This window comes from Tamandua tetradactyla, chromosome X (genome assembly GCF_023851605.1).
Source record: "Tamandua tetradactyla isolate mTamTet1 chromosome X, mTamTet1.pri, whole genome shotgun sequence".
Classification (NCBI taxonomy): Eukaryota; Metazoa; Chordata; class Mammalia; order Pilosa; family Myrmecophagidae; genus Tamandua; species Tamandua tetradactyla.
This window is the reverse complement of record NC_135353.1, coordinates 99,282,803-99,426,981: the sequence shown is the minus strand read 5'-3', so window position 1 is coordinate 99,426,981 and position 144,179 is coordinate 99,282,803. Positions and strand designations below refer to the sequence as shown.

At 44.3% G+C, this 144,179-nt stretch overlaps 2 protein-coding genes across 4 annotated transcripts; one reads left to right on the top strand and one right to left on the bottom strand.

The window, feature by feature from the left end:
* Positions 1 to 66,502: 66,502 nt before the first annotated feature.
* Positions 66,503 to 143,441, top strand: NHSL2 (NHS like 2). Of its 3 annotated transcripts, XM_077145430.1 has the most exons (8): positions 66,503 to 69,134; positions 122,279 to 122,434; positions 125,285 to 125,412; positions 125,699 to 125,894; positions 127,727 to 127,858; positions 129,032 to 131,359; positions 133,222 to 133,354; positions 134,098 to 143,441. In XM_077145430.1, the coding sequence occupies exons 1-8, from the start codon at positions 69,092 to 69,094 to the stop codon at positions 134,417 to 134,419; spliced, it is 3,438 nt and encodes a 1,145-aa protein (XP_077001545.1). In that variant the 5' UTR covers positions 66,503 to 69,091; the 3' UTR covers positions 134,420 to 143,441. The 3 variants fall into 3 exon arrangements, with proteins under 3 accessions (XP_077001545.1, XP_077001547.1, XP_077001548.1); XM_077145432.1 differs by lacking the exons at positions 125,285 to 125,412; positions 125,699 to 125,894 and having other exon boundaries at positions 66,506 to 69,134; XM_077145433.1 differs by lacking the exons at positions 122,279 to 122,434; positions 125,285 to 125,412; positions 125,699 to 125,894; positions 127,727 to 127,858 and having other exon boundaries at positions 66,509 to 69,134.
* RTL5 (retrotransposon Gag like 5) lies at positions 120,186 to 121,837 on the bottom strand. The gene is given in 2 exon segments (XM_077146838.1): positions 120,186 to 121,135; positions 121,138 to 121,837. Coding segments are annotated over 2 exon segments (1,650 nt in total).
* Positions 143,442 to 144,179: the final 738 nt, after the last annotated feature.

Genomic DNA, 144,179 nt, shown 5'->3' with positions numbered 1-144,179 from the left:
CCAGTTTGTGGTGCTTGTCTGACTGCAGGTCCCACCAGCATAAGATGATGCGGTTCCTTTAACTTTGGCAGACTCTCCCTGGTGGGGGTGTGGTGGAGACAGAGGAGAGGTTGTAGGCTGGTTTTAATGGCTTCAAATTACCAAGCCCTGGTGTCTGAATTCCTTGAGGGAGGGATTCCACCTGAGTTGGGCTTCACCCCTCCCCTGGGGAAGGCACAGGCTCCAGACAAGCCCTCAAATGAGCTTGTTTCTGCCTATACCTGGGACAGTTGCAGCCTGAGAAGCCCTGCCACTGTATCCAAAGGCAGTCAAGCCTTTGTAGAAACACAGCCACAAAAACTTCTTTTTCCTTTTTTTTTTTCTTTTTCCGTGAGCCCTGCCCCCTTAGCACCAGGGCAAAAATGAGTGACCTCCACTTTGACCAGGTTCAGCTGAGCTGGGGGCCTATTTTTAGTAGTCAGAATTTGTTAAGTAATTCCACAATTGGCATTTGGTTGGGCTCAACCCCTGCTGCTGTTAAAGTCTCTTTCCTTTCATCTTTGGGAAGCAGCCTGTGGGAGACGGGCGCCGGCCACCACTGCTTGGGGAACTCACTGTTCTGGGGAGGCTCGCAGCTGGTCCAGGTGGTCCAGACTGGGGTATGCTGTGTGTCTGGTCACTGATGTGGCCCCAGGAGCTGTTCTGTACTGTTTTGATTATTTAGTAGTTGTTCTCAAGGACAAACTAAAATGCCCACATTGTTAAGCCGCTATCTTGACCTGGAAGTCCTTTCCTTGAGTTTTAAGGTCCCTTGCTGATGTACCTTCTTCTCTCCACCTTTCAGAACCTTCTTATGTTTGTTTTATATATAATATTCAGGGTTTATAGTTGTAGTTAGCAGGAGGAATTCAGGAAAAGCATATCTACTCCATTTTTCCAGAAACAGAAGTCCTTATTCTTTTTTTTTAAAAAAACTTTTTTTTGTAATAATATATATACAACTCAAATTTCCCACTTTAACCATTATCAAGTGTGCAATTCAGAAGTATTAATTACATTCACAATATTGTGCTACCATCGCCAATATCTATTACCCCAATTTTTCATCACCTCAAACAGAAATTGCACCTGTCTAGCAATAACTACCCCACCCCCAACTCCAACCCTCTGGTAACCTATAACCCACTATCTGTCTGTCTGAAATTTGCTTCTAGATATTTCATATAAACAAGATCTACAATACTTGTCTTTTTCTGTTGCTTATTTCACTTTACATGATGTCTTCAAGGTTCATCCATATTGTAATATGCATGATAACTTCATTCCTTTTTAAGGCTGAATAGTATTCCTTTGGGTGTTATGATGGTTAGACTCAGATGTCAGTTCCACCAGGTGATGGTGCCAAGTTTTCTGGTCAGGCAAGCACTGGCCTATTTGCTACTGCAAGGATATATTATGGCTGGTTGATAAACCAGAAGGCTGGTTTATTAAATCATAGCCAGTTCATTGCATCTGTGGTTGATTACATCTACTATCAACTAAGGGTGTCTTCCTCAATGAGAGAATCCAATCAGTTGGATTTGATCCAATCAGTTGAAGATTTTAAGGGAGAAGAGAGAGTTTTCACTTATTCTTCAGCCAGCCAGCCTCTTCTGTGGAGTTGGTCAAGACCCTGCATCACAATTGCCAGCCTTGTGGCCTGCCCTATGAATTTTGGGCTCTTGCATCCCCATGGTTGTGTGAGATACTTTTATGAATCTCATATTTACAGATATATCCTGTTGGTTCTGTTTCTATAGAAAACCCTGACTAATAGAGTTCTAAATACCACATTTTGTTTATCCATTCATCTGTTAATGGACACTTGGGTTGCTTCCACATTTTTGACTATTGTGAATAATGCTGCTATAAACATTGGTGTTTATCTGTTTGAATCCCCAGTTTCAGTTCTTTTTAGTACAAACCAAGAAGTGGCATTGTTGTGTCATATGGTCTGACTTATTCTTTTAAATGTTGCATAGTGTTTTAGTTTGCTAAAATTTGCTGAAATGTAGATATAATAAAATGAGTTTGCTTTTACAATGGGGATAAATTATTTTACAGTCTTACGGTTCTGAGGCCACGAAAATGTGCAAACCTAGGCATCATCATGGCGATACCTTCTTCCTGAAGACAGACTGCCAGTGATCCAGGACTTCTTTGTCACATGGCAAGGCACATGGCAATGTCTGCTAGTCTCTCCCTTCTCTTCGGTTTGTTGCTTCCAGCTTCTGGCTTCAGTGGTTTTCTCTCTGTTTCTGTGGGCTTTCTCTCTGAGCTTCTGTGTCTTTCTCTCTGTACATCATTCCCTTATAAAGGTCTCCAATAAGAGGATTAAGACCCACCTCATTCAGATGGGTCTTAAGATCCTACTCACCAAAGATCCTACGTACAATGGATCCATGCCCATGGGAATGGATTAGCTTTATTTTTCTGGAATACATACAACTTCATACCATCACACATAGTATAATTTTATCAGAGTTGATTTAACTGTTCGCCTATTGTTGAACTCAGGTTGTTTCTAAATTTGGGGAGGTATATATAATACTTCAATAAACATCCAACCAATAAACATATGTGTACATGTGCAAAATTTCTTCATGATAGATGCTAAGAAGTAGAGATTCTGGGTAGTAGGAGATGCACATTTTACAATTAATAGATGTTGCCAAATTCTTACACATAATTGTCATACTCCCCCGAGCAGTGTATGAGAGTACAGTTTTGCAACCTCTTTGCCAACACTTGATATAACCAAACTTTTAACTACCAATGTGATGATTGAAAGATAGTATCTAATGATTGTTTTTATTTGCCTTTCCTTGATTGCTAGAGGTTGACCATCTTTTCAAATGTCTATTGGCTATTTGTAACTCCTTTTTTAAAATTACTTGTCCATGTATCCATGTACTTTGTCCATATTTTCTTTTGGGTAGCTTTCTTTTTTGTTGATTTACAAATATTCTGCATATATTTTGATTATTGATCCTTAGTCCAGTATAAATTGCAAGTAATATATTTCTCCCAGTTTTTTTCATTTGTATTTTAACTTGACTGATGGTGTCTTTAGTCAAAGAAATTTTCTTTTTATGTAGATTCAAATTTATCAACCATTCCCTCTGTATGTGTGTGTATGCATGTGTGTGTTGTTTAAAAAGGCTTTCTTGACCACAAAGTCTCCAATATATACTTTTGCATTTTTTCCAATATGGTTGTAACTTTACTTTTTACATTTTATTTTTTATATTAAATTAGATCCCACCTCATACTATACACACACACACACACACACACATACACTCATGCACAAATTCCAGATAGTCTGAAGAACCTGATAGTTGTGTGTGTGTGTACATAGTATGAAGTAGACCTAATTTGATTTTTCCACATGGAAAGCCAATTTTTCTAATACTGTTTATTGAGTAGTCAACTCTTTTACCTACTGGATTGTAAATCTCACTTTAATCATTTATTTAACATGTTTACATATGTTGGTTTGGGGGCTCTTTGTTTGCTTTCATTTATTTACTCGTCTATTTCTGTGTCAATAGCACACCCTATTAATTATCATAGCTTTGATTCCTTGTACAATAAACCATCCTTTATTGTCCCCTTTTCCACAAAATTTCTAAAATTCTTCTTGTACATATTCCCTGCCATATGGATTTTAGAATCAGATTATCAGGTTCTATGTACAATTCCTATAGAGAATTTATTGAAATGGCAATGAGTTCATAGATTAATTTATGGAGAATTGATATCAGTTCTTTTTCTCCTTCACAAAGAACATGGGAGCCCTCAAGAAAGATGTTTAAGGGCTAAAGAACCCACATAACACCGCACACACACATTCGCACACACAAGTTTGTGTCTATATTTGTGAATGCCTGCACTTTAGGCTTCAAGGGTAAATATTTATTAGAAATATGGGCTCTGGGCACTAGGTCTGTTATTGAGTGGTACTACCAAAATGGGGGCACCTCCTCTTCCTGAGCAGAAAGAAACTAAAAATAAAACTCTGGCTTGGTAACATACCTTGTTGGACTTCAAGGAGAGGAGTGAAGGGTGGATGAAGGAAACAAGCAGCATATGGCAACATTAGGAGCTGGGTTCTTGCTTTTCTATCCAAGAAAGCACAGGACCACAGGAAGTATGAATGGTGAGGATGAGGAAGATCAGGAACTAGGAGTGGCCCCCTTTTACAGGCTGGTGTCTATGGGCTGGGTTCCTAAAGAATAACCCAAACCCAAAAGTGTGCACTCGTTCATTATGTCCATAGAGAGAAAGGAGAACAGGTTGAATTGGTGGCTGGGACTATAGGGCCTGATGTTCTGGATAGACCAAAGTGTGGGTTTGGAAGTAAATCTAGCTACTTTTGGGTTTGCTGCTGACAGAACCATCCCCTGGGGTTGGATGCCTAGACAAGTTACCCTTGAATAAAAATGACCCATTATGTCACAAAGAACCAAGCTGCCAAGCAGTGTGTTCATCTGATGTTGCCAGCTGGGAAAAGGTACTCACAGCCAGTTGCACAGATCTTGATGCCTCCCATTGGGTCATACCTCCCTTCTCAAATGCTCCAGCAAACTGTAGGCTCAGAAGGATATTTCGTTGTGTGACGCAGCCTTGAACTTTAGCTGGATCCTTCCAAACTTTTCCCAAAGGGAAAGTAGGGGCTGGTATAGAGGTTCTTTGGCATCTGCAGATGCCACCTTAGGTAAACGACTCAGCCCTCACCTATGTCCCATTCAGCTGAATAGGTCGACACTGCTATCAGATATGTGTGTTCTTCCCCCCAAAAGTCATGGTCTCCCAGGCAGAGGTGGGGCTCGAGTGACCAGCTATATGGTTCCTATCAGCTATCAAACCTGACAAAACATTAGTATAGGCCAAACAGATTGTGGTAAATAACTTAGGAGAGGTACGAAGTGCCATATAGGTTTTGCTTTTAAATCTTTTAAAATTCAATCTATCATTAAGTTTTTCTCCCCCCACCCCCCCACCCCCCAAAAATGTCTCTTGGTTCTGTATCCTCTTTTATTTATCATTTTCATGACTACTTTAGACTCTACTGAGCTCTACTAGACTGCCTCTGGTGCCACTCCTCCAATCTATTTTTCCTCGGAGCATCTTCCTAACTCCCAGCTCTGTTGATGTCTTCTGCTCTGTAATCTAAAACATCTCATGCTTACAGAATCAAGCCCCTACTCCTACTTTAAATGCCACTTAGTGCTTTTATTTTATTTCCCAAATAGCAGATGTTTATTATAGTGCTTGACTTCCAAGGTCCTCAGTCTACCCTTCCTGTGTGTATTGGGGTGGAGGTGGGGATGTGTAAGGCTGACACTGCTGCTTCAGGCCATAGAAAGCCACCTTGAACTTTGGAGTCAAAAACAACTGGTTAGTTTAGTCGCCCCTCTGCTTCATAGCTGCTGGATCCTGGCTCTCGCCTCATCTTTCCGCAGCTCTCAGTTTCCCTCGCTGTTAAAGTGGTGTAACGAAACGGTCCCTAGCCCAGGTTTGTGGTGAAGCCTCAATGGTACTGACCCCTGGATTCAGACCCGGAGAAGGAGGGCACAGGCTCCGGGAGCAGGTGCTACAGCCTGGCTGCCGTTCCGGGCCTGCCCCCCGCCCTCGGCTGCTTCACAGGCGCCGAGCAGTTCAGTGGATCCTGGCGTGTCACCAAGCGCGCGCGGAGGTGGTGAGGCCGCGGGGGTGGCCAGTGCTGGCTCAGCCAGCGGGATGAGTCACGGGTCCCTCCGCACCTCCCAAACGCGAGGCCGCGTGCAAGACGCTGGGCCCCCCGCCCTCATTCCCTCCCCGCGCCCAGCAGAGGGTGCTGCAGTGCAGCTGCGGGGCCGCCGAGCCCCGGGCTCCAGAAGCGGGCAGGCGGATCCAGCTGCCAAAGGCGGGCGTTAACCTCTGTCTCAGGGGGGAAAATCGCGAGGCCCTCGGGTAGGGGCGGGGTGGGGAATGCTTTTGCAGTCCCAATGGTGGCTTTATTTTTAAGGAAAACACTTGCTTGGGTTTTTTATTTTTTAATTTTTTGTGAAAAATAACATATATACAAAAAAAGCAATTAATTTCAAAGCACACCACAACAATGAGTTAAAGAACAGATTTGAGTTTGGTATGGATTACGGTTCCACAACTTTAGGCTTACTTACTTGTTTTTTGTTGTTGTTTTGTTGTGTTGTTGTTGTTGTTGTTTTGCATGGTCAGGCACCGGGAATCGAACCCAGGTCTCTGGCATGGCAGGCGAAAATTCTGCCTGCTGAGCCACTGTGGCCTGCCCACTTACTTGTTTTTAACAGAAAAATGAAATGTTCCTCATGGTTGTCTGTTTCTGCACAGTGTTGGGGTTCAAAGGAATACCCTTTCTGGAGGAATACCCTTTCTTGACTGCCCCAAACTTTTGAGGCTGCTTCCCCACTGTCCTAGAGAGGGTCCTTGATAGGGCGAGTCTCCCGTTTCCAAAGTGGATCTGCCTAGGAGTCCTAGCCCTTGATCTTCTCCCCTCTGGCATCTCCCATCCAAGGTGACAGAGGAAACCAAGATTCGGGCTGACTGTGAAGGAGAACAGGAGAAAGCACTTAGGTATTAGGGGTCCAGGGTTTCAGTGCCAGCTCCAGGTGGAGGTTGTTATGTGACCTTGAGCACCTCATTATTCATTCATTCAGAAAACATTCACTGTGTCCACAGGACACTCCCAGTGGGGGAGGGCAGAAGCCACACACTTGAGCACAAATAGATGATTACTCCAACTTTAAAATAGCTTTTGCCAAACGCAGTGCTGCACACATAGGTGATGCTATGATTTGATAACAGCATGCTAGAACAAGGACTTTTGTTCACTGATGTGTCCTGAGTGCCTAGAACCAACCATGCCTGACACATAGTAGGCTGTGACATGAGCCAATGGTGTGTGAAGCTCATCTGTTACTGATTACATCTGCAGTCAGCTAGGAGGCATGCCTGCTGAAATGCATGATGTTTAATTTAATTGGCTGGTGCTTAAATGAGAGCTCAACATAGCACAGTCCAAGCACACTTCAGCATACCTCACCTCAGCACTTGCAGCTCAGCCCAGGCCTTTGGAGATGCAGAAAGGAATCACCCTGGGGAAAGTTGTCGGAACCCAGAGGTCTGGAGAGAAGGCCAGCAGAGACCACCCTGTGCCTTCCCGCATAAGAAAGAACCTCAGTTGAAAGTTGGCTGCCTTTCCTCTGAAGAATTAACAAAATAAATCCCCTTTTATTAAAAGCCAATCCAGGGTGGGCCACGGTGGCTCAGCAGGTTAAGAGTGCTTGCCTGCCATGCCCAAGGACCCGGGTTCGATTCCTGGTGCCTGCCCATGTTAAAAAAAAAAAAAAAAAAAGCCAATCCATCTCTGGTGTGTTGTATTCCAGCAGCTAGCAAACTAGAACGTATGGAGATAAAATTCTTAATGATTATCTTATAAAAAGTGCTTCAAGAATAAGAGGATGGTTCCTTAGAAACTGTGTGGGAAAAATGTCCCTGTGATGCTGAAACAGATCAAGTCTCCAAGGACTAGAAGAAAAATAGCCACAGTTAAAGTTATTCTTTAAGTCCACTCCATTACTTGAAAACTGTACATATTACTTAAGAATTATGCAATGAGCTTACTCCGGTTAAGGTGTTCTTTTCTTCAGAGGTGCCCTAGTGCCGTGATTTAAATATTTTTATTGCCATTTTGAAATGGAGAAGCCATTCTGCATAAGCCTTTGAATTCCTGCCCTTCTTTACCCACCTTCCCCCCCCAAAGGAAAAACACTTCTCCCAAGTAAATTAATTGCATGTTCTCTAGGATTTTTTTTTTATGTACCATACACTATGGACCTCACCTGCTGATATAGTTTCCCCTTTACCAGGAGCATCTGCATGTGATGCTTTTATTCTTTTTTTCCCCTCAATCAGTATTTCTTATGTAATTCTAAATAATACAGAACTTAGTTTGTCAGATTCAATATAAGTTCCAATTTTGTTACCTGTCTTTTAATAATGCAGATTTTATCACATCAAACAAAGATTAATGTTTGTTCTGTGTAAAAAAAAAAGGTTCCCAAGTTATGGTACCACAGCTGGTCCACCAACCACACTGAGTAGCAAAGATTAGGATCATTCTCTTTTGCCTTTGTCTTCCCTGCAGGTGAAGTGAGGGGCAGGAAAAGCCTGGAGTGCCCTCTAAAGAATAAAGTATGTGCCTGCCCCACCCGACCCCACCCCCACAGTTGAGGGCTGTGTGCTGGGTGTTCAGAAAAGATTTGGTGGATAAATGCATGACAATGAGGTGTTAGAAAACTTAAATCTACACTCCCATCTCCTCCAGTGACTTCCCCAGTAGCTAATATCATCAGCTTCTCAGGCACCAAATGAACTGTATCCTTAGATGTTTTTTTACTCTGGCCCTGCCTTTTCCTTATCATTCAAACACTTGTCACCTATCCCTTGCCTTCCTGCACCTGGTCCCTCCCCTCTCCTCCAGTTCTTGTCCACCCTTGTCTACCAAAATCGACAGACAGAATCATTGGATGTGTGGGCTCTAAGGGAAAATGAGTGAGCAGAGAAAGGGAGTGTCTCCTTAGGGTCAAATGGGGTGGAAGTTCCTTTAAACCTTTCTTACTATGAATCTATACTGGCTGGTGAGTGTAGAGTTATTATTCCCTAGGAAACCGAGGCTTGGAGACATTGAGTGACTTTGCCCAGCGTCACCCATATGGAAGTGCAGAGTTGAGATTTGAATTCAGGTCTCCCTCATTTCAAACCCTAGGCTCTTCATTTTATCACCCTTTCATTTTATGCATGATGAAAACAAGGGTTAGGTGACTTGCCTAACTTGCTAGGGGTAGAGCTGAGACTGAAAGCTCTTTTACTGATACCTTAACTAAATTTTCATTAGGTAATTCCCCTAGACTTCTGAGTAGAATGAAGTTGAAACTTCTGAGCCTGGCATCTTTCTTCAGCTTGGTTCCCTCCTTCTTCCTCAGTATTTTACTTGGCATGCTGAGGTGGTAGGCCTACTCTTTTCTCCTCTCCCACCAATTGTGTTCCTCTCTGGCCTCAGGCATGCCTTGAATTTCCCTACCTCTGTGCCTCAGCTCTTGTTTTTTTCTCAACCTCAAATGCTCTGCCACACCACACTACCTCTCAGATTTTTTCCCATGCTTCAAGAGCCAACTTAGGTTCTGACTCCTTCAGAGAGCTCCCCAAGTTATCCCCACTCACAGTGCTCTCCCCTCTCTACCCTGAGCCCTTGGGGCCTCAAGGATTGGGTCTGTCACTTAAGTGTTCGGCCCTGTCGGTGTCCTGAATAGTTCCTCTTCCATCTACAGGTGAGGTTGGCAGATGTACTATAAAAAGCCTCTGCAGGGGAAATATTTCCAGAATCTTTTTTCTCTACCTTGAAGTTTCTTTCAGTATCTTGGGGTCTCTAGTTCCTCTCCATACATCTCCTAGCCGGATTTGTCTGACACTTAGTTTGATTCCCAGCTCAGACCCTAGATCCTGTCTTAGATCTCCCCAGCTCTGTGACCTGTCCTACCCCACCTAGTACCTAACTATTGTCTGCAGTCCAGCCCTGCTACACTACTCCAGGCCCCTGCTTGTCGTGAAGGGAAATTCCAGCATGGCTGCCTGCTTCTCTGTTTACATATTTCTATTATTTTATATATCATGTCTTCATGAGTAAGCTCCAAAATCCTAGAAAGCAAGATTGTCTTTGTCTTATTCCTCTCTTCATCCTTGCTACACCAGCATTTCCTTTTATTCATGCATTAATTTCTTGAAAACTGAGTATCCATTCTATGCCCGGCATGATATTAGGTGGTGAGACAGCAGAGGGGAGGCAGATATGGTCAACTATGTTCAGGTACATTCAAGGCAACAGAAAAATCCAATACCATGATTTCTTAGTTTTCTCTGGCTGCTCGAGCAAATACCATGCAATGAGTTTGTTTAAACAATGGGAATTTATTACCTAATTGCTTTGAAACTAAGAGACAGTTCAAATTAAGGCATCATCAAGGGGTTCTTAATCCTTGACTCTTCTGCCACATGGCAAGGCACATGGCGGCATCTCCTGGACTGTCTGTTCTCTTCCAGGTTCTGTTGATTTCAGTTTCTTGCTTCTTGTGGCTTTCTCTCTTCTCCCTGAGTTTAATTCTGCTTAAAAAGAACTCCAGTAATAGGATTAAGACCCATCTTGGGCCACACCCTAACTGAAGTAACCTCATCAAAAAGTCTTACTTGCAGGACTGAGGTAAATCAGAATACAAGGGTAAGGATGACATTGTCTATATTTTAGAAGTTCACCTACTCTATGAGACCAAAGGAGGTTTATTTTGTCCAAAACCTTAATTTTCTGTAGTATGTAATCTAACTCAACTTGTCTGGATAGATCAATTAAACAGCCCAAACACATGGAGCCCAGAATGGGAATGTAATGCCCGGATACATCCCAGAGTAAAGTTCAGCGGATAATTGAAAAGTGTTGACAAACTCCCTTGAGGGATGGGAGAAAAAATATGGAACTATTAAACTTTACCACAGGGGAAACCCCTGATACTGTCAAACATTAGGGACTCACAAGTCAATAGGCAAAGCCCTTGATCTTGGGGCTTGCTCTTGTGAAGTTTATTTATGTAGCAATGAAACTAAGCCTACCCGTAGTTATGCCTAAGAGTTACTTCTTGAGGACCTCTTTTGTTGCTTAGATGTGGTCTCTCTCGCTTTCTTTAAGCCCAACTCTGCAAGTAAAATCATTACCCTCACCCCTACATAGGACATGACATCCCTGGATGAAAGTCTCCCTGGCACTGTGGAACCAACAAGGCCTTCCTGACCAAAAGGGGGAAAAGAAATGTAAAAATATAAGGTATCAGTGGCTAAAAGATTTTAAATAGAGTTGAGAGACTCTGGAGACTACACTTATGCAAGCTTCAGCTAGATATTGCTAATTATGGTTTGCCAACCCCCAACCAAAACCATTCTGTTAACCCTAAAGAATACCTAGGGCTCTATCTGAGATTCTACAAAAGTTTCACTCACTATGATTACTTTCCAGAAACCTACAACCTAAATACGTTTTAGGCCAGATAAGTCCTGAAACCCAGAGGGGCCAGCCTCTCCAGAACATCAACTAGTTCCATCCCCCTATCCCATGTTATCAACTGCCCTTTCCAAGATGAAAAGTCAGAATGAGCATAGCCCAAAAACCACTAAAGATTGAGAGAAAGATCAAAGGAGAAGGAGGAGTTATAACAGAGAAGATAGGGTTTAACAAATGAGTATGACTGCTGAATTATTGTACTGATATTTCTTTTGTTTTTTTTTTCTCTTCTATTACATTGATATTTCTTTAAGTCTCCAGTGTCTTGGAGCAGCTAGAAGAAAAAACCTAAAATTGTGGAACTGTAACCTATACCAAACGCTGAATTCTGTTCTATAACTAATTGTTGCAGTGTGCTTTGAAATTTACTGCTTTTTTGTATATATGTTATTTTTCACGATTAAAAAAAAAAGTCCTACTTACAATAAGTTCACACCCATGGGAATGGATTAAATTTAAGAACATATTTTTCTGGGGTTCATACAGCTCCAAACCACCACTTGTGAGACTGGCAGTGTGATTTTGGGTCCAGGCCAGTAGAAATATTTGTGAAAATGGCTGGTGAACCCGCAGGGTCTGCCTATGCCTAGAACAAATAAGGAGGAAATTAGGGCTAGCAGGTGCCAGAGGCCTACTTTAGGAGCCTTGGGGAGAAGTGGGAGAAGGAGCTGGAGCATTGTCTACTTTTTCCAGAATGAGTGCGTAAAGGGGAAGCAGTGATTATGGTCCTGACAAAAATATTTCTAGTTGTTTCCTGAAACAATAGGGTTTGGGGGTTGTTCTTCCGAGAGGCAGGTGATGTAATGGGAATAGAGCTGAGCTAAACTTCCTTCAGGCACTCAGATTCCAGGAATCTTTGACCTGCGTTTTGGTTCCAGCTCTGCCTCATGCTTACCGTCAGACCTCGGCCCACTCTATTCCCTTCCCCAGACCTCGGTTTCTTCCTCTCTGACATGGCAGGATGTGGAGTGGAGTGGCATGTGAGGAGCTTGGACTCATGAACTGTAAGCTTCCTCCTTGCTCTTGACATTCTTGGCAATCAACGGGGATGGAAGCACAGACTAGGGAGGCCAGTGAGGTAGCTGGGTTGGCAGTACAGGCGGGAGTGGAATGGGAGAGGACCTAACCCAGGACAGGTGCAGAGGGGATGGAGAGGAACTGATGGACAGGCGACATATTTTGGAGGAAATGGAATTGACAGGAACTGTCAATTGACCAGATGGTGGGAATGAAGGAGAAGTCAAACAGGAAGATATTGTTCCAATCCAGGAGGACTGAGTGACTGGAATCTTGGGTCCCCCGCCCAGCACTGCCAGGGAACTGCCATGTAGCTTTAGGCAAGTCCTAAATTCTAGATCTCAGTTGCCACATTTGCTCAATAAAGGGATGGTTTTGTTGCTGCCTAGTCTCCTCCCTGGCCCTTGACCTGCAAGTGAGGGAGACCTTCAGGTTTCCAAATTGCCTTTTCAGCTTGTTAGAAATTTGTAGGCAAATTCCAGACACTTAAATGGCCTGGCAGGGCTTCTATCTGTAGTGGCCCTTGGGCAGTCGGGGATGGGGATGGGGATGGGTTGGGGAGGCCTTGAGGACTCTCCTGAGGCACAGCCCAAAGGCTGGTTGTCCTGGAAAGGGAGCTTGCTTCTTGTCCCAGGTAAACCTGGCCTTGGCAGTGTTTTAAAGGAGACATTTAAAGATCCCAGGCCTCCAAAGAATACAAATATCAGTGCACTGTACATGGCACTGATGTCATTCTTGCAGACTAGGAGTATTTAGCTGGAGGCAGGGCTTTGCCCCGGGTTCGGAGAAATGAACTCTGAACCTTGATCTATAAAGCTCACTTGTAGAGAACAATAAGAGCTAAAACTAAAAAGCACCTCCTGTGTCTTAGGCTTGGACCTAAGCACTTCACATATGTTCATTAACTCATTTCATCCTCACAGCAATCTCATTTTAGAGATGAGGAGAGAGGCACAGGAAGGATGTAGGTTGTCTCAGATCACCCAATTAATGAGTGAAAGAGCCTGGCAAGTCTGCTGTCTCCAGAACTATAAACTACCATGGTATCAGCAGGGTATGTGACTGTTACCAATAGATTCACAGCTGTTTTCATATCACACAACGGTCGTTGCAAACATCTCAAAAAAGAATTTCTGCTCATCACTACTTCAAAAATTATAATCATCATTAGACCCACCACCAGATCTTGTTATATTGAATGTGTTCACCAGGAAGCACATGTTACTAGGTGGTAAATTGTATTCCAGTGCACAGCAATCTGTTTCCTTGTGTTCTAGTTTGCTAGCTGCCAGAATGCAATACACCAGAAATCGAATGGCTTTTAAAAAGGGGAATTTAATGAGTTGCTAGTTAACAGCTCTAAGGCCGAGAAAATGTCCCAATTAAAACAAGTCTGTAGAAATGTCCAATCAAAGGCATCCAGGGAAAGATACCTTGGTTCAAGAAGGCCGAAGTTCAGGGTCTCGCTGTCATCCAAGAAGGCACATGGTGAACTCAGTCACGGTTTCTCTTTCGGTTGGAAGGGCACATGGCAAGCACAGTGTCATCTGCTAGCTTTCTCTCTTGGCTTCCTGTTTCATGAAGCTCCCTGGGAGGCATTTTCCTTTATCTGCAAAGCTCTGGCTGATGGACAGTCTGCTTCATAATGCTGCAGCATTCTCTGCTCTCTCTGAATCTCTTTCATTCTCCAAAATGTTTCCTCTTTTATAGGACTCCAGAAACTTATCAAGACCCACTCAAATGGGTGGAGACATGTCGTCACCTAATCCAGTTTAACAACCACTCTTGATTAAATCACATCTCCAGGGAGATGATCTGATTACAGTTTCAAACATACAGTATTGAGTAGGAATTATTCTACCTTTATGAAATGGGATTTTAATTAAAACATGGCTTTTCTAGGGTACATACATCCTTTCAAACCAGCACACCTTGGTAATCCCGGGGATATATTTAATGCATTTAAAAGCAAGTTTTCTGAGAAAGGGTCCAGATGGCCAAAAGGGTCCAACAGCATGCCCTAGAAGGCTCTTCTACTAAAGGGATGGGGCTGGAGCTTTGGGAAGAATGTATACTGGGTCCCTTCTGTGCCAGCCGCTTTATCTATGTTCTCTCACTTCAACCTCCCTACCCCAAGAGCTAGGTCTGATCAGCCCATCTGACCCACGAGGAAACCAAGATTAGAGAGGAGGGGTCCTCATCCACAGCCACCACAAGTAAGTAGAAGAGCTGGGACAAGCATCCAAGTCTGTCTGACTGGAGTCCACTTTGTATCCACTATTGTTTTCTGTCCTTCTGGAAGATGAGTACCAACCCTCAAATGCAATTCCCTCCAATACAGATTGCCCATTTAGGATGAAGGATGCCTAAATGGATGCTGGGTGACCCCACTTTTTCAGCCCCAGTATATCTTCAGTTGGGGAGTGGGAGGAGTGCTGCTCCTGCTAGAAGAGGGAGCATCTGGGAGCAGTACCAGGTTTGGTGGTTGGCAGTCAGGGGAATGTGGTGTGATGGTTGATGGCAATATGGCCTCTGGCATCTGCCTGCCTGAGTTCAAATCCCAACTCTGCCACTTACCGTGTGTGCACTTTTGTACCAATTACTTAACCTCCTGATTCCTCAGGTTCCTCAACTGTAAAATGGAGATAATGATATCTCCTAGTGTGGCCATGGGCCAGCGAGGCAATTCTTGGCATCCTGCCTAGCACTGTGGTATGAGACATTACTATTATTTTTTCCTAATCTCTTAGGGATCTAATCACAGAGGGAGTCCAGTGCTTCTGGAAGAACTTTGGGAGCTCTTGATCTTTTGTTCTTTCCCGATATCCATTATCTGGCTCACCCTCGCTCTGATTGCTTGACGTAATAAACAGCAGAAAGCCTTAAATCTGTGGTTTGTACCCCTGACTGCATGCTAGAAGCACCTGAGGAGCTTTACAAATTGCAAGCCCCACCCCAAACTAATCAAATCTGACTTTAGGGGTGGAGGTAGAATAGGAGTGGTTTTTTTCCCCAAAGCTCCTCAAGAGATTCTAATGTGGAGACAGGGCTGAGAACCACAGATTCTAATGTGGAGACAGGGCTGAGAACCACAGATTCTAATGTGGAGACAGGGCTGAGAACCACAGATTCTAATGTGGAGACAGGGCTGAGAACCACAGATTCTAATGTGGAGACAGGGCTGAGAACCACAGATTCTAATGTGGAGACAGGGCTGAGAACCACAGATTCTAATGTGGAGACAGGGCTGAGAACCACAGATTCTAATGTGGAGACAGGGCTGAGAACCACAGCCTCCAAAGGAAAAGGACTGGTGTGCTGCTCTCTGAGGACAGTGAGGAAGCAAGGGGAAAACTTGAAGACCACATCCCACTCTGCAGACAGGATGAAAAACAACAGACACCTAGGAATGTACAGGAGGCAGGAAGCTTTAGGGAGGAAGAAGTCGGAAGAAAGAACTACTGGGGACCTTGCCATGCAGATGGCCTAGGTGGTTTACCTGCAGAAGGAAATGGGAAATATGGGATGAGAAGAAGATGAGAATGTGCCCATAGCTTTTTTCTGGGCCTATGGGTTATTAACCGCTTGTAAGGAACTCAGGAGACAATCTGTTCTTCCTCCTCCCTTGGCACACACACAAAATGGCTCCTCGTGCCCTCACTCACAGGTGCACACCCTGTTTCACCCACCCAGCCCACTTCTGCACCATGTAAATATCTGGCTACCAGACTAGCCCAGCACGCCAGAGTTCAGACACCGGTCCCCCAAGGGAGCTGTCTTTTGCTGTAACAGGAGACTGCAGCCACCTGTGTGCGAGCTTGGAAGGACTACAATTATGTTTTCTTGTGTCAAGAAAGGAAACTGAGGTCAGAAAGAAGAAAGTGGCTTGCTCAAGAGGACACAGGATATGTAGCAGTGGGTCTAGGACTCTTAGTCCGGTGCTGTTTTCCCCCGCCCTCACCATGGACCGCAGCTTTGGCCCCTCATTTGCCAGTCCGGGGAAACTGGCCCACTTCCCACTAAGCCCCTGTGGGCACTGATGCACTAACAGAGATCTTGAATCTGCTGGTTTGAAGGAATTCCCTAATAGATCTCCACCTCTGAGTCACGATCAAGAATAGAGGTGCGGACATTTGGATTTTTGTTTTTGTGTGGCCTTACCCCCATCTTTTGCTCTAGGACATACTTCAACTGGGTGAGATTCCACAACCTAACCCCACCCCGCCCCCAAAGTGGAGAATACGTCTTTAAGAAAGGACGAGTCAGAGCCACAGGGATCCGCTGCAAGCAGCCTTCAGTAGGCAAATCTGGATTGAGTTTAGGAAGAAAAAAGGGGTTAACTTTGGTCCTGCCTCCTTCCCATTTTCTCCTTTGCTCGTCCCTCCTCCGGCCTTAGTCTGGAAAATCAGTTCACTTGGCCAGGAGGCTACGGAGCCCTGGGCTTTGCCCAGCACTCTTGTCCTTTCACTTGCCCCTCCTCCAGCTCCTGGGCACACAGTTTGGAGGACTACTTGGCATGTTGCTGGAATGACTAGGTATGTAGCTTAGACATTTTAACCCATCAGCCTGCTAGTGAGGTCTGGGGAAGTCCAGAATGAACCCAGTGGCATGTGGGAGGGGGACCACCAGGACCTCCAAAAACCTTGACAACTGAGGCAGGAAGGAGATGAAGGGTGGACTTTGTCCACATTTCTCTCGGTGAGTGCACCAGGGCCTGTGCTCAGGTATCTGGAGGCTCAGAGAGTGGCCTGGTCCAAGCACCCTGGCCCACCGCCACCCTACCAAACCCCCGGTGGCTGGGAATTTGGGAATGTGGAGTGTTGAGTTCGCTGTTGCTGCTGCTGCTCCTGGTGGTGGAATTAAGGCCAAAGGGGTGCTGGGAACCCCAAGAGAAAAGCAGATAGGAACATGGCCAGCCAACTATTCGTTTGCCTATCTGTGACACCCTGATGGCACACGTAACCTCTCAGTTGAGGTGAACGGGTTACAATCTGCTTGAGTGGCATGTACCGTGGGCTAGGAGGCATACAGGGTCTACTTAGGCTTGCTTTCAATTTTGTTGAATGACTGCAAGTAAGGATTTTAGGTTTTAAGGACCTCAGTTTACATTCCAGAGAATGTAATGCTTCTTAGCTGAAAGGGGAAAAGTTCAAAGGAGGAGGTTGCAAACTGAGCTCGTGATAGAGATTCAGGAAGAACTCAAGAGATTTCTCTGAGCTCAAGAATGTTTTCTCCCCCCATATTATGAATTCATTCATGCATTCATTCATTTAATTGTCATTATTTATTCATTCATTTATTTATCTGTTAAATGCTTATTGGGGAACATAGCTGGTATGGGAGACCCAGCAACCCAATACGACAACTGGTCCTTTCACCTGACCCCCTTCTCCAGACCTCTACTCTTCCCTTCCCCCTCTGTTTGAGAGGGAAGTGGTGCTGCCTTCTAGTGTGCTGAGGTGGCTGATGAGGGCATGATAGGTGCAGGCATTGTTGGCAGTAGAGTGGATCCATCTCATTCAACAACAATCTCTCTTGAAAGAGACTTTGGCTTTGGCCCCAAACATGACTTCAATTGCTGGGAAAGTCTTTGAAGGTAGTAACCGGAGAGACCCACAAGTTTAGCCTAATCCTTCCCAGAGAGAAGGGGCAGTCTGGGCTTCTTTGGACACTGGGGCTAAAGCTGAGCCCCTGGTTGGGCCTTTACTGTCATATATGGACTAAGCATTGGTGGGATTTTCCAAGAGCCTGTGAGGACTTTCTTCTTGGTGACTTAAACAAGTTATACAGGAGGCACACTGGGATCTTAACTACCCAAGCTGTTGAGGAAGGAAGGGATGGGGTTGGGAGTATTGGTTCCTGGGTGGTTTGGATGGAGAAGGCTAAGGCATGGCACCGACTGGCTCTTGTGTATGTGTGTGTGAGAAAGACAGACAGAGACAGAGCGACAGAGAGAGAGATAAAAAAAAAAAGTAGCCCTTAGGTGTAAAGGCCTGGAGAAAGCAAATTAGGAAGTTTAACCCCATCCAAGTAGGCTTGGGATTTAGGACTGTACTCTTACAGCTGGAGATTGTATAAGCGCCCAATGAATATCGCGAAACAGCAGTGAGACCAATGCCAGGGCATGCTCACCCTGCTCTCATCTACCTCAGGGCAGATATGGGAGGAGGCTGAACCTATGGGAGTGCTTCCTAACTGTGGCTGAGAGGAATTTGCAGGAGCTACCACCATAGCAATAGCTATCTACCTCTGCATTGTTGGCATTTGAACTTGAGCTGGGTTTATCTGAGACTTTATTTCTGGGCCTGGAACACACATAGGTAACAGACCATGTGGTTTCCTGAGGCTATGACAATGACCCTCTGCTAATTTACCCTAATTCACTCTTAAGATTTTACTTCAGGTGCTCTTACTTCCTCATGAAGGGATGTCCCCAAGCTATGCCTTCCTGTTCCTACAGGTAGGCCCGCCTATACTCCTAGATGCTGTGCCCTCTTCTTAGATCCCTGGGCTCTGCCTACCAGCCCACAGAGCTCTCTCATTCACTGGCAGGATACAGATTTCTCCTGTCCTTTCTTTGTAGAATAAAACAGCTCTCCAATCAAGTTATTCCGTTGGGTGGCTGTGAAGGGAGGGGCAGGGAAAGTGGGGGATTGTGTCTGAAAGGTTGAATGCCTGCCAGATAAAAAATAGGGAGCTGGACCTTCCCATCTAGGGTAACTTCTGCTTCGAAGAAGCTCAGTAAAGGTTGCTCCTTCTCCCCTTGTAAGGGTGCATTTTTGAGAAATGCTTTGTTTCTCCTCCATTTGCTCTGCATGTCTGACAATTCGAGGGGTGCTAAAGGTTTTCTGCACTCCTTTTTTTTTCTTACAAAAAGTAGAGAAAATCGCCTTTGAAATGTAAAGCTGAATAATTCCAGTAAAAGGATCCAAGTGAATGAGACCTCTGCCCAAGTATGGGAAAATATCCATCCATCTCTCCACTTAATTAGAAAAATGATCTGCTGAGTGGTGAGTCATGCTGCCCTTCAGCAAACAGCAGCACAGATCCAGGAATAACGTAGGCAAGAGATGACAGCAGCTGTGACGAAGGAAAGATACGAAGGGGCTCTGATTCCTGATGCCAGCAGCTGTTTGGAACAACTTTGCCCCCGCCTGCGTAATAGATAATGCACTGGGATGGGCTTCGTCATCAGTGACGGCTGGTCAATTCAGCTGGGGCTTGTCCAGGCATTCTAATTAAGTGGAGTGTCTGCAGAGGGCACTCAGGATCGAGCCACAGCTCTTAGACGGTCTGGGGGTGTGGTTTATTGAGGAAAACATACATGCAGTCAATAGCACAAACTGCCCTGATTGTAAATGTATAGCTCAGTGAACTTTTAGATAAGTATGCATCTGTAAAACTACCACCTAGACCAAAGCACAGAATGCTTGCAGCATCCCAGAAGGTTCCATTTTGCCCCTCCTATCTGGGTGTTCTTTATTTAAGCATACCGAATTGCTGCAACCAAATGTTTGTGATCAGTGGTGTGCTGGTAAATGTTTAACCATCAGTTCTGGTGTGTATATGGGGGTTTCCTGCTTTGTAGCATTTGCCAATTTTTGTGATGTAAACACTCCCACCATAGCTGATTTCAAGCCACCAACAGTTTAATAACTGGCTTGCACAATTCTTGAAAATTTAACAATCAACTCCCATAAGCCAGAGCAAACCGGCTCCGGCACACCACTGGTTGTGATGAGGGATCAGAGACAGCCAAATCCACCCATCTACATAGCCCAGACTGGTGGGGTGCAGGTAGAAGTGGACTCTCAAATATTCCCTGGTCCAGCCCCCTTAGTGAAGAAAGAATTGTTCATGTGATTAAGAGTGATCTCCAGTTTTTTTCACTCATGCACCAGGCATCAGTTGCCCCTACCTTGTGTCAAGCTCTAGGGTCCAAACATGACTAAACTCTGGTTCCGTCCCTCAAAGAACTTACATCACTTAGTAACTTGGAGAGAAAGGCAAACACGTGAAGGTATATATGCAATAAAATGTTCTAAGGGCCAGAGATTACATGAGGTCTATTGGGAAAATGTCCTAAGGGCCGGAGATTACATGAGGTCTATTTAGGGACAAAGCTCATTTGTCCCTAAACTTGGAACCAGTAATCAATTTTTACCCCACTTTATTTGGGGAGGAAAAGAGCATCAGACTCAGGCAAGCCCTGACTTGGATCTTGGTTCCACCTCTTCCATACTGTGTGACCTTGGATGAGTCACTTAAAGTCTCTGAGTCTCAGGCTCCTCATCTATAAAACAGGGGTAATATTAGTATTCATTGTGAGTATTAAATGAGATAACCTACATAAAGCACTTAGCATGCTGCAAGCTAGTATTAATTAGCTTTAATTACAAATGATTAGCTACTAACTTGGACAAGCCCTGAACCTCTCTATGAATCATTTTCTTCATCTGTGAAATGGGAATAAAATGCTAACCTTCTCAAAGCTGTCTTGAGAATTAAATAAAGATTATGTATGTGAATTGTCTGGCTCAGAGCAGGTTTCCAGCAAATGCAGGTATTTCCCCCTTCCCTGCTTTCCTTCTCTTTATCAATATACTGACTTATACTTTCCTAGAAAAAAGCTCAGGTCTGACATCATAAGAAAGTCAGCGTATCATGTCAATACATGTACCTCTTTTTTAAAACTTTTTATTTTGAAATAATTATAGACTCACAGGAAAGTGTTTAAAAAATGTACAGGGAGGTCCCATGACTCGATTTCCCCCAATGGTAACATTTTGCATAACTATAGTGCAATTTCAAGACCAGGAAATGGGCATTGTACAATTTGCAGAGCTTATTCAAATTTCACCAATTTTACAAGCAAGGGGAGATGGAGTTGTTACCATTACAATATGAAGTACAAACAGGGCTGAGACTAGGCTAGAATGACCGTTATAGTATGTATAAACAAGGGTGAGACTGGTTGAGTTTCTGTAATTTCAGGTATTACCTTCTAACTATTCTACAATAAAGAAAGAGAAACATCTATGATTCAGTAATAATAATCATTTATTAATTCTTAATTTCTCTGTTATAATATGATTAATTATATTGATTGGATTTTCAAATGTTGAACAAGTCTTGCATCCCCAGAATAAACCTCACTTGGTGTATGGTGTATGATTCTTTTTCTATCTTGCTGAATTCTATTTGTTAATATTTTGTTAAGGATTTTTATGTCTATATTCATGAGGGATATTGGTCTGTAGTTTTTTATTGTTGTGCTGGCTTTGTCTAGTTTGTATTAGGGTAATATCAACTTTATGAAATAAGTTGGGGAGTGTTCCCTCATAGTGTATAAAATTTGTGTTAATTTTTCTTTAAATGTTTAGTAGAATTTTCCACTGAAACCACCTGGGCCTGGAGATTTCTTATTTTAAAGCTTTTTAAATTTAAAATTCAATTTTTCAATGGTTATAAGACTAATCAGATTATGTATTTCTTGTGGTTGAGTTTTGATAGTTTGTGATTTTGAGATATTTATCTGTTTCTTCTATGATGGTGAATGTGTGAGGGTAAAGTTGCTCATAGCTTTCCCTTAGATCTGTTCAAGCCCAACTATTCTAGCTTGCTAGCTGCCAGAATGCAATATACCATAAATGCAATGGCTTTTAAAAAGGGGAAATAATTAAGTTGCTAGTTTATAGCTCTAAGACTGTGAAAATATCCCAGTTAAAGCAAGTCTACAAAAATGTCCAAAATAAGGCACCAACAAGAGGTTACCTCCACTCAGGAAAGGCCAATGAAGTTCAAGGTTTCTCTCCTATTGGAGAGGCACCTGGTGAACATGGCAACATCTGCTAGCTTTCTCTTGAGGCTTCTTGCTTCATGAAGCTCCGCCAGGGGCGAGTTCTTTCTTCATCTCCAAAGGTCACTGGCTGCATGGGCTCTGATGGTTCTCATGGCTATTTTGCGGCTCTGTCCACAATCTCCAAAATGCTTCTTCTTTTAAAGGATTCTAGTAACACTAATCAAGACCCACCTGGAATGAGTGGAGTCACATCTCCACGGATATAATCTAATCAAGCTTCCAAACTACAGTACTGAATAGGGATTAAAAGAAACTGCTGCCTCCACAAGATTGGATCAAGATTAAAACATGGCCTTTCTAGGGTACATAATCCTTTCAAACTGGCACACCAATTTAACCCCAAGACCAAAGAACATGCCTGGCATGGAGTTACCCATGAGTTTAATTAGGACTTACAAACAGGAGAAGATTCTTCCCAGTGGTGGCAGTTGGGAAATGGCAGTCAGTGTTCAGTGCAAAGGAGAGAGAGGAGTGCCATGGGAGCAGCTTTAAAGGTTTAGGTCCACAGGGTATGACAGTGGAGTTTCAACAGATCTCATGAGATTTGATGAGGGAAATTTTAAAGGACTCCAGGAAGTAGATTAAGACCCACGTTGAATGGGTGGGGTCACATCTCCATGGAAACAACCTAATCAAAAGGTCCCACCCAACAATAGGCCTGCCCCCACAAGACTGGATTAAAAGAACATGGCCTTTCTGGGATACATAGCAGTTTCAAACCAGCACATTCCACCCTCTGGACCCCCAAAAGACATGTTCTTTCCATATACAAAATAATGACATTCTACTATGCACCCCCCACCCCAGGAGGTTTATTGACCTTTACTGTCTGTTCTGGTCATGTGGGTGACTGGGTGCAGTGCCTTGTTCTTTAATGGGGGGAGGGGGGTGCAGGGCCCAGGCCTTGGACTCTCACACTATCCTTTTAATGGTTTCAGGATCTGTACTAATATCTCCTATTTCATTCCTGGTTTGTGTCTTCTTATTTTTTGTCTTTATTAGTCTTTCTAGAGGTTTCTAAATTTTATTGATTATTTGTGAAAAAACAGCTTTCTTTGTTTCTTTGATTTTTCTCTATCGCTTTTCTGTTTTCAATTTCATTGATTTCTGTTCTTATCTTATTTCCTTCCTTCTTCTTGTATTGGGTTTATTTTGCTCTATCTTTTTTAATTTCTGGAGGTTGGAAACTTGGAACTTTTCTAATGGTAAGCATTCAGTAGTATAAATTTCCCTCTCAGCATTGCTTTAGCAGTTCAATGTATTTTTTTATTTCCTTTGAGATTTCCTCTCTGATGCATGGATTATTTAGAAGGGTGCTATCTTCCAAGTGTTTGGAGATTTTCCTGTTGTCCTTTTATCATTGATTCTTAGTTTGATTCCATATTGTCAAGGACATAGTATGATTTCAATTATTTTAAATTTGTTGAAGTTTGTTTTGATTTTTTTGGGTGGAGTCTTCTATAAATGTCATTTAGAATCTGTGGGTTGATTGTGTTGTGGAGTTCTAATCCTTGCTAATTTTCTGTCTAGTAGGTCTATCAATTGTTGTAAGTGGAGTGTGAAGAACCAAATTATACTTGTGGTTTCATCTATTTCTTCTTTCAGCTCTAACAGTTTTTTTTTTAATTATTTTTTACTGCGAAATATATATACAAAAAAACCAATACATTTCAAAGTACATTTTAACAAGAAGTTTTGGAACAAATGTCAAAGTATGGTATGGGTTACAGTTCTACAATTTCAAGTATTTCCTTCTACATGCTCTAAGACACTGGAGACTAAAAAGAAATATCAATATAATGATTCAGCAGTCATAGTCATTTGTTAAATCCTATCTTCTCTGTTATACTACTCCTCCTCTTTTGATCCTTCTCCCAATCTTTAAGGGATATTTGACAATGACCATTCTAACTTCTTAATGTTTAAAAGTCTATCAGTTTTTGCCTCATATATTTTGCAGCTCATTTTTCATGCACAAAACCTTTAGGATTGCTACGTCTTCCTGGTGAATTGATCTTTTTATCTCTATCCCTTTGTCCCTGGTAATCTTCTTTGCTCTGAAGCCACTTTATCTGATATTAATATGATTTCTTCTGCTTATTAAATTGATGCTTCTATGAGATATCTTTTTCCATTTTTTACTTTCAACCTACCTATGTTGTTATTTTTGAAGTGAATTTGTTGTGGACTGCTTTTTTTTACCCATTTAATTGGTGGATTTTGAAATTTACATTTAATGTAATTATTAATATGTTAGGGCTTAAGTCTGCCATTTTATTTTTTGTTTTCTGTTTGTTCTCTATGTTTTTCATATCTCTATTTCCTTTTTCCCGCTTTCTTGTGAGTTATGTGAATTTTTTAGAATTCCGTTTTGATATTTCTCTAATGTCATTGAGAGTATCTTTTTAATAGCTTTTTAGTGGCTGCTCTAAGTATTATATTATATGTAAAATAATATAATATATACATATATATTATACATAAGGTTTATATGTATATAAGCCTTAATTCACGTTTTGTTCCTATAATCTCCAGTATTTACAATTGTCTTAATCATTTCTTCTACATATATTTAGAATCACAGTAGACAGTATTGTAATTTTTGCTTTAGCCACAAAACATAATTTAAAAAAAACTGAAGAGAAGTAGGTAAATATTTTCCCATCTTTTTGCTTACTGTGTTTTTTCTTCCTTCCTGGTATTCCAATGTTCCTTCTTTTACCATTCCTTTTCTTTTTAGAGAACTTCCTTCAACTATTCTTTCAGGGATAGGTCTTCTGATGACAAATTCTCTTAGTTTTCCTTGCTCTGAGAATGTCTTGATTTCCCCTTTCTTCCTGAATGATATTTTCACTAGGATTCAGCACTTGAAAAATATTGTTAACTTTCTTCTGGCCTCCATGGTTTCTGATACAAAATCTCCTGTCAGTCAAATTGTTTTATCCCTTTTTCTCTCTGCTTGCTTTCAAGATTTTTTCTTTGACGTTGGTTTTCAGAAGTTTAATTAAGATTTGTCTCAGTGTGAGTTTCTTTGAGTTTATCATATTTGGAGTTATCTCAGCTTCTTGAATCTGTAGGTTTATGTCTTTGCCAAATTTAGGAAGTTTTCAGCCATTATTCCTTCAAATACTTTTTCAGCCCCACTCTATTTCTCTTCTCTTTCTAGGACTCTAATGATACAAATCTTTTGTTCTTGCCCCACAGGGTCATGATGCTCTGTTCATGGTTTTTTTTTTTCAATCTATTTTCTCTGTGTTATTCAGAATAAGTAATTTATATGTTCTATCTTCAAATTCAATGATCCTTTCCTTTATCATATTATTTCTACTATTGAACCCATCAGTGGAATTTCATTTTCACTATTGTAATTTCCCAGTTCTATAATTTCCATTCAGTTATTTTTTTATCTTCTAATCCTTTGGTGAGATTTCCTATTTTTTCATTTGTTTAAACATTTTTGTGATTGCTCCCTTAAAATTCTTGCCTAATAATTCCAACATCTGATACATCCTGGTGTTGGCATATGTTGATTGTATTTTCTCATTTATGTTGTGATTTTCCTGGTTCTTTCTAGGGTCAGTGATTTTCTTTTGTATTCAGGACATGTTGGATATTGTGTTAGGAAAATCTGGGGCCTATGCAAATCTTCTATTTGAAGAGTCAGTCTTTTCAGGTTTCACACATAGGTCCTGTCCTACTTTTGTGGACTATGGGTTCCAATGGCAATTTAGTTTTCAGCACCATTGCATTGCTATTTTAGTCAGCTATCCTCATCTAGTGCTGCTGCAGTTCCCCCACTTGCCCCCTACTGGTGCTGCCTGTGGGGGAAAATGCCCTTCCCCAGAACTGATGCTACTTGTGAGGTGGAAGATACCAAGTCTGTGGGAGAGGTAAGTTCTTCCTCAGGCTGGGTGCCCATTGAGCTTCCACTTGAACCCTGCTAGTACCTTCAGCAGTGGTGGAAGATGCTTTCCAGGGTTCCCACTGGGTTCTTCTAGGTTAGGGTGAGAGATACCAGGCTGAAGACCAGAAAATACCTCCCTGGTCCATCTCACTGGGAAGCCTGGTGCCAACAGGGGTCCCACTCAATCTCTTCCAGTATCACCAAGGAAGGAAAAACCTATATAGGCCTCCTTCCACTATTGGGTGGAGGGATGGGAGATGCTCGGCCTGGGTTGCCATCTGCCACTGGATGCAGGTTCAAGAATTGTCAATCAACCACTTTTTAGCACAAATTCCAGCCACCAGAAAGCTCAAAGAATCCCAACTTGTTTTGTCAGGATTCCTACTGCCAAGTGCAGGGTATAGAGTAGGGCCTGGGACCCTGTAATGTAATCATACTTCTTGTCTTTGGACAGTCACTCCACCTGTCCAAGCCTCAAATGTTTCTTCTGTAAAATGGGGTGAAAGTGGCATCTCCTTACCAGAGTTTTAGAATGAATTAGGGTCCTTGACTCCCTCAGCCCCATGCCTACTGCAGCACTCAATGATGGGGTTTGTGTCAAAGGATGAGGGGCAGAGGCAGCCTAAACTAAAGCTCATGTCACTATTTTTGGTCTAATGGACTCCATGCTTTAAGTCCATGAACATCACCTGAGCCAAGTCTCGGTGCTGGATGAAATTAGAACTGCTCTGGTACCACTTAACTGGCTTTTGGTCCCCTTCAAGGAACAGTCACCATCTATATTGAGTGAGTGCTTTTCATTCCTTCAGTTAGTCATTCAAGCATTTACTCAATAAACATTTGAGTGTCTACCATGTGCTAGCAGCTGGAGATTCAAGGATGAAGAAAACTCAGTCCTTGCCCTTGAGGAGCATATATAGTTTCATAGCAGAAACTGTCATATACATTCATAATTACAATACAGTGAGGAAATGAAAAACCATGGAGCATTAGACGAGAGGCTGTGAGAACCCCGAAGATGAAGTTCCCAACTCTGCTTGCATGAGTTAGGGAAAGCTTCACAGAGGTAAGTTTTCAGTCGGGTCTTAGAGAATGGGTAGATGTTTTCCAGGTAAGCTAGGGGTAGCATTCCATGTAGAGGGGAAAATAAAGTCAAATGTGGAGGTGTGTTTGGGGTGCAAATCAGGGTTCTCAACTCAAATGCTGTAAAGACTCATGAAGTTAATGTAAATGATTGAAGCAAGTTTATATTTATAAACAAGCACAAACTGACACAAGCATTGATAAATGCCCTTCTGTGCCTGGAGTACCGTCAGGAGGTACGGAGACTGCAGGAAACTGGGAAGTCTGTGCCCTACCTAAGGGAACAGCTCCTTTTTTTTTTTTTTTTTTTTTGGTATATTGTATGGTTGGGCCACATTTCATTATTTTTCCATGTGAGTATCCCGTTATTGCAGCACCATTTGTGGAATATTTGTTTGTTTGTTTGGTTTTTTGGGGGGAAGTGCATGGACCAGGAATCAAACTTGGGTCTCCTGTATGGCGGGTGAAAATTGTATTACTAAGCTACCCTTGCACCCCCTAAGCAACAGCTCCTCCCAACTCTGCTCTAGTTGTCATGTGGAATCATTGGCCCAGGGCTGCCACATTGTCCAGTTTTTCAAGTGATGCCAAAAATCCAGATTGTTTTTATTGCCACTTTTCAACACTGGCAACTCTTTCAAATTTCTAAGGTGCACCAAAAAAATATGTCCACCAGCCACTCATTTGTGACTTCTGGTATGACTATAACATGGAGAACAGAAGCAGCAAGCAAGAAATGAGACTGGGAAGAAACGCTAGGACCAGATGCCTTGCCTTTCCCTTCCTCAAATAGCCCAACCACTGGGAGATGCAAAAGTGACATCAATTTGACTTTCAAGATTGGCTTTAAAATAGAAGATAGCACAAATAAGACCCAAGAAGTTGGAGACAGAAAAATGGGAGAGTTGCATGGCACCTCCTTCTTTCCCTTTCTGGGTCCAAAAATTCAGCATCTGGCCCTTAGCCAGCACTTCTTAGCAGTCGAGGGCTGGGGGTGGGACGGCAACCAAAAGGAGTATAAGAAGGGAGACGTACAAAAGTTCTTTCAGAAGCTGCCCACGCTTGATTCTGCTTGCCTTCTCTTTCCCCCTCACCCCTCAGTTCTGGGCTTCCCTGTCAGGCCTGCCAGAAGCAGCTGCCACAAATCCCAAGTACCTTTGAGAAAGAGAGAGTAGACTGGCCTGGGGTGGAGCCTGGAAGAGACTGGGGGCCTTGCCTGGAGACAAGGGCCTTGTCCGGCATCTTGGATGAGGCCACTCTCTGAGGCCCTGCTCCTTGGGTGCTTTATCTACTCTTCCCTCTCAATCTCTCTTTCCAATCCCTGAGCTATGTAATTTCAGCAAGAACATATCTAGAATGTGTTCAAATCACAGGATCAGGCAGAGTAAGCCAATCTTTGAAACAAAAGCCTGAAGCGATGCTCATTGGGCTGCAGGCTCCACGCTCATCTAGATGATGTGGTGGTGGGCAGCCTGCCTCCCTGCCTTTGAGAGCTTGACGGTTCCAGGTCACCCTCGATGGGGCTCTAGGATAGGACTGTGACAGGCTGACTCCCTCCTTGGCCTGGCTGTTTCTCCATGCTCTGCTCTACTTACTTCCTGCCGGAGGACAGGGCTCAATTGCTCTCTGTTCCCTTTGGCTGTGATCTGGTCCTCACTTCCCATCCACTTTTCAGGGGTTTTAGGTCAAGGCTGGGGTGGCATTTCCTGGAACTGGAGGGGCGAGTAGGAATTGAGCTGCACCTAGTTGTAGACAGAGAAGGGAGGAGCTGTGGAAGAGGATTACAGAGGCTAAATCTCAGAGTAAAGCCGAAATCCAAACTGAACAGTCAGTCCAAGTCCTTAACAGAGGCTAGGAGATTACATGACAATTGGGGGAAGGAGAAAAAAAGGGAGCCTGACGACAGTCTCTGAGCTAAAGAAAGGGGCCACAAGAATTTCCTAGTGCATCAGGAACCTTGGGTCTGGGTTTAAGGTAGGAACTGAGACTTATTGTGTGCCTGCTCTATCTTAATTAGTTTATGGAAGGAAGGAAGGGAGGGAGGGAGGGAGGGGCAAGGAATGGAGGGAAGGAGGGCTCTCATAAACAGAGGAAAGTAGCTCTCTTATTAAGAATTCTTTGGTTATCCTCTCACTCTCACACTTTTGTTCTCTGCTGGGCCTGGGCTAAGTATGCAGGGTGGTAGGGAAGAGGAGGGAAAGGAGTTGGACTCAGTCTTGCCGCCGAGGGGCTACAGTTGGCTAGAAGCTGGGCATGCACACAATTAACCACAGCAGGCTTTTTGCTCTACTTCAGTGGCTCTCAATCCAATCAAACCCCTTTGTGTGGCCACTTTTCTATCACTTTATTTACTATCCTAAAATGAAATTCCTCGATAATATGGCCCACCTTCACACATACTTTCACCCCGATGATACTATTTGTGGTCTCTGCAAATTTAACTAAGTTGAACTTTATGCATCAGTAGCAATCACATGCCAAATATTATTAATGATATTAATATTAATATATGCCCTTCATTAAGAGCATTCTATGTTACCAGGTACCTTGACAGGTATCATTTCTAATCTTTGTACTAACTCTATGAGGCACACAGTATTACGATTCCCATTTTACACAAATGAGGAAACTGAAGCAGCAAAATGTTTCCTTGAGAAATTGCTCCAAGTAAATGGCAGAGCTGGGAGTCAACCCTAGGCACTCTAGCCTCAAGTCTGGACTCTTTCTATTATACTTCAATCCCTCAGAAACAACTTTAATGCCCCCATGCACGCATTTCAGCTCCCTTTACTCCTACAGCTGCTTTTCTCAGAGACCCCTATGCACCTAAAGACTTCCTGAGGATTCTCTTGACCAATGTATTCCCTGTCCTTTGGGAGAAACACAGTTGATTATTTTGGCATATATTTGTTCTTCATCTCACCAGGGGCCGGTGTTCCTAAGCCCCTGTCCTTCCTCCACTCCAGGCAAATGGAAACCCAAATTGTAGAAAGGAGTGGAGATTCTGCAAGTACACAATAAACTGGACATACAGTGAGGAAACAAGTTGAGTCTTACACTCAAGTATGAGTGCATTCATTTGCTCTGGCAACACTTATCATGCTTCTCCTTTATGGCACACCCTCTGGGTGATAGGGAAACAGGGATGCATAAACCTCAGCCCTGGTTCTTAGGCTGATTGGGAAGGGCTTGGGGAGCCAATCTTGGTGGGATGTATCAGTGCTGTGACCACGTGAGAGAAGAGGTAGGGAGCTGAGGGGGCAGAGGCCAGTCCTAGGCCCAGCAGACTGAAATTTAAGACAGACCTACTGGCACAGTGGAGGAAATGAATGCATATCAGGAAGCCAGAGAAGCTGAGTCAGATGAACAGGGCCAACGTGGCAGTAGTGGAGGAAGTTGTGGCTTTTGAGGGGGTTCTCTCATGCTCAGGGTGCACCTGAAACAATGAGAGACCAGGATTTAGGACCACAGACTGAATTCAGATTCTACCTATTTTTGGAAATCTTACCCCAGCTGGGAGGAATGGAAAGTACCTTTCCCTAAACAAGAGCTCAAGTGTGTCTCACCATGAGTATGAACCAGTGTGCTTGTCAGTTTGCTCCCTTCCCCTCCCCATGCATGTTTTGTTCCCCCACCCACTCACATAACCTTGAAGATTACATAAGAACAATGGCCCACGTGAATTTCATGACTGATGTGGTCCTGTCTACATAGCATGATGGAAACTCCCATGTAGGGATATGGGGCCACTGGTGTCAAAGACTGGCACCGGAGCAAAAACACTGGAGACAACTAGGACCTAACAACCTGCCCAGCTCCTAGCATACAGTAGATGCTAAGAAAAAATAGCAGCCAAGCCTGTGCATGAGAAACTGTCTGAGTACAATGCCAAGAGTCTAAGCACTATAGAGAAAACTCAAGGCAAATTTGGGACAGATGGCAGTGTCTGGGGAATGCAGGGGAGCCGGGTGCAATAGCAATCCTTGGCATGTGGTGGAAATCCAACTGCCTGTCCCGCAGGCCCACACAACGCATGAGAGAATAAGCAAAGTACCAGCAATGAGAGAAGGGAGGCAACCAGATCTGCCAACCAAGGCTCTCCAGCTGCCAGCCATATCTCAGGTCTGGGAGCCAGGGCACTTGTGGGGTGGGGCTGGCAGAGAGTCAAGGTCATTGACCCTGTGCACAATGGCTGACCAAGGAAACCAACCCTTCATGGCAAGGGTGGAAGGGAGGTGGGAGGTTGAAAGCTTCCACAGCCTCTTGGGCTCAGCTCCTTCCCAGCCTCAGGTGCAGGGCCCAGGGCAGCCTGCACAGTCAGCAGCTCCCTCTCCTACAGATTTGCTGAAAAGAGAAGGCTGGATCAGGCTGGCTTCACTCTGATTCCAAGGCTGGGCCAGTCTAAGAGAGAAAAAGGTCTTTGATTGTCCCTACTGACTTGAGATGGTCCTAGGACAGGCAGGGACTGACATATAAATAGCTTTTACTTCTCTTGAGGGGTTGAAAATGCCCATGTGTGCCTATTGATATTATGGCCTGCACTATTTGCATTTGTGCAGACACCTGGGAAAAGCAAAAGTCAGCCAAGTGACTTTGGTTTTTCTAATGTGATGTAAAACCTACCGGTGCCAAAGACTTGAGTGGGAGCTTCCTCAGTTTTCTGAAGCCCCTTGCATGGACAGGTCTAAATACCTAAACTAAGCTGCAGCACCACCCCCACCCCCACCCCCACCTCCACCCCCACCTCCATCCCCACCCCCATCAGTTCAGTTAGACAGTTTCATGCTCATGGCCAATGAAAATCAAGAATGCCTCATGCAAACAGAAGGGCTCACCTCCTGTTGGTCCTTGGATGTTGCTAAGCACGTTCATTGGTCCGTTTCTTCTGAGCCCTGCATTCCTAACCTTTTAAGGTTTGTCATTTCTTTGCTGCAAGAACTGCCCACAGCCTCATCTGATAGGTAAAAGGCAGTCTTTTAGACAACACCAGGCAGTCGGTCTTCCGGGAAGAGCATTGAATGGCACTGGACTCTGAAGAATCCACTCCTAAAATCTTACCATCAGTAAGGCAACCCCATATATCTAGAAAGAGGATTTGACTAGGCAAAGTGTTGGAAATGGCAGAAAGTTTGTGCTTCCCAATTCCCACATCTTTCAAATGAGGAAAAAAAATACTCCTTATACCTCCTAAAGGCTGATGTGAGAATGAGCTAATCAGAATGATCCTGATGCACTTGGCTCATATAAAAGTGAGCTGGCAGTGTTCATTATCGCTAAGGAATCTGGCCCATTTCCTCCTCATCCTGTGCTTATAAATGCAGAAGACTTATTAAAGTCAAGGGTCTGTCTAAAGGAGAGGGGCTGATAAATGAGCCATGCTGTTTGGATTTTGGCTCCAAAATTCTGGGCTGAGGGTTATGCTTTAGTCTCTGAGAACATTTCAAGGACATACCCTGTGACCAAATCTTCAGGGGTCACCTTTGTTCAGTGTTTCTGCTTCTCGTTGTCTTCACCTTGCCAGAAAAGCCCTTATGGCTGGCCCAGAGCAAAATTCAGATGCAACAAATAAATAGGTGCCCCCATGCTAGGCACTGGGCAAAGTTTCTCTGGTGCATCTTTTCTCATTTAAGCTCTCAAACAACATTATCCATTTGCAATATTATCATCATTATCAGAGTTGTACAGATAGGAAGAGTGAGATTCAGAGAAGTTAAGTAACTTCTCCAAAGTCACACAGCTAATAAACAGCCAAGCTGGGATGAAAATCCTAGGTTTGTTTAATTCAGAAGGCAATGCACTGTGCATACACTATAGCTGTCATTCACCTTGAAGGTGGTGAAGCTAATACATGGCTGCACCCTTATGCATGCATGGACACACACACATACACACCTCACTTCATCATCCTCTTCACCCACCATCCTGAAAGCATACTAGGAGTCTAATGGCCTCATGCTTTTCTCCAAGGACTTAGCACCATGGGGCTTCTCTTACCTGTGTTTTGTTTTTTGTTTCTCAATGAGAGGGTGGTGGTGAACAGTGGTAGAAGGAAGTTGGTACTTACCGTGTTTTACAGTTTTACAGAGACTTTGCTTAGTAAACTGTTCCATTGAAACCATCAACATTGGAGACTAACTGTGCTCCTATCCTTAAAACTTTTACATTCTCACAGAGAAAAATGGATATGGCCATGAAATGAAACATTGTAATAGTGGAGCCTTGGGCCACAGCCAGTGGATGACAAGAGGAGATAGTTTGGGACCTTTCTTTGCTCTCCAAATCTTGTCTGCTGAAATTGGGTGTGACCCCAAGTACAAACTTTTTAGCTCAATAGCTATCTCCTCTGCAAGTGTCTCAGGATGAGAACCATCTAGTAGCTTTCTCTCCCAACCATTGTGAGGCCCCGCATGCTGGGCTGGCCATGAAGACATGCCTCATGCCATGGTGCAGCCTGGTGCCTGAGGCCAACTCATAGCACTAGCAGCCCTTAGGATCTCTCAGTCAGTTCCTCTCTAAATAGGCCAAGACAAGGCAAGATGGGAAGCCAAGAGTGTCAGGATGAAAGGGTTGCCAGATTATCTAAGCAAAGGAATGGACCCCAAGCGCTGCGGGATCCAGCCAGGAAATGGCCAGAAGCCTTTTTTGTAGGGCCTTGCTCCTGAAACAAACTTTGGTTTCATAGCTCTCCAACCCAGACCCAGCTGCCCAGACTGGTTCGGTGCCAATAACAGTCCACTGCCCTTAACTGTGTCCTTTACACTCATAATGACATAATAATAATAGTCAATATCTCTTGAGTGACTACTATATGACAGGCACTAAGCTGAACACTTTATGTGAACTAACTCTGTCTCCACGACCTGTCATCCTGAAGAGAAAGGAGGTCAGAAAGGGGCAGATCCAGCTAACTTTCTTGGGGATTAGGAGGGGGGTCAGAGTGACAGAGTTCCCATTTGATGGCTGCCACTTTCTCAAAATTAGTAGGCTACATTCTCTTGCCTGAGTAAGGGGCATCATGTTACCATCGGGGTCATCAAGGAGAGTCGTGATGCTGTATTCCCACTGTTTCCAACACAGATGTTCGGAAAGACTTGAAAGCTCACCTGGGGATGGCCTTGGGGGGGCCTTTATTTCTCCAGCAGAATGATAGAAGAAATGGCATCAACATTTCTTTTAGGCAACACTAGGGGGTGCAGCAGCTTGTTTCTGACCTCGGGCTTCTTGGATTTTACTTGGCCTTTATAGGGAGGGTAGAAAAGAACTTACCTTTCTAATTGAGGCAGTCAAGCTGCTCCTGATAATAGAACAGAGTCTTTGCGCAAAGAATAATATTCCAGATTCACCCAAGAGCTGAATTTTGTCTCTTGGCTTCAACATACCTTCTTGCTGGGGGAACGTCCTTGTTGCAATGTAACTGTGGTCCAAGACAATGCAGACTGGCAGGGACTGTGAGATGAGGTGGCACCCAAGGTAGTGGCAGTGTCCTTATCAGGTGGCAATGGGCTGTAGAATGATGGGAAACTAGGAAGAATCCAGAAGGCTAACTTAGGTGTCAGGGCTGCTCTGTATGGTTTTGTAAAAAGTTCCAGAGTAGGGTATGAAATCCAACCAGAACACTAATCACGAAGCGTTTCATCCTGGGACCACTTTTCCCTAATTCTCTCAAAGGCATGGTAGCTCTCCAAGCTGTGCAGTCAGCAGGAGGAAGAACCTTTTTCAAATACGCACAAAAGTGCCTTTTGGGCTCCTAGTGCCCAGTGGGGGTAAGGTCCACCTCCCTTCTTTATTCTTTCTGTATCCGTGTTGCTTCCAAAAAACATACTTTCCATACCTGTTCCGCTCATGCAGATTTTCATTTTTTAAGAGAATTTCCTGCCTAAACCTTCTAGCTCTTTATTCTTTCTGGAGCCTCACTGCTCTAAAGATCCATCACCCCTTCTCCACCCAGTGTCTCAATCCCAGTCCCCAGCTCCTGCTGCAGGCAGTGGTATAAATTCATTAGATAAATCATGAGTTCCTGTTTTGGTGCATCTAAAATCTGGTTATTTGCACAATCAAGATGAAGGAAAGCTGGGGACTCTGCAGCTTTCTCCCTTCCACTCTGTGTCACTCACTGCTCTTTCATGACCTCACACATATTTATTGAGCACCTACTATGTACGGATGGTGGGAACCCAGCAGTGAATAAAACAGATGCAGATAAATCCTCTTGGAGCTTATATTCTGGTTCTAATGAGCTTATACTCTCTTTTTTCTTTTTTTTTTTTTTTGTTTGTTTGCATGGGCAGGCACTGGGAATTGAACCCGGATCTCTGGCATGGCAGGCAAGAACTCTGCCTGCTGAGTCACTGTGGCCTGCCCTTATATTCCCTTTGATTTCACTGTCTTTCTCTCTTGGTCCAATGCCCTGAAAATCCTCCTTCCCTTCCTCCCTTCCGGAAGGCCTCCTCCAGCCCGTGGCAGAGGCTGGACCTGCCACTTTGGCTGCTGCCTTTGGACACCCTGCAGGGATGGGCTGTTTCTCAGGTGAGGAGCGTATGTGTAAATTCTCCTCTCCACGTGCCTTTGCATCTGGGCCTGGCAAAAGCTCCAAATCACTGTTCTCCATCTTGGGTCACTTTCACCTCTTAACTGAGTTAAGCCACCCTTGTGGTAAGGGTGACACTGAGCCCAGACTCTGGGATGTGGCATTTATTATGAATTGCGGGATTTCTTCCCTCTTATTTTTCCTCATCATGGCTGTGACATCCTTCAGTAAGGGTCTGTAGAGTTCTTTTTTGCTCAAAAAATGTGTTTAAAAAGCCAGTGGATATACTAAATGCCCCTGTACTGTCTACCCAAAGTGAACAAATGCTAACATTTGCGTCATGTTTGCTTGGCATTATTTTCTTGCAAAACCAAAACATAGACACCATAGAAGTTTCCTGAACTCTCCTCCCCAGTCCTATTCTTTATTGTCTTGAATGTGATATGTATCTAGGCCATGTTTGTGTGTCCCTAAAGGGTGTTAAGTGGTTTTTGTACATTTAAAATTTGTCACAGAAAAAAATCATTCTCTGTGAAATAACTTTTTAAAATGTACTTTTTTTCACTCAGCATTGTTTTTGGAATCTATTCCTTTTATGCATATAGATGTAGTTTGTGTTTGCCGCTATGTAGTATTCCACCATATGACCCTAATAGAATCTATTTCTCTAATCTCCAGTTGATAGAAACTGTGGTTGTTTCTCTTTTTTTCACCATTACCATCAATGGTGAGGTGAACATCCCTGTACATGTTTCCCCGTGCACATGTGAAAGTTTTCGACTGTCTGTACCTAGAAGTCAAATAAATGGCTGAGTTGAGATGTATGCATAGATATTGCAAAACTGCTCTTCAAGGTGCTATACCAATATACAGGCCCACCAGTAATGTATGAGGCAACTTATTTCCCCAGGTCCCTGTCAACATTTCAACATTCTGCCCTCTGCACTCCCTTCTCACTGCTAACACGTCCTAGATGTTGTCATGCACATGATCATCTCTTTCCTGATCCTTTTGCTTCTCCCATATCACTGCCAGGTCAATCTTATTCAAGATCTCCTTCTCCCACAACATGTTCCTGATGGACTCCTCTACCTGGAATGTAACGCTTTCCACAAGATGTTTCCAGGCAACCTTTCCAACATTTCTTTCCTACAACCTGCCCCTGGCATGCACTCCTGAATTCATTGGTCCCTCCAAAGTTTTCTACCACAGGCCTCTGACGTGCATCCCAATCTGTTGCCTGCCCACCTTCAGTCATGCAGCCATTCCCTACACTTATTCCCAGTGTGCATTTCCACCTGAGAAAACTATTCTTCAAAACTTACCTCAATGACACCTCCTCTGGAAGCCTTCCCAGATGCCTCCAGGCAAAGCCCCACCCTGCCCTCCCTTAGTTCCTACTGGGCTTTAGACAATACTTATCCTTTTATTACCACATTTATCCCAGCAGCTTGAGAAAATCAGACATAAAGCCCCTTGCCTCTCTTGCTTGGAGAGTAAGTTTGGCCAACATGGTTCTTGTTTCCCCTTGTCGCTTAGAATGCCTTCAACAGATTAAACAAATATGTGTTGCACGCTACTCTGCCAGGCGCTGAGTGGTAGTTGAGCCAGCCAAGGCCCCTTGCCTTTGTGGAGCTTCTGATGTGAGGAGATGAGAAACAACATGCTTGAGCAAGTAGCACCTTCGATCTTCTGAGGCATACCTGGTTGGATGCCCAATTCACTGTTTCTGTCCCAGTGCCTGGCACCGCATAGCAAAGACAACAAGCTTGCTTGTGTGAATGCTTGGTCTGGCAATGAAAAACTTGGAGAAGTTGACAGAAGAGAACCATGTTTCAGTTAGGTCACAGAGGCAACCAGGAAGTCAAGAACCTGAGGCCTCCAAGCCAGGTACCCTGAGTGTGAGAGGCCCCATGATTTCTGACACAAGGCTAGAGTTGAAAGATGTGGGCTTGGGAGTGAGGGAGGGAACAGAGCAAGGACCTGGCTACTCTCCAGTGCTCCCCACCCTTCCCCCTCCTAGTCCAACTTCCGCTATGTCCCTCTCCCATTCCTCTAGGAGCATAGGACACTCTCACCTGGCCTATCCTATTTGGGTTGGTTGCCGTGGTGATTTTCAAATTTGTCATTTTCTTTTGTGAAGAGGGAAGGTGGCAGGTGGCCTCCCCGGGGCCACCTTTCTCTGAGCTTTCACTTCATGCTGCTCAGCCAACGTTGCCAGCTCAGCCCTTCTGTAGCTACTTCGTTCCCAGTTGCTAATAAAGAAGAAGAATTTTCTTTCTTATTAAACCTGTTGAAGGTGCTTCTGTGATCCAGCCTTCATGTCTTTGGTAGCAGGAGGCTTGATTTCCATTTGCAATAGGCAACAGTGATCTTATGAGAGCCTTTCCTGTGTGGAAACATTTCCGGCCTTTGCCCAGTCAGATTGGCACCTTGTTTAAACAGTCCATAACAATAAGTCCCAATTTTGGGGAAGGGAAATGAAAAACAATACCCTCCCAGGGGGAGAGATTAAGAAGAACATAATGGCCAGAGCTGAATGTGAGCCCAGCCTCATTAGGATTTGGGAGCTGTAGACCAGAGATCACCTCACCCCCTCACGTTTTTGCCTTCACTTCCAATATAAAGCCTCTGACTACATCTCTTATCCAACCATCAAAACCCATTTCAAAAGCTGTTTCTTTCACCAGTTGCATGTTATCTCCTCCAGTAGACTGGGAACTGTTTGTAATCCCTTATTTGGGGGTCCCTCCACCCCCATTTCATGCCCAGCATATAATAGGCCTCAAGCTTCTCCTACGGCAACAAAGCCTGGGATTGAGAGTCACAACAGGCTCCGGGGGAGGTCTCTGAGAACCCAGGTGAGTCCTTTAAAGGCTTGATGGGAACAGACTCCATCTAGGGAGCTGGTCATTGTGAAGAGAACCTCACAGCCTCATCAACAGAGCCTCACTGATCCAGGCTCTGCTCTGGATGCTGGGAATATACCTTAGCCCTCTCCCTATAGTACTGGAGATGCTGCAACATGTTCTCTGTAATGTTCCTCTTTCTATACCGTATGGCTAGCAGAGCCCTCCTGCTTGCACATGTCAACGACATGTTCCAGTACCATTTTGATGGTTTGTTTTAAATTGATTGCTTTTGGATTGATGCAAAAAGCTTCGGGAGACTCCTACTCTCATCTCCTCAGTGCAAATCAGCAGAGCGTTTACACAGCTATCTCTTTCCTGGGCCACTTACACAGTTGTTTGAACTCATCTACCTTCTGTGATTTTTAATAGCTTCCCTTTCAAAGAATGACATGTTCTTCTTGTCTCCTCTCTCTTTTTAAATAGAGTTGGTTTTGAAAGGTTTAGGAGGCAAAAGATGAGAAAGAAGAAAGGTAGACCAGGAAATTTAAAGTGGGGGGGGTGGGATTTCTGCGCTCCCGGGCAGAACTCACCAAACTCAAGACGGAGAGAGGTGAGTGCGCATGTGGGCTTCAGCGCAGGCAGCTTTTAAGGATGGGGGTCAGGTAACATCCGGAAGGGGCGGTTCATTAGTTCCGGAAGTCAGGTTGGGAAGGGTGATACAGCCTCCGCAGCTCCAGTTGCAGTGCCCTTCCCCATTCCCCCGACCTGACATTCTAACCTTTTTGTGATAATAGGGCACCAAGATCTTTCTGGCTACTTCTTGCTGTAATGGGGTGGCGTGGGGTTATAGGCTGGAACCGTCATGGCCAGGGGAGTGGGGAGGCTGGCTGTAGGAATCTGGTGAGGAGGGCAGGTGATGATAATGATGCAGGAGCATTTGGTTGACTGCTATCCAGGATAGTTTCTTCATGCACCCCTGAAGGAAGTTGAGGAGGCAGGGAGCTAGGAGAAAAAAGAGACAGATTAGGACAACTGGTCCTAGTAGCAGGAGGAGCCATGTTGCCAGAGGAGAAGAAAAGCAGCTTAAGGCAGAGTTGGTTCCTTATTTTCTGTGGTAGAGATCATCTCTTAGTTTGTTTAGGGTTTGAATATTTTGTTCCACCAGACCTGACTCGTTGATGTAATAGCAGCATTCCTCTTGGAGGAATATACACGTTCCTCCTTTTTCGGCTGTCAGCAGGTCTAAGGCCCGTCGCTTTTGAAGAGTTACCTGGGTTAGTGAGATGAGTTGGCGATGTAGAGAGGAGAGGGATTCCGATGTTGATTCCAGGGCTACCTGTAGTCGAGTCTCAAAGTTTTGGGAGGTTAAAATACCATGTCCCAGTGCCCTTCCCGCTGCGGCTGAGGCTGCGACCAAAGCAGTTAAGCTAATGCCTACTAGGATAGGAAGAAAAGCAGCCCTTTTTGAGCGAGGAGAGGGCAGTAGCCAAATTAGTTCGGACTCCCCATAGAGGGTCAATTGAGGGACAATAGTTACCAGGAAGCATGGTCCTGGGGCAGTGGAATTAAGTCACTTGGTAAGAGTTCCATTACACCAGAAATATTGTCCTGTGGGGGCATGGGTGGTGGTGTGGATAGTGACGTTAGTTTGGCACTTGCTATGAAGTTTTGTTTGAGGGTGTTTTATCCAGTGTAGTGAGGCTCTTAATTTGGCAAGAAGATCTTGCCCCATTAGCAGGCTGGGGCAAGAGGGCATTACTAAGAAAGAGTGTGTAATGGGATACCCTTCTATTAAACATGTAAGTGGTCCAGTAGTTAAGGGGCATGAAGGACGGCTGTCTATGCCCATAACTGTGACCTGGGAAGGAAGGAGCTGACCTGAGTAAGAGGGGAGGACAGAAAAGGTAGCCCTTGTGTCCACTAAAAAGGAGGTGGACTCACCCGCTACCTTGATTGTTTCCCTAGGCTCGACGAGGGTGACTGGTGTCGCTGAGGCTGGGCATCTAAGGTCGTCGGTGGCCAGGCCCAGGACTGCTAGCGGTGGGTTAGGGGTTGGAAGGACGGCCCCTCCATGGCCAGGCGCTGAGGGGCAGTCACTTTTCCAATGTCCCTTTGTACCACAGAGAGGGCATGGTCCCTTGGGCGGTAGAGGATTGGGGCACTGGTGGGACCAGTGTCCTTCGAGGCCACATGTGAAGCACTTTCCTGGTGGTGGATTAGTCGTAGCCAGCTTCTTCTCCATTGAAGTGAGCCACAGAGCCGCAATCAGGGATTGGGTTTGTAAATTCGCCTTTCGGCGGTCCTGGGATTCCTGTTCTGCCCTCTCTAGTTCATCATGAGTATTAAAAATTTAAAGGCTGTGTTTACCAGGTCACGGATAGGGACCTGAGGACCGTCCTCAATTTTTCTAAGTTAATGCCTTATATCTGGAGCCGATTGGGATATAAAGTGTGTGGCTAGAACAGTTTTATTAGCCTCCAAGTTGGGGTCTAGGTGGGTATATTGGGAGAGGGCTTCTGTGAGCCGGTGTAGAAAGGTGGCCAGGTTTTCATCAGGACCCTGGGTAATTTCCCTTAGCTTATGGAGGTTTACTACTTTATGTGAAGCTTTCTGCATGCCTACTATGAGGCATGTAAGCATTTTGTCCCGTGTAGTCCACCCTTTCCTCCCCACTGGAGTGTCATCCTGGTATTCCCACCCTGGCTCTTGGTCTGGCACTGCCTCGGCCCCTACCGGCATGGTGTGGTCGGTGATATGCACCTGGTTAGCATGGGCCCTGGCTGCATTGAAAATGCGGTCCATTTCATCTGTAGTGAGGGAAGAGGAGCAGATTACATGAATGTCATGCCAGGTGAGGTCGTAAGTGTTAGTCAGATACTGGAATTCTTTAGTATAGGTAGTTGGATAGTTGGCGAAGGAGGAAGAGAAAGGCAACATGGTGGCAGGAGTGCCACCGGGGTGGAAGGGGAGAGAGGAGGGCAAGATGGCGGCTGGGACGTCGCTGGAACAGAAGGAGGAAGAGAAGGAGAAGATGGCGACTGAGATGTTGCCGAAGCAGAAGCAGGGAGGGAAAGGCAAGATGGTGACTGGAGCGCCGCTGGAGGGAGGGGAGGGTAGAGCGAGGGAGAGGAGGATACAAAGGGAGGGGCGGGAGCGCAGAAGGAAAAAAGCCTGGACATAAGGAATTTCGGCCCATTTGTTGTTCCTCTGGAAAAGTTGCGGAGGTTCGTAAGGATATTAAAATCGAAAGTCCCATCCTCAGGCCCATGAGAGAGGACCTATTGCCCATACTGACGGGTCTCACAGGAGAAAGGACTGGCCCAGGGGATGTCAGCGTCCCAACGCCCTGAGAGAGTCCTAGGAGCGCTTACGAGCAGGGGCTATTCTCCCTAGGGGACGTCTCACCCTGGTTTGAGGCCCTTTCAGGTCCTGGACCTGAATTTGGGAGGGAACCGAGAAGTGGGGTGTCCCCACAGCTTTTCGAGTCCCGGAAAAAGGGCGTGAGGCTTGCGGGCGTCCCCATTCACCTCAGCCCTCAGAAGAGAACCTGACGTGAATTCACGATTTTTGGAGAGTAATTAACGGACAGGCTCTCTCCGAACGGTGAGACCCGGCAGCAGGGCTAGGAGGAAAGGGACTTACCCAATCTGTGGTGAATGTAGTGGCGGGCGAAGGATCCCTTGTCGCTGGCCATGTGGAGGAAGGAGGAGATAGGAAGCCGGGGCGCCTCTGGCCAGGCAGGCGGCTCCCGTACTCCTCTCCCGGGTTTCTGGCACCAGATGAAAAGTTTAGGAGGCAAAAGGGTGAGAAAGAAGAAAGGTACACCAGGAAATTTAAAGTGCGGGGGGGTGGTGGTGGTATTTCTGCGCTCCCGGGCAGAACTCACCAAACTCAAGATGGAGGGAGGTGAGTGCGCACGTGGGCTTCAGCGCGGGGCTTTTAAGGATGGGGGTCAGGTAACATCCCGAAGGGGCGGTTCATTAGTTCCGGAAGTCAGGTTGGGAGTGGTGACACAGCCTCCGCAGCTCCAGTTGCAGTGCCCTTCACCGTTTCCCCGACCTGACAGGTTTTTTTTTCTGATTATAAAAGTAAAATGTGTGTGCTTTTTTTTACTTATTCGTGGAGAGCTTATTAATTAAAGCTCTTTATATACTAAACAGATTAAACCTCTCACTGTCCTATGCTGCTAATATCTTTTTATTTCCCAGTTTGCTATTTTGTCTTTGATTTTGGTTTATTGTGTTTTGGGGTTGCTCACATTAAAAAAATAAAATGTGCTGCCAAATATGTTGATATTTTTGTTAGTGATTTTTCTGCTTAGAAAGTCTTCCCTCCTCAAATAAATACTCATCTGTATTCTCCCCTACTGTGAGGGTGACATTCATTGCCCTTGCCTCATTTTAGTTCTTTTGGACTTCCCTTTTCTAGTTTCCACGCAGCCCCTCCCCCTGCAGTTAATACAACCTTTCTTCGATGGAGGCACAAAGCAATCAATTTAGGCCAGGGCTTTAAATATGCTAATGAAGTCAACTGTCCCAGGTCTATACCCCATCACTCTTTCCTCTTTTGGACCCTTTGAGAAAGGACAGCTGAATGTGGATCCTTTCTACTGATGCCCTATTTCCTGCTTCCTAATTTCCTCCTTAGGAGGGGGAAGAAAGAGAAGAAAAAAAGTGTTTAACTAACTTCAAGCATTGGAGCTCTACCTTGCTGTCGCCCCATTTTCACCTCTCCCCAACAACAACCTTTTCAATTAAGTCCAAATCCAAAGCTTTCAGTTAATAGAGAGCCCTGGAGCATCTAAGTGCTCAGACTCGGAGGAAGTCACGCGCTCAGCAGCCAGAGTTCCCCCAGAAACCAGGAGGCTGCATCTTCTCCAACCAGGCTGTACAGTTGCCATGGGAACACAAGTCCTAAATTGCTTTGCGTGCTTGGAAGCTGCAAGACCTCAGCTTTGACACATATAGTCCGGAAATCGATTGACCTCCAATTAGGTTTCTGTCGTTTGTTTGTTTTTGAAGTATCTTTCTCCTTGCGCCTTGCTGATCACTCTTGAGGGAGGTATCGGAGACAGACCCAGGAATTTTGTTTGTTTTGTAAAAAATTATTTATACTTTGACTTATTCCAAAAAGGATTTAAGGTGACTTAGGAAGATACATCCAATACTTGGACAGAGCCTATATTAGATGTTAGGGAGAAAGATGAGGCAAAGGAAAAATGGGTAGCTGATGAAGAAATGGCAACAGAAAGTGAATGTAAGGAAATCCCTTCTTGATAGATGTGGGTCTCAAATTTGACTTTAAGTTTTCTGGAAGATAAGAAAGGGAGGTGTGATCAGTTATAAGACTCAGAAATAAAAGCAAATCAATTGTTTAATAGAAGCAGGAGTGTTTTGAACATTGAGATTTAAAAATCGCCCTTTTTTTTTCCTGGGAGACCCTATAAAAGAGAAAGCCAATTTAATTTAAAAATAGCTTTGAGGGTGGGCCATGGTGGTTCAGCAGGCAAGAATGCTTGCCTGCCGTGCCAGAGGACCCGGGTTCGATTCCCAGTGCCTGCCCATGTAAAAAAAAGAAAAAATGGCTTTAATAAAGCAGCGGAAATAGTTAATTCTATTAAATCTTGACCCTGACGTGCACACCTTTTTAATATTTTGTGTGACCAAACGGGAAGAACGCATACAGCACTTCTGCTGCACACTGAAGAATGATGGTTGTCTCCAGGAAATGCATTTGTGCTATTGTTTGGGGGTGTGAGCTCAACAGGCCTCTCTTTTCATGGAACCCCACTTTTACTTGAAAGAACAACTGGCAGACAAGCTATCGGGTATTCAGGCTAGGGTATTTGGCAGACATTCTCTCAAAAATGAATGGAGTGAGCCTGCCACTTCAAGGAAAATGACTGACAATATCACCAAAAATAACATTCGTGCTTTCAAGTGAAAATTCGAATTTTGGAAAGTTTGTATCCACCCCCATGGGCTTGACAGCTTCCCAATACTTCCCTGCCTGCCCCTTACTTCATGACCTGTTGAGAGGATCAAATCCCTCTTCTAGAAAATCCTCCTGTTGAGAACCTCCGCTTCCTCTCCTGGATTGCGCGCCACATGGTAGGAACATCTTGGCGGCAGCGTCACAAATGCTGAAGTAGTACACTGGGAAGGTTGCGATTGCTGAGCAAGGAAGAGACCCAGAAATTCCTGATGCAAAGTTTAAATGCTTATGCTTCATTCTCTTCTTGTTCTCCCCACTCACACTGGACGGTCGCATCCACTCTTTGGCTTGAAATGCAGCCAAGAGCTAGTGACAGCTCCATTTATATCTCCAAGCCCTGAGCTCGACACACATATGTCCACTGCCTCCTGGAGAGCAGCTCCCAGAGGCATCTAACACCGTGTCCAAGCTGAGCTCCCCTCCCACCTTTCCCCCTCCCCCCCCACCTCCACCTCCACCAGCACCTGCTCCACGTCGTCCGGGGTTCCCTAACTCAGGGAATGGCCCCACCACCCATTCTAACACCACATCCCCACCTCTGTCTGCTCAGCTGTCTCTGGCTTTGCAGCTTGTCTCCAGGGCAGACCCTCAACACTTCTCACCTGGACCCTTTCCCTAGCCCCCCGGCTGGTCTCCTGGCCTCTCTCCAGTCAGCCTTCCACATTGTAGCCACCCTGATCTTCTTCAGGTCATCCTCTGTCTACAAGCTTTTTTAGCTCCCTATCACCTTTGAGATAAAGTGCATACTCCTTCTCGTGATATTTCTACTCATCTTCTCAACTACTTCATCTTCTGCTTTGACTCTACTAAATCACTCCTGGTTCTCCCCTAAACACTGGATACTTTCATACCTTTCTGCTGTGCTCAAAGTCCTTTATGCTTGTGCTCAAAGTCTCTCCAGCTCTCATTTTACTGGCAATTCTTTAAGGACTAGCTCAGTATCTTGCTGCCGTCCCCTTCCTCTGGCAGAAAGAATCCTCTGTGCAATTGGCAACTAGCAGCTAATGGATGACTGGGGAATGAGACTGAATTGCATGAGATGAAGGCTGGAGCAGTTGGGGTGAATTTGAGCTGGTCCCTAAAAAGAATAATCTTAACAGAAACTAACATTTATTGAGTGCTTTCTATGCATCACACCTTGTTCCATACACTTTATATACATTCTTATTTCATCCTTATAGCAACCCAAAAGGAGTATTATTTTCACTTTAGCAATGAAGAAAGTGAGGCCCAGGAAGATGTATCAATGGCCACTGGTCTTCATTGTGTGGTAGCTTGTTCTCATCTGCCACACTGTCTTGCCATAAGTGTAAGAGGGGGGACAGCATCTAGAATCATTTGCAATTATGTCATCCCCCATTCAGGAAGTGTGTTTGACATTGCAAGTGTGAAGCCAAGTGGTGAAGTGCAGAAAGACTAGGCTGAAATCTAATGCCAGCTTAGTATAGCTGTGTGAACTTGAGCCAATTCCTTGATCTCTCTGAGCTTCGGTTTCTTAACAAATGAAATGGGGATAATAATAGCTCCCTTGCAGGGTTTGTGGTGCAGATGAGCTCCGAAGAATGCAAAAGAACCGAGCACAGTGTTAACTAGGTCCACCGAGAGGCTCTGTCAATGCTGATTCACTTTCCTCCCTTTTCAGAGCCCAGGGAAAGAAGTGCATTACGGTGAAATTTACACCACATCAGGAGTCGGGGGGCTGTGGTCTGACCCTGGCACCACCAAGGCCGTGCAAACTTCAGTCAGTCAGTTTCCCTCTCTGGACTTTGGTTTCTTCCTATACTTACAAGGGAGTTTTGTTTCCCAGTGGTTGGATGTTTCTGTTTTCTCTCATTATCCAGACACTCATAAAAGAAAGGGTGGGTAAGCGGGGAGACCACCAGGGCAGAATGAGGGAAATGGGTCATGCCAATCTGGGCTGTTGTGTTTTGTGGAAATTAGACATCTCTGGTAACAAGAAATACTTCACAAAGATGCAGTCTTTGGGCCTTGGTCATCTGGGAGGGAGCACGGGGCCCTTCATCAACATAAACAAAACAGTGTCCCTCCCATCCTCCCTCTGGCCCCCACCGCCCCAGCCTCTGGAAGATGTACCCATTGGCTTGGGCCTTTCTGGTGAGGCCTTGAGCTGATTCAGACACCCAGCTGCCTGTTGCCATGGCAACACTCCAGCGCGCTTTGCATAGTGACAGGGATGCTAAGCTTTGCTAACAAAGTGCTCTGCAAAGGACTTCATGTCTTTGGCTGGGATAATTCCACCTTCTTTTTCACACAGATAACTTTGGGGGCTGTGAGGAGGGATTTGGCAAGTTACTTCCCCCATCTTGGCCCCTTTCCCCCTGGGCTTTCCTTGAAGGTACAAGTTGGCAGCTTTTTATTTTTCTATTTCCAAATATATCATCGTCACTCTCCTCCTGTCCACTCCCCCCTCCAAAGGAGAGAATGGTTTTTCCCTTACTCAGAGCTCTAGTGAACTCAGCATGTTTATGAAAACGGGTGGAACAGACTGTTTTAATCACTTATATACCCTTGGCTGGTTGCAGGGTCAAATAATCTTCGATCTACCCACCCCCTCACCTTTTTTTTTTTAAATCGTTGTTCAGAATTTCCAGTGATTTTTCAAGATTGAAACAGGAAAACCCTGTATTGTCCTGGTGAATGGTTCCCAGGAGCAGGAAACATAATTAGAATTCTGAGTAGGACAGGAAGGAAGCCAGGCAGACCTGGATGAATCCTGCTTTCATCACTTACTAGCTGTGTGATCTGAGGCAAGTTATTTACCTCCCCTCAGCCTCAGTTTCCTCATATGTACAATGGGAATAATAATGCCAACCTTGCAAGTTCATTATTGTAGGATTGTTATGAGATTTATATATATATCATGCTTCTCTTTGTTTCCATGTAGCCTCCGTACTTCCCCATCCTACTGGAACCCCCTGCAGTCCATTATAGCAGGCATAGCAATCTTTTCAAAATTTAAATCAGATCGCATTGCTCAGTGCTTAAAAACTGCCTAATAGTTTCCCATGGCACCAAGAATAAAATCCACCACTCTCCCCCCTCACTTTCTCCACCCAACACATGCTGGCCTCTTTTCTCTTTCTCAAAAAACATCAAGATCTTTCTCACCTTGCAGACTTGGCACTTTCTGTTCCCTCTGTTGGCTTCTTTTCATCCTCAGTTCTTAGCTCAGAGAGACCTTCCTTAACCACTTATCTAAACTAGCGCCCCATGTCTTCCCCTGCCGCTCATCATGGTATCACTGCATCGGCTTCTCACAAACCAACCTTACCTTGGTTGTTTGTGTATCTGATTATTGTCTGTTTCTTCTGACTGGATTGTAAACTCCTGAAGTCTGTCTTATTCGTCCCTCTATCCCTTAGTGTCCAGCTCAATGAAAGGCTGTTGAATGAGTGAATGACTGGGACATGCAGACCATTGAGAACAAGGCTTGAAAGATAATAAGGCACAACACATGTTTATCCCTTTCTTTTTTGTCTTCCTCCATCATGTGGCTATAAAGCAGAGTGTGACCCGTTAAGGTCTAGGAAGAAAATAGTAGAACTTCTATTCACGCGTATTTTATCACCTCTTCGTTTTCATGCTTTGTATGTTTTATAATTTATAAAATCCACTAGCACAGTTTTACACATATCTAGTTTATAAATACACATATCACGGGATATAAACTCAAAAATATTTCTCTAAAAGTGGTACACGGTCAAAAAAATTAGAGACCACAACTGGTAGGAAGCAAACTGGCAGGCTCTTGGCAGAACATAAGCTACAAATAGATTTGGTTGGGCCAGGATAGAAGTTTCCAAGACTCAACACTGAATGCCTTTGGGGATGGGGGTGGGGGCGGGGGGAGGGGTGCAGCACTTCATGCTCCACTTCTCCATCATTCTCCCGTTGCTTACCTCAGCCCACTTCTCAAATGTAGTGTCCTTTTTGACCTTTACTGACATGGGCATTTCCACCCTGTGAGGGTTTCTTTTGTGAGTTTCTAGAGAATCCTCTATTCCGGAACTTGATACTAGTCCATCAATCTCCAAGAGCCAGTTTATAGGAAGGACTGGGGCCCTGAGGCCCAGGGACCCCCTGAGGGCATCAGCAGGAGTTTATCATTCCTGTAGCCCCTGTGACCAGAGCGCGCTTGTTGACCAATAGCAGTGTGTCAGAGCTGAGAGGACCCTTGGGGAGCAATTGTCCATATACTTCACTGCCCAGATAGATAATAAATGGGACTCAGAGAGGCTCGAGATCTGCCCAAGTTCATGAAACATCCACCAGCACACTTTCCCCTCTGCCTCTGAAATGTATGTTCAAGTTCCTGATGCAGGCCTTGGCTGGTTCCACACCCTCGGCCTTGACCTGCTACTCATCAGAAATCTCCTTAGCTTTCTCACTAGGACAGGGCCAAAGAAGAAACCATAGCTCAAATGTAGCCTCCCGCCCTCCCCAAACTCATTTTCTATACATCTACTCTACTTCCTTGGATGTTAGTGGTATCATCGCCCTTCTGGTAACTTGGGCCCAAAATACGTGTTTAACACCCCTTGAGTGAAGGCCTATTTGTGTCAGGTACCATTTAAAAAAGAAACTTTTTATGAGCAACTCACATATGCACCAAAAGGCACACATGTCATATATATACAGTTTAATGAATTATCACAAATTATTACCCATGCACCCACTACTCAAGACAAGAAGTTGAACATTACTGGGACCGTAGACGCCCTCCTCAAAGGAGTTTTTAGCCATTGTGGCCTATCTTCTTCGCAAAAGCCCTGTGATGAAGGTATTATTGATTCAATTCACTTTAAAGATATTACACTATTTTTCTTTAAACCAACTCATTTTATTCATCCTTGACGATTAAGAAATCACACATTCTGTGCACTAATTTTTTCATTTAGTTATTATTAGAGCCTAATATCAATTAGAATGAGTACATGACTGTTAAACTTGAAAGAGCACCCATGTATATCTAATATTCCCCCTCATATCATCACCTCACATACCACTAGTAAAATATATACCACACTTTGGGGAACATAATTCTATGAGAATAAACACAAGGAGATGGCTGCTTGCAGTTGGGAAGATCAGAAAAGAAGCTTCATGGAGGATGAGGAGGCATATGTAGTGGACCTGAAATGTATGAAGCAGATATGGCCATTTAGAGGTGAGCTAGGTTCTTGAAAAGTTCAGAGAAAAATTCATGGAAGAGGAGACATATGAGCTAGGTCTTGGGAGATGAGTATGACTTTTCACAAGCAGAGATGGAGGTGAAAGGAAAAGCATTCCAGGCAGGAATAAAAATTAGAGTGTGCTTAGAAGTTTGCGTTTCGGGCTTGAGGGGTTGTGACTGAAGCGCAGTTGGAAAGTGTCTCCAGGGACCAGGCTGAGTGAGTATGCTTTGCCTGGGGCATACCACAGGTGAGAAGTTCCTAGGACAGTTTTTTGACAGGCTGTGGCCAACTGGAGTCAGAGTTGGAGCTGTGTATTAGAATTTACTTCTCTTTATGGAATTTGTACCTGGAAATTCCCCACACACCACGATGAAGTATGTGCAGGTCATGGCAGACTGGGGCCAGCAGAGCAAAAAAGAACCTGGCGTGGAGTCAGACTAGCTTTGGTTTTCATCATGACCATGTGACTTACCAGCTCCAGCTCCAGCTCCTTTCTTAATCTCTATTTCCTCATCTGTAAAATGGGATCTAATCATCTCCACCTTGTGGGGTGGTTGTGAGGATCAAGTGAGAGCATGACTAAAGACACAAATGGGTTCTTACCATTGGCTCTTGGGCTCCAAAGGGATAATCTGGAGATGGTTCCATCCTGGCCTGCTCCCCTATCCACCGTCTTCCCTATCTTTGAATAGAGGGGCATGGCTAATAAGATGATGTCAGTGGGTCTTAAACTCTTTCACTTTGGGGAATGGATTCTATATTTGGCCTTCTTCTAGGCCTTGGATGTCTCTGCTCCCTCTCCTGGTGGGTCTAAGACACAAAGTCAGCCAAATGGTGGGGTCTGGCCCTCTCCCCTTCTTAGACATGACTGCCTCTGGCCCAGTCAGCTTGCACACATGCAGAAAAGAAACGCTTTCCTCCTCAACCTCCACATAAAGACCTCACAAGGAGTCTAGCCTCCTCCTAAAGCCACTGTCCCTCTCTCCCTGAACATAGTGCTCAGGGAAAAGGGTAACTTATCTTCCTAACATCTTTCCACAGGCAGTGATCTTGCATCAGTGGAGCAATCAGAACTGCTGCCACCAGCACCCCACACAGGTACATGTGGACTTGATGTCTACTCTGATTAACTTGGAAGGGGTGAGAAGGCTTTTTAGAAGTGTCTTGAGTTGATGGAGGCCCAAGAATCCAGTGTGGGGGGCATGTCCAGAGATCATCAGGGAATAAAGGAGAAGGAGGAAGAGGAAGAGGAAGAAAGAAGGTCTGCATGGGCATGGCAGCTTGGCTCATGCCAGTTAGCAGAGACCAACTGAGACATGCTCTGTGCAAGACCTGAGGCAGGGTACAGACTCAAAGATCGAAAGACTCCAACCCATCCCTCAAAGAACTCACAAGCTGCCAGGGAAGAGAAAATTCAGGAGCACATGGAAGATTTCTGACAATTCCAAGACATCTATGTTTAGGGACAAGTGGGTGACTCAAGCAGCTAGGGTTACAAGTATTCAGAGGCAGGCGTGAACCCCTCAGACTACAGAGATAGGGGCACAGAGAGGGCCTTCATGGGGTGGGGTTTGAGCTGAAGCTTGAGAAACCTCCTGTAGGGTTTTGGAATAGGAGAGAGGTGTGATGAGGAGGGGACAGGAAGCACGTTTTAGCAAATATCTTCTCTGTAACTAATGCAGCTTGGATTATTTCAATGTCCTCTCATGGAAGCCTCACAATAAACTGCAAGTTAGGTGTTTTCATCCTCATTTCACAAATGAGGAAAAATTAAGCTGAGGAGGTTAAGTAAATTGCCCAAGTTCACACTGGTAGAAATGGCAGTGAAGATTTCAATCCAGGTGAGGCTTTACGATTTAGTGATACAAACACAAGGTCAAGGTAAAGAAAACCACAAGTAGCCCAGCTTGAATGGGCAGAGGGGTTTGTTTTAGGGAATAAAAGATGAGAAGGTGAAGAGATCAGATGGGGCTGGGTCTGAGTATAGGCTGGAGAGTGTGGACTTGACGCCACAGACAACAGGTCATTGAAAGGTTCCGAGTAGTTGAAAGGCAATTTGGATTTATGTTTTAAACATTCACTTTGACCACTGTGTGGAGAAGAAATTATAGGATGCAAGGGTGGAAGCAGGGAGCCCAGTGAAGAGGATGTTCACTGCAGTGGTCCAAAGAAAGGACAACGTTCCTGGGACCAGGGTAAAGGAACTGGGGGTGATACTGAGAAGTGCACGAATTTGAGACAGTTCTAAGGGACAAGTTACAGAACTCAGTGATTGAATAGAAGAAAGAGAGAAAGTTTTTAAAATGTCTAACAGCATTTCCCCTCCACTTTAGATGATAAAGAGGAGGGATAGTAGAAAAAGTACCACATTTGGAGACAGATGGATAGGGGTCCAAATCCTGACTGCCCCATGTACTAATTTCATTAACCCAAGGAGGTTGTGACCCTTAGTGCCAAACAGAGCTGGGAAGCCCAATGAAAAAAGTTATTAAAGCATCTGCTGACTGTGGCCACATGGATACTGGTTACCAGGTGAGGAAAGCTCCAGTGCAGAAGGTGGGGAGTCAGGACTGCAGTGGAATTAACAGAAAGGAGGTGAGGATGTGGGGCATTGGGTGTGAGAAAGAGAGAGATAGAATGATGAGGTAGAGAAGACACAGGGAGAAAAAACAGATTCTGTGTCTGCTGTTCTCTTTTGCTATTTTTTTCCTTGGGGAACGACTTGAGCATGCGCATAGGCTCAATGGAAGAAACCACTGAAAGAAGCCATCAGAAGAAGCTTGGCCAAGACCTTGGCCAAGTGGCTTCACCTCTCTTCACCTCTGTTTAAGTTTCTGTATAATGGCTTGAGCTACTTAAAACCTTCCTCCCATGGCCGTTGTGAGGAAGATATGCAGTGAGGGCTAAAAACTCTTTTGAGGAAGGCTTCTGTAGTCCCAGTAATGTTCAACTTCTTGACCTGGGTAATGGGTGCACGGGTGTGTGATAATTCCTTCATTCCTCAGCCCCACCTTCCCATCCCCTTACTCCCAAACACTTCCAAGACATGCCTGCCTCTGTCCAAGCTTCCTCATCTGGTTACTGGGGTTATAATCTGGGAGTTACCCAATTGATCTTGATTCCATTTTGATTTTCAAGATCATTCACTCAATTTAGAATCATCTCAAGATGTCATGGTTCTGTCTCTCTCCATGTTTACAACCTTGAACCCAGCAAGACTCTTATGTAGGACCCATCACAAGCAGATAGAAAGGCAGGGACCCAAATGTTCCTCAAACTTCAGCTATTCACCTATCATCAGCATCACAATTTTTGCCCTATTAATAAATACTTTCCTAGGATACCTCACTTCTGGTCCTTCACAATTGCTTGGGAACCTGTATTTTCCAAACATTCTTTTCTGGCCTTAGCCTCAAATGGGTCCCTTTGAGGCCTCCTGCCACATTTCACAGAAAGCTGGCAAAGCCTAAGTATGATGAATCACACCATCCTGTGATTTTTCTGTATAGTTATCTGCCTCCCCCACTGGGCTAGGAATGCCTAGAAGGCAGTGTCTGACTCCTTCTTTAGCCCAGGTCTGACCCAGTGGTGTAACTTGAGGAATACAAAGCTGTTGAAGAAAACTAAAGATCTTGAAGGCTGAAGCCTGGCTAGAAAAGATTCCTAGTAGGGATAACAACAGTATGCCCTTCCCCCTCTGTGTCTGGCCAGCTACTCTTCATCTTTCATGATCCAGTCCAGGCATCACCTTCCAGACTGAAGAAGTTTCTCTTTAGAGCTCCCAAGACATATTGATGCTTCTCTGGTATGGGAAGGAGTTCATTACACTGTATTTACTATGGATGTTGGTCACCCCTCCTAAACTGTGCCCTCCTAGAAAATAAGGATGGTTACTTACTTCACTGTTGTATCAACACCTAGTCCAAGGCTTGGCCACAGCAGATTTGTGGGAACTGTTGAAAGGATGACTTAAATGACTGGGTGGGAAGGTGGATGGAGGAATGCCACTTTAAATCTCTTGTCCCAAAGTCGAACCGAACAGATTGCACCCTTGCAGCAAGGAGGCATTGCCACAGCTCTATTTTGTCAGTGACAGAGGGCCTCAAGTCTGCCAGACTGAGGGTCCAGCTGGATTGGCACCCAAAGTGTTCTGTGGCTGACGATGACAGACAGGCCTCCTGTCCTCATCAGAACAAGTCTGATGGCATCAGAATCAGACAGTATCACGACTCAGCTAAGTAAGTGAAGTCACTCGACTATCTGGCTCCAGCAGAGTTGATTACAGGAGCCATGGCTTGTCCTTGCTGCCAGGTCATTGGGGCTGGAATGGTTTGCTGAGCCAGCACAATCTGCCCCTTGTCACTTAGTGCACGAAGCTGCAGCGGCAGCTTGTGAGCGTGTATGTGTGTGTGAGACAGTGTGTATGCGCGTGCTTGGATTTACCGTGGGACTTATGGAAGGAGCCCTTTCATTGGCTGCCGTGGGTCCCAGCTCCAGTCCGTGAATCTCTGGGCTGCGAGCTCTGCACTCCCCTGGGGAGGCAAAACAGACAGGGAAGGAGAGAGTGGAATGAGGCTTCAGGTGTGTCTGACAAGGAGGCAGGTATAGCTGGTGACCACATTGGGTATGCAAAAGGAATCTGGCTGTGCTAGCTCCATGTCTCCAGCCCAGCAGCCTCGTGCTCTACCCAGATTTACCCAGATCTCTGTCAGAACTGGAGCCCAGAGCCCATTGGCAGCTGTCACTTACAGAACTGGATCCATCCCCCCAGTGGAGCAGAGCGCTGTGTCACTTAGAATTCCTTGGTAGCACTGTTCCTTCACTGGTCCCTGTCACACTCCCAGATTAGGCTCTGTTATTGGCCCCTCACTCCTGCGAGCTTCTGCAGACCGAGCGAGCAAGCGGCAGCAGAAATGACAGCGCTGAGAGCAGAGGCAGCCAGGGACGGTGAGGGCGGGCGAGTCGGGGGCCCTGAGGACTCTTGTGCTGGCCCTGCCTGCAGAGGCAGATGAGGTGGGGGTTACCTACACTCGAGCTCACTAGGGTTCCTCCTGGAACCTGAGCTGCTTGACCTAACTGAGTGGAGCACTAAGCAAGGAGAAAGGGGAGGAAAGGAGGGAGAGAGGGAGAGGGAGGGAAGGAGGAAGAGGGAGAGAGAGGGAAACGGGGGTGGGGTGGGGTGGGGTGGGGGAGGTGAGAGAGAGAGAGGGAGAGAGAGGCTGAGAGAAGCTCCTAGCAGTCTCTGGTCCAAGTGAGAGAGTCAGGTCTGGACAATTCTGTGCCAAGGGCACAAGTGGGATTTGGATGAGCCATGTATGTGAGAAGCAAAGCTGAGGTGATGTAAGCACCTGGGGAGGAGCACAGGCAGAAGAGCAGGAGGAGGAGGGGGAGGAGGAGGAGGAGGAGGAGGAAAAGAAGGAGGAGGAGGCGGTAGCTGCGGCGGCTGCCAGTCCAGAACAGAATGATGGGCAACTCTCACCACAAGCAACCGAGGAGTAAGAGCCAAAGCAGGATGCATTCAGCAACAGGTACTCTCTCCCCTTCCCTCCTTTTTCTGGGATTCCGACAGCCAGGGCCTCCAAAGCTGCAGCTGGCTGTGCAGGGCACCTGACCCTTGGCGTGACTTGCAGGGGCTGGCAGGGGGCGGGGAGAGAGCTCGAGAGAGATGTGGGTGAACTCTCAGCTCCCCTGCTTGAGCGCCAGGCTGAATTGCATAAATCAGAGCTCCCTGAGCTGACAGGGGCTGGCCCCTTTGCCAGCAACCCCATGTAGCCTCTGGAGGGTGGCTGGAGTGTCAGAGAAGTGAGCAACGTGCCATTGGATGAAGTTTATTGCTAGGACTGTGCTTTCTCTCTAGATCCAGTAGGCAGTCTTGGAACCATGCATGACTTATCCTTTACAAGCTTCCTTTGTTATTCAAACCTTCATCTCCCCCCAGTCTCCTCCCCACACATGTACACCTACACCTCTCCTGGCTCTACTTCATATGCTGCATACACAGAATGATCCAGATGAATCTGTTTCTTGCTGTGTAATGCCCTGCCCCCCACCTCTTTACCCCAGCCCTCGCAGGGAGCTCTCCTCACTGCATGGCTGAGAGGGGCATTTGCCAGCCTTGAGCTCATTGCCCTCCTAACCCTGGGTAGTACCCCTTACCCCTCGCCAGGCATGGTCTCACTGGTTCTAGCATAGTCTCCTCCAAAAACTCCTTCCTGGATGCTGAGAGTGTGGAAATTAGGGTCTGGAGACAACTTTTCCTAGCTCAACTTCCTGGCCCAGTCATTGTAAAACCGATGTGGAAGCAACTTCTCTTGCCACATTTATCTCCCCACCAACTCTTTATCCTCCTGCCTGTCCTGTGCCCACTTGGAAGCACCTTCCACTGCTGCCTCTGATCAGGCCTCAAGCCTTCAGAAACCTCCCCCTAGGGCTAGGGATACTTTCTCCTTCCTTCCTCCTCCCTCCAATTGATGCGTTCCCCCTTCCTCCTTCTCAGGGCGCCTCCTCGCACAGTCTTGGAGAAGCCCGAGGTTCTGTCAATAATAATTTGTGAGGCCCTCCTCCACCATTCGGGCCACTGGGAAGGAAGGGAAAATTTTTGCCAAATTCAACTCAAACAGGTTTACCATAAGTAAGCAGTCCTTGAATGAGAGCTGTGCAGAAAGTGCACCATGCTCCGGCCCCGAGGGCTGCCTCTGCCTTTGCCTGAGGATTCAACTGGCCATGTAGCTGTGGATAGTTGTTCAGAGCCAGCCAGTCCTTGGAGCAGCTCTAGAACAGAGGGTTTTGTTGGGTGTGGTCAGGAGGGAAGCTACAGGGATGTGTTGGCAGAAGGTAGGGTAACTTACCCTGTGGTAGACTGAGCCCAGGGCCCAGTTTGGGGACGCACTGTCCTCAAGTGGCACAACCACTAACCACCTCAGAGCATCCTGCTTCTCTGCCACAGAGAAGCCACATCTTGCTTCTCTGTTGGAGACTCAGGAACCCACTGGTGTTAAACAGGAGTGCTTTGTGCATCTCCAAACAGAGACTTGATGAGAACTTTACATGTGACTGCTGGTGCTATGGCTTGGAACAGTTACTGCCTTCCACTTCATTTCTTAGAGGTTGCTCTGCATCTTCAGTGCCAGCTCCAAGCCAGGGTCATCTGAGAGGCAGTAGCTATTGGACCATCTTCTGGCAGCATGGGGAGGTGGCCTTGTGACCACAACTCTCTCTCCCATTCCATCTTCTGGCACTCACCTGCAGACCCTCTTCACCTCCTGGCCCTCACCTTCCCCCAGCACTGCATCTGCTCACTCATATGCCTAGGTTAACCCAAGAGCCCTGATTGAGCACTCACTCCCACTGGCTTAAACTACAGAAAGGCGATGGTTAGCCACACTCCCATCCCCAGAGTCCTCATAGGCTGGTCAAGGGAAGGAGACAAGGGAGAAGGTGAGACCCTGACTATGAGAGGTACTTCTGTCCTGATGTAACCAGGAAAGACTTCATAGAGGACGAGAACATGTCTCTTGTTCCCACCCTTAATGTACAAGCATTCTTTCTTCAGAATTCTTAATTCTGCATCTCCTCTTACTCTATACTCCCTCTCTTGGCAGTCAATAACACACTCAAGGAGGCCACCTCCGCAATGCTGACCGCCAACTTTTTTTGTTTGTTTATTTGTTTGTTTTTTGTTTTTTAATTAAAAAATATATATATAACAACAAACAAATGCAAACATTCTTAACTTATGATCATTCCATTCTACAGATACAGTCAGTAATTCATAATGTCATCACATAGTTGCATATTCATCATCATAATCATTTCTTAGAACATTTGCATCAATTCAGAAAAAGAAATAAAAAGACAACAGAAAAAGAAATAAAATGAAAACAGAAAAAAAAATTATACATACCATACCCCTTACCCCTCCCTTTCATTAATCACTAGCATTTCAAACTAAATTTATTTTAACATTTCTTTCCCCTATTATTTATTTTTATTCCATATGTTCTACTCCTCTGTTGATAAGGTAGATAAAAGGAGCATCAGACACAAGGTTTTCACAATCACGCAGTCATATTGTGAAAGCTAGATCATTATACAATCATCTTCAAGAAACACGGCTACTGGAACACAGCTCTACATTTCCAGGCAGTTCCCTCCAGCCTCTCCGTTTCATCTTAAATAACAAGGTGATATCTATTTAATGCGTAAGAATAACCTCCAGGATAACCTCTCAACTCTGGAATCTCTCAGCCATTGACAGTTTACTTTGTCTCATTTTGCTCCTCCCCCTTTTGGTCGAGAAGGTTTTCTCAGTTCCTTGATGCTGAGTCTTAGCTCATTCCAGGATCTCTAACCCATGCTGCCAGGAAGGTCCACACCCCTGGGAGTCATGTCCCACGTAGACAGGGGGAGGGCAGTAGCTACAGCATTTTACATTCCCACCAGCAAGGTGTGAGGGTTCCAGTTTCTTATATCCCTGTCAATGCTTTTATTCTGACCACCAACTTTTTATCTCTGGCTCAGACTAGCATCATCAACTGCTCCATCTCCACCTGAATGTCCCATGAATACCACACACCCAGTTAAGCACATCTTGCACCACCCTCCTTCCTCTTTCTCGGTGTCTCTTAGTGACACCACTATCTTTTTAGTAACCCAGACTAAAAACCTTGGAGTCATCCTTCATTTCTCTCTCTCTCCTTAACCCACACTTATTTGTGCAACAAAGACTCCCTGTTGAATCTCCCTCTGTGACATCAAAGCCCCTCTTCTCATCCCTCTGCTAATGCCTGAGTCCAGACTTCTGTTAACTCTTGTTCCAGAACTAGGTTCCCTGCTTCCAATGTTGAACTTTTCCTGGCCATGCTAAACACAGCCACCACAGTGATCTGACCCTACCCTGCCTTGCTGTAAATTCAAGTCTTGCTATTTTGGGGAAGGGGGATCAAGAACTCCTTCCCAAAGTGTGCCCTGCTTGGGGTCATCATACTTGGTACAGAGAAAACCTTTTCTGGCTTTCGAAGTTCTGTGTATATTTGAATGTATATTAGAAAAAACCTAACTGGTACACCCAACCCATGGTTTCTCGTATATTTGTGCTTAGGGCAAGCTTAAAGTTTTGAAAAGTGAGTCTTTCTGAACACAATGATTAAGTAAATAACAGCACAGGTAGTACTTGGAAATTGCAAAATTTGAGAATGTGAGACACCAATGCCTGAGGCTTGGAAAGGACCAGTTTCTAAGGTAAAGTATATGTTCCTTTGCACAACTTAAAGACCTTTCATGACCGGGCCCCACCTATTGCTCCAGCCTCACCTCCTGTCACTTCTCAATTTGAACTTGATGATCCAGTCATCCTGAATGGTTCATGCATCTCCAAATACACCAGGCCCATTCAGCACTTCCATGCTTTCACAAATGCTGTTTCCTCTGCCTGGAACATCTACCCCATTGTCTCCTGAAAATTTCTTATTCATTCTTCAAAACTCTGCTTAGGTTTCACCTCTTCTCTGAAGCCTTTCCTGACTGGCCTCCTTCTTCCATATAAAATTAATTAACAGATTTCACCACTCACTCTTCTGTACTAATTTGGTACCTCGCACATAATTTTATCATTGTTTGTGTTGTCATTGTTGTCAGTGTTAATACATGTTTATCTCCCCCAGTAAAACATGTCCTTTTTGAGGGCAGGGGCTGCACCTGCCAAAGGATGAGAAAGAGCCATTGATCAGGACTCAGGAGGCTTGAATTCTTGTCTCTTTCTGTGAATCTGCGAGTGATCTTAGAAAAGTCATTGACCTCTGAGGTCTCATCCTTCTGCTTTAAATGAGGAGAAAACTACCTACCCTTAGCACACCCATCAGGGTGCGTGAGAAGATGTGATGTGAGATTAGCTGAAAAGCCTGTAGAAAGCTGTAATACTTTTACTTTTAAAACAGAAGAGCAATTGTGATTTCAGATGGGGGAACACCATGGACCTTTGCCATGAGCCTGGAACTAAAAGCGAGTCCAGCGTGTTTGGGGAATTCTGGGGAGCAGGTAGAACAACAGGAAACAGTCTGTCCAGGGGGGTAAAGGATTATGCTAGCACCACTGTAACTATGCAGCATGGGCATATCTATGCATCTATGTACCATGTATTTGCACTAATATCCCGCAGGGAAGGGACCTGCTGTTTGTCGTGCACCTATTATATGCCAACATTTTTCATCCATGACTTTACTCAATCCTGAGAATAACCACCGGGTAAGAAATATTGATGCCACTCTAAAGATAAGAAAACTGAGGGAGAGCTGCCCATGGTGTGAGAGCAAGGAAGTCAGAGAGCCAGGATTTGAGCCCAGGTCTGACTCTAAAGCCCATGCCAGGTGCACCATGCCAGGTGCTTCTTAGCTTCTTTACATCTGTGGCTGGAGTTGGCAATCCTGGAGCCAGGTGTGGCAAAAGAAGGGTTCTGTGGCTCAGCTCTGGTAGGTCTAGCAAATCTCTATAGCAACAAGAGCTGCAATCCCCAGCCTTGTAGAAGTCTCACCGTTTGTCTCTTTGATGGTACATCTGTATTGTTTGAATAACTGAACTCATTGGAGGCTTCTTGCTGGATCCGGAAGCCAGAGCTGGAGATTCCTGCACTAAAAAGAAAGGAGGGGGTTCTTCAATTTAAGCCTAACCCGGGTGTAGAAAGGTGCCTCAGAGCCAGAGAGAGCTGCTATCATTCTGGTTTCCAACATCCCCACCCAAGTAGCCACACCAGCCCTGTGAGGAAGGTGACCTGTGCTTCAAAAGAAAAATGAGTCCACTGTTCTCTTCTCTGTAGCCAAACAAATTGAGGAGAAAATCTCATTGCATTTGTAAGACATTTTTATAGTTGACCTGGACCTTTCCTATTCACAAGCTTATTGAATTCTCACAGTCCCTTGATTTCAGTATGATGAAAACTTAGGTGGCAGAGGCTTACAGGTTAGTCTGCTACCCTATGGGGGCCTCCTTCCTAATGACACATATTTCCTAACCAGACTTAATGAGCCCATTGGGGCCAGTTATGCTATTCCGACATTTCCTGGGCCAGAATGAGAAGGAAGCAAAAAGTGGGTGTAAAATGTATAACGGCCACCCTATTATAAAATAACGGGGGAATTCCTAAATAAATATGATGCACCTTACCTCTCCAAAATATGGTGGAGCCACTAGAAAGGCTAATTTTGAAGATTGTTGAGCAATATGTATAATGCTTATAATAAAGCATAACATACAAAGGGCATAATGCAAAATTGTGTCTATGCTGAACTTTATAAACTTGTAAAAAAATGTATGTCTGCATATGGTCAAGGAAGTATAAGGGAATCGTGGAAAAATCAAAACTTTTTAGGGTGGCAGGCTTTTTGGTGAATTTTTCTTTCCTTAGTTTTCCAATAATGTTTTTGTGAAAAGGATAATATAAACCATTAACATATGGAACAACTACAGTAGCAAACCATTCTGTCAAGCTGAGAGATCAAATTGTGTCATTTCCCTGAGCTAGCAAACACACTTGGAAGACATAAATACAAGATTAGGTGCCTTTATTTAACTGTTCACTTTTATGGAAAGAGACAACCACAGGGAATAGGGAACTCTGGGCTTAGTGTGAGAAGCTCCAGGTTTGAAATCAAGCTTAGACATTTACTGTGGGTCTTGGGTTAAGTTATTTTACCTCTTATATCCTCTGTTGCTTCATATACAAAGTGGGGATAGGGATAATGACGACGACGATAACAACAATTTAGAGGGCTGCTATGAGAATCACACGATCTAAAATATTTTAAAGGTTTTCATGAGGTATGAAATGCTACCCGATGTAAAGCCTTATTGTGATATATACACAGATATTTTGAAACAAAAAAATGCTAGGTACTGTTCTCTACTGTTTCACCTCAGTTGACAGCAAAGCCAGGTTGGAACTGTGCTGTTGGGTGGCTTCAGATGACATCTGCTTTGCCTTCCCTGAACACTAGGTGCCATTGAAAGTCAATTAGGCAAGTGAGGCTTTCCAGTTTTAGCTTTGCTTGGGGGAGTAATCAGAAAAAGGTGAGTTTTTCTTTTTCCAAAATGTTTCAACTTCATGGGAAGAAGTTTGAAGTGATTGATAAAGAACAAGGACCAATTTCCTAATGTAACTTGTATGGTCAGTTTAGTTGAACACCAAAACTACATGGATCTTGAATAGGGTGTGAGATTTTGTTGGTTTGTCCAGGTTAGTGTGATGCTGTTATATATCCCAGAGTAATTTGGACAGTGACTAGAGAAGTATTTGCAAAGTCCCTTTGGACGACTAGGGGGAAAGGAGAAAATATTCAGCTTCCCCATTTGGAGAATTTCTCATATTCTTGGAAGCAGTGGGGACAACCAAATCAATAAGCTGAACCCTTAATCTTGGGGTTCACCCCTATGAACCTTATTCTTACAAAGTATAGGCTAAGCCTACTTAAAATTAAGCCTAAGAGTCACCCCCAGAGAACCTCTTTTGTTGCTCAGATATGGCCTCTCTCTCTAAGCCAACTTGGCAGGTGAACTTACTGCCCCCCCCCCCACTGCTATGTGGGACATGACTCCCAGGGGTGTAAATCTTCCTGGCAACATGGGACAGAAATCCCAGGATGAGCCAGAACCTGGCATCAAGGGATGAGAAAGCCTTCTTGACCAAAAGGGGGAAGAAAGAAATGAAACAAAATAAAATTTTAGTGGCTGAGAGATTTCAAACAGAATCAGAAGTTATCCTGGAGGTTATTCTTATGGATGATATAGGTATCCATTTTAGTTTATGATGTATTGGAGTGATTGGAGGGAAGTACCTGAAACTGTTCTGCTGTGTTCCAGTAGCCTTGACTCTTGAAGACAATTGTATAAAGATGTAACTTTTACAATGTGACTGTGTGATTGTGCAAACTTTGTGTCTGATGCTCCTTTTTATCCAGGGTATGGACAGATGAGTAAAAAAATATGGATAAAAAATAAATAAATAATGTAAAGGGACAAAGATTAAAACAAATTGGGTAGATTGAAATACTAGTAGACAATGAGAATGAGAGGAAGGGGTAAAGGGTATGGGATGTATGAGTTTTTTCTTTTTTCTTTCTATTTCTTTTCTAGAGTGATGCAAATGTTCTAAAAAATGATCACGGTGATGAATACACAACTATGTGATGATATTGTGAGCCATTGATTGTAACCATGTATGCAATGTATGTGTGTGAAGATTTATCAATAAAAATAAAAAAAATAAAATAAAAAACAGTGAAGACTTCCACAGCTGCTGGGGAGTGAAAGTGCCTGGGTTCTCAGTCTGATTTGGCCACTTCCCACCTGTGTGCCTTTAGACAAGTTACGTGACTCTCAGAGCTCCCACTGCCTCCCTGTTCCAGCGGAATTGGCGGTACCTCATTCATAAGGTGGTTGTGAGGATGAGATGTGATTGCAGCATGGGAAGGCCCTGGCATATATATAATGAGCAGGAGCACATGGGAGCTGCTGCTATTATTCCTAAAGAATATCCGAGTACAGAGACGTCACCTGAGTCGAGATCACCTGTTCCAAGGAGTCTCAAAGAGTGGTGGGAAGGGTATGGAAGGAGTCTTGGGGGAACACAATATATATATATATATATATATGGCCACAGCTAGCATTATTTTTTAATATATCAACATTGAAAAGCCTTCCATGGAAAAAAGCAGACTTTTTGTCTCTGTCATGGTGGGACCAAGGTACTTTAATAAATGTGAGATATGTGCCTGGAGACCACTCATCTCCTTCAAACCTTTCATTATCGTATAGACCCACAGAGGTCACCCAGCTCCACAGACTGATGTGGGCAGCAGTCCAGCTGTACACCACCCCCCACCCACCCACTGCCGCCACCACCGCCCAAGAATTGTCCTCAGTGACCTCTGTGATTTCCTCTTTACCGTGGTGGAACGCTGTACCACATGGCCATCATGTACATATGACCATCATTGAGCTGGGAGAAACCAGACAAGTCTCTGACCTTCAGAAGAGGTAAAAACTAATGTTTGAGATGACAAGGGAAAAATGTCCCTGGTAGGGGGACCGCCAGGCCAGCTCCATGTCTCCCCTCGGGCAGCACTTTTTTTTTTTTGCATTGGCAGGCACCGGGAATCAAACCCAGGTCTTCAAATCGAACCCAGGTGTCAGGCATGGCAGGCAAGAACTCTGCCTGCTGAGCCACCATGACCTGCCCTAAGGTAGCACTTTTAAAGAGCCTTCAAGTGCCATCTGCATCCTTGTGGGGCGAATGGTCTTTGATGGAATCTTCATCTCTCTGAACAATAGATCTTTCTATTTAAAAAGTCAATCACAATATTGTGAATTGCTGAGTGTATGTGTTGGGAATGTTTGTGTTTCTTTCTTGTAATTTTTTTTAATTAATAAATAATTAATTTTTTAAAAAGTCAATCACCTATCAAATCCTCCACGAGCCCAGATGGAGGGGTGTGTGGTCCTGGGAGCAAGATAAGGCTTTCAATCACTCCCTGCCATTCAGGTGGAGCATGTTCTCCCAGCCTTGTTTCTGGCATTGGAGAAGGTGACTTCAAACCACCTCTATGAATTCCCTTTGTGGAATTTGTAGGCCTGGGAAGGTGCCATTCAGGCCCTTTAAGCTTGTCTCTGAGAAGATGTGCCCCCCCACACACAAACACACATGCCACACAGCAGATCAAGGGCATGTACCATCTCCAACAAATGACTCTATTGATATATTCAAATCTGCCCATCAGCCTCGACCTTGTTTCCCTTTCTGGGAACTGGCTTTGGGGATTTCTGGCTTCCTCACATGTCTGCCTCCATATTTCCACCCTTTCCCTTTCCAGACTCTTGACTGTCTTCCTGGACAACTGCTCCAAACTCTGGCTCTGTCACCAGCCCCCTTTTCTCTTCCCTGGTTGCTACAGGGCCTGGCCTGGGTGGGTGGGGAGCCGTCTTCTCAGGGTAAAGAGCAAAATTAGAAAGATTTAGATCTCTTTCAGTGGCTATCCAAGCGAGAGTCATAATCCATGGAGCTAAAGGTCACATGTCAGCTCTGGGCATGAAGATGGCCCCTCTCCCACCGTCACTGAACCTCCAGTCCTCCAAATATGCGGTCTGTGTTATGGAAACTTACACACACAAACTGTTTCTCTGCCCAGGGACAACAGTTTGCCCTGACTCCAAGCAAGACACCAAAAGAACTCAAAATGTGAGGTGGGGAAACAAAAGCAGACATGGGCCTCTGATTCGTGAAATCTTCCCCTCTCTGACAGTGCGGCTGTGGTCACTTGTGATGGCAGCTCCTACCACTGCAATAGCAGCTAGCTCGAGCCCAAAAGGGTTTGGGGTGAGAAATGACTGGAGAAGGGTATGGCAGACTCAGGCTTGTGTGCACTAAGTTGGGGATAATAGTCAGTGGGAGGCTGAAGTCCAAGATAGGACCTGAGGTTAAGATTATCAGACAGAGAGGCAGTAGGAGAGTTGCTATAAAACAGGCCAGCCCCAGCATAGCTTCTAAGGGAGTCCTCTAAGCTCTTTGTAGATATTAACTTGCTCAAGGCACCCAACAACCTTATGGTCTAGGTACTTTTATTATCCCCTGAAAAGGATACATAGGTTAAAAACTGTAAATTATGTAACTAAATCTACCCATTAGAAATTGAGGCTGAGAGATGTTAAGTGATTTGCCCAAGAGCACACAGCAAGTAAATGGCGAGACTGGGATTTGAACTGAGACAGTCCGGAGTCTGTCTTCTTAAGCACTATGCTGATTTGCTAACATGAGGGGGGAAGGGAAAGAGGGTTAGACTGCCTTTGCATTCCACCCACTAGCTGGGCTTTAAGACCAAGAATCAATCTGGGGGATTTAAACCACTATCAGTGCCAGGGTACCATTCCTGACAAATTCTGCTTTAATTTGGTTTGGGGTAGTAAAGTCCAGCCTTCAGGGAACGCAGAGGGTAGGGTGGAAGGGCAGTTTTCATGGCAGCACCTCTTAACTTAAAAACCCACAGCATCTCACCCATTCTGATAATATCTAGCTCCCACCCATGTAACTCTGCCTTTCCCTCCAGCTATGGCTCTCTCTCTTTCCTCTCTAACTGCAGCCAGACTTCCTGTGAGATGTCTCCACTCCCCTCCCATTTCCCTCCTTAACCTGCTGCAGTCTGGCCCCTGTGAAACTGTCCTTGCCAAAGTCATCCCCTCAGTCATTGCTAAAGCTAACATTCACTTCTTCTTTTTCTTTTAATTTTTATTAATAAAACCAATCAACATACAATATGAACATTCTCTTTTTTTCATCCATAGTTGTATACTCATCATCATGATCATTTCTTAGAACATTTGCCTCAATTCAGAAAAAGAAATAAAAGAAATAGAAAAAGCTCATACATACCATACCCCTTACCCCTTCCTTTCATTGATCACTAGCATTTCAATCTACTAAATTTATTTTAACATTTGTTCCCCCATCATCTATTTATTTTTAATCCACATGTTTTACTCATCTCTCCATAAGGTAGATAAAAGAAGCATCAGACACGAGGTTTTCACAATCACACAGTCACATTGCGAAAGTTATATCATTATACAATCATCTTTAAGAAACATGGCTACTGGAACACAGCTCTACATTTTCAGCCAGTTCCCTCCAGCCTCTCTCCATTACACCTCAACTAAAAAAAGATGATGTCTATATTTCAGATAAGAATAACCTCCAGGATAACCTCTCGACTCTGTGTGAAATCTCTCAGGCACTGACACTTTATTTTGTCTCATTTCTCTCTTCCTCCTTTCCGTCAAGAAGATTTTCTCAATCCCTTGGTGCTGAGTCCCAGCTCATTCTAGGATTTCTGTGTCACGTTGCCAGGAAGGTCCACACCCCTGGGAGTCATGTCTCATATAGAGAGGGGGAGGGCAGTGAGTTTGCTTGCCGTTTAGGCTGAAAGAGAGAGGCCACATCTGAGCAACAAAAGAGGTTCTCTTGGGGGTGACTCTTAGGCCTAATTTTAAGTAGGCTTGACCTATCTTTTGTGGGGTTAAGTTTCATATGAACGAACCCCAAGATTGGGGGCTCAGCCTATAGCTTTGATTGTCCGCACTGCTTGTGAGAATATCAAGAATTCAACTTGGGGACGTTGAATTTTCTCCCTTTCTCACAGTTCCCCCAAGGGGACTTTGCAAATACTTTTTTATTCACTAACATTCACTTCTTGGGCCTCGGCCTCCTTAACTTCTTGACTGCAGTTGATAAGAATAACCATTCCTTACTCCTAGAAATTACCACCCTCCCCAATTGCCAGGACACAGTACATTCTCCTTATCTGGAGGTTTCACTTCAGTCTTTTTAGATGGCTTATCGTTCTATGTCATAGAAAAATGAGGAACTATTAGGCGAGGTTGATATTTCTGCCCCTACAACTGGTACCTCTCAAGACTTGAGCTGCTTCTGCCCAGAGTTGGGGATGTTTCCTTTTGTGTGGGATTCCTGACTCTCCCTCATGTGCTTTGGCGAGGTGTCGTTGTTGATAGAGCACACATTCCTTCAGTCAGTTGGTCAGCCAGTCAGCTATCAAATATTTCCAGAGCATCCGCTATATATCAGGCACTGATCTAGGCACCAGGAATCACAGCTGTGAACAAAACAGACAAGAATCCCTGCCCCTGTGGAGCTTCCATCCTATTAGACGATAGGGTGAGACAGCCTAAAAAATTTAAATTAAAAAGTAAAGTATATAACTAGATGTTGGTATGGGGCAGGCCACAGTGGCTCAGTGGCAGAGTTTTTGCCTGCCATGCTGGAGACCCGGGTTTGATTCCCATTGCCTGCCCATGTGAAAAAAAAAAAAAGATGTTGGTATGTGTTGTGGGGAAAACATAACACCAGAGAGAGGGAGTAGGAGTATTAGGAGGTTCCATGTTTAAACCAGGTGGCCAGGAAAGATCAGTTAGAACATGACATTAAAGCAAAGACTTGAAGGCCGTGAAGGCACACGGAATTTAGACAAAGGGAACAGCAAGAGCAAAAGTCCGGAGGAGGTAGGATGTGTTTCAGACTGAGTTGAGAGTCATGTCTGTACAGGTGCTCAGCCCTCAAGCTTCCTCCTGGGGGAGGCTTCCAATCCCACCTCACCCCCATGTTGCCTCCTTATCTCTCTGTTTCTTTGGGGAAAAAAAAGGAAAGGAAAACAACACAGCTCCGGCTGTCTCTTTCCACTCTGTGAGCAAGAACCGGCGATCTTCCAATTAGAAGAGGGTTTCTAGGACAAGGGCTCGGTTCATCCACCTTTGTTTATTTGGGGAATATACTCACAGTACAAAATGACAAAGGAGCACCTTAGTACCAAGCGTCTGGCAGACAGTTTCCTGAGTACTTGCCCTCCTCAACACACAGAAACAAGTTCGAGCAAAATATGTTTTAAAAGCCAGTGATTTTCCCATCTTTGTACCCTAGGAAATAGGCTTTGCTAAGGTCTGCAATATGTTGGCGGGGGTGGAGGTGGGAGGAACAGTGAGGAAGGTAAACATCTACTCCATGTCATGGAGAGCAAGGTTGAACTCCAAATCTCATTATGCTCTAGCTGTTGGACCTTGGAAATGTTACCTTCCCTCTCTGAGCCTCAGTTTCCTCACCTGTTAAATAGGAATCTTCGTCTGTGGCTCCCCTGTCTGAGGTGAGGATGAAATAAGACAACCTCTGTGTGCTGTATGCATAATCCCCTGCCATAGTAGACCCTCACTAGAAGTTGGGGCAGTTGAATTGAATCACATCCAGTCATAGTTCACAGACTCGTTCCAGGCCAAGAAAGATGGTGTGTGTGTGTGTGTGAGAGAGAGAGAGAGACAGAGACAGAGAGAGTGAGAGATTGAAAGAGAGAGAGACTTGGGAGGGAAAAAAGGCCTATCTCTGTGCACCTCTCTCCTCTGGGAAGGAAGGGGCCCTCACAATGACAATAGGCCAGGGGCGCTGACTCAGACGGCCAGTTCCTGTTCATTTCCCCTCGCTGCAGGACAGCGGCCGAGCAGGAGGTCAGCCCTCAGTGGGACCCTGACTTGGGCCTTTGGCTGAAAATCTTACCTAGAGAAAGACAAGACCAACTCATAAACAATTTCCCTCGCTGGTCTGCGGTGGTGGGACGGACTGGACCAGTGTGTGTGCGGCAGGGAGAGGGGGAGGGTGCTGGGGAAAGTGGGAAAGGAGAGAGAGGAAACGCATTTCTTGATTCCTGAATTGCTTTCTCTGGGCTGGGCTTCCCAGGAACAATTTCACAGGGCAAAGCAGCATATGATCGATGGGACCAAGCTGACCCAGCCGGGGGGCTGGGAAACAGGGTCCAAGAAGAATCCCCAGGAGCCAGCTGAGGAGCCCAGGCTCAGGGTTCAGGACAGCGTGGAGCCCCTCGGCTCCCTGGCCCCCGTGTGGGCCCACCATACGTTTCTCTCTTGCATGAGGATTTGCTGGATGTGGATTCTTGGTCATCCACTCCTGTAGGATGGAAAGAGCCGAGTCTATCACCCTCTTCTGGAGCCGGGGAGGTGAGTTGTTGGAGGAGGAGCGTCCCACTCTCAGCAGAGGGGAGAAAGGAAGGAATCTGGGGGCTCATTGAGAAGGAGTTTTATAGTCAGAACCATCCTGAGGTGGCCTGGGCTGACTTGGGAGTGAGTGATTGAGTGCCCTTGTTACTTAGAAGTGTGCATGAAAGGGCAAGACAGCTACGTGGCAGAGATGCTATTGCATGAATTCAAAATTGGGTGGCTCTGGGGAAAGAGGGTGGATGAGATCACATCCCAACCCTGATATTCTGGGATTCTAAGAGGATAATGAGAGTGACTGAGGAACTGTGTGTGTGTGTGCTGCATGATGTGTAAGAAATAATGCATCTCTTATTTGCTATGAATCAACTTAACATGAATTCTGAGTCCTTGAACCTCGAGTGGTGGAAATAACCACTCATGCAATCTTGGGGCTTTACCCCTGCTTCTGCAAATGACAAAATATTGTACAATACCAAGGAATGGGAGCAGAGAGGGGTGGAAAAGGGGTGTCTGTTCCTGGTTATCTGTGCAAACAGGTTACTGCCAAGGGACCAAGCTTTACAATTGCAGTTCAAGCCAGACCTCCTGGCTGGGGCTGGGGGGGGGGGGTGGAATGAAATAAGTTCAGCGTCCTGTGCCGTACCAGAATCCCACTCTGATTTCCCTAAAAAGAATAAGCTGGGTTTGGAGGAGGTGATACTGCAATTGTATGCCCTTGAGGCTTTACTGGGAGTTACTGTTATGGTTGCAGAGGTAGCTGGCAGGACAGACCAGTGAGTCTATGCTGTGTCTCTGGGGTTCTAGTTGGTCCTTTATGGCAGGAGGATGTTCAGAGTGAGTTTATGAGCTAAAAGGGTTTGAAATGCAGAGTGGTGGAGCTGAAAACGGAGTCCTGTGAGGACCACATCCTTTCTGGAGAAGAATCATGGGGAAGTGGTCCCTGGTCTTCAGATCTCTGAAGAGAGGTCACAGGGTGAAGGGAGTAGACAGGGTGTGAGAGGCCTCAGGAGGTAACTTTCTAACAGACTCTCCATGGATGCAACCAGCTACCTTGAAAAGGAGAGAGGGGTCTGGGTGCCTTTTGGCAGGTTGCCTTTTTTTAGAGTTGTGGTGTGAGCTTCAAGGAGTCAAGGGCAAGTAGAGTCTGGCCATCCGGCCTTCCTCTTCTGAAGAGAAAGAGAGGGAAGGAGGAAGGGTCACCCTCATCTGGGTTGAAGGCTCAGCCCCACCCTACAGTCTTCTCCCCCCTCCCCTCCTCCATGTCTAATACCCTGATTAAGGCACCTTCATCTTGCTCCCTAGTCACTGGGTAAGCTTCCACTCTTGTCCTTCTCCACCCATTCCCCACCCCGTAGGCAGAGCGAGCGTTTGACAAAACAAATTCGGTGGCCCGAAATCCTCCAACAGCTTCCCATGTGCCCCAGTTGAAAGTCCAGCTGTATTTCTTTTTGCTATTGCCTCCTTTCTATTCTTGAAAGACAGAGCCGAGATAAGATCGTTTCTTACTCTAGCACAGCTCTGACATTTCATAAATCTGCATCCCAGACAACTGGAAAGGACTATATTTAACCTTCTGTCTTATAGCTTTTAAAAGAGAGATTTGCTTCGGGCACTGCCTTCTAACGCCACAGGAGACCAGAGTCCTTTCTTTGTTCTCTCTGAGCCACAGCCTCTAGAGGTCGGAGCAGCCCTCTCGCTCCAGTCCCGCTGTTTTGGTACAGGCTGCTTGGCCAGCTCTCTGTTCCAGAAGGTCAACTCTCTGCTCTGGCTCTTGGTGAAGGGGGTACCTATCCAGCCCCTTGGAGTGTGGACCCTAAACTTTCTTCTTTCTTTTTTTTTTTTGACATGGGCAGGTTCGGGGAAACGAACCCCGGGTCTCAGGCATGGCAGGTGAGAACTCTGCCCCTGAGCCACTGTCGCACTGCCCGACCCTAAGCTTTCTTATCTGCAAATTACTTCAAAAACTCCTTATTATTAACTCAGTAACCTGGACAAATGTGATGGCTAATTGAACACAAGGACACAGGATTGGGTCTGGAAATATGAGCTAGGAGCTTGGGTGAAGGGAGGGAGTCAGGAGAGGAGGAAAGAGGAAATGTATTGTCAGGGGGCTGGGGGAGGGCACATCGCAATTGCAGTCATGGGAGGGGGAGGGGAAGTAAAGCTAACTTATGTGCCAAGATTCGTGTGAACCTCACAACAATCTTATGAGGTAGCTACTATTATTGCCCACATTACACTTCCATGAGGAGCTGGGGGTCCAGAGTGGTTAAGGGACTTACCCAAGGTCATACATAGCAAGAACGCTGCCAAGCCAGGATTGGAACCCAGCTCTGTGAAAACTCTAAAACTCAGGATGCCACCAGCTGTGTCTATGCTGCCCCTTGGAGTAGTTCTGATGTGCAGCCTTCTCTCCCTTCCTTAGGCTTCTTTTGAAAACACGTGAGCCTCCCTCAGGCTCTCTTCCAGCACTTCCCATCATCCAGGCCCTTGCCTGTCTCTAACCTCTAACTAGAGCTGAAGAGCCCAGTTTAGAAGTCTAGGCTTTTGACGGTGCCCCTGTGTTTTCAGACCTGATGGTCTGTCTGGTTTCTACCCACCCCTGTTCCTGTACTCTGTTCTCATCTGCCTTGAAGATAACAGTTACTTGGTCCAGCAGCCTGAAACTTAAGCTATGCTCTTCTTTTTTTCCCTATGTCTATGTCTTACACCACAATCACTAACAACTTCTGCGTCCTTGGACAAATCCCATCCTTTCTCTGGATACTGTTTCCCCACCTATAAAAGGGGAGCCTAGGTATTATCGAAGGATCCTTCCAGGTCTAACAGTCCAGGATTCCCAGAGCCCTGCCCTCCTCTCTCGCCCTACCCTTGCTGCTTCTTCCCTGACAATGTTGGGTGTGAGGGTCGCCACCAGCACTTGTTTGGAAACGTTCCCTGAGCCCACGAGGTGCAGTTACAATCGAGATTGCTCCAGAACCAATGGGCAAAACAACAGGTGATATTAACACCCACGTTTGTGCAGCATTTTATTGTTTACCAAATGCTTTCCTTCTCAGCAGGGTGGTAAGTAGGGACGCTCCAAGATGATCTTAATAGTACATCGTACAGCTTTAAAGAACATTGAATTACACAGTGAGAAAGTGATTCTCTTTTCCTTCTCTTTCTAGCTTTGTGATTACAGCAAGAATTGAAAAAGTCTTAGTCATTCTAGTCTTCAACCTCTGTAATGCTTGCAGATCTCTTTTCTTAACAAAGCCAGAGCAGGCCTCGGGTCCAAAGAACGTTGGCAGGCAACAGTCTCTAGCCAGAATTGAATTACTCTTTTTTGTTTCCATTGTAGTTACTTTCAAGTTGCTTTCTATTTATAACAAGTGGTACTTCTTTTCTTCTTTTTTTTTTTTTTGGTTAAGGTGTAAAAATTTCTTTTAATAAGAATTTATCTAAGGAACTAAAAAAGAGAAGGAGGTTAAGTGAAGAGTAAATAGAACCTGGAGTGCCCAGTTGTGGCAAAGCTTGTGGAAGTGGTACAGAAAGGAGTGGAGCTTTGGGCAACACAAGAATGTGACATTTGTTCAGCAGACATTTCCTGAGCGCTAAATTCTTTGGTGTAGCAAACAAGGCCCTTATGATTTACCCCTGCTAGCATCCCAGACCTTATTTTCCTCCACTCCCCTCCATCCCCATCCCCCACACCCTTTCATGCCTTCCAGCCTTTGGGTGTGCTGTTTCCTCTGCCTGAAATGTCTCTCCCACATCCCTTGCCCACCCATCAAACCCCCACCCATCCGTCAAAACTCCATTTAAATGCCATCTCTAGGAAGCCATCCTTCAAATCCCCAGTCAGAGTTTGGCTTAGCATTAGGTTCATTTCTCTATTGTACTGTTTCTCAGATTGCTGTAATTATTTGCTTCAGATCTAGCTCTTCTATAATTTTTGTTCTTGCCTGCCATGCTGGAGACCCAGGTTCGCTTCCCGGTGCCTGCCCATGTAAATAATTAAATAAGTAGATAGATAGATAGATAAATAAATAAAATAAAAACTTGGAGAGGGAGAGAGGGAGAAGAATAAAACTGTAACTGTGAGAGAATCCTGTGCACAGTGACCCTGGGGACCTGTAGTGGCTTCGGAGATCACTTGAAATAGAAGCTACCTCGATGCTGAGCCAGATCACAGACCAAGCTCAGAGACCTTTGGGAGCCCCTTGCAGGTCTTGTGTAGGAAGTTTATTGAGGGTGCCTAGGGGATCAATGCCTGCAGTCCGAGGGAAGGAAGCAGGATTGGTTAGAGCGCAAAATTGGGCTGTGATGCAGACTCAGCTGAGCCCATGGGGCGCTCTGGGGCTGGGATGATCCTTCAGAGTTGTGCTGACTTAGGGTGAGGTGACCAGGCATTGATCTCATCCCATATTTACCAGTCATCAGATGCAGACTGCCCCAGGTGGGGACTGGGAGGTGGGGAGCCTGACCTTGGGTGAGGTGGCTCTGTAACTTTGGGCAATGCAACGCTCATCTGCGGAGATGGCTGAGCAATTCCCACAGTGGGCTGTCAGCCAGCAGCCCACTTGATGGCTGGGGTAATAGGTCCTTCAGCCCTGAAGGGGAAGGAGTGGGTGGTGCATCACAGTGCCCACCACTGGGACCTTGTCAGATCCTCCTAGGCCTTCAGTGTGAGGGAGGGAGCCATGTGAAGAGAATAGTGGTTTGGAGAGCAGAGTGGGAGTGTTAAGAGTTGGTGACTGGAAGGACTCAGTAAATGTTTATTTGAAAAATGAAGGCACTGTGCTTAGAGGCAAGCATACGGAGTTAAAAGTCTCAGCATAGTTGGAGTGACAGATATGTAAACAGATTATTCTAGAACAACATGGTAAGCTCTACACTAGATGCTAAGTACCAAAGACCATACTTCCACAGTGCCTTATTCTTGCTTCTTTCGGAAACTTTATTGTATAACCCCTCCGACAACAGTGGAAGGAATGAATTGTTGTCCTCGTTTTACACATGAAAACTGAGATCGAGCATTTACTTTAGATTTTACTTCAGGTCAGATTCCGCTAAGCCCCCAGCCCTGTCTGCCTCCATAAGCCATGCCCTCTCCCCTACACCACGTAGCTCCTCTCAAAGACACGTGATCAGTCCTTGTAGTTTGCAAAGTGCTCTTTTTTTTTTTTTACATTTTTTATTGTGAGATATAACATATATACAAAAAAGTGATAAATTTCAAAGTGCATTTTAACAAGTAGTTATAGAACAAATTTCAAAGTATGGTATGGCTTCCAGTTCCACAATTTCAGGTATTTTGCAGAGTGCTTCTTACAAGTATTTCATCTCAACCCAGGTCCATGAGGTAAGCAAATGAGGGTGTCAGAAGGAAGTAGGGTTTTATTTTTACATTCTTTAACCTGCTTTAAATGCTTTCAGAAATAGATACATTTTGGTCATATTCCTAATAGTGACATTCTTTTTTGTTCTGCTTTTCTTTTTCCTACACATTCTTATCCACCTGTGAAATTCTTCCGTCACACTCATCTGTTCTTCCATATCTTGTCTCAAAAGTGAGAAAATTTTTATCAAGATCCAGTTAGTAGCTTTCAAGCTGCATGGTGTACATGTATGTTTTCATTTCAACCTTACTCAGAAAAACAAAACTTTCTTAGTTTAAAATATTAAAAATATATGAAACCAAGAAAAGCTCTGATTTTATGTGTGTTTAGTATTCTATGGGAGATATTTTTAGGGGGTGAGGGAGTGCCATAGTATGGCGAAAAGGCCACTTAGAGGCAAGTAAAAACCCCCTTGAGGGCAGTGCGATGGTGGCTCAGTGGCAGAATTCTTGCCTGCCATGCTGGAGACCTGGGTTCTGGGTTCAATTTGGAGACCAGGGTTCGATTCCTGCCCATGCAAAAAAAGAAAAAATCCCCTTTGAAAAGCTGGGTGTAAGGTAGGACAGCTGCTCCCCGTTTCCAACCACCACTACATTGTACCCTCTCCCCCCATCTTTGTGCATATTCCCCTCCTCAAACTCCAGGCTGAGTTTCCTTTTTTTGCTTTGTCCTCCACTTAAAACATTTCTCAAGGAAGCCCAAGGTCCCCTATCCTATCAAATACAGATGAAGGCAAAATTTGCTGCTGTACAAAAGAATTCCAGCATCTCTCTCCATGGGTTCCATTGTGATCTGCTTGGTTACTGAGTACACCTAAAGCAAAACTTTTCTCTGGAGCTTTCCTAACAGCAGCCATCACAACTAACAGTTAGTTGTTCCGTGATCTAAAGGGGATGTCTCCATATGTTCCCAGAGAAAACAAAGACACACATGCTCTGTATCCATTTCTAACCCCCCCCACATGACTTTATTTGCCATCATTTCACCAAGCCATAATTAAAATTTCTTCCTTCTTTGAAACTACTGAAATACCATGTTGGCCTCATCAGTGAAGCAATGTGGCCCTTATTTCTACTCATTTCCTTTACTTCCTTGTAGGAAGCTTGCGATAAGCAACGGGGGCCAAAATAGGGTGCAGCGGGACTGCTTTGAGGATTAGCAAGGTAAATAAGTCACCCTTGTCAAAATGCAAACTTCAAAGAGTTAAAAATGTGACTCTCATGCCAAAGATTATTTAATTCATTGATGGGGGATGCAGCATTATTGTAAAGCTGGTTTTACAAAGGATATGAGAGGCCAAAAGATATGAGACAGGAAGAAAGAATGAAGGAACAAGATTGAAAAGTTAGATACAAAACTGGTTATTTTTACAGGGTAATATAACTGTAACCTTTGGGGTTATCTCTCCTACTGGACAGAAATAATTTTCATTTCTATCAGGCAAAGATCATTTGCAATTTATCAATCTTCTACAAGTTAACGCTTAACTTTACAGAGTCTGGGCCTTAATCAATAATAAATGGTAAATCAGATGACCTCATGGATTATTCCCTCATATGTTTCTGAAAGGGCACTCAGTAATCTTATCCACCTTGTCAAGTTTTAGGGAATTTTTCTTAACATGTTAAATGATACACAATAAACCACAAATCCCATGTTGGTCTCCATGCAAGAGGTTTAACTTTAGCTTCAAGGCCTGACTCTCTTGGGGGCTTTGACACCTTCGTGACATGTTGTGTGTGACATCCAGCAAGTGTAGTCTTGGACCAGTTGTTGAGCCCACTTCAATCCATACTATACATTACTACCAGAGTATTCTCTCAAAGCACAGCTTTCGGGGGTGCAAGAGTAGTTCAGTGGTAGAATTCTCACCTGCCATGTAGGAGACCTGGGTTCGATTCCCAGCCCATGCACTCCCCCTCCCCCCAAAAAAACCAAACAAAAGAAGCAAACAAACAAAACTCAACAAATGGTGCTGCAATAATGGGATACTCACATGGAAAAAGAATGAAATGTGACTCCCGCCATACAGCATATAAAAAAAAAAAGCACAGCTTTTGTTGTGGCCCTCCCACACACAAGAATTGAAACATTGCCCAAACACCTCTGTAATACAACCCACACTTGCCAGAGTGATTCGTAGAAACCTCTGGAATCATCACTCAGTCCCAGCCAGGTTGGTCTCTTACCACCTCTTGTCATGTCTCACCTGCCTCTATAGCTTTGCTCATGCCTGTACTCCCACTTTGAATGCTCCTGGGCTATCCGACTCTTAACCTTGGGCAGTGGTTCCCAAATGTCAATCATCCATGTACTGCTGTCACAAATTTTGTTTACTATCCTCTCTGGTTTGTAATTTAAAAAAAAAATCAACTCCTTTTTTAAAGCTTTTGCTTACCCAAAGCAGGTTTGATATGTTATTTAAAGAAAGAAATGTTGTCTGTGTACCACCTAAAATCACCTTAATTTACCAGTTAATTGTGTTTTAATTGCTTACTTGTCCTCACAGATAGGCCACAAGCTCCTTGAGGACAGTACTATGGCTTTTTTACACTTTGGTTGATTGAGTGTCCTGTCTTTGGTAACCTTCCCATCAGAACACCTGATGACTTTCCCTTTGTCCCTTTTGAATACACAGAAACATTTAAAACACAATCCTTATCCTCTGGGGATTTACAGTGCAGTCCGATTGGGGGGACAAAAAGCAGGTGTTCTACACGAGTTAGGAAGACCTGGGTCCCAACTGGCTACTTCCTTCCTGTGTTAGTTTGAACAAGACGTCTCCCTAGGCCTCAGTCTCCTCATCAGTGAAATGAGAATAATCATGTTAATACCTGCCTCGCCGACGTCTACAGTGAGCGTGAAGCTGAAATAAAGTGATAGTTGCATAGGTGTTTTGTAAACAATAAAATCATGGCCATATTTTAGTTAAACGATTCCATGGAAGTCAGATAATATACAAGATGGCCAAATAAAGAATATGACAAGGCAGTCTCCTCAGCTCCATATGAGTCCCTGTGGTGCTCACTTGCTAATGAGTAGAATTATTCCAGAAGGCTTTCTTGAGATGGGTCATGAAACAAGAGAATTTCAATAAGCTGGGGAGTGGGGGAGTGAAAGTATGTAGGTGTGAAGCATAAAGGAAGGAGATTGAAGAAAAAAGAAAGGATGGAGACTTGCTGGAGAGGAGGCCAACTGGACTGGTACAGAGAAAGATGTGAAGGGGGCAGTGGAAGAAAAGACGAGATAAAAAAGACAGACCCCAAAGGTATCCAGTGCCAGGCCAGTGAGTCTCCGATTCCTGTGAGAAATCATTGGCAGCTCTTGAATGGAAAAGCACGTGATGAAACCAATCTTTGGAATGCAGATTCCTCTAGGACTGGGGCTCTTTTTCTCTCCGTAATTTAATTTTGTGTGTGTTTTTATTACAAAAAATAATATGGACTCATTATACAAAAAAATCTAAATTACATAAACAAGTGTTTAGAGCAAAAAAATGAAAGTCCACCTTCAATGCCACTCTCTTGCCTCCCAATGCCAGTCTCTTTCAAAGAGAACTGCAGATCTTTTCCTATGAATATATATATATATATTTATATATAGTTACGCAAATGGAACTTTATTATACAATTTGTACAGAGCCTTGTTTTTTTTAAATTTAGTATCTATGAACATCTTTCTATAGCAAAATAGATCTTTTTTTAAATGGCTTTGTTGTATTCCTTAGTAAGATTATATCACAATTTATTTAACCAATACCCATTGGTGAAGACATCTGCGATTAACCTTGCTTTTTCTTTTTACTTAAACATTTTAAGTAATAGCTGCACTTGATAAAAAAAAAAATTCAACAGTATAAAAGGGTGTTTAGTAAAAACATAATAATTCTCCCACCTATGCCTAACCTTCCAGCCCTGCCTAACAATTCCCCCTCTCAAGAGGTAAACACATATGCCAGTTTCTTGTGTGTCCGTTCAGAAATTATATACACACATACAGTGTGTGTGTGTGTGTGTGTGTGTGTGTGTGTGTATGTATGTATTAGAGGGGAGTTTTTTACATAACCGATACTATACACAACATCCTGCACCTTGCTTTTGTTACCTAATACTGTATCTTGGAGAACATTCCTTATCAAGCACATATTTTAGCTACATAATTCTTAATGACTGGAGAGTATTCCAATGTATGGCTGAATCACAATTTATTTAAGCTGTCTCCTATTGAAGGGAGATTGTTGAAGTAGAGTAGCAGACACTTTGCTTGTCATGTCCAGAGCTCCTGAGTCATCAGTTGTTTACACTAGTGCTTGCCAGAGACAGTTTCCTCTCCCTCCAATTCCTTACACATGAATCCTTACAGTCAAGCCCTGCCACCTAAGGAAAGCTAAGCACACCCTCGTTCTTGCACCCTACAATCACTGAAAACCCAGACTGCACAAGAACTGTGGTTTGCAAAGCACAGGGCTTGCACCTTTGAACTTGGGTTTCAACTTTTTTTCTGTCTCAGCTTCTCCTGATGCTACTTGTGACCTTGGTCTCCCGATGCCTTCTGCTTACAGCCATCTCCCTGGCTTCTGTTCCCACCCTCACCCCCATTGCATGTGCTGCTCTGTATGTATGTATCATGTCCACATTACCCAAGAGAGGGGCTCTCGTTGAGCCAAATTGGTCACTCTGCAGTCTAGAACGTTCCTGTCAGCTTGAGTCCTCATGCCAGGCCACTTCGTTGGCCACTAGGAACGCTCAGGTGAAACTTGACCCAGGTATAAACTCCCTCATCCAGTCAGCTGTTACCCAAAGAACAATCCCTGGCACAAAGTAGCTCTTCAACAAAATATGTATCGAATGAATAAATAGTCATTCAGAATCAAAGAATCACTTTGTTCACTTTATTGAGATGGGGGCTGTGGGTGAGGGGGCCCCAGAGCCTTGTAGAATTCCTCTCTAACATACTGTAAGGCCAAAACAGGAATCCTAATTTAGCAAATCAAACTGGACATTGTGTTATTCTTCTAACTCTAAATGTAGAGGTACAACATGTTATATTGAGAAAAATATAGGTTTTTGTCACCAGACAGACCTGAGTTCAAATCTTGACTATTACTTACTATGTGGCCTTGGACAAGTTTCCTAACCTTCCCATTTCCTTATCAATAAAATGGGACTTATAATAGCTACTTTATGGTGGCATGGTAAAAACCAGTCTAGACAGACAATGCATTAACATGCTCAAAAGGTATTACCTATTGCAATTATTAAAGTCCTTTATTTAGTTAAACCTTCTGGCTTATATCCATTAAGCTCCTAGTAAATGAGAATATGCTTGCATTATTTCTAGAGATGAGTTTGAATTTCTTAAGTCACACACAACCAAGCAGCACAAACACTTCTATTTGTGGATTGTTCATAACCAAAGGAAAAGCTTTTGCTACTGCTGGTTGTTTATCTTTGAGACAAGCTAGGCCTTCTAATCAACTTACTAATGTTCCTGTAAAATTCCTGTTTTTATTGGAATTGATTTCCAGGACTAGTAGGTTCCCTGCAGACTTGGGACTCTAGCTGGGTCTCCATGTGACAGTGATAAACACGCAGGCACTTACAAGGCAATTCCCAGGGGTACGTACAGGGGCGGGTGGGGGTGGGGGGGAGTGCTACGTTGTTTTCTCAATCCAGGATTAGTTTAGGAGGTGGGTGAGAAAGGAGCTGCTTAGCCTGTGTCCCACAGGTTATTGAACTGCTCCCCGGTATATAGACTTTGATGATGTTTCCTATGTCTCCCTATTACTACGAATGGGACAATGAAAATTCTTATATGTATATCTGTGTGCACATGAACGAATATTTCTCTAGTATAGATTTATGAGAGTGAAATTACTGTGTCAAATAGTGTAGGAATAGTTACTTTGGGTAAATACCAGCACATTGCTCTCAAAAAGGCTTAAAAAATACACTTCCATCCTTCGACTCAGCGATTCCACCCTTAAGTACATAGTCTAGGGAAACTCTCACACATATACTATGAATGTTCATGGCAATATTATCTATAAGAGAAAAAATAAGAGAACAGGTAAATGAAATCATTGTAGAGTCAAACAATGGAATACTACACAACAGGAAAGAAGCAGAGCTACATGCATCAATGTGAATATTTCTGACAAACTTAATGTTGAACAAAACAAGCAAATTGCAGGATAGGTGCAGTCTGATACAATTCATGCAAAGTTTAAGAATATGCAAACAATACTGTAGGTTGTATACTGTTTGTCAGAATATACCAAGTACTTTTACAACATGCTTGTGAATTTTAGACAACCAATTCAGGAGAATGTGTACTTCTGTGGGGGGCGGAGAGTACGATGGGGGAGATACACAGGGGCTTCAATGCAAAGTGGAAGATTTTATTTCTAAAGGGAAAAAGTTCTGTGGCCAATATAGGGAAATGTATTTGTTCCTTATACTCTTCTGTAGGATCAAAATAGTTCATCCTTAAAGAACGAACAGAAAAAGTTCCTTATTGCAGATGAGGAAACTGAGGCTCAGACAGATTCACAGTACCTTCAGAGTCCACCCTTTTGTCTGAGGGACATCCAGTACATCAGAGAGATATATACTCTCTATGGGAGGAGACTTTGCACCTTGATTCATTGGGAGCCCCTTCTCTCCCAGACACTGGTATAAATCCTTGGAGCAGGTTGCTTGGACAACATTATACTTCTTGGCTTCCAGAACCTGCTTCTTGAGTACATTTGAACCAAGTGTGAAGAGTGCTTGGAGTAAAGGTTAGCTCCAACCATGGATTTGGCAGCAGCCTTTACCATGAGCCTGCCATTGCAACATGGGATGCAGTGAAGCAGTAACATTGCACAGCTCTTTCTGGAACCCAGATGTCACCACAATCCCTCCTGCAAGCAACCTTGCCCTGATTAGATTACATGATGGCATCATCAGGCCTTATCATCTCCACTTGGCCTAGACCAAGAGGGGAGGAAAGGGCTGCCTCTCAATGTTTAGCTTCCGTTGCCATGGCCCCTGTTGCTATGGTCCCCCAAAACTTTCACTTGTGATTACTTTCAACCATTTTAAGCATCCATCAGCAAACAGGACCTGGAAGTTCTTTGAAGCAGCCCAGGGAGAAAGTGGTTAACAGGAAAGATAAAAGAAAGTAAGGGAATCAAGTAGCCTTGATTCTTGAAGAAAACTGTATAACAATATAGCTTTTACAATGTGATTGTGTGATTGTGAAAACCGTGTGTCTGATGCTTCTTTTATGCAGGATATGGACAGATGAGTAAAAAAAAATAAGGATGAAAAATAAATAAACAATAGAGGCAGATAAAGGGTAAAACTTGGGTAAATTGAAATACTGTGGGTCAATAGAGGGGTAAGGAGTATGGGATGTATGAGTTCTTTTTTTTTCTTTTTTTTCCTGAAGAGATGCAGATGTTCTAAAAATGATCATGGTGAAGAATGGACAACAATGTGATGATATTGTGAGCCGTCGATTGTATAATATGGTTGGACTGTATGTGTGTGGATATTTCTCAATAAAAATATTCTTTTTTAAAAGAGAGAAAGAAAGTGGAAAGTGTTTGATGCATGTGAACATGAGGCCCAGAATACAGGGCTTTGTTTGTTTGTTTGTTTTAGGAAATCTTCTTTAGATGTGAATGGACTGAAGTAGCTGAGTCAGAATTAGCTGAGACGTGGCCATTATGCCGTTGCCATGTACAGCAACTCTATGCCCTGGATTTTCTAGAAAAGCCCCAGTTTCCAGTGTTCGGTTCTGTTTGTCAGACCAAGACTCCTTTATTGAGATTCAGAAAATAAGGTCACTATAGTTATAGTCACACTCTAAGTCAGCCAGGAAAGCCTAATTTAGAATTCAGTCCCTGTCAATGGTTGTCAGGGAATCCCCACAGGGCCTGCCCCTGTGCCCGAGTGGCCTAAGGCAGGTCTTTGTGCAAACCAAGAAATCTCAACAGTGACTCTAGACTCCCCACCCCATCCCTGCCACCCACCCCTACAGTTCCCCAGAAAGACATGGGTTTTGATCCACTACAGACCTGGATATCTACACGTGCTGCCTTAACTCTATCAACTTAGACAATAAACCTGAGCCTCTGTTTCCTAATCTGTGAAATGGGAACAATAATACCCATGACACAGGATTATTCTGAGCATCAGATGAGGTGTCTGCTACCTTTAAAGCATTGCATGAATGTTAGTTGTAATAATTCATTCCTTCACTCAACAGATTTTTAGTAAATACCGAATATATGCCAGGTCCAAGGTCAAGGACTGGGAATACGGAGGTGAGCAAAACACACAAGGTCCCTGCTGGTATGGAGCTTTCAACTTCAGAGGAGAAAGCCAAAGAACCACCCCATTGACGATCTAAGCAGAGGAGAGATGTGGTAGGATTGCTCTTTGGAAAAGCCAGAGAGGGAAAGAGAAGGGACTGGGAGATCACTTAGGAGGTTTCTCCCAGCAATGATGGTTTGAACTTGGGTGGTGATGGTGCTGGTGGTGAGAAATGGTCAGATTCCGGATATGTTTTGCAACTTAGTAATGGACTGACTTTTGGGAGCAAGAACAAAGCAAGGAGGTGTCTTAGCTAACTGTGACCCCAGGCCTCCAGCCACTGGAGACACAGAGAGTCCCAAGGCTCCCGAGGGAGACCATGTGAAGGTTGTGTTTTCCTTTTCTCTCTCCCTCAGCACAGCAGTGTCATTCCAGTCCTTCCATCTGAAAATTAATTTCCTTGAATAAGTATTTTAAAAACTTGCTTTCATGTAGAGGAATAAAGCCAATATATGGCATTCCAGCAGCAAGACAAATGCAGATTTCCCCTTAAAAGGTAAATCCTGTGCTGCCAGATTTTGAATGGGATGTTTGTTCAGTTAATTTAGGATGCTGAAAAAAATTATTCAGTCTAGGTCCTCCGGGACCAGAATATGTTCTTTGAATTGGATTTCTTTCAAACCTTTGCCCCAGAATTTTTTGTTCCTGAGTCTAGAAGAAAAGAGGGGGAGATGGAAAGGGCCAAAGACAAACTTATGTTCCATAACAATCGTTTGCCACACTCTATACTTTCCAAAGTAATTTCACACAAATTATTTGTTGTCTTATTTTGCAAACCCAGGACCAGAACCATCTCTTGACTTCCAATCTTGTGCATTTTGCTACTCACTGTACTGCCAGGTCTTGAACTGTTTTGAGGGGGCCCAGATCTTTCTCTCTTTGTGATAAACAACAGATGTCCAATAGACATTCAAGACTCCTTTTTACTTAAACAATGTATTCTGTTTGCATTGAGAATGATTGTAGAAGAAAATTTGGTGTTTTCCCACACCACTTGTCCCCTATGTTCATCAACAGAGCTTTCATTTCTCAATCCTTGCAGGCCTACCCTTTAGAAGTCATTATCTGCTTGACAATTGGCTGAGACCTCTTGAGTTGTATTTTTTTTTCCCTCTCTCAATTAAACTCTGAGGACTGAGTTTCCCATCTGCCCTGGAGCAAACAAACCACTTGTTCTACCTGTTTCTCAGAAGCTAGAGAGGTTTTTCCTTTCTCCATCCTCTGTAGTTCTCTTTGGTGGCAATTAAATTGGTTCCCCAAACTTGCACCAAGCCTTCTCTCTAATGTCTGCTACATTTAACTCTTCTCCACCAACCCCTGAACCAGGAAAGAAAAAAATCACATGCATGTGTGCACACACACATATACTTTCCTAAGTAGTTGTTTTCTTAGCATCCTGACTTAATCTGACTGTGGAAAAATGGTGGGATGTATTTTCACTGAGTAGGCCTCACACACCCAAAGACAGAGCTTTCTCTCCACAGTTGATAAAGTTGACGTGGTAACTTGGGATAGCAGTTATCTGTAATTGAGCATTATCCAACATGCACCCTTCCTCAAGCTCCTCTACCTAAGACTGAAGTAGCAGGGAATGCCATGCTGTAGCTGAGCCCAGAGCCAAGTAGAATGGTTCCTCCATTCACATATCCTTGTGGGGTTTGAAGGTGAGAGGAAAGAATAAGTGAAGAAAGGAGAAGACAGAAAAGGAGAAACAGGAAAGTGAAGTGGTGGGAGGAGTGTTTCCAAGTGGAGGAATCACAAATAAAGCCATCAAAAGAATAATAGGAACTCTGATTTTTATTGAAAAGATATTTTAATAGTTTTACATTGTTATTGTATAAACTACTATGATATAGTCTATATAAGTATATAAATATTAATACATTTGATAGTTTGTTATAAAATACCACGTTTGTTGTTCAAACTTAAAATAGTACTAAAGGCACCTAGGCAATTTATAAGATTCCACAAGGGTTCCAGGCACTAGAGTAACTTTCCAGAAACCTACAACCTCCAGATGGGTCCCTGGTCCAGATAAGTCCTGAAACCTAGCCCAGCCTCTCCAGAACATCAGATAGTTCCATCTCCTTACCCCATATTAGTGACAGACCCTTCCAATATCAAAAATTTAGAATTGAGGGCAGGCCACGGTGGCTCAGCAAGTAGAGTTCTTGCCTGCCATGCTGGAGACCAGGGATTGATTCCCAGTGTCTGCCCATGCAAAAAAAAAAAAAAAAAAATTAGAATTGCCATAGCCCAAACAACCCCAGTGAGAGGTATGGAAAGATCAAAGGTGATGGTGGAATTATACATAGAAGATAGGACTTAACAAGTGACTATGAATGCTGAATCATTAAATTGATATCTCTTTTAGTCTCCGGTATTTTAGAGCAGCTAGAAGTAAAACCTAAAATTGTGAAATTGTAACCCATGTCAAAGTCTGAAATAAGTTCTACAACTAATTGTGGTGCTGTGCTTGGAAATTTATAGTTTTTTTGTATAGATGCTATTCATAAAAAAAAAAAGGAAAAAAAGTCCATTGTGATGATAAAAAAAGTTTTTAAGCCCTCTAGCCTCCTATATTCTGGAGCAGCTAGAAGGAAAAATATGAGAAGATCGTATGGCAGCCCATGACAAACCCTGGGATCTATCCTGTAACCACTTTTTGAAGAGTGCTTTGAAAACTATTGCTTTTTTATTTCTTTGATTTGTATATATGTTATACTATACAATAAAAAAAGTTCAAAAAAATAGTACTAAAGGGTTTAAGGTGAAAAGTACAGATAAAAGCCTTTCCCCCATCCCTCTCAAAGCCCTCCTCATATTCTCCAGAGGTAATCAAAGGTGACAGTTTCTTTGGTGTCCTGGAAGACGTGTTCTGTGAATATATAAGCATATATGTGCTTTTAATACACAAATGAGATCATATTATGGCCCATTCCTGCCCCGCACTTTTTTTCTTTGCATGGGTGGGTACTGGGAATCGAACCCAGGTCTCTGGCATGCAGGCGAGAATTTTGCCTGCTGAGCCACTGAGGCCTACCCCACCCCCTTTTTTTAAGTTAAAAATAATTCTCTAAGATTTTTCCATTCCTACTAATAGAGAACTACTTCATTCTTCTTAATAGCTATGGGTTATTCCATTGTGTACATGCATAGCACCATCCAATAGCACTATAAAGCAAATGTGAGCCACATATGGAATATTAAAGTTTTTCATAGTAGCCACATTTTTTCCCAACTGATTTAAAAGGCCCCCTTTATATTTATACCCTAAATTCCCATATATATATATGAGTTTGTTCTGGATTATTTTATTTCATTCATCTGTTTGCCAATTTCTTTACCGGTATCCCCTATTTCTAGTAAACATTTTAAAAAGTAAAAAAAAAAAAGCAGGTGAAGTTAATTTTAATAACATTTTATTTAATCCAACATAGCAAAAATACTACTTCAACATGTAATCATATTAAAATTATTAATGAGCAATTTCACATTCTTTGTTTCATACTAAATTCATTGAAATTCAATGTCTACTTTATAGCACATTTCACTTCAGACTAGCCAATTTCAAATGTTCAATAACCACATGTGGTTGGGGGCTACTTGTACTGGACAAGGGAGGTCTAGTATGCAGAGATGCCCAAAATTGTTACCTGAGCTGCATGCCTCTGTGGTCAGTAGGAATGGATTGGAAGGTCAGAAGCTGAGGACAAAAACTAACTCTTCTGGCCTCTCAGTGCCTTGGTGTGTGAACCCCCAATAAACTCACCAACCATGCTGGCCCAGTGCAGGACAGAACAGCCAACCCAAGTACAAAAGGACCTTCCCCTCTTCTTCTGGCTGCAGAGATAAAGAAAGGGCACCAGGTACTTGAGTTGATTATCTGAAACCTGTCACAGATTCCCCTTTCTTTGCCTTTAGAAGTGCCTCTGTTGACAACTTCTCATTCTACTCAAGAACTAGTGCTCCATTTCCTTTTTTCAAAAGCCTGGTGGTGTAGCAATGTGGCTCTGAGGAAAGCCTTAGCACTGGGGTTGGGGAAGGTGTGGTGAGAAGAACCCACGTCATGGCTTACTCAACTGTGAGATCTTAACTCAGTGGCAACAGAGCTACTGTGGTCCTAGGCAGCAGTGGTGACAGCCGTGGTGGCACAGCCTAGAGCCTGGAATGGTGAGTGTGGACACGACTGCATAGGGTTTGAGGGTTGGGGGTTGGCATCTGGATGGGTGATGGCAGTGCGCAGGAGAAGGCAGGTGATTAAAGAGCACTGGAGATAGAGCAGACAACTTTGACATGGCCTGAGCAGTGCCAGGTTTGAGAAGCATTTGAACTCCACAATAAGCTTGGAGTCTTGGCCTCCAGGTTATCAGTAGGCTGAGAATGTGATTGTCTCCTGCAGGGCAACATGTTGTCCCTGGGGAAAAGCGGTGGTTACATGCCCACTGCTTGACTTATTTCCAAACCAACCCAACCCCAACCCACACTTCCCTAGCTGGCAGGAACCGAGAAGCAAGTCCAGAGTGGTGGACAGAGCCAAGAGTTCAAAGTGGGCTTGGCTTCAAGAGACAGGAATTACTTACTGTGGCAGCCTGTAGAGAGAACTCTTTTTGAATAGCCCCACCCCTCAGTCCTTCCTCATTCCCACTGCTACCTCCTCTAGATTTGCAGCCCAGAAACTCTCCATGATATCAGACTCTTGTAACACTGGGCAACCCAACCCAGTTTGTTTCTTTCCACACAGCTGTGGCCTCCCAACAAGTCAGGCCAGGGTCAGAGGAACAGGACTAGGAAGACAGAGCAGCTTCCACAGAAAATCAAAATCTCATGCACATGGTGGTCTTATCACTGCTTTCACTGCTCCAGCCCCCTCCCTCAGCTGGCCAAAGTGTGGAAGCCCTGGGGATGAAGACTCTTCCCTGAATGTTAGTGGCTTAGAATCTGGTGCAGAGCCTGGCATATACATGGTCGCTGCTCAGTAGAGTTCTCTCACATGGACAAATGGATGGATGGGTAGGTGAATGGATGTTAGATGGATGGAAGGATGGATGGATGGATGGATGGAAAAATATACATTTGTATGCATGTATAATAAAATGGATGGGTGGATGGATGGATGGATGGAGGAATGAATAGATGAATTAACATGTTCTGGATATTGGTTTGCTGTACCTCTTGCTCCCAAATCCATAACATTAAAGCTTGTCACATCATCACTTTTAAGCCTTCTGCTCCAGTCACTTACGTGTAAAGGGATTCCTGAGGGTTGGCTAGGAGAATTAGCTCATATCCTTGCCTCTCTTCACATTATTGCTTTTAGGGTCTTCCAGGCTGAATCATCCTAGCTTGAAAATCAAGAGTACGATGGTTGATATCAGAGAGATTTAATTCATATCTCAACCCTACTACTTCCTACCTATTTAACCTTAGTCATAAGTTATTTTGCGTCTCCAAGATTTTGTACCCTGCTCTGTAAAATGGGATTAAAAACTTACCCATTCAGGATTGTGATAAGGTAAAACCATACGGAATTGCCAAAAATAATTGCATACTGGGAATTTCATGTGGTTCAATCTAATATATAAAGCATTATAATAAATAGTCCTATGTAAGTATTCTTTATTCCTAAGATATACAATCTTAAAGTCACAGTGTTTTTTTGTAATGAATGACTAATCCCTTTCTATCAGAAGACTTATCAAACTAATGGAAATAGCCACTCCACAGCCACATCACGGGCTGTGGGCATTTCCTGTAGTTTGGCCTGGGAAATGACCAGATATTTTTAGGAGCCGGGTTCATGGAAAGCAAAGGAAGTGAACAGCAGGATGATGAATGGCAGCTCCTACCTGGAAATGATTTACCCATAAAAACAGTGGGAGTTGGCACATTCTCCTGTCCTGGGTAGGAATGCCCTCTTTCTAGCTCAAGTTCAAGGCAAAGAGGGTCTAAGATGGGCTGTTTTCCTAGGGGCAGAGCCACAAGGGTTCCAGGCCACCAGTCACCTAGAAGAAACTGAGAGCAGCTGTCTGCCAATGTTTTTTTCCCTAATGGCAGCTGCCAAGCCCAGGTAGTTTGACCTAGCAAAGGCCTAAGCCTGACAAGGCTTGGACTGGAAACACACAAAGCTTGGATAGTTGAGGGGGCCACAGTGAGGGGGCCTTTTCACCGTTCTATACATTTGCTACTCAACCTCAATCCTAGCTACGATCACTGGGATTTCATGCATAGAATAGGAGCAATCAGGAGAAATACCCATCAAATGGGCATGCCTGAGGCCAACAAAAACCACTCGGGGCGCTAAGCAAACATTAAATAGAATGTTTACTCAGTGTTTTCCATCAGAAACACTTGTGGACAGGACATTCTAGGTAGGACAATTCTTTTTTGTGCAGGACTTGTCCTACGCACTGCAAAACATTTAGCGGCCGGCAGCAAAATAACAGTAGAGAGCCATCTTGTAAGCTTTAAAGCCAGATGATTCCCAGCGTCCAAGGTTCAGAAGAAGGACCCTGGCAAAGTGGTAGCGTCTCCACAGCTCTGAAAAACATCTTTGAGTTGACTTCAACTAGATACCCCATAACTCAGTGTTGGACTGATGGCCGTTGGCTAGCCTATGAGTGCCTAACTGGTGCCTGGGTAACCTTTTTTGGGCCAGTGGAGACATGTAGATTCACCCAGGAAGGGCCTGGAACTTGAGGGGAGAAAAGTCAAACAGCTGTCCAGGAGCTGTCTAAATGGGGTTTCTGCTCCTGACAGGCAGTGAGCTGCTTTACTCCGGGCCCCAGCTCTGGGGCAAACTGTTCAGTGCCTGAATTCCAGTTTTCCAGCATAGAACAGGATGAAAGTAGGATAAATAAAATTTGTTCAGTGAAGTGCAAAAATTTGAGCTACAGTATGGATTCTTCATAGCACAGAGGTGTTTAACCTGGAGTCCATGTACTTGGATAAGAAAAAAATTGCAGCTTAATCTGCTTCTAATTAAAATTTAGCTTTTTCCGTCAATTATGCATGTAGACTCAAAACAAAAGAGTATTAGCCATACTGCGACTTTGCCTCAACTAGGAACCACAGATATTTTTATATTTCATTACATTTGCCGCGGATATCTTGAAATATCATTTACATTCATCAGCACTACAATATTATGGTAGTTGATCATGTTATTTAATGTATTAATAATGAAACATATCACTTTATCACAAATTTAAAAGGTCTAAGTAACTGTCTTTCAGTGTAATTGGTTTTGTAATCTGATACATTTCATTTTATGCTTTTAAAAATTTCATTCTGAGAAGGGTCCATAGGTTTCATCAGACCACCAAAGGAGTCCAAACCATAAAAAAGGTTAAAAAATCCTGGATTAGAGGGTTGGCAGGAAATAAGGCTGATTAGGGTCAACGGGAAAATTCTTGAATGCAAGGAGGAGGAGCATGGACTTGTGTTCTGGGGACACTGAGAGGCTACTAAAGGTTTCTGAGCTAGAAGCTGTCCAAGGTGATAGTGAGGTTTCCAGCCTGGGACTCCAGTGCTGGTGGTTCCATTAATGGAAGTAGAGAAATCAAGATGAACAGTCGATTGGGTTAGTGGGAAAGGGTTCTTTTTTCAATATCATTGGGACTGAAAAATGGACATTCAGTTGAAAATGACCACCAGGCCCTGGGAAATGCAAGTGGGCTGACAGGGAGAGTGGCCATAACAATGGGAAAGATTTTGGGGTCATCCTTCAAGATGTGATCACAGAAGCATTTGGAGTAATTGCAGTCACCAAGGGAGAAAGAATGGTAAGGAAAAAGAATCCAAGGCAGGTGGCTCTCCTAGGCTGGGTGTTCTGGGAAACGGATTCTAGTGCAGGAATTTGCATACAAGAGGTTTATTGGGGATTGCTCTCTAGGACAACACCTATGAGAAGAAGGAAGGAAAACAGGGTTGGTCAGGACAATACAGTCATAACAGAGACTTCAGCAGATCTCACAGCGTGCTCTGGAACTGGGATAGCCCTTCAGATTGTCCCAAGTGCTAGCACTCCACATCCCACCCACCCACTGAACAGTCTTTGGATTTGGGCTTTCAGTCAGGGAAAGGGCATTTTCTTGGGTGAGACAGTTTCTTCCTTCAGCCAAGGTCAATACCTGGAGAGGGACTCAACTGTGAGTCATCAGTCCTCACCCCTGGCAGCTGAAGAAATGAATGCCTTAGTCTTGAATGGAAGACCTGGATAGCTCAGGGTCTGTTGTCCTAACCCTGCAGAAAGTACAACTGGCTACCCCACCTGCAGGCCCTCTGGACAAGTCCCACTTAGCAGCTCAAAGTGGATTATAGGAGTACTGGGCACAGACAGCCAGGGCCTAAGAACAATTTGAGTCTTTGATTCTTGCAATTCAGAGTCCTCAGAATCTCCTCCAAATTCCCTGCGATTGGGGCTAAGTTGGGGTGGATGGGGTGGGGGGAAGTTGGAGGGAAGTTAACCATTGTCCTCCTCATGCGCAGTTTTGGGGTTAGCAAACTAAACAAAACACTACCACAGAAACATACTATCTGACCTCAGTGTCCCTCCCTTCCTTCTGGGGTGACTCACATCTCAAAAAGGGTATGTCACCACAACTGAGGTTAGAGGCCTGCTCATAAGGCCTTTGGGATGCCTAGGAAGCTTGATACTGTTAGAGCCATGAAGTAAAAGGAGGTTGGGCTTCATTTCTTTTTGTAACATATATTTAAAAAGTGATAAATTTCAAAGTTTGATATGGGTTACAGTTCCATCATTTCAGGTGTTTCTTTCTAGATGCTCCAAGACACTAGAGGCTAAAAAGAAATATCAATATAATGATTCAGTAGTTATATCGTTTGTTAATCCTGTCTTCTCTGATACAACTCCTCCTTCTCCTTTGATCCTTCTCCCATTCTTTAGGGATATTTGGACAATGGCCTTTCTAATTTCTTCATGTTGAAAAGGGGTGTAACATTATCGGGTAGGGAGATGCAACTGGTTGATGCTCTTGGAGAGACTGGTAACTCTGGGTTTCAGGGCTTATCTGGCCTAGGAACCATTTGGAGGTTATAAGTTTCTGAAAAATAAATTGTGTGAAACCCTTATAAAGTCTCAGAGCCCTGGGTATTTAGGGTTTACAGGAGTACTGTTGATTGGGGCTTGGCATACTATGCAATTAACAATATCTAGCTGAAGCTTGCATAAGAATAACTTCCAGAATAGCCTCTCAACTCTATTTGAAATCTCTTAGCCACTGATACCTTATTTTGTTGCATTTATTTTCCTCCTTTGGTCAGGTGGGCATTGTCAATCCCAGGGTACCAAGGCCAGGCTCATCCCTGGGAGTCATGCCATGCGTTGACAGGGAGACTTACATTCCTGGTAATGATTTTACTTGGAGAGTTGGGCTTAGAAAGACAGAGGCCATATCTGAGCAACAAAAGTGGTTCTCTGGAAGTAACTCTTAGGCATTATTATAGGTAGGCTTAGCTTCTTCATTACAGGTATGTTTCGTGAAAGCAGACCTCAAGATCAAGGGCTTGGCCTATTGACTTGGGAATCCCTAATGTCTGAGTGAGTATCTGAAATTTCCAAGGTGGAAAAGTTTAATAGTTCTATACTTTTTCTCCAGTCTCTCAAGCAACTTTGCAAATAGTAGGCTTCATTTTGAAAGAGTAAAATGTAAAAAACTTGACTTGATTTTTACTTTCATGCCCTTATGGGAAAAAAAGCAAGCCAAATAGAAACTGAATGATTGGGGATAAACTCTCACCAGACTTTGAAATTTATAGTAGTTCTAGTAAACATGAATCCGGAAAAATTCATTTGTTCACTTATGAATTCATTTATTCCACAAGAAATAACATGTTCTGAATTTGCAAAATGATAAGCCAAAAGATTAAGTGTGGCCTGAAGGCCAGTTTTGTTTGTTTTCTACAATTTTTAAAAATAATTTGTTTGTTACCGTTCTAGTTTGCAAGCTGCCAGAATGCGATATCCCTGAAACGGAACAGCTTTCAAAAAAGGGAATTTATTAAGTTGAAAGTTTACAGTTCTAAGGCTGTGAAAATGTCCAAATTAAGGCAAGGCTACAGAAATGTCCAAATTAAGGCATCCAGGGAAAGACACATTGGTTCAAGAAAGCTAATGATGTTCAAGGTTTCTCTCTCTGCTGGAAAGGCATGTCTGCTAGCTTTCTCTCCAGGAATCTTCAATGGCTTCCCAAGGGCTCCGTCCATTCTGTTAGCTCTGTGAGTTCTGGTGGCTCTCTAGTTTTTTCCAAAATGGTTCCCTCTTAAAGGGCTCCAGTTGGCAATGCCCCTTACTGAGTGGGTGCAGACACATCTCCATGGAAACCATCTAATCAAAAGTTACACCCACAATTGGGTGGGTCACATCTCCATGGAAGCAATAAAAAAGCTCCCACCCAGCAGTATTGAATGAGGATTAAAGAACTTGGCTTTTCTGGAGTCCAGAACAGATTCAGACCGGCACAGTTACCAATTCACTTAAAACAAAATCATAAGATCTGGCAACATGGATCTTATCAGCTTAAACTGAGGTGTGCTGCTGCCTTGTGGGTGGGCATGGGGTCCCCCAGTTCATCTTAGGCCCCATTCAGCCTACTTTTCTCCTGTAGCATTTTAGGCCCTGTAAGCATTTGTGCTTATGAGCTCTAGACTCAACTAAGCTAGATGCTGGGGCTACAGTAGTGGACACTGTTATTACTCGGCTCAGTGGGGCCATGTCCTCTGCCCTCTGCCCTCATTCAGGCTCACCATCTAGTGAGGAATGTGGATAGACAAAGTGAGATATCACAGACTCATGTGCACCAAGAAGAAAGTCCAATGAGGCTTTGGAAGAAAGAGTGAGAAATTTGGGCAAGAGAAGTTGGGAAAACCTTACAGATTCTCTGGGAGGTTGGGTAGACTTCTAGTAGGTGGGAAAGAGGATAGCAATAGGGAAAGAGGCATCCCAGTGCAAAGAAATAGTATGTATAGGAGGATGGCAGTGTGAAAAGAAATCGCATGCATGGAATTGAGAGGAGGCCAGGGCCAGTTTGGGATAGGGGTGGGGAGGCTTGTCTGCTAAGAAGAGGAATGGCATTTTATCGTGGAGACAAACCAGTATGCACAGAGGTTTTGAGGCAGAGAGGTGAGTTACTGGGACTTATGTGTCTAGAAGGTGGCTCTGTGGCCCCATGGAAGCTGGAGTGCAGGAGGGCAAGAACGGATGCAGGAAGGCTGGTAGGAGGTTCTTGCAATTGTTTAGATGAGATGTAGTAGAGCTTTAATTTGGGGAAATGCCAATGAGGCTGGAGAGGAAGGAACAGGATTTGAGAGGCACTTAGGAGGTCAGATTCACAGGCCTTGGTGATTCTTCAAGGCAGAAAAAAAAAACTGCACACAGTGGCACACATCAGTAGCTGCTCTTCGTTCAGGGTTCTGCGATGTTTGTTGCACTTGCCCATCCATTATCACACCCAATCTCAAAGCCGTAAAGACAGCCAACTTACCATCTGTCCATGAGGTAGAGGAGCTCTCTACCTTCCATCCTGACCCCTGGCACAGTACACACATCCTAACATTACCCAAAAGGATGCCAAGTCTTTCTGATACCCTCTCTTAGGCAAAAGGCTAAAGTGTCTCCCACAGACTTGCTCATTGAATATTCACAATTGCCCTATGAAGTATACCATTTTACAGGTGAGAAAACTGATATTCATGAAGGCGACATGACTTTCCCAGGGTCTTAAGTGCCAGAGCAAGGATTTGAACCCATGGAGTTTGCTCCAGAGCCTATATTCTGCTGCCTATGCAGGCCAGAAGAGTCATCACAAGCACACGGTCCTCGTGCAGACCAGCACAAAGCTGTGTCATGCCATTAGTGCATATGTCCCACCCAGTGCTCCAGTGAACATCAAGACCAGAAACCCTGAGGCCTTGGGTGGATTTTCAAGTTCTGGGAACTTGAGGAGTTGCAAGCCAGGTAGGGAGGTGGTAAAGACTGAACCCAGGTCACCACCACTGCAAGCAAGGAAGGAGAGCAATCAGATCATACCATATTCCTGACTCCATCCCAAACCAGAAGCCTTCCAATAGCTTGCAGTTGTGCTAGGAATAAAATCAAAATTTCTGCAAGACACTGAAAGCATCTGGCCCTTGCCTGCCTGTCCAACATCCTTTCTTACTGTGGTCCCTTTCCCTCATTACCCTCCAGATCCATTGGTCTTCTTCCAATCATTCTCCCACATCCTAGGACCCTTTCATTTGCCATTCCTCCGCCAGGCGTGCTCTTTTTTCCACTCTTTGCACAGCTGATTCTTTCCCATCGATTCAGGTCTCTTCCGCTTAAATGTGAACTTCATAAGGACAGGGACTGGGTCTGTCCTGCTCACTGTTATATCCCCCGATGCTTCTCTGCCAAATATACAGAAAGTACTCAAGAAGAATTTGTAGAATAAACAAACTCAGTATTTTGGCACTGACTGCGTCAGGCACTTTACAAATTCATTTAGTCTTCAGAACACCCCTGTGAGTCAGTTGTGATTATTGTCCCCCTTTTATTAATGAAGAAAACAGGCACAGAGAGGTAGAGTGACTTTGCCAAGGTCACTGGATTTAGGAGGAAACAAAGCAGGGATTTGACTCCTGATTCGTGCAGCCCCCCTCCCCCACTGTAACACATTACTCTGAAGTGTGCATTCAAGCAGGATCTGAACTGAGAAGATTCGGGGCTTTGTCACACCCTGTACTGTTTCAGATGGCTGACTTGGACTTCCCCAGGAAGGAATTGAGGCCATTCTGGTGGCCTCTCAGCTGGAGCTGTTAACTCCCCTGGCTGTCCCACCCTCTCATTCTTGTTTTTTTTTTTTTTTTAAAAATGGATTTAGAGAAGTACCTCAGAAAGCAAAGCAAAACTCCCCCTCAGTAAGAAAGTCACCCCACCTCAGTGGGAAGTGGACCTGAAACCCCTGGAGGATGCTGGGAACAGAAGGGATGAAATGCTTCTCTCTGTCCCCAGCATGTTTCCTCCACCAACCTCTAGTTTTCCTAGATCCTTGCTGCTCAAAGTGTGATCTGGGTACCAGCAAAATCAGCATCACCTGATGAAATATCTTTGTGCACACACCCTTTCCCACCTACTGAATCAGAACCTGTGTTTTAACAAGTTCTCCCAACCCCTGTGATTCGTATGCACATCAAGTTTGAGAAGGACTAACCTAGAGAAAAGCCTCTGAGAATGACCTCATCATCATCAGCCTGGGAGCACCCTAAGGGCAGGGGCTGTATCTTGCTATTATATCCCCCAGGGACCCTGAAGAGTGCCAGGCACCTGTTGGTAGTTCTCAGTAATGTTTGTTGAATTACTCAGTGAGTGAATGAGCAAGTTTGTGAAGGAACCTAGTCACTCACCGCCGGCTTAGGCGTAGATACAATCATTTACTAGGCTCACTGTGCAGCCCTGTACCCTCCTATCACTCTCTTCTGCAAGCTCTCCATTACAGAGGCCCATCCAGGGAGCTCCCCTCCTGGTCTGTGATCATAGAGAAGGAGACCCAGTAATAAGATTTGCTTATAGACACCTTTAGCTTTGGGAACGATGCTGAACAGGCTTGGCCCATGTCTCACCCTTCCATCCTGTCACCCCAAAAACCCCAAGAAGGAACTTTTGAGATGCCCATGCACTGCTTATTGCTCTCTTCACCAAGGGCATAGCTTCCTTAGCACATCAAGCCACCAACACCCTGGCACCACTTTCCCAAAAGGCTCCCTGGAAATCCAAGTCCTTTCCAAGGTACAGAAGGTGCTGCCAGGTGCTGGCTACCAAACCCTCACTATGTATGCAACCAAAATAATCCCCTGTTGATATGGAAACGGGTCAAGTTATTTTAAGAAAGAAAGAAAAAAAGCTCCTTCATCAAGCAGTGTTGTTATGGCAACGCGAATTAGGAAAGTAACTTGGCCAAGGAGGCTACGGTGCAACTTTTTGGAACTGGGAATTTTCAAAAGAGTGGAAAACAATTGGTAAGTCCATCTCCCCACATCCAGGGCCTGCAGGGAGAAAAGGTGATGAGAGCCAGTTGAGGATCGGCCTGAGGAGGGTGGTCTTGTGCAGAGCAAGTGGGAGTTGCTCTCAGGAGGCTTCTTCATGGACTTCCCTACCTGTGGTGACCGAAGCTATTGGGAAAAGAAGCCAATCAGTAGAAGGGCGTCCAGACCAGAGGGCCAGCACTGCCTGGGTATGCAAACTCAGGCTCAGCTCAGCTGCAATAGTAGTGTCCCAACTTCCTGGAATTAGGGGAAGGTGGGAGGGTTAAATAAAAACAGTGGCTACTCTTTATTGGGTCTTTTCTGTGTCCCAGGCACTGGGCTAAAGTACTTTGCACACTCACATTCAATCCTCGCAACCATCCTGCGAGGTATTATTATTATCTCGATATCACAAATGTGGAAACTGAGTCTTAGGTCAGTCAGATGACTTGTCCAAGGTCACACAATAAGTGCAGAGCCAGGATTGGAATCTTAAGGCTACATTTGGGTCTCTACTGCAAAGGTCAAGGAACCATTAAGCTGAAGCACTACACCAGACTATTATCTTATGCCGACATTTGTCCATTCTTTCATTCATTCATTTAAAACTCTTTGACTGAGCACCTACTCTGTGCCAGGCTTTTCCATTTACTTTTTGCCGTACCTCCTTTCTGGATTCTTTCTTCCTTTCAGATATTCAGAAGGGTTCCTTAGATTCAGGAAACACTGGCCTTTGGAGGTTTCTACTTCCTGCCCTACAAATCAGGGAAATGTTCCTTGAACCTTGACAACTGCAGAGCTTTGGGGGCTGCTGTTATTTATTTTTTTAATAATGTTTTTATTGACAAATGTTTGCACACATCCAGTCCATACATGGTGTACAATCAGTGTCTCACAACATCATCACATAGTTGTGTGTTCATCACCATGATCATTTTAGATCATTTGCATCAGTTCCAGCCTTTTCTTAATACATGGCAAAGTCTTGCTTCTTTTAAAGTCTCCGATGGTATTAAATGAAGAGTGCTGAAGCCTTTGTCCCCTTTTCTTTCTTGTGGGCTTGTCCCCAGCCTGTTGTCTGCCAGTCTGGTTGGGATTATGCAGCTGCCAGCATGGGCTGGAGCTTGGCTGAGTAACAAGGGCCTAAGAAAGAGCCCCACACCCCCATCTACCCCAAGACAAAGCTTTCAGAAACTGGTGGATGATCACCAAGCCAGGACTGTCAGGGTAGGCCTTAGGCACTTAGATGCACCCTCACCCCAGCAAAGTCCAATCTGTACTCCAGGAGACCCAGTCAGAATTCTTCCCCCACCTCCTACACAGTGTCTTCTGCAGTTATGAAAAGGGGCGTAAAATTTGCCATTGATTGAACATTTCCATTCACATTTAATCTTCACTGTGAGGTAAGATTTAATCCTCACCATGAGGGACTATTATTCCCATTTTATAGAAGGTAAAACAGAAGCTCTCAGAGGTGTAATGACATGCCCAAAGCTGCTCAGCTAAGAAGTCATAGAGCTGGGATTAAGAACTGTAGAGATTGCCTAAGTGGAAGCTTTTTCATCTGTCACTGTTTACTGGAGCCAGAAGGACATCTCAAAAAACTGCATCTCGTCAGATCAGGCCTTGGGGTTTCAAGAATGATGCCCCTGGATCCTGCCTTCAAGGAGCTTCCAACCACTGGAAAAGACAGAGGTCAAAGAGCAACTATAGCCCATTGAGGCCAGGGCTGCTGCCCGGGTGCCAGTCCTCTGATCAGGTAGCAACTGATGACAGGTGGTAAACCCCATCAAAAGCTAAATCAAGAAACAATTGCAGTAGCAGTTCCTGGTAACATTTTAGTCAGGGGTGGGGTGGGGGTCGGAGTGGGGCCCTACACACACTCAGCCCTCCTCAGACCATTGGCTAAAGTGAAATTCACCCATTTATTCATTTGACATATATTTACTGAGCACCTACTATGTGCCAGGCATTGTGGATCTGCTGGCGACCAGGACAGATCAGATCCCTGGCCTGGTGATAGGGCAGACAGTCAGCAAACGGTGAAACAGATAACCGCAGAGAGTTTCAGATGGTGATGAGGGCTATGAAGGAAAGCAAGACAAGTGATGTGCTTGGGGCGACTTTGACCAGGTCTACATAGGATTATAGGATCAGAGATTAATCTGTGAGGTGGTATTTGAGCACAGACCCAAATGAAGGAAGCAAGCCATGTGGTTATCTGGCAGAACCATGTTCCAGGAGGCAGAGGGAATAGCAGGTGCAAAATCCTAAAGTGGGAATGGGCCTGGCATGTTTGAGGAGCAGCAAGAAGGCCCCTGTGACTGGTGAAGAGCAAACAAGGAGAGTGGTAGGCAATGAGGCCAGAGAGGAGCCCAGAGGCGAGATCATGCAGGCTTTGTAGGTCATGGTAAGGAGTTTGCATTTTATTCTCCTGTGATGAGAAACAGAGGGAGGATATCATACTGGGGAGTAACAGGATCTGATTTTTTTTAAATAACAGTTTTATTGAGATATAATTCACATACCACTCAATTCATCCATTTAAAGCGTACAATTCAGTGGTTTTCAGCATATTCTCAGATATGTGCAACCATCACTGCAATCACATTTAGAAAACTTCCATCACCCCTCCTCCCAAAAAAACCATCAGCCCCCTATCCCTCATCTCTCCCAGCCCTAAACAATCCCTGATTTACTTTTTGTCTGTTCTGCCTTTTCTGGACATTTTACATAAATGGAGTCATACACTATGTGTTCTTACGTGAAGAGCTCATTTCACTTTGCATAATGCCATCAAGGTTCATCCACATTGTAGCATGTATCAGGACTTTTTTCTCTTTTATGACTGAATAATGTCGCATCATGTGGTTATACCCCAGTTTGTTGATGGACCTTTGGATTGTTTCCACATTTTGGCTACTGTGACTAATGCTGCTAGAAATATTTTTGTACAAGTTTTTGGTAGATGTGTGTTTCCATTTGTCTTGGGTATATATCTAGGACTGAAATTGCTGGGTCATATGCTGAAGTCTAAGTGTTTGAGTAACTGCCAGGCTGTTTTCCACAATGGCTTCACCATTTTACACTCCCATCAGCAGTGTGTGAGGGTTCCAGTTATTGCAGCACCATTTGTTGAATTTTTGTTTCTTTGGTTTTTTGTTTGTTTGTTTTTGGGGGAAGTACATGGGCCAGGAATCAAATCTGGGTCTCCCACGTAGCAGGAGAGAATTGTACCACTGAACTACCATTGTACTCCCCCCAAACAGAACCGCTTTTAAAAGGGGGAATTTATTAAGTTGCAAGCTTACAGCTCTAAGGCCGTGAAAATGTCCCAACTAAAGTAATTCTATAAAAATGTCCAAATTAAGGCACCAACAAGAGGTTACCTGCACTCAAGAAAGGCCGATGAAAATGAAGTTCAGGGTTTCTCTCTCAGCTGGAAAGGCACATGGGTAACATGGTGATGTCTGCTAGCTTTCTCTCTAGGCTTTTTGTTTCATGAAGCTACCTCGAGGGCATTCTCCTTCCTCATCTCCAAAGGTCTCTGGCTGTGTGGGCCCTCATGGTTCTTTTCCAAAAATGTTTCCTCTTTTAAAGGATTCCAATAAACTAATCAAGACCCACCTGGAATGGGTGGAGTCACATCTTTCTCTAATGAAAGGTTAATACCCACAATCCAGTGAGTGAGTCACATCTCCATGAAGATAACCTAATCATGCTTCCAACCTACAGTACTGAATAAGGATTAAAAGAAATGACTGCCTCCACAAAATGGATCAGGCTTAAAACATGGTTTTGCTAGAGTACATAATCCTTTCAAACCAGCACACCAAGTTATCTATTTTTTGTTGTGGTTGCTCATGATTTCAATGTCATATCTAAGAATGCTTGGCCTAATTCCTAATTTCCTTTCAAGAAAGATTATACTGGCTGGCTGTGTGGGGACAGACTAGAGGCAGAGCTGTAGAGTAACAAGAAAGAGGAGGGATGACAGCCTACAGCTGCAAGGAGGGTCACTCTGCAAAGCTCAGACTCCACTGAGGACCAAATGTGGAACTTGACCTCCTGATTGAGGCCTGGGAGCTGAACCTTCTGCAAAGTGGCTCAGATCCAGATAGAAACACTGTCATGTTGTCCTCATTTTCTTGCATTTCTTTTATGCAAATTCCATTTCCTGCTCTTTTCCTAGTTTGAACCTGGTTAGGCAACTCAGACATCTGGAGAGACAGGCTCAGGGCCAGGTCAGGAAGTGAGCTGGATTCTTCCTCGGAGCTAGGGAGGAAGGAGCCTCTGTCATATTGACTAATTCGGTGTGGAACCTGAGAAGAGGCCCTTTCTCTTTGGGGCCCCTATTTTCCTATCTTTGTTATCTGAGAGGGCAGGACTAGGCTCTCTATCGGCCCACAGGCTTCTAAGTCTTCACTTCCCCATTCTCACAGGGTAGCCAATCATGGTGGCAGAAAATATCTATTGTGGTAGAGAGGGAGAAACAGAGACCATTAGTTGAAGCAAACAACAAAACAATATTTAAGGTACATCTCCATATTTGTTTGACATAGGAACATTATTTCCAGAAAGATATACCCAAGGTATTAGTGGTGATTGTCTCTGGTGTGTAGGATTATAAGTGTTATTTTCTTCTTTCAGATGCTTTCTGATTTTTAAGTGTGATAGGCATGCTTTGTTTTTTCAGTAAGAAGGAAAAAAGAAAGAAAAACTTAACAGAAAGCAATTAAATTTGCCAATTTTGGAAGAGAGAGATTGTTTAGGGGCCATTAGCAGAAAAAGAGCTGGAGGAGTAGCAGCCGGCCATATGCCTGCTGCAGACCTCTGAGCTATGCCAGAGCAAATGAGAGAAAACACGTCAATACCAGTTTCAGACAAAGTGCCAAGTTCCCTCTCTGCCAGGGGAGCTTGGGGTGCCCTAGGAAGCTGACTCTGAGACCAAGATTAGTGTGCAAGGAGTTTATTAGAGAGGCTTTTGGAATCAGTATCTGTGGAAGTGGGGTAAAGAAGCAGGAGTGAACACAGAGGTAAAGTGAACTGGACTCCGGGCCCCAAAAGGCCTCAGCCAATCCAAGAGGGAAGCTCTGAAGTTAAGAAGGTCCCTCATGCTATCTACCATAGCTTGCTAAACCTCAACCAAAACCATTCCTGCCAATCCTAAAGAATACTTAGGACATTATATAATATTCTACAAAAGTCCCATGCACTAGGTTATCTTTTCAGAAACCAACAACCTCCAGATAAGTCCCTGGACCAGATAAGTCCTGAAATGCAAAGGGCCTACCCCTCCATAACATCAGCTAGTTCCATCCCCCTATCCCATATGATCGACAGCCCCTTCCAACATGGAAAAGCTAGAGTGGGCATAGCCCAAATAACCCTCAAGAGCGGAATAGAAAGATCAAAGGTGATGGTGGAGTTATACAGAGAAGGTGGGGTTTAACAAACGAGTATGATTGCTGAATCATTATATTGATATTTCTTTTAGCCTTCAGTACCTTAGATCAGCTAGAAGTAAAAGCCTAAGATTGTGGAATTGTAACCTATGTCAAACTCTGAAATCTGTTCTACAGCTAACTGTTGTGATGTGATTTGAAATTCATTGCTTTTTTGCATATATGTTACTTTTCACACACATAAAAAGAAAAAAAGGTGATTGTGATAATAAATGCACAGCTATATGATGATATTGTGAACCACAGATCGTACACTTTGGATGATTACATGGTATGTGACTATATAATATATAACAATAAAAAATTTTAAATGATACAAAAAATAAGATGACTATGAATAAATCTGCTGTAAATATTTGGAGAAAAAAAAAAGAAGGTCTCTTAGAGTTGTCCGGAGTTGGGGAGAGGAAGCTGCTGCCCTGGAAAGGAGGTGTGACATTACACAAGGCAATTTTCTCCAGCCGAGGCAATCCCTAAAAAGGGTTGACAGCAAACTGCTGTCTTCTGGCAGCTCTCCCAACAGTTAAGAAGAGTGAATCGTTTATTCCTGAAGTGAACTCTGGGCACCACATCACAGCATGCCCTCTAAGAGGACTGCTTGGCCGAGGTGACCGCTATAAAGAACAAGGCCCTGGACAGATACTAAGGGGGTTGGAAAGAGGCAAAGCTGGTGTTTGAAGTGAGAGGCCTGGCTGCTTCCACCACTCTGAGCTCATCCCCATTCCTGATTTGTCCCCCTCAGTCAGTGAACTTTGAGGGTGGGTCATTCTAGGCTAAGTACTTCCCAGGATCCAAAACATTTTTCCAGGCTTTGTCCCCTCTGATTCTTTAATTGGTCTGGAATGCAGACAATGGAAGTGTTATTGGCTCCATTTTATTAATAAAAAAGCTGAGGTACAGGAAGGAGAGGAGGCTATAGTTTGTAGTGAGGCAGAGTCTCTAAATTAGGTCTGCCCAATGCCAGGTCCCACCCTCTTTCCCTGGTCACACAACTGCCTCTGAAGGAAACAAATCCAAACTCTCAAGCAATTTGTTTCATGGTCAAATGGACAAATCTGTTCCTCTTCATTAATGCTTGACCAATTTGTTTCCCACACCCACCAATCAATTTTCACACGGGCCAGTCTCAATCCTGCAGATTATGAAGTTGATTTTAATTTAGTTGATGCAACATAAACCAACCCTTACTATCCTAGAAAGCTGCTGTCTTCAGAGGAAGACAGAGCTTCCTTTCGCTAAGAACAAACCTGAGCCTCCCCAGTTTGGGTTGGGGTGGGGAGGGGGTACCTGGGAGGCTACCAGAAGTCTGGCTGAGTTAATCTTGAGTTAATTTTATTAACCTGTAAGATCAATTGGGTTGCAAGTGCCAGGCAAGTACAGCATAGGCATTAATTCAGCAGTGGCCCTAGAGCCTAACAGCCGGGGACTGATTCATCGGTCCTTTTAATGGTTGGTATCGCATTTAGCTAATTGAGTCTGAGACAGGCATGGATAGGCTTTCTCTTCAGGCAATCCCTGTGCGATGTGGAGCTCCTCGGTGGTTGTCCTGCCAGTACAGAGGGAAGCATGAGGGAAGGAGAAAGGAAGGCAGAAGGACAAGTAATGCTCCCTGCCTGGCTCCTATGAGGATTAGTTTGGGGATCCAAGGTATCTCTAATCTGCGTGCTAAACTGTCAGAGGGCACTGTAGTGAAGGGCAGTGGTTCCTAAAATGTGATCCTCAAACCATCAGCACCTGCATTACTTGGGAATGTGTTAGAAATGCAGATTCTTGGGCCCTACCCCAGACCTACTCGTTTTAGAAACTAGAAGTGAGGCCCAGCAATCAGTGGTTTGACAAGGCTCCAGGGGATTCTGATACACGCTAAAATTTGAGGCCCTCCATGGAGGGATTCTGAGCACAAACTCTGGTACCAGGCAACCTGGGTTCTCACTTTTAAGCCATTTAACCTCTACCCATGTCTCAGCTTCTTCATCTACAAGTGGGAGAAGTGATAGGTCCTGCCTCACAGGGTTGTTGTGAGGGTCAAACGAGTAAAGTACTCAGAGCAGAGTCTGGGACACAGTGAGCTATAAATATATATATGAATGTTATTGACTATCATCACTGAAGGAATTAATGGAGCCTGGCGCATCTGACTGCTGCCTCAGCATGTTATTTTTAAGTAAAAAAAAAAAAATCCCATGGTGTTAGTGAACTTCTTCAGAATGAAAATATTCTAGAATTGATTGTTGTATATACAACTCTGTAAATATACTAGAAGACAGTGATTGTACACTTTAGATGGATTGTATGGTATGTGAATTTATCACAGTAAGACTGCTTTGAAACAAAAATTCCTATGGTGTGATAAGTACAAACTCTGATGCAAAATTGTATCTTTGTTTTGATTATACTTATGCAAAACTATGTATGCATGTGGACGAGATAAAATTATGGGTGATTTCTTTCTGTAATCTAAAAACATAACGTGGCTATGTTTTCTTTGGAATCAAAATATTAAATAGACTCAGTTAGACAAGAGAAATATATTAGATTAAGGATAACTAGTGGAGGGAGCTGATGTAAAGACTGTCTTAGAGGACTCATAATATAGGGCTGCCATATGTAGGTCCTCATCCCTGCTCAGGGGCAGATAAAGTGGTTCTAGGCTCATCGGGTCACTTCAGAGCAGAATCAAGAATAAGGTCCCCCAAGTTTGGAAGGGAAGAGGTGTGACCAAGAGTCTGGTCCAATGGAGAAAACTTGGTAAAAGTACAGAAGTTGGCTGGCCCCAGTAAGGACACCTGGGGAATGGATATGGGGGCTGAGCAATGGACACATCTTTAGGAAGGGATAAAGATTCCATGAAGAATCGGGTAGTCTTGAAAACGGTGAACCCTTTGTGATTGCTGTGTAGACGTCTGAACTCTTTGGTGAGAGTTTAAACTAGGTCTCCATCTATTTGTAAAGGTGTAAGTGGAGCTAGCCAGTGGGGTCTGTTTCTCCATCTTGCCTCCTACAAATCTACAGATAGTAGGGTACTCTTTATTGAGCTGTAATCTCCTCTCATAGAGCCAGGATAGCTGATTTAAAGATAAGGGTCCAGGTTAGAGTATTGGTATGGGTGTGTAATGAGCTTGAAACTCAAATCATGTGTGCCATCCTGAGCCTCACTTTCCATTTTTAAACTAGGATACCTAGAACTGCTAAGACACTCTAGCAAGGGTCAGGGGCTTGTCTGTACAGGATATTTCTTTGTACCCCAGTAAGCAGTGTACTTTTAAATGACTGCATACCTTGTTTATACATGGTCACTATGGGACGTATCTAATGATAACCTGGAATTTCTGCAGTTTGTCACATAGCTGTCCCTGATCTCATTTTGTGGGCATTTTTTTTTAACACTTGAATAGGATATCATGGTATATTTCTGAAACAAACCGATGTACAAGTTTGTTTAAACTTTTTTCTTTGTAGCAGCTTTTTTGAGACATAATTCATATAGCATACAATTCACCCATTTAAGGTGTACAGTTCAGTGGTTTTTAGTATATATTCGCAAAGCTTATAACCATCACTGCAATTGGTTTAAGACCATTTTCATCATCCCAGAAAGAAACCCTGTATCCATCCCCTGCTCTCTGCCCCCACCCCCAGCTCTAGGCAAACACTGATCTACTTTCTGTCTCTATGGATTTGCTGACTGTGGACATTTCACATAAATGGAATCATATAATGATTCCAAAGAATGTGTCTGACTTCTTTGATTTCACCTAATGTCTTTAAGGTTCCTCCACGTTGAAGCAAGCATCAGAACATCCTTCCACTATGTGGCTGAATAATATTCCATTATGTGGATGTACCACAGTTTGTTTATCCAGTCTTCAGTTGAGGGATGTTCGGGTTGTTTTCACCTTTTGGCTATTATAAATAATGCTGCTGTGGGTATTCTCGTATAAATTTGTGTGTGGACATATGTTTCCATCTCCCTTGGGTACCTAGGAGTGGAATTGCTTGGGCATATGGTACCTCTATGTCTAAATTTTTGAGGAACTGCTAACCCGTTTTCTGAAGTGGCTGCACCATTTTACATTCCCACCAGCAGTGTATGAGAGTTCCAGTTTCTCCACATCCTCACCAAAACGTATAATTATCCATCTTTTTTTGTTGTTGTTGTTATAACTCTGCATGGGTATGCAGTGGTATCCCATTGAAGTTTTATTTTATTTGCCTAATGGCTAATGATGTTGAGCATCTTTTCATGTGCTTTTTGGCCATTTGTCTATCTTCTTTGGAGAAATGTCTATTCGGTTCCTTTGCCCATTTTTAATTGAGTTATTTATCTTTTTATTTTTGAGTTGTAAGAATTATTTATATATTCTAGATACAAATTCCTTATCGGATATATGCTTTGCAAATATTTTCACCCATTCTGTGGTTGTCTTTTTATTTTATTAGTGTCCTATGATGAATAATTTTTTTAATTTTAATGAGTGCAATTTATCTATTTTTTCTTAGTTGCTCATGCTTTTGGTACCGTATCTAAGAAAACATTGCCTAATCCAAGACCATGAAGATTTACACCTATGTTATCTTTTAAGAGTTTTATAGTTTTACTTATTGTGTTTAGGTCTTTGTTGCATTTTGGATTAATTTTTGTATATGGTATGAGATGAGGATCCAACTTCACTCTTGCATGTGAATATCTAGTGGTCCTAGCACCATTTGTTGAAAAAACTATTCTTTTCCTTATTGAATTGTTCAGCACCCTTGTCAAAAATCAATTGACCATACATGTGAAGGTTTATTTCTTGACTCTTGACTCTATTTCATTGATCTCTATTTTAAATTTATGCCAGTCACACATAGTTTTGGTTCTGTAGATTTGGAATAAGTTTTGAAATCGGGAAGTGAGAATCATCCAACTTTGTATCTTTTCCAAGATTGTTTTAGCTGTTCTGGTTGAATTTCCACATGAATTTTAAGATCAACTTGGGGAATATTGCGATCTTAATAAGTTTGTTTTAATCCAATTTCTTTCAACAACGTTATGTAGTTTTTAGTTTACAAGTCTTCTACATCTTTTGTTAAATTTATTCCTAAATATTTTATTCTTTTGATTATATTGTAAATGGAGTTGTTTTCTTAATTTCATTTTTGAGTTGTCTATTGCAAGTGCATAGAAATACAATTTTAATATATTGATCTTGTATCCTGTAAACTTGATGAAGTTATTAGTTCTGATGATTTTTTAGTGAATTACTTAGAATTTTCTATATACAAGATCATGACTTCAGTAAATAGAGATACTTTTTCTTATCCCTACATAGTCAGGATGTCTTTTATTTCTCTTTCTTGCCTAATTGTCCTGGCTAGAACCTCCCATAAAATGTTGAGTAAAAAGGGCAAGAGTAGGCATCCTTGTCTTCTTCCTGATCTTAGGGGAATGACATCCAGTGTTTACCTTTAAGTACAATATTAGCTATAAATTTTTAATAGATTTCCTTTGTCACACTGAGGAATTTCCCTTCTAGTCCCATTTTGTTGAGGTGTTTTTTTTTTCCCTGAAAGCAGAGTTTGTGAAATGTTTTCTCTATATCTACTGATATGATCATGTGGTGTTTGTTTTTTGTTCTACTGATATGATGTATTACATTAATTGATTCTTAGATGTTAGCTTTGCATTCCTGAGATAAATTCCACTTGGTCATTGTGTATAATCTTCCTTATATGTTGCTGGCTTCTGTTTGCTAATATTTTGGTGAGAATTTTCACATCTATATTCATAAAAGATACTGGTGTATAGTTTTCTTGGATATCTTTGTCAGATTTTGGTATTACTGTAATTCTGGTCTCATGGAATGAGTTGGGACATATTCCCTCTTCCCTTATTTTTTGGAAGAGTTTCTGAAGAACTGGTATTAATTATTCTTTAAATGGATGGTAGAATTCACCAGGGAAGCCATCTGTGCCTGCCCTTTTCTTTGAGGGTATTTTTTTAATTACTACTAATTCAGTCATCTTGCTTGCTAAATACCTATTCAGTTTTCTCTTTCTTCGTCAGTTAATTTCAGTATTTTTGTGTCTTGGTAGTTGTGTCTTTCTCGTCCATCTCATCTAAGTTGTCTATTGTCATTTAATTGTTCATAGTATTCCTTTATAATCCTTTTTATTTCTGTAAGGTCATTAGAGTACTGTCTCCTCTTTCATGTCTGATTTTAGTAACTGGAGTCCTCTCTCTTTTTTCCTGGTCAATTTTGCTAACCAAGTTTCTTTTCTTGGTCAATCTAGCTAACAAAATTTCATTTGGCGCTCAGCCTCCTTTTGTTTATATTTGGGAGCCTTGGCCAATCTAAGAGTATACATCTATTTCTTTTATAATCAGGAAGATTAGCTTTCTCCACGTTCTAGCATGTGGAGCTCTCAGCCTGAACCCCAAAAGCATACTGTTCTGTCCCCTTGGACTGAGGTAGATTCGATCTGAACTGGCCTCTTAATCAGCCAAGGACGATGACAATCACACCTTCTTCCTTTGGAAAGGAAGCTGCCTTTTTACCACGAGGCTATCCACCGAGTATTGCTGATTTCTGGGTAAATCTGAGGGCCTGGGGGAAGAGCAGAAGGCGGTGGGCCCTGGCCAGCTGGGACCCCCCAAACGAGGCATTGTAGGCAGGCCTCATCCCTGGTCTTTATGAGCAATGCTCACTTTGAGTCTTGAATGGGAACGGAAGCAAGTTAGAAAACTAGAAGCCTACTGCTGTTCCCACCATATGTCTCCTTGGCCATGGCACCCAAGACTGTCCTGTCCTGCTTAGCAGGACCACTCAGCTGACAGGTGGTATAGCATTTGGTATTCTGGGAAAGTGCTGATTCCAACGGTGTTCTGAGGTGCCTGACACAGTTGATAATCTTTCTCCCTCTCACTGCAAGCCTGACTGGAGTGGTAAGATAGAAGCATTCGTTAATTTAGAAAATGTCTCAGAGCCAATCAAATGTCTGTTTAAAGATTATTTCTAGACTAATGGGAAGTCTGTGTGTGCAAACAAGTCCACATTTTAAAATGGAGTAAAACTCACCAAGTTTTCACTGGCAAGGAAGTGGAAATAAATCAACTCTTAGAGATGGGTGTGTGGTGAACTTGAAACTCAAACCATGTGTAACAGCCTCAGCCCCACCCTGAGCTGCTGACTCAGGACCAAGAGGAAGAAGGAGCTGCCAGACTTAACGATTTCTATAAACAGTTCTTTTTTTAAAAAAAATAAATAAATTGGATTTTTTCCAAGAGTGAACATTTTTCTAAATATTGAAATAAATGTAATCCAGCTTAGTACCTTAAGTAAGAAAAAAGTCATGTGGTCATGTTAATGAATGCAGAAAAACATACTTGATACAAGTTAACTATGATTTATGTTAAAAATTCTCAGAAAACTAGAAGTAGTTGGGGACGTCATTAATATGGAAAGGGGCTTCACAAAAAACCTACACCTATCATACTTTATGGTGAACAATTGTGTAATTTCTCTTTGAATTTTGGTAAATATATCTAGAATATTCACTATGTATTTTATTCATTTGTTCAGTACAGTGAGAAAAAGAATAGCACTATAAACAGTTCTTGAAAGAGAAACCACACACTTTCTGCCAGCCCCCAGCCTCTCCCTGCAGCTGACAGGGCAGCCATTGTATTTTTTTCTGATACCCTATGGGAAGGGTATCTAACTTGAGTTCCATGGACCTCCAAGGAGTGTGTGCATAAGATTCAGGGGGTCTATGATCTTGGATGGGAAAATCTTTTTTTTTCTCTAACCCCTAACAGCAACTTAGAATTTCCTCAAATTAGGAACGTAAGCAAAGGGCCATAATAGCATTTAGCGGTACCTGTCACTTTATCACTAGTAGAAAGCACAAATATTTTCAAATCACATTCAGTTGTTGCAAGTATCTCAAAATATCATTTATGCTCATCACCACTACTAACCTTCTAAACTGTAGACCCGCCACTGAATCTTGTGATTTCATACATTAATAAAATAGTAATATAATTAGATTGCAAATATTTTAAAAAATATTTTTATAACTACTGCAATATGATTGGTTTCTTTTATAGTTCTATGTATTTTATTTTATGCACCCGGAAACATTCTGAGAAGGGATCCAGAGGTTTCACCAGGCTGCCAGAGAGGTCCATGACCTAAAAAAGGTTAATATATACCCTGCCCTGAATCTTGGGACTCTCCTGCTCCACTGGCCTCATTTCTGATCCACAGCACTTTGTGTCTTTTACCAGAAGGGTTCCAAAGTACTTGCATGATAGTGCTGTGACATTGGGCAAGTTAAACTTTCTGTGTCCAGTTTCCTCATCTGCAAAATGGGGAATAAGAATGCTACCTACCTTACGGGGTTGCTGTGATGATTCAGTGAGGTGATAAATGTAAAGTGCTTAGTGATTCAGCACATGTAAACGCCAATCTTAGCTATTTTCATTGTTATCGGTTCATATCAATGATCTCATTTAGTAAATACTATAATTATCACTATTTTTAGAAAAGGGTAACCTGGGCTAAGAAAGGTGAAGTGAACAACCCAAGAGCACGCAGCAAGGAAGTTGCAGAGCCAGGGTTCAAAGCCAGACCCATGCAATCTTCAAGCCCTCTGGAGGCCACGCTCCACCACATGGCTTAGAGGAGGTGACCACACCCAGAGAGAGGAGGTGACCACACCCAGAGAGAGGAGGCCATTGACTGGATGGTCAGCTGGGAATGGACAACCAGGTCTGCGAGCTCCTGCTTTCTCTCCCCTACTCATTCTTACTGCCTATGTCTCCAAATTTATCTGTGGGGTTTCAAGCTCTCTTTGCATACCAGCCAGCCCTCAGCCAGATCTTAGGAGGCCAACTCCCCTCCCAAAGGCCATCTGCTAAGGGGATACATCCATGTTCTCACACACAGCACCTTGCAGTAATGAATTCATTTTGGAGTCAAGGATTTTCTGCTCCCAAGTAGATCTCGAGCCTCACAGTTGGGAGTGGGGTGGACAGGCCTGAGTGGAAATTCAGAGGGGCAGGTACTTGTCTGGGTGGTGAAGACAGTTTGCAGAGGAAGTGGTCTTTGATCTAAGGAGAAGATTGCCATTTGGAGAGGGGCCAGGAGTGTTTGTGAACTGTTTTTCTTAAACTTTTTATTTTGAAATAATTTCAAACTTACAAGATAGTTGTAAAAATAACACAAAACCCAGGGCAGGCCACAGTGGCTCAGTGATAGAGTTCTCACCTGCCATGCTGGAGACTCGGGTTTGTTTCCTGGTACCGGCCCATGCAAAAAATAATAATAACAAAATAATGATAGTAATACAAAACCCAAACAGAGAACTGCAGCATACCCCCCTCCCAGTTACCCAGATACACCAATTTTGACATTTTACTGCATTTGCTCTATCATTCTATCTATCCATCTATCTATCTTTTAAGCATTTGAGAGTATGTTGTATATATACATCATGTTCCTTGAACACATAATACTTACATGTAAATTTCTTAAAAGCAAGGATATTATGTAACCACCTTAAGTATAGCTATCAAGTTCAAGAACTTTAACATTGACATAAAGCTTACAGTCTCTATTCCAATTTTTTCAAATGTCCCAGTAATGTCCTTCTCCTCCATTATTAAGTCCAGTCTAGGACCATGTATTGCATTTAACTGTCATTGACTCTTTAGCTGCATTTTTTAAAATTGTGAGAACATATGTACAACATAAACTTTCCCATCTCGAACACTCCCAAGCATACCATTCAGTAGGATTAATCACATTCACAATGCTGTGTTCCCCTCACTGCCATCCATTACCAGAACTTTCTCATCACCCCAAACAGAAACCCCACACCCATTTTGCATTGTCCCCATTCCTCCTACCCCCCCCGTCATCTGCATTCTACTTTCTGTTTCTATGCATTCACCTATTCTAGCTTTTACTATAAGTAGAATCATACAATGTGTGTCCCTTCGTGTCTGACTCATTTCACTCAACATGATGTCCTCAAGGTTCATTCGTGTAGCGGCATGTATCAGAACATCATCTCTTTTTAGGGCTGAATAATATTCCCTTGTGTGTGTATACCACATTTTGCTTATCCATTTATCTCCTGATGAACTTTTGGGTTGCTTCTGTCTTTAGGCTGTTATGAATAACACTGCTATGAACATTGGTGTTCAGACATCTGTTCAAAACCCTCCTCTCGATTCTTTTGGGTGCATACCTGGAAGTGGGATTGCCAGGTCACGTGGTAGTTCTATGTTTAACTGTTTGAGGAACCAACAAACTGTTTCCATAGCAGATGCACTATTTTATATTCCCACCAACAATGCAAGAGAGTTCCTATATCTCTGCATCCTTGCCTGCACTTATTTTTTTCTGTTTTTAAAATAATAGCCATGCTAGTGGGTAGAAGTGGCATCTCATTGTGGTTTTGATTTGCAATTGCCTACCAACTACTGTTTCTTTTTGCTAAGCAGCTAGAAAGCAATATACGAGAAATGGGCTGACTTTTACAATGGGGATTTATTAGCTTACAAATTTACAGTTCTAAGGCCTTGAAAATGCCCCAGTTAAGGAATCAACATGCTTTTATCTTCTCCAAACACCAGTTAGGCTCCTCTGTCACATAGGAAGTCACTGGCTGGCATCTGCTGGTCCTTTGCTCCCAGGTCACGTTGCTTTCAGCCTCTGGCTTCAGTGGCTTCCTCTCTGAGCTTCTGTCCTGTCTTAACTTTTCCAGGGCTTTTCTCTGTTTTATTCTCTCATAAAGAACTCCAGTACAAGGATTAAGACTCACCTTGAATGGGCGTGTCACATCTCCATTGAAATTACTTAACCAAAAATTCCCACCTACAACAGGTCTGCACCTACAGGAATGGATTTTAAAAACATGGCCTTTTCTGGGGTACATGACAGCTTCAGACTACCACTACTAGTGATGCTGAGTCTTTTCGTGTGCTTATTGGCCATTTGTATGTCTTCTTTGGAGAAATGTCTATTCAAGTCCTTTGCACACTTTTTAGTTGGGTTCTTTGTCTTTTTGTTGTTGGGTTGTTAGATTTCTTTTTATATCCTGGATATTAAATCCTTATTAGATAGATGTATGATTTCCAAATATTTTCTGTTTTTCTGTAGGTTGTCTTTTCACTTAATTGATAATGCCCTGGGTGCACAAAAGTTTTTAATTTTGTTGAAATTCAGTTTATCTGTTTGTTTTTCTTTTCTTTTTTTTTTATTAATTAACGGAAAAAAGAAAGTAACCCAACATTTAGAAATCATACCATTCTACATATGCAATCAGTAATTCTTAACATCATCACATAGATGCATGATCATCATTTCTTAGTACATTTGCATCGGTTTAGAAGAACTAGCAACACAACAGAAAAAGATATAGAATGTTAATATAGAGAAAAGAAATAAAAGTAATAATAATAGTAAAAAAAAAAACAAAAAACCTATAGCTCAGATGCAGCTTCATTCAGTGTTTTAACATTGTTTGTTTTTCTTTTGTTCTTTGTGGTTCTGGTGTAATGTTTAATAATACATTGCCCAATCCAGGTCCTGCAGATATTTACATGCTTTCCTCTAAGAGTTTTATAGTTTTCACTCCTGTATTTAGGTCTTTGATTCATTTTGAGTTAATTTTTGTATATGGTGTCAGGTAGGGGTCCACCTTCATTCTTTTTGCATGTGGGTGTCCAGTTTTCCTAGGACTGTGTGTTGAAGTGTTTGTTAATTTTTAAGGCAGACGGAACAGGGTGTGCAAAGACCTAGGGGCATGAAAGGACCTTGTATGTAAGGCAGAGAAGGAAGAAATTCAGTGTATCTGGAGTTTGGACTGAACGGAAGAGGAAAAAAGAATGGTAGGGGCAGATGAGACAACACAGGTAGTTTATGACCACGTAGTGAAGAATATCAAAATAAAGTTCACAAGTCTTCTGATAGAAAGAGAGCCACTGAAGCATTTTTCTATAGGAGCAACATGACCAGATGTGTGTGTTCAAGAGACATTCGTAGGCGGGCCATAGAGTTCTCGCCTGCCATGCCGGAGACCTGGGTTCGTTTCCCGGCGCCTGCCCCTGTAAAAAAAAAAAGAGAGATTCTTTCCCTCCCCACCACCCTCCACCCCCTCCCCCACAGACTCGCAGAAGGTGGGTTGACCAGAAGGGAAAGAGACTAGAGGCTGGTTACGCTAACAGGGAGGCTACAGCCTTAGTCTGGGTGAGAGAAGAGGAGGGGCAGAACTAAGGGGAAGAAGTCCGGAACTTCTAGATACTCTCTGGCCTGCCGTAACAGGTCTTATCTCTACGTTCTAAGTGGTGAGAAGAAAAGCAGTGCTGTAATTGCTGGGGGCGCTTGCCTTCAATTTCAGTTCTGTATGGGCCCTGTAAGACAAGCCTTCCTCGAGCCAGGGGGCCATTGCTGTGAAATCACAGGCTAACCCCTTCCATTCTAGCCTCTTTCTCATATTAACAGCCGCAACAAGAGCAGAATCAAGTCAGGGCCCCCCTTTCTGGCTTCTTTCCTGCTCCACCCCCCACCCCCCCATCCACCACCCCTGTCCCACACAGGAGAGTTGCCAAGGTCAGGGGTCCCAGCTATACCCCTATGCGTGGTAGGTAGGAAAGGAACTCTATTAAAGGAAATATCCATCGTCCTAAGCCTTTAAGAGACTTTTTTTTTCCCCAAGTAGGCCCTGTTGTTGCCAGGGCAACTGAGAACCCTAGGCTTTATGTTTCCGTGTTTGTGGAGTCCCTGGGGAGAAGTGGCCTGCTGAGCTTTCCCTAGTCTGGGCAGGATGCAGGAAGTGCTAGCCGGAGGTGGCACCCACCCCCACCCCACCTCATTTGGGATAATCTCCAGCCCTGTTAACGCCTGTCCTTGTGCACTGGGGACAAGCCAAGGCTCTGTGTGAGCCAGTTCAGGCTCCCATGGGTCTGGTTCCTCAGGGCCTGACTTCTGCACCCAAACTATGGCACATCTCTCTCAGAGGGAGTGTAAGGCTATCTGGCTCGGTATCCAGAAGGAGGAAGCTCACACGGACCACGGTGCATGCTGGGAGATCTTTACACATATGCTCCTTGACCGCTTTTTATGTGCCAGCACCGAACCTCAGATATCACTTATTCCAACCTCCTCCTATCCCTAAGGAAGAGATTGCCAGACTTAGGGTCAAGGTCATGTACTTCGTTAGTTTACCCTTTCATCTCATCCATTTCTTCCACAAATGTTTCTTTGCACTGTGCTGGGCCAAGGGTGCAAAGAGAAAAAAGACAGTTCTTGCTCCCAGGGAGCTCTAAGGAAAAGTCTCAAACCAAACAGTCCTTAAATGTCACCTGGCTAGTTAGTTACTAAAGCTCTTTTCAGGGTTGGGTTGGGCGTTTAAATTGTCTAGGGACTGTTTTAGAAATAGAAATTCCTGGAGATTCTGATTTCGTGGGTATGTGCACAGGTGGTAGGTAAAGGTTAAGAGGACAGGTTCTGGGTGTCAAATGGCTGGAGTTCACAGCTAAACTCAGCAAATGGCCAACTGACCTTGAAGCAATAATTAAATCTCTCAGACATAGGTTTCCTCACTTATAGAATGAATGAGGAGAACAGTGGGGCATGCTTCATTGGCAGCCAGATTTTCTCTGCCTTCCCTCCATCCCTTAGGAGCAGGGTTTTTATGTCCTTCATCATTCTTGTCCCGCTTCTATTCCTCCTCTTCCTCTCCTTCTTTTCTTTTATTCTGATATTTCCTTACTTCTCGCATGCAAAAGATCTTCTGTAAGGTGCACTCTGGTCCCCTCCTGTTAGGCAGCCAGTAGCCAGGTCCCCAGGTGAGGCCTTCCCACCTCCTATTGCAGCAACTCAAGAAGGTATTAGCATTTCTGGCAGCCATGTCAGGTTGCTTCTTCTTACCAAGTCTGCATCAACTCAAATTCTCAGGGGTTTTTTTTTTGGTTTTGTTTTGTTTTGTTTTGTTGCCACAAGCTTTAGCCACATCTCTCCCACCCAAGCTTCTGCAGTTGATTTTTCTAAACCTGACTGCAAGATCCTCACCTATGCCCCTGGTAAACGTAATTTCAGCGCATCCTTCCAGGCTGGGAAGATTTTTTTGTGTGTGTCTCCTCATTTTATCTATGCATCTATCTTCAGGATCTATTTAGGGGATCCTCTAGTCCTCTGAAATTTATGTCACCTGCAGATGTCCTTAGCAGGCTGCCCCTAGGTCTCCATCCATGCAGCCCATTTACTTACCCTCTTCTTCATTGATGTACCAAACCAGAGTTAAGATTATGCTTACCAAGCCATGTGCTGGGCCCTGGGATCCAAAAGTGACTAGATGGATAAGGAAGCCGTGGCCCACGAAGGGTTGGGACTCTCCCAAGTTCCCAAATCCAGTCAATGGCAGAGCTGGATTGGAATCCAGGGCTCTTCCCTATACCCACAGGGCTTCCAGCTGCAATGTTGGGGGAAGGCTGACCCCTATTTTTGTCCTACTTTCTACCACCTGCTCTAATTGGCCATTATACAACCTAGGCTCACCTCTCCCTACCTGTCACAAGAAATCCCAGAGTTGCTGGAGACCTTATCTAACACCCTAAAGCATAATCTGTAACCCCAGTTCTCACTGATGCAGCCATGGCCCTGTAATCTTGTCCCTCCCCAGAAGGGACATTCAGCCACATACTCAGCACTGCCACTGGCTCACCTTACTCTGCAGGGCAGAACTGTCACCTGACTGCTTGTCTCAGAGCCTCCAGAGATAGTGCCCCTGGTTGCTTTGGAAAAGATCTAGAATCCAGTCAGTTTCAGGCCTGCACTTGTCAGGGGGCCTTCCTAGGAGACAACATGAAATATTGGAATTGAGAGAGTATGGATTTGAGAGCCAGAAAGGCCGGGAAATCCCTGTGGAGCCCAATATTGCTGAGATTCGGGTCCCTCTGCTCTAAAAGGAGACATCGTTACCTTCCTCATTGAATTGTTGTGGCAATGAAATGAGATGATGTTGGTGAACACATAATCAGAAACACACTGGTTTCCTCCCTCCCTCCCTCCCTCCCTTTCCCTTAAAGAGGCGAAGCAAACCTGCCTCTGAAATGGGAGTTTGTTTCTCCACTGTAAGCTGGGCAAAGGGGAGAAGGACAAAACAGAACGAGAAAGGGAGCCTGGCCTGTAAGAGTAGGGCCAGTAGAGTAGAAGCAGAGAGGGGCTAAGTGTCCTGGAGCTGACTAATGGGGAGCTGCTTGGCTGTGAAAGAGCCACTTACAAGCCGTGATCCTTGGGCCAGTCACTTCTCCTCTCCGAGCCTCCCTTTCCTAATCTGAAAGATGAGGGTAGGAATAGTGCCCGCCTCCCGGGATTATTATCAGGATGAAATGAGATAATGAAGGTGCCTGAAGTGCTTGGTACAACCTTTGGTCCCTAGCAGGGGTTAAATAAGTGTTCCCTCATGTTTCCCCAAGGGGGAAAACATTACAAATCATTGCTGAGAAAACTTGAGCAAATCCCAGAACTGGGATTCAATTTCTTCTGACCCTCACGGTCTGAAGGGCGGTGAGGTCATACTGGGAGGGCCTCTGCAGGGGCTGCTCTAGGGATTAGAGTCTTAAAAAAAAAAATTCACTAGCTAGCTCACTGGGTCCCATAGCACCACCTAGTGTCCAAAAATGGAAGAGCCCTCCCTACCGACCTACCCTGACTGGGCTAGGTTTCAGGACTTATCTGGACCAGGGAACCAACAGGAGGTTGTAGGTTTCTGACAAGTTACTCTAGTGCCTGGAACCCTTGTGGAGTCTTATAAATTGTCCTAGGTGTTCTTCAAGACTGGCTGGAATGGTCCTGGTTGGAGGTTGGCAGGTAGCAAGATCTACCTGAAGCTTGTGTAAGAGCAACTTCCAGAGTAGCCTCTAGACTTTATTTGAACTCTCTCTGCCACTGATACTTTATTAATTATACTTCTTTTCCCCCATTTGATCAGATGTGTTACTTTTATCTTCAGAGAGGAAAAGGTAGCAATGGGAACCCAACTTCACTGACACACATACCCACTAGGCTGAGAAATGTGTGATAAGTGAAAGGGCTTCTTAACTCCCACCCATGAAGAGACCTCACCAGAAACCAGCCATTGGACTGCCGTTTTCTGTGGCTCTTCTTCCTTCAGCTCCTTCCTCTTGCCTCCAGGCTCAGAATCCTAAGGTTGGTCTAAGGTTATCTGTCAGACTCTAGGAAGGAGCACAGGAATAATTTACTCTGTTTTCTTCTATCTGGCCACAGACACTTTGGCTGCAGTTGCCCAGGTGCCAGGCACTATGCTGAAAGCTTAGTATAGAAGGACAGTTCAGGCCAGCAGTGGATTGAGCTGGCATTTTGTGGCTAAAGCTGACACAGAAAGTATGTATTTTTCACTGCAAAACAGTATTTTCTGGACCCCAGGTAAGCAGCAGTTCTCTTTATAAGGGCACCTACATTTGTACCCAAAAGTCCCAAGAGTTCATTGTAAGCAGTCACCTTCTTAAGCCTCGCTGTCTAATCGAAACACAGCAAAAGGTCTTTTGATCCCTGTATGATAAACACGAAGTTGTCCAGGCAGCAAAGCTGCAGTGGGTGCAATCTCTGCAGAGTGAACCTTCCTCTCTCCTCTCAGAATTCAGGGATCCTTTCTGTTGAAGGTCAAGTTAAAGAGCTGGTCTTAGGCCCTTGATTTCTTTGGCTGTCCAAGAAGTCTTAGGCCCTTGATTTCTTTGGCTGTCCAAGAAGGAAAGGCCAGGTAGACCTCCTCTGGAACCCCAGTGATGGAAAGTCTTTTGCGAAGACCTCTGGCTGGGGGCTGCTGTCCAAGGCCTGGCTTGGGGAGGACACCAGGATTCCTAAGGAGGCAGTCACTCCTTATCATGTATAACTGAGCTGTTGCTTCTTCTTTTTCCTTCTCTTCCTCCCCCACGTGACTGACTACCCTTAGGCAATTACAAGGAAAGAGATAGAGTCTGCAAAGTGGGTCTGTGTCAACCAGAGATGTCCAGTACTCTCACATAGGTGAGAGTAGAGGGCCCCGGATTTGGCAATCTGGTCCAAAGGGCAGTGATACAGGAGTCTGTAGGAGGGTAAATTCAAGTGCCAGAAGTGGAACCAGGTTCCACAGTCAGCTAAGGACAAATCTCAAGCGAGCTGTCCATTTGACATGTGGTTTTACACACTCTCACTTGGGTCTTCTTCGAGGCCCGTCTGCTAGAGATGTGGCCCAAGACAAGTGTAGGCTTCGTTGTATATTTCTTAATACTATCATGCTTGGTGGATTATATCTAGTAAGTGATCTTGGTGACTTTAGGCGTTCAGTGTAACCTGTCCTTTAGATCACTGGGGTAGATCAGTGAGGCATTGGATGAAGTCCTGGTGAGCCAGTCAGAGGGTACAATCCTAGAACACAGGGTGAATAAATGCATGAGAGGGGAGGGTTAAGAACACCTAGAGGTGAAATACAAGAGGGTAACCAATTCAGTTAGGGGAACAGACCCAGAAACCTGCTCTCTGGCTTGTGGCAGGACTGAGCAGAGCACACGCCAAAAGGACAGCTAGCGCTGAGTCTTCCTTTCCCCAGGTGGCCTTGGTTTGGCACATGTCACTCCTGGGTCATGGCTGCGAGATGATCTGGAGTTCTGTAGGTCTTCTGTTGTGTATGTCTTTGGGTTCTGCAGGTCTGGAGCTCCCTTAAGCACTGTCTTAGGCACAGCAGATAGGGCAGGTGTGGCAGCAACAGCATGGGTGGCCAATGAAGTAGAAGCTTGTGTTCTAGACAGCCATCTAGCCCCAGCACTCACACACGAATTCGGCCACGAGCAGCTCAGTGCCCACTCAATCTCGGAGTGAGTCGGAAAAGCACTGCAGGGCGTCTTCTAATTTGGCATTGCCCCAAGCGACCCGTATGGCGAATCAGTGGTGGTGAACTGTAGAATGGTGAATTGGTACCCGGGAGGCCCTCCAGAAGTGGGATCCGATTATGGCTCCACAGCCTGCCAGGTTGAATTATGGGAGGTGATGCACCTCGGAAGTTTTCAACGTGGTTACCACTTGTGGAGCCAGAAGTCTGGGATGAGGTATGGACAATGGGCTCCTCCATCTCCATCAGTTCATCTAGGTCATCATCTTGGCCCTCATCTAGGGTCTCTTCCTGGACCTCGCAGTGAGCCTCCTCCATCTTTGGCTCCTGCTCTGGCTTCTCTTCTGATTCTTGGCTCTCATCCTCATCTTCATCTTTTTTCTCCTTCTTATTCTCATCTTCATCCTCATTCTTCTTCATGTTCTTCTGCTTCATCTCCTCCTCCTCTTCCTCTTTCTTCCTCATCTCCTCCTCCTTCTTCCTCATCTTGCATCTGTGCTGGTCCATCAGGTAAAGCCTGTGCCTGCATGCCTTTTCATCTTCCTCCTCACTGTGGTACTCTTCATCTTCACTTTCATCATCGCTGGGGCCCACAGCAAAAGGGAAGAAGATATCGTGCACCCCAGGGTGTGGAAGTGGGGTTGGCTTGGGAACACGCGCTTTTCTCTCAATCTCCACACATTCAAGAATCAGCTCGTCCAGGTGGGCCATCTCAGGTGACCATAACAGCTCCACCTGGAAAAAGTCTGACAGGCCTTTGAGATATTTGTGTTGGAGGCGGCAGTCATCCCAGGGCAAGAACTTGGCCAGGAACTGAAAAGCATCTGCATAGCTGCCAATGGTACAGTCTCTCTGCTTGAGCTGGCGGATGGCCTTCTTGGCCACAGTGGAGGGATAGGGCCACAGAATTTCTTACGAATTTCATCCAGGAAGCGCGGGAAGTTGGCATGCAGAGGGCTTCCTTCCAGGGTGATTGAGATGGCCCAATCCTTGGCTTCGCCTGACAAAAAGGAGATCAGGAAGGCCACCGGCACAGCGCCCCTGGGGAAATGATCCTCGCGGTTGGCTATGAAGGTCTCTAACTGCATCAGGAACTCGGCCAGGCAGATTGGGTCGCCTGCAAAGGGCTCTATCTCGGGCCGCTCCAGAGGGGGCAGAGGGGGCTGCAGAAGCGGATCCTTGTACGGGGAGGGTGGCAGCGCCGGCGGGGGAGGGATGGGCAGCAGAGGAGGGTCGATGGGCCCGTGCGGGGTGAGGCAATCCTGGATCCCGCTAATCACCAGTTCATCTGTGGTATACTCGGGCTCTCTGCCGGGCGGAGGCCGGAACAAGAAGGGCGGCTCTCCCTCGGGAACGGCGTCTATCTCGCTGAGCGGGAACTCAAAGTTCTCCTCGGTGAGGACCGGCACTATGGGCAGCGGCCAGCGGATGTAGCTCGAGACATTGCCCCGCAAGGAGTTCACCTCGGCCAGGGCTCTTCCGAGCTGGAGGCCCAAATTGGCATTCGCCCCACTGGGGGCCTTTAATTCTTCTCGCAGGGCCACATTCGCCATGTGGAGGCTACTGAGATTTCCTGCAGCCTCGGACATCTTGAAGAGCCAGCTCAAATTCCCCAGGGCTCCGGGAGGAAAAGCTAGGGTCCGCGAGAGGGAGTCGAAATTGCGGCCACCCCCGCGCGCGAAGGCCGTGAGGCCGGGCCACACGCACCAGGAGGGCCCGCGGCTCCGCCCGGGGCGCGTTACCTCGCCGCAGAGGCGGGAGAGGGCGGGTGGCTGCGGGGCCCGGAGGAGCGGTGCAGCGGTTGAGGCGGGGGTGGAGACAGAGACCAGAGCGGGAGCGAGCGGGATGCGGCGGAATCTGTCGAGGAAAAACAGAAACCTTGTGAGTAGCGATTTCCCGTTTTTTAAGCGCAATCCCGCGCTCCCCCTCCACCGGGCAGGGGCGGGCCTTGCAGAACCGCGGGCGCCTACTGGCCGCGGCGCACCGCTCCCCCACTCGCGGCGCCTCTCACTCACTCTCTCCTTCCCTAGCTGCAGCTAACTCGGGTCGGGAAAATGCGACAGCGACTGCCCACTCGAGGTCGTCATGGCGACAGCCAGAGAACGTGTTCCTCTCCCCGGGCAGGCCCCCAAGTGTAGAGGAGCTGCTTCGCGAGGCGCAGCTCAATCTTCAGAGCCTGTTGCAAGGTACTGAGAGGGAAGGGGGTGCTGCGGCCGGAGCCCGGAGGCCAGATGCGCTGCGGCAGGAGGGAGGCCAAGAAAGAGGACTGGGACAAGCAAGAGAAAAGGAGAGGGGAAACAATTGAAAGCATATTGGGGGGAAGAAAGGAAAGAAAGAAAGAAAACTTCACATTTTCCATCTTTCAGCTTCCAAACGAATAACTCTAAAAGGCTCTATTTCCGCTGTTCCTCCCCCACCCCCACCCCCTTTTCAAAGGACAAAAGCTCAGACAGGGCAGTGGGTCAAGCCATTCTCAAAGAAGCTGAGTGGGATGCTCCCACAAACGTGGGCCCCCAAACCCTCCAGCCCTCCTCTAGTCAGGTCGCCCATATCTTTGGAACCCTGGCACCAGAAGACAAAAGAGGCATTTGCAGGGTCTCTCACTCTGGACTTCACTCACTGCTCTTGCAGAAACCTTTTCTACATGCCTCCTGGGTGGCTACTGCCTCACCAAAGTCACCCCAATACACAGCATTGAGAGTTCACCTCCTCCTCGATTCCCAAGACCGGTGTCTTTGGAGTACACCTGTGAGCACCTTGTGCACAAAGCTGGCGCCATACTCTCTGGAGAACAGCTCCAGTCACATTGTCCAAGTAGCCAGACTGCACTGGCAGGCAGAAGGGAGAAAACCCAGACTTTGGAACCAGACATAACTACAATATAATTCAAATCTGACACCAAAGTAGCTGTGTGACATGATGCAGATTATCCAAACTCTGAGCATCAGATTAATTAATCATCTTTAAAATGGGAATTATAATTCCCCACAGGCTCGGTTTTGAAAGGATTGATGTTCGAATGTACATAAGCCGCTTAGCAAGAGTATCTTGATGCTTTGAGAGACCCTGACAAGCAACACCAATACCCACAGCATGACCTTTGGAACATGGGGCTGAGCTAGGCACAGTATTAAAGTTAATATAAAATAAAACATAATGGGGTTCCTGCTAGGACCTCACAATATTTAAAATCAAATATACATTGACAAGAAGGGATATCTCCAATATAAGAGGCAAAGGGATTAAAACTCAGCACTTCTAGGGAAACTACTGGGGTGCTACAGGTACCCAAGTGGAGGTTACAAGGTGGTATGCATACGTAAAATTTCACAGAACTGCACAATTATGAGTTGTGCATTTTACTGTATATAAGTTAGAGCTCAATTTTAAAAATGAAAAATGAAACCTAGTTTATAAGCTCAATGCACTCTCCAGGCTCTCACTGTCCATTTCAGGTCTCTTTTTCAAGCCTAGGTGAGCCCTTCCTTCCTCCTCTCCATCCAACTGTTATGCTTTCTTCAAAGTCCTACCCCTTTGGCACTAAATCTGCATTTTGCATTCCCTCCGTAATAACCCATATGAGGCACTTTGTGCCATCCAGTTCAAGAAGAATTCTGTCCTGAACTTCTTTTTCTTTCATGTATTCATTCATCTACTCATCCTGAGTATGTATTTTTTTCACTTAATCAGACTGAGTTTCTCAATGGAAAGACACATCTCTTAACACCCTTGGTTTCCAGAAGCACCTAGTACAGACCTGGGTCCCCAAGAGGTGTTCAGTAAATATTTGTCAAGTGAATGTTAAATGTGAAAAGAGGTCTCATCAGCTTTCATTTATCCATGCCAACAGAGGTTAGCTCATATAGAGAATTGAAAACTGCAGATGGAACACCCAATGGGCTACAGCCATAACCCCCACCTCCCTGCCAGGGCTTCATTGATGACATTATAGAAGCAAGATTACAAGGGATACTATGAGCTTTGTGTTCAAGTAACAAAGTAGCTACCATACAGAAAGAAAAAAAAGAAACAACAACAGCTAGTCAGTGTGTTCTATGTAGCCACCAAAGGCAAAACTAAGTGGGTGGAAAAACTGAGGGAGGCAGATTTCATCTCAATATAAAGACAATCTTCCTGATCTACCTGACACCCCCAACTGACTGTGGATGGAACGGAGCTGTCTTGGGAAGGTGGGAGCTCCTTATCACTTGAGGTGTGTGTAAAGAGGCTGAACCTGGAAAGGCTGCTGAGAAGGGAGTTGAAGCACAGAATGGAGTGTTGGACCAGAGAACCTTTAAGGCCCTTCCTAAGCCTGAGTTTCTAAGAGTGTAAGAGTCTGTGTTCCAATGTAAATAGAGCCATGCCTGTTCATTCCTAGCTCCACTCTTGCTCTCTTCATTTACTCATTTAATTCATCACTCAAGTCAAACCCATTCAGCTCTTATTGCACTTATCGTATTTCCTGGCAATGCCCTTGAATTTCTCCTTCCTTCTCTGCCACTCCCTCCTTCTTCCTTCTCTTCAGAGGTTGCCCTCCTAGAACTGACCCCACTCAAAGTGGGGCTAATGGTGCAGGAAATCAGGCCAACAAAGGCTCAAGAATTCCAGATTGGACTTCCAAATGCAAATTTCATCTTGTTTTACACAGGCCATATCCCTGGTAGTGTTGCCAACACCCAAAGAGCTACGGGGCTTCAAAGACAGAAACTTGTCATTAAAAAGTAACAGAAGGTGTCTACACCCAGAACCTTTTTTCCCATTGAGCAGTTGAAGTGGGAGCCATTGAGGCAGGGGCTTGGCGCCTGAACCAACAAGTTCGAATTTATTGGCTTTCTTTTCTCTTCAGCCCTCATAGCCCCAGGAAGAGGGCATTTTTCCATTTCAGAATCCAGAGGCTCAGACACCAGGAAATAACTTAAGAAACACTGAAAATCAGGCCTGGCAGCTAAAGCAGGAGCCCTGGCTCCTGGTCCTTCCCTAGCCCAGTGCTTGGCCATAGCCCCTTAGAGTATATATCCACTGTGCTATTTTTTCAGAAGAATATGAGGAACAGCACTCGGAGGCCAGACTTCCGGGGCAGACCTTCCGCTCTTCTGATGAGGCCCCTGAGCCCACACCCAGCCCAAGGCCCCAGTCTGCCAGGCGTCTGGAGTTTGTACTGATGGTGAGTTGCCTCTTCCCCACCTGGGAGAACCAGTGTGCAGAACTCGCCCTGCACCCATTGACAGGGGACCACCAGCTACTTACATTACTCACTGGAAGCTGCTGCTCACCTCCGCTCACCAGCAGAGCGACCCAGAGGCCCCATCAGGCAGGTACCTGGCCTGGCAGCTGCCTACGTTTTCTTCCCAAAAGAAGCCTCCAACTACCCTGCCAAAACAGCCGTCCTGTGGGCACTGGCTCATCTCCAGTCGGGAGCACACCCTCTCCATCACCTTCTTTCCCAACAGCCTACAAAACTCCAGCTGAGCGAGGATAAGACCACAACCCAGGGTGTGAGGGCCCCTGAGGCCTCCCTGAGCCTGTCTACCACAGCCGACAAGCCAACCACCTGGAGTAGCCCCTTCCCTCTGTCCATCCTAGAGGAGAAGCGGTGGCCTCAGCCTTGCTCCACACAGTCTGACATTGTGCCCATCAACATCACTGGTAGAGTTGCTTGCACCACCTCTGTTTGCTTTCCTCCTACCAACTTACACATCATCCTTTTCGAATGCACTGGGGGAGGGAGCGAGGCTTTCTTTGCTGCTGGTCCACCCTGTACTGTCATCGTCATGGCTGTCACCAGGGAACAAGGCATGCAGAAGAGGGAGTTCTGGCTGCTGTTTCTTCACTCCCTACTGGCACTGTCATGCTAACTGACACCACTTGATAGCAAAGAAAATTGTTCTTAGCAGAAAACTCCAAAACTTTGTCAATCTGTGTGCTTTCTGGAGAATACATGGAAACTTGGAGTTCATGAATTATCTTTGGTTTGGGGACAGAAAACTTGTTGTGCCAAAAGCCTGGTTTGGGGTACAGGAGATGGAAGTTGGAGAAATGTGGTAAAAGGGGGAGGATCATACCCAGGGCACAGACCAAAGGCCTTGTGTCACTCTAAGTGGACACTAGGTCTTCTAATGAGGTGGGCTCCTCAACTTGTTTGAATTTTTCAAGAAGGGAAATGCCAAGAAGTGGTGGGTATGGAGTGGAGGGAGGGATCAAAAAGGGACCCAGTACCACCTTCCTATGAGAGTGGGGGAAATACTGTATATATAGCCTGGCTTGCTGTGACTTTGGGGACACATGGCACACTATACCATGCCCGTTATTAATTCATGCTCCACACTCCATAAGCTGTAAGTAGAACCAGAGAAGGAAGGTCTGTCATTTCAGAAGGAAATAGGGCTAGCAGCCTGATGAAATCAAGACCTCCGTAACCCAAGGGGACCAGAGGGACTCTGTAAGCCAGCTCCAGACCCTGGTGTGCTGGAAAAAGTTGGTGAAGACAAGGAGAACAGGCACGCCCACATGTGGTGACACTCTGTGAATATGGGGCCATCCAAGGACAGCATCTTAGGAAATCTAAGGTGGGACATACACAGCCTAGGGAAATGCAGCAATAAAGAGTAAGGACTGAGGAGGAGAGACTCACAAAGTGATGTTTGGAGCTTTGTTTCTGATCTTCTATCATATTCTTGATAAGATAAGGCTTTCCCTGGGTTTTGCCCACTGGGCCACTTGCTGGGATGTGCGTGAACCTATGTCACACGTGACTGAGAGGGTAGGGTAGAGTTAGCCCGCAGATGAAGGAAAGACAGTGAGAGGAACAGCATACCTCACTCCACTGTTCTGCTTCTCCCTTTCTGGCTGTACCCCTTCAAATTCACAGGAGCCAAAGACTGACCCAATGCTGTAAGAGAAATACACACAGTGGCAAACTTTGATAAAATGTGATCAGGTAGCTGTAGGACAGTCTTATCAGTTTACTTCCTGGATGTTGGGGGGCAGCGGGACAGCTTCTTGGAGACACAGTCTTAACCAGGCCTATATAAATAATTTCTCTGAGAAAAGATTGCAATCAAGCAACATCTCAGCTCAACCTGTCACTCTGCCCAGTGGTTCTCACCTCAGGCTGTACATCTGAATCCCCTGAAAATCTTCAGAAAAAACTTATACCTGGGCCCAGTAAATTCAGATATTCTAGGGTGGGGTCCAGGTATTGGAGTTTCAAGACCTTTCCAGTTAATCATTATCAATATGCAGCCAGGCTGGAAAACTTCTGGTGTGGGGCGCATGAAATCCAACCTGTGTGCCTTGGGGCTGTGGGTGCCCAGGGCCAAAATGGGATGGATGGAAAAGAAGTACCACCTGCTTAACCGCTATTCACCTATTCACGCTCATTGCTACTGTCATCATCCCACCTCTTTACCTCAGGCCAATTTCCACTGAACTTTGAACGGAAACCAGGATGTACCCAAGTGTCTTTATTTTGGCTACAGGGCAGCAGTTTGATAAACACGCAAGTTTGCGACACTCGTTGTTTAACACGGAGACGGCCGTGAACCCCAAGTCCACCCTGAGGCGGAGGCGGACCATAATTGGATTCTCTAACTTTTCCCAGCGAGACCAAGGTGATCCCAACCACAGCCTGTCCCACAGACCCTTCCCCTTGCTCATTCCCACCCGTCTTGACAACCTGGTGGTATTGTCATGATGGGGAACAGGGATAATTCAGAGAAAGGGAGCTTTCCGATGTGGTAATTAAGGATAATAAAAGGTCCTTCATCAAAGGCAGCAACTGAATATGGGGAACAGGTCTCCCGGACTAATAAATTCATTATTTTATTGTTTCCCATTATAAATGGAATATAACAATATAGATCCAAATTAGGTGACTAGATAAAGGGAGATTCATCTCTAAAACCACCATCTCAACAGAACTATTACTATCGTATGAAAAATGCTGTCCAAAGAGCTCAAACCAGAGAGAAATGGATGTGAATCCTGGCCCCACACTTACTCACTAAGGCCTTAGCTTTCTGAGCCTACGGGTCTTCCCAGCTATAAGGTGGGGGTAATGAAACTCACCCAGTGGAACTGTTGGAAGAACTAGTGTTACTTTGTGTAATTTGCCTACTTTCCCTGGTACATAGTAGGTGGTCGACAAGTGGTGGTTGTTAGTATCAATTATCAGAGTAGTCATTAGTAGTAGTGGTAGCAATAATAATAAAAATTGATGTGCATATAAGGAAACCTCTGGGGCTTTTGAATTATCTGAACTGTTTCCTCACAGCTCTAGGCTATTCTGAGTCTCCTTTGTTGCCAAGCTAAAAAGTGACATGTACCGAAAGTGCAACCAGACCCTTAGCTTTCCAGGCTTGGCATACTTCAAATCCGTCACTGGGACTGAAAGTGACACAGTGTTGTCTTCCATCAGTTTGAAAGCCTCTGGTCTACTCTCAGGAGAGGGGAAAGCAGAGGTCTGTGATGATTTCATGAGCCTGGGGTGAAAGGTCGTCTCATATGACACTTGAGTCCTAAAAGGAATAATTACGGCTCAAAAAACTTTGGCAACAATCTGGATAGTTCAAGCCCCCACTCCCAATCTGTCACTGACTTATTGTATGATAATGAGAAAGGCCCCAACATCCCCAGCATCCTCATCTCTGGAAAAGAAGAACCAAGGAAATTCTGACCAAGCTGTTCGTGAATGCTTCTTTGCAAAAACTTGGGACTCTCATCTCTAGACAGCTTTTGGGGGATCCCCTATGGCACCACTAACATTCTGTGTTTACCTCCGTCAGGTCATAGCAACAGCCCAGCAGGCAACGTGGCCCTCTTTACCACTTCAAATATCAGGCCCAGTCATTCAGTTCCAGAAGGTGTTCATGGAAGAGTTGCAGTTGGACAGGAAACGTGGTCCTCTAATCTCGCCTTGCCCATACTGAGAAATCCTTCTACTGATCTGGAAGAAACTCACCAGGCACGTATTGGCACAAACCCTCCTGGCATGGAGAACATGGCAGTGGTGTACAGTGCCCCCAATTCTTGCAATGGACCAACAGAATCTACCTTCTCTACTTCCTGGAAAGGAGATGCTTTTACTTACATGACTCCAAGTGCTGCCAGCCAGAGCAATCAAGTCAATGAGAATGGGAAAGCCCCTTCCTCTGGAAATGCTTGGGTCTCTCTCAACACATTCCCACCTCTGGTTCCTAAGGACGCCGCTACCCTCTTTGTTGCTCGTGATGACCCCGCAGGATGCAGTGGGTTAGCTGGTTACTCTGAGCACCTTGTTCAACGAAGGCAAATACCAGAAAGAGCCATCAAGATTGGCCTTCTGACCACTGGTACCTTGAGGCTGGAGAAAGGCCCAAGCGGGGCCAACAGATTCCGGGAGCGGTCGCTGTCTGTGCCCACAGACTCAGGCACCATAGATGTGGAGTACGACGAGGAGAAGAAGTCCAGTGAAGCCTGTGCCCTGCCTCATGCCAGTACAAGTTCTGAAGGCAGTAACAGTGCTGACAACATTGCCTCCCTTAGTGCTGATCAGGAGGCCCATAACAGAAGGCAGAGGTCTAAGAGTATCTCACTCAAGAAGGCCAAAAAGAAGCCTTCTCCACCAATGCGCAGTGTCTCACTGGTCAAAGAAGAGCCAGTCCTCCTGCCAGAAGGTGGATCAGCATTACTCAAGGACCAGAGGCCCAGGAGCCTTTGTCTCTCCTTGGAACACCAAGGACACCACTTGTCCCTCCCAGATGGTCCGAGTGACCCAACTGTGCCAACCCTCAAAGATCCAGAAGGTGCACAATTCTCGCACCACTGGTATCTTGCTGACTGGAAGTCTGGTGACACCTACCAATCCTTGTCCAGCTCCAGCACTGCCACAGGCACCACAGTTATTGAGTGTACCCAAGTCCAGGGAAGCTCAGAGTCTCTTGCTTCCCCTTCTACCTCCAGAGCCACTACACCTTCACAACTCTCCATTGAGGTGGAGGCCAGAGAGGTATCCTCCCCAGGAAGACCCACTGGACTGATGTCACCCTCCAGTGGATACTCCAGCCAGTCAGAGACACCAACACCCACTGTCTCCATGTCCTTGACCCTAGGCCACTTACCCCATCCAAGCAACAGTGTCCGAGTACGTCCAGTGGTACCTGAGAGGAAGTCATCACTGCCCCCAACATCACCAATGGAAAGAAGTTCCAAATCACGCCTATCATTTGACCTACCAATGACTTCTTCAACTAACCTGGATCTGTCTGGAATGAGCATCTCCATCCGAAGCAAACCCAAGGTGAGCCGGCATCACTCAGATACAAATTTTGGGGCCAAACTGGTCCAGAAAAGTAGTCCCAACCAGCCAATCATGCCCATGGTTACTCAGTCTGACCTACGTTCTGTTCGCCTGAGGTCAGTCAGCAAGTCTGAGCCAGAAGATGACATTGAGAGTCCTGACTGTGCTGAGGTACATGGAGCAGAAGTCTTCGCCTTGCCTGAAAGAAAGATGAAGCCTCCTATAGCTGAGAAGCCGCCACTGGCCCGAAGGCCTCCAAGCTTGATCCACAAGCCACCATCTGTCCCTGAGGGCTACCCTCTAACTTCCCCTATCTTGGATATGCCCCCCAAGAACTCAATTCAACACACGAGACTACTCCCTCAAGATATCTACACGGTGGGTCAAAAACCAGACTCCCCCAGCTTTTCTGATGGCAGAAGCCCAGGGGAGTCAGCAGCATCCTCATTGCTTCTTTTCACGCCTTTTGCCAGTTCCGCTGGTGCTTTCTTCTCAGGAATACAGCAGCCTCCCCAGGGAAGTATGGAGGATGAGTGCCCCAAGGAAAGAGCCCTGCCTGAAAGAATTGGCCTCCAGAGCCAGGAAGAAGCTGAGAAAAAAAAAGGCAAGATTCCACCTCCTGTACCAAAAAAGCCCAGCGTGCTGTACCTGCCTCTCGCCTCACCCACAGCTCAAATGGAGGCCCATATGGCAGAACCAAGGCTGCCTCTCAGCCCCATCATCATGTTGGAGGAAGATGCCAAGTGTCCCCCTACCAGCAATGACCTGCAGTCACCTGGTAAAAAGATGACTTCTATTCCACAGACTGACAATGAAAAGGATTCAAGCCCTCAGGGTTAGTAAACTGTCTGCTGGCTTTTTTCTTTTTTCAATCACAGGAGAGATGAGGGTGAGAATGAAATGCCAGAGACAGAACCAAGGGCCCAAAAGTAATTAGCCTGATCCCCGGATGACTGAGTCAGTAGGGGGCAACTTTTGAGGGTTGAGTTTATTCTAAATGGGAAACACTGGTCTCCCTTACTGCTTGTCATATTAGTTTCCTAGGGTTGTTGTATGAAATTACTACAAACTGTTTTTGTTGTTGTTTGTTATTTTTTTAAAAAACAATGACAATTTATTTTCTCATTGTTCTAGGGGTTGGAAGTCTGAAATCAAGATGTTGGCAGGGCCATGCTCCCTCTGAACGCCCTTGGAAACATTCTTCCTTGTCTCTTCCTAGCTTCTGGTGGGGACCAGCAATCTGTGGCAATCCTTAGCTTAGAGACCCATTACACCAATCTTTGCCTCCATCTTCACGTGACATTCTTCCCTCTTAGTGTCTGTGCCTCTGTATCCAAATCTCCCTCTTCTTTCTCTTTATAGAGACACCAGTCACTAGATTTAGGGCCCACCTTAATCAGTTTGACCTCCACTTAATTATGTCGCAAAGATTCTATTTCTAAATAAGGTCACATTCACAGGTACCCCAGAGGATTAGGCCTTGAACACATCTTTTGAGGAGAAGCAGTTCAACCCACTGCCCTTGGGATCAGGACTGACCCAGAGGTAGATCTCCAAAGCCCAATTTTGGCCAGTCTATCCTTGAATCCCTAGTGCTGAGATAATGAAATCAAAATAGATCCTAGCACCCTAGGACTTTAGGATTCCATCTACCTAGTCAAGCATGCATCCCCTGCCCTACAAATTTTTTGTTTACCTCAACTGTACAGAACTTTCTACTAGCCTCACTGAGTTTAGGTTCATGCAGGGGATTCATACCTTCCCATACTGAGTTTAGGTGCCACGGCAGTGCCCGTAGGCTTCTGAAGCAATGGAATATGTTACCAGCAGAAGCCTTTCTTAGTGCTTCTTAGAGGAAAGGAAACTCACTCGCTTGGATGGTTTGAGCCTAGCTCTTCATGGAACCATAAGAAGAAGCTATGTAATGTTCCTGATCCTTTTTCAAATCCCTAACTCCAAATCCTAGAATCCCATGGACCCTAATCCATTATGACTGGTGTATAAGAAGGGGAGAATCAGACACAGACAGACACAGAAGAATAGGTCATGTGAAGACAGAGGCAAATGTATCTACAAGCCAAGAATTGCTGTCAAAAAATAGAAGTTGAGAGGCAAGGCAGGATCATCCCCTTCTGGTTTCACATAGAGCATGGCCTGGCAGACACTTAGATTTCGGACTTCTAGCCTACAGAACTGTGACATAACAAATTACTGTAGTTTTAAGGTGAAAACAAAACTCCTAAGGCCTTCTTTAAGCTGATTTGAACTTTCAAAATAAAACAAACAGACAAATCAAAGCCACAGGTCTTTTAGAATATGCTTTCTCAAATTGCCCCTGCTCCTTCTGAGATTAAGATTAAGATAGATCTCACTCCTACCCATTGGTTGAGAGTCTTTGTTTTAAATTGTTGTCAGGTCTTTGTTTGTTTGTTTGTTTTTTAATGATGTAGTTAAAACAAGGGACTGCTCAGGCTGCCTGTTGATAATGGAAAAGGTATGAGTGATCAGTTTAGGCCCACTTTGGACAAATCACTAAACTTCTGAACCTCATGTTCTTCTCTGCAAAACAGAAACGTTAAAAATCTTTACCTCACTGTCCTTGCAGAGTTGCTTTGAATATCCAGCGAAATAAAGTATGAGATTGTGCTTTGTCCTAACTATTTTCCCAAAGTCATCCCTTTTGGTTCTTATGCCTAGGGAGTTCTGTGGAACCAAGTAATGAAGAAAAAAGTTTAATCAGTGATAAAACAGCTGAATCGATTGCTGAAGATGATGATGATGTTTTTGTGACTTCCCGCACAACCGAAGATTTATTTACTGTGATACACAGGTCTGGACCAATTTCCTTCATTCCAATTGCAATGTCTTCCCTTTTCATACCAAAAGAACATCTGCTGCCTCTAAGCAGCCATTAGAATTAAAACTGGTAGCTGAGTTCTGATATCCACACATGTGAGCATCATCCCAGACCTCATATCTCAAATTCACTGACATCTCTGGATGAAGTCAAGGAGGAGAGTAGAAGGGACCACCAGGCGCTGAGTGAGAGACCCCCTGTCTCCTAGCAACCGTATGGTCTATTGTGGCTCCATCTGCTCTCCCACAGCTCTGTCTATGGTCAGAGACATTTAACCCTTCACAAAATTCCTTGTACCAAAAATGTTCATCAAGAGGTGAGGTGGGGCACCAGGTAGAGTATCAAAGCAGGAACTTGGGCAAAAGGGACCAGATGGGGACCCAGCAACTGGACAGGGGCCCAATGCAGGTGCTTGGTGACAAGGAAACTGGAATGAGCTCAGTTATTGAAAGTAAAGCACCAGTTCAGAACAGGATCAGCCCTTAGAGCATCTTGATTCAGAGTCACTGAGCTACTAGCCTTGACCCCTTAAATTCTTCCTTGGTCCCAGAAGCTAGGTCAAGTGACTCCAGCTATAGGCATTGAAAGGAGGTGGGGTGGACCAGAGGCAACAAGGTGAAAGAGCAGATCATGTCACTGACATTCACAAAGGTATATGAAGCATTAGTAAATGTTTGCTGCATGAATTCACTTAAACCAAACTTTCTTTTATTTAGGTCCAAAAGAAAGCTGCTGGGCTGGAAGGAGCCTGGTGAGGGCTTCGCCGGCAGCAGACCCAGCTCCCACTCACCAATAAAGAGCACAGCTGATTTTCCACTCAGTGAGTCTGCTGCCACTGCAGGATCAAGCAGCAGTGCCAGCTTAGGTGCTGGCAGAAACGATGATTTCAAAGCCTTGCTACAGAAGAAGGGAAGTAAGGCACCTCCAAAGTCCCGCCCATCAGCAGCTGAACTGCTTAAGACCACTAATCCTCTGGCTCGGAGAATCGTTACACAGTTCTCAAAAGACTATGAAACCAACGATAACCCCAGTACCTAAGCCCTGGGTTCAGTGAGCATGGTTTAGTCATTAAACTTAAGCAGAGAAGGGAGAAGAAGAAGAGTTTTTAAAAAGGAACCGTGGGAATAACAAAGAACCTGACATTTCTTTTGCATTAACTCACACTCTAGACAGCAGGAGAGAGGCCACACCATCTAAAGCTAAAATCATCAGGCACTTTAATCATCTTCAAGCATTTTACGTTTTCCCACTTATAATTTTGCCATCACTGACTACTGATTTTCTTCTTCTTTTCCCCCACTGATGTGCACTGAGAAGAAATTCTCAGACGAAAGAGCACATACACAAATCTTTAGATCAATAACCAGGCTGCCCCAGCCCCGGCTCCTGTCACAGAGGAGCACAGTGTGAGGGCAGATGGAGGACTGCCAAACTTGGGGGCGCATAGGGTACCATTGCTGATTATTCATTTTCTTAGAAAGGCCTCAGATGGCCCTGTGTGGAGCTACAAAAAGACTCTGATGCCTCTTCAACCACGGTATAACTCTCCCCTGCGAGAGATTGCAGGTGTGCGCTTACTTAGGCATGGGGTTGATTGGATAGTTTTGTAGTGCAAAATATGAATGTGACTGTCCTGAAACTTCATGCCTTTTTCAGTTTGATTTTCTACACGGAGATCAGGGTGATGAGTTTCAATGAAAATATAGAACCCCCACCCCCCCACTCATTAGCTACAAAAGAACAGGCTGAGATTACTTTGAATGACCCAAGAGTGGCCAACAAATGAGGCAGTCATTTGTTCACTCAGATCGATCTAAGATAACTTGCATGTGAGCCTTGAGCTCTTTCAAATGTCTGTTAGCAATCATAGCTAGTATCTGTACCCAACTCATGCTGCATCCTAAAAACTCTTGTTGTTTCATTTGCCTATAACATTCATTACAGGAAGTAATTAATTGAAGGAACAGCATTGTCACAGGCTCAAGGAAGATAGAAACTAAGTGCAACTTGCCCTTCACCATTCAATTCAAATTGTGGTTTGTGGTTGGTTTTGTTTTGTTTAAGGGAAGTCTTACTCTGTTCAGAAAACCAGGAATGTGTGACCACAAAGACATATCCAAAATCTCAAAGACAGAGTTGCAAATTGCTTTGGTCCTTAACACACACAGAAAGGGCTACTCTTGGCTATCTTGTTTCTGCTGTTTGATCAACTTTCAATTGACCATGCTGGGGGAGAGGTAAGAAATAGGGTAAATGGGGAGCTGAAAGAGGGCCAGAACAATCCTTGCTATCTCCCCTCCCTCCAAAGCTTAGAAGCACTATCTATACTTGACAGTTCAGTTTTTTTAAAGCAGAGGATGAGCAATGAATCACTTGATTTTCATATGCCTGGCTTCTTGGAGGTTGGGAGCAAAAACAGACAAAGCATTGAACAAAGAAAATCCACTGACCAATAATGGAAAATTAATTATCTACCTTTCCCAAAAGGGAAATTAAAAAGTTGAATGAAATTGTAGCCTGTTTCAGAAAGTACCCTGACCCCTTCCTCCTCTATCCGCCTCTCCTACACAACAGATACATCGGTCAACTTCCTGAAGGATGCAGTAAAGCAGAGACAAGCAGATCTTGATTTGGATTGGTCATGTTGCTCGCCAATGGGAGGCAATCTCTTAGCTCAGCTGCCCATACTCCATCAGGGCAGAGCAGCTGAAAAATGATACCCAGTTCTAAGGAAGGAGACTTGGGCCTGTCGTAAAGAAGCCCTAGGGCCTAGATCCTTGATTGGTACAGTTTTGAATTTTGGTCTTCTGGGCACAGGTCAGTCCCTTGCAGTCAGCACTTCCCCTTGATTTAGAGAAAAGCCACTTAAAATACTAAACACAGCTAGTGAAAGCCCAGTTGCTTTTTAAAGTATTTGAACGATGTAGATGGAAGATCCTGAGCAGATTTCAGGGTTGTTTTGCTTTCGTTTTTGTTTTTTTGCCTGAAATAAAATAGATCCATTTCTGGCCTTAATTTGTATATGAATGCCATGCTTGTCTGTGCCAGACTCAGTATTTCAAAAGACTGAAACTTCTCTCTTTGTAGGGAAAAGGAGGAGTGTCTCTGCTTTCACCTAACAAAAGTGAACGGCTGCCAGGCACTGCTCCTTGTGAACAATTATAGATAGTTGAACTCTGAAACTGAGTATGAGAGTTACATAGTACAGAACTTGTTGCTTCTGCTGATTTTTTGGACAGTTTCTGGTTTTCTACTTCTAGTGGCTCTTGCCTGTCTTCTCACCTTACTGCCTCTGGTGGTTTTCCCAAAAGATACTAAAGCCAAATGCCCAGACACCTCTTATGTTTTTCAAATACCTTGATTCTTTCTTTCTTTTACAATACTCTATGCCTGGGATATTTTTAGGACATCTTCCCACATCATCACTCTGGCCCTCAAATTACCATTAGCACAAGAGGATTTGGGTCAGAGATGGTATGGTCACAGGCAACACATTTCCAGGACTGCAAATATTCATTTAATATTTTGCAGCAGAACAGACCTAGACCTAAACAACCAACCAAACTGTAACATCTCTACCAATCATTTTCATTTATTAATATAACACCAAACAGCCTTCCTACTCCTAACACTCAACTTGTCTCCTTCCCTTGATTACCAAAACGCCAACCCCCATCCTTCAGTCCCTGGGACTTACCACAGTGTTTGCTGCCTTCTGTACCTCCTCTTCTCAGAGTGAAGAAAGGAGGCTGAAAGCTCCTCTCAGGGAGGCTTTCAGGGAACCTAATAATAATAATAACAACAATAGTAATAGGAACTTTAAAAGGTGAAGTTCAGAAGAGTTTAATAGAAATGAAGTTGACCCCAAGAGATCAACTTCCACTTCAAGTTGTTTCTATCACTTTACCACACCACCCCCCTCCGCCCCGATTCCAATAGCCAGGTGGCTCTGCTAGACTGACTTCATTCCAGTCAGAAGTAGAGAGAGCCATCCCCAGAGGAAGTTAATTGGGACTTAGGAGTGCTTTGCACTTGGTGGGTATTCATTACATATTTGTGATTCAGATGGTGAGGTAGAGAGAAAGCTATTCTCAATTCAACAGCAAATTTGTTGGTTTCTCTTCTTTGCCTGCACTACTTGGTCTGCTTCGGCCTCTTACCTGGCCAGCCCTTCTGGCCTCAACTTGTCCCTGAGCCCCAACTTCCATGAACTGAACCCCTAGCAAACAACTCACCCATAAAGGAGGCATGACAGCAGGCAGCAAAATAGTTCATGTTATCTTAATGAACATGAATTGACCAGTTTATCTAAAGAAATTACCTTGGGTGTGTGAGGGCAGATGAGAGTCTACAAGGCTCTTATGACCAGCATTTCACTCGACATCCATTTTAACTACTGAGACCACGTAGATTTCATTGGGATCCCACTGTACCTCTCAGTCTGAGCATATCTGTCCACAGACCTGCCCTCTTTCTCATAAATGAACTGTTCATTAAAAGGCAAGTTCATGGTCAGTGATCTGTTCCTTGCTGGTTTAGCCTTCTATTGTCACCAAGTCTGTAACAGAATGAAGAGCTTTTCCTTTAATATGATTTGCCGGGGCCAGGACTAGGGTGAGGTGAGTGAAGCATCGAGGGCGCAAAATTTAAGAAGGCACCCACTCTCAGGGTCATGCAAGTGCCTTACCATAGTCCCAGCCCTGTGATTTGCACTCTATGAAGTAATAGTTTATCTTCTATGAGCAAGTATGGTTTTTCGGTAACTTCATACCTTTTTTTTTTGCACCAAATATTTTATTTCTATTTTTCCACTTCTATAAATCTATGTATACATTAAAGACTTCAGCATTATCAAACTCATAGTTTATAAGTAACCTACTCTAAGTGGCAAGTTAGCACCCATTTCATAGCATTGCAGACAGGGACAGCCTGTAAGCAAAATGGGGAATGAGTTGGAGGTCTGACTTTGGGATCCTCAGTCTCCTCTTTCTGTTCCATTCTCCCTGAATCTTGCTTCCCAGCACCAACTCTCCGCAGTGCCTCCTAGTTTGTTCTCCTTTCTAAGAAAAGCATGTTCTCAGGAAAGGGATAAATTCATTTACCTTGAGACTATAAGGCTTAATGCTACCTCTTTTGAAGGTCTTTTGCATTTTAACAGGGGAAAAGCCTTAAGCCAAAGGAACGATGCTCTACTTGTGGAATTTGGGGCATCAGCTACTTGTAGAAGTATATTTTTGGCCATGGAAAGGCCAAATTTCCTGACAGCTAACTCCAGAATATTGGAAATATCTTAATCTCCTCAAATTACTTTGGTCAGCTGCCAATGATCAATAAAATTGTCCTGATACTCAGTGCTGTTCAATATGATTACTTCAAAGGGACTCTCAGAAGTGGCTGCTAAAAGCCACTGAGAAGGCCCAGGTAATTCATATTGTACATTAACTCTTTATATCAGTGGAGTTAATACCACTTACCATTTGAGTAAAAGAACACAAGTATTTAAGGAGTTTGTGAAAATGTGTTCCTGTTTGTGAAAGGTGAAAACGTCCAATCAATGTCCTTATTCGGTTGTCTGGTATTGGTTGTGATCCTAAACTTACTGGAGGTACAACTTTATGAAACACGAGCCTTCAGTTCCTCCAACTCTATTTATGTTATGTGCAATCACTTCAGCTTGGTGTGAAAATGAGACCATATCTATACCAGAGAACCCAGTCCCTCCAAAGCCTTTGCATGCATTTCAAATAGAAGTGGCTAAAATACTGGGGACTTTAAAAGGATGAGAGTGTGGGAACAGGCTGCTTTTGTCAAACAGCAGCAAAAAGTATAGTCATTTAAATAATGATATGAAATAAGCAAAGTTTTAGAATACTTTGAAACAGATCTATAGAGGTATACAATAGTAAATGGTTATAGATACGCACTTGGGGTGTTTTTAATAAGTTTAGCAAAAAGTAATTTGCAAAAGTAATGGATTATATAGAATAGGTGTATACTTTTGTTCAATAGAACCCCAAATCCAAGCCAGTGGTTCTCAAATTGTGGTCCCAGAAGTGGCAACAGCAGCTTCCGTTGAATATGTGTGTGTGTGTATAATATTTATAATCCAGTGATATTACAACTCTCCAAATGATTCCAACTTTTCCCATTGTTTCTGCTGTCATTACAATGACAAGAAATCACTTGGTCTATGGCCAAGTGATTTCTGTTGTCATCGTGCTCAGACACAGGATTGTTGGGTTTAAAAAGCATTAGATTGAATCAACTACTTGCTCAATCAGCCAAACTGATTTGGTGGATCCAGTACATCTGGCCTGTTTTTTGTTTAAGACAATTTTTAACTCACAAATACAAAGAATTGAAAAGTTATTGGGTTTATTGGATATTTCAAACCCTTAAATACCTGTCTTTAACACGATGACTGTTCTCTAGCAGGGCTCTGGCTGAAGTATATTTGATTTTAAGCTTTTGCCTGAATAGTGGCATCTGATAGCAATGAATCCAAAATGAAAATCTGAGCTGGAACAACCAGTTGACACCCTTCAGCCTCTTTGTAATGCTAAGCTTTATAAAATATGTATTCCTTACATGGTCTTGAGCTTTTTTAATGTCCAATTTTATAAAATGTTATGCATGCCAATGCAGCATTGTGCTCATTGTACAAGTTGCCTCAAACTCATTCCTTCTTCCATATGTATGATGATGAAGAAATATCAATATGTATGTTCTTAAGTCTCCTGATCAATTGTAAATTACAAATCTTTTCATTAATTTTTAAATGAAATATATTTACTCTGGCTAGTAGTTAAAGTTATATTCTTTTTATTATTATATTTCATTGCTACTTTTTTCTACTGACTCCGAAGTGTACTTTGGGGAATATTTGTTATTTCTAGATTGTTGTATTTATCTTATTTCTATATTTATCTATAATTGCAGAATGTTAGAGTTGAAAGGGACCAACCTCTCATTTTATAGGTGAGGAAACTGAGGCCCAGAAAGGTCATATAATTTACATGAGGTCACACAGTGAGTCAGAGGCAGCGCTCAGGTTAAACCCCAGGGTTCCAACCTCTGATGCCAGTGTTTTTTCATCTAAAGCACTACATTTATAGAAGGCCCAAAGCTGGCTTTTACTTAAATGACACATGAATTCCCCCAGGTATTCCAGTGAACTAATATATATGCTTTAAGGAAAATACTCAGAGTTTTACAGTTCGTGAATCCAAAGACAAATCTGATTTGCAGTTTAGAAACATTTTCCTCCCAATTCAGTGTGCCCTACTTTATATAATAGATGTTTTCCCTAAAAGTTGTGTGAAAATGGATTTTTATAGATTAAATTCCATGTTTCAGTAGGGAACCTTCCTATGTAGGGAAATCTTCTGGTCACTTTTTTTTTTTTAAGAAAAACTAAGATCACTCTTGTCATTTTCCCTTATGAATCTACTTTTTTTGTGTGTGTGTGAACTCTTGTATTTGGTGTTTATTCAAAGTAAGACAGAACAATACACTTTCTCCTAATCTACTTTAGCCTTCATTCTTAATCTTTATGAGATCTTTTTGGAGGGTTAGATTCTCATGTGATACCTTTTTGCATTCTATAAACTTTACCTAGCTTGATGTTTTGTGAATCCCTGGGTTCAAACTCCATCTCCATCTTATCAAACAATAACAGAATCCCCCAATCAGTCCTCAGCTCTGAATGCAGTCTCTCTTCCAGAACATTATTTGCCTAATTCCTTCATATGTCTGTCTCTTTAGCTATTCTTGGACTTCCTTCAGTAGTTCAGGCATACCTCCCTATTCTGTGGAGTTGGCAGGAAGTGTAACTTTAAGAGTATACTAGTCATATTAAGTGGTATTTCCATTTATTTCCATTGTTCTTTTGTTTCTTCTTGACCTTCTCACCAGAGATTTGTGGCGTTTCTCCCATCGTGTAGACCAGGGGTTGACAAACTTTCTGTAAAGGGACAGACAGTAGCTTTTTTTTTTTTGAGACAGTAACTGTTTTAATTTTATGGCCCTCATATGGTCTCTGTTGCATGTTCTTTTTTGGTGTTGCTGTTTGTTTGTTTCACATCCCCTTTAAAAGTGTAAGAACCATTCTTTGTTCATGGGACATACAAAGCCACAGATCAGACTTGGCCCAATTGCCATAGTTTGCTGACCCCTGATCTTCTGGGGTAGGCATTTCTGTGAACTGCTCCACGTGATGAGTGGGTTGTGTATTAGTGTGGCTCACTGCGCTCCCATCTACTGCATGGTCAGACCAGTCTGACTTCGCAGAGGTGGCTGGAGAAAGGCTGTATACGCCAGCAACTACTCTTCAATAGAGTTTCTTTCATGGACTCCCTTTCTCTCCTCCCCCACCCCACCCCCTCATTACTGACTACCTCGGTATAGGAATTCTCATTCTTTTCTCCAGACCTGTCATAGTTATCCAATGTGCCTCTGCTTCCTTGGGTTTAGGGTAGGCTGGTAGGGAATAATGGATTTCTGAGTTTTCTTAGTTCTTTTGTCTTAACCGTTATTCTCCGAAACTGTGCTTGGGGACCCCCAGGCTACCCTGTCCCACCTTGCCCCATACTGCCATCACAGGTTTAGAGCTGATGCTGGAAGCCATGTGATTCCACTTTCTTGGTTCCAAAAGCTTGTTTTAAAACCTGGAATATCCATGTGTCCATTTTGTAATGGGATTTGGACTTTCTCTAGACAGAATTCTCAGACTCAGCGAGAAAACCAATGAGGTGGCCACGGATTTTCCTAGACTAAACTCCCTGCCTCGTGTGGTCCCTGGGATGACCCTGTAACGCCACAACCAGCGCACCATCTCCTCCTGTTTCCTGAACCTCTAAAAGGATTCTTAAAGCGTCTTTATATCTCCCTCCATCTCCACCCCATGCTACTTTGGGGTCTAAAACTCAGATTTACATTTTCACATTTCTCTGTATAAACATTGAGAGATGTAAGTGAAGGAGAAGACGTGTGCCTGTGTGTGTGTGAGTATGGTTCCTCCGCCTGGACTGTGAGGGCCACATTCATTAATGAATTAAACACTCACACACACACACACACACACACACAAACACTGTCCCAGTGTTCTCATGGGTTCCCTGGTCCAGGTCCAGGTCTGATGGGACAGTGAAAGAGGAAGATTGTGGAGGTCCCTGAGCCATTTCCTCCTTCTTGTCTTTCGAGACTTGTGAGTTGCTGCCATATTCTTTCCACCAGCCCGTGCTGGCTTTTCCACAGGAAGCCATTTGAAGAAACTCCTCTGTGACAACTCTGGACAGGCTGACTTTCAGAGAGCTAAGGCTTTAATTCAATATGGACTCAGTCATTTTGACATATCCCTCAGGTTGTAGCTTTTCCTAATTAAACAATTTGCTTCTTAGGACCTTTAGCTTGATTTCTGTCATTTGAGCCCAGGAGTCGACCCATTTTCTGAAATCCGAATTTAAAAAGCCAGAGACCCAAGTAACTTTCAGGATTTCCCTATTTAAAAGCATCCACAGAATAAGTTCCTTTCTGCCTTTTATTAGGATTTCCAGAATTAGGAAGGGAAACTAGGCTTGTGCCTTAGACCCTTCAACACCAAAAGTACTATACTTGCAAAAAGCAAAAGGAGGAATGAGAATTGGTCAGTCCTACTATACAGAGTCGGGAGACAGGCTTTTGTGAAGTTAGCATTTACCATTTAATGCTTATCAAGTGCCAAAAATGCACTTCAGAAAAATAAGAGAGTCAGGAATTTACAGGCCAGTATCAAACTGGAAGGCAGAGACAAGACAATTTCCCCAATGGAGAAAATGTGTCCCTGGATAAAAGGTCAAGAAACAGAAACAAGGAGAGATCATAATCCCTGTTTTTTTAGAGTCCAAAGCAAAAATGAAAGGGAACCCTCTGTGGGGTGATATTGCAAAAGGTTTTTCTTACCTTTCTTAAAAAAAAAAAAAAAAAGCATTCCTTACTGGCTTGCTACCAGCAATTGAACTGTATTCTTTATATAGCTAGAGCTGTTTGTGTCTTCTTAAAATAAACTTTTTCTTTAAAATCATTTTCTGTTTCACCCTCTAGTTTTCATTTTAGTAACCATGTGCCGTTATTTAAATCCTAAGCCCAGTTCATGAGCATGTTTTACCGACCACACGTGTGTGGGGGGGGCCCACACACGATGGATTTTATTCTCACAACCCCCTGAGAGCCCAAAACAGACATGTGGGACACAATATCTTGCAGAAAACTGGCCCACTGAGATGTGACCCTAAGACACATGCACAGGTAATTAGGGTTCAAGAACTTTATTTCAGAGATTCAAATTCAGCTGCTCGTGGACCCAACAAGGGGCTGCGGACATGGCTCTGATGAAATGGGCATAAGTAACTCTGTTCCTGAGGGGAGGAGGTTGTCTTAGCAACTGTTCTCAGGGCACACACTTCCGCTTTGTTCTCTGGCTCAATAAAGGTACCCAGCCAGAAAACCAGAGTGAGTCCAGGCTGAAATCAAAAAACAAAAACAAACAAACCAAAAAACCCTCAGACCAGATGTAACCCAGATCGCTTTTATCCTTCAAAGTTAGTATGGTCCCACTATGCAGATAGTGACAGCTAGATGGTCAACTCCCATCTGAAAGGAGCTTTGTTCTCTGTTCCCAACTGGCCTAGGTCTGTAAAGATGAGGTCCTTGCAGCCAGCACCCTTGGCCCACCCAGGCCCTAGTGCTAGCTCATGTCACCTGACACCACCAGGTTGCTCTTCCAAAAGGACCCAGCAGATCTGGAAACAACATAGAAAAC

Coding starts and splice junctions, on each gene's coding strand:
- NHSL2 (XM_077145430.1), top strand. CDS start 69,092: ATGGAAAGAGCCGAGTCTATCACCCTCTTCTGGAGCCGGGGAG. Junction 125,413..125,698: donor GTCTGGAGTTTGTACTGATG/GTGAGTTGCCTC, acceptor CTTTCCCAACAG/CCTACAAAACTCCAGCTGAG. Junction 125,895..127,726: donor TGTGCCCATCAACATCACTG/GTAGAGTTGCTT, acceptor TTTTGGCTACAG/GGCAGCAGTTTGATAAACAC.